The 144,179-nt window shown below is 37.8% G+C and overlaps 1 protein-coding gene across 1 annotated transcript; it reads left to right on the plus strand.

Moving 5' to 3' along the window:
- Positions 1 to 15,282: 15,282 nt before the first annotated feature.
- Positions 15,283 to 76,605, plus strand: SLC38A4 (solute carrier family 38 member 4). The gene is made up of 16 exons (XM_003825764.4): positions 15,283 to 15,377; positions 48,090 to 48,320; positions 52,668 to 52,758; positions 53,255 to 53,370; positions 56,167 to 56,240; positions 56,710 to 56,802; positions 61,320 to 61,401; positions 61,488 to 61,570; positions 61,681 to 61,739; positions 62,575 to 62,850; positions 62,983 to 63,062; positions 64,368 to 64,468; positions 66,202 to 66,326; positions 71,945 to 72,089; positions 72,966 to 73,063; positions 74,566 to 76,605. The coding sequence occupies exons 2-16, from the start codon at positions 48,202 to 48,204 to the stop codon at positions 74,665 to 74,667; spliced, it is 1,644 nt and encodes a 547-aa protein (XP_003825812.1). The 5' UTR covers positions 15,283 to 15,377; positions 48,090 to 48,201; the 3' UTR covers positions 74,668 to 76,605.
- The last annotated feature ends 67,574 nt before the right edge of the window (positions 76,606 to 144,179 follow it).

Consider the following 144,179-nt stretch of genomic DNA (forward strand, 5'->3'; position numbering starts at 1 on the left):
GTATGTTCCAACAATGTCTCAGTTGGAACCATGAGGCTACTTAGTTCTACATTCCTTTGTACATACTTCTTAGCACTGTTCCCTGCCATCCCCACAATTACTTTCATGTAGAATTCTTCTTTTTACATAACACGCCCCTCCACCAGACTACACTGTTAAGAATAGAGAGCGTCAAATTTGTCTCTGTATCTTAACATTATCCAGCATGTAAGTGTTCAAAAAATTGTGGCTTAATAAGCAGAAGATAGTAGCTTTATTCTCACATCTTAATCCAGTGGGCTTATCAGGACTTTTTCTCTGAATGGGTTTTAATAGAGAATTAAAGAAGAATGAGAACATAAGAACCCTGGGATGCCATCTGTCAATGGGGCAAGAGAAAGCTGAAGACATATTAGACAGATGTCAAATGGTCATATTTTTTCTAGGTCAGCTCTGGAAAGGGTGAGCCTGTCTCATATCAGGACATCTCCTAGGCTGCCCATAATATAGGTCTTTGCAGGGCTTGCTCTGGAGGCACGCAGAAGAGGTAACTCCCTGTGGGTTTTGGTTTTGGTAGTGCCTAAAGGCTTGCTTCCCCTAGATATTCAGTCTGCTGACATCTAAGTAAGAACAAGCTGCTGATCAAATGAGAGGACATTAAATTTTGATGGAGTATCTAGAGATTGAGACAACACACCCAGAGGAAGAGTAGAGAATTTGCTTTCATACTTGGTAGAATTTACGTTTTTGCCCTGCAAGAAATAGGAAATAGAGCAGTGGACAGGCATCAAGGGACAATAGGAAAAGGAAATACACTTAAAGGAGAAGGTTGGACAGTGTGCCAAAGTCACCCTCCATCCAACTTACTCTTCTGTTTATCGCCAACCTAAAGAAGGTTGTGCTTAGGTAAAGGGTAGGGACTCTCCCTGGTGGGATAATTTTAAATTGACAGCAAGGGTAACAGAATAATGGGTTGATGAGCAGAAAACTTTATTTGATGAGGATGTTTGGAATTTATATTTGGATATCAAATGCCATGATCATCTAGACAAACTCATATACTAGCTCATACCTTTAAAAAGGGATGGTTGAGTTTATCTGGTGAGATTTACCCTTGATGATACTAATTATACTGGTAGCATGAAAACTGGTTGCATTAAAAAATGCAAAATCAGAACCTAGAATTAAGGTGTGACTTTGTCCTTTACACATTAAATATTGCAGGATCTTGCAACACATCTTTCCTAACATACTACATGCTGCAATATGTCAACACAAACTGAAGAACAAATGTAGGACTGCGTGTAAATCTGTTTCATATTGACTTTCCCACTTTTCTGTTTGTTCATGTGTCTAAGGGTTAAAGGAACCTCTCCTGACATTAAGTACCAAATCCTCCTTAAAGTGGAGGTACTCTGGCCTTGTATCAGGGGCTCATTCCTTCTGACTCACTCAGAAGGTTTTTCCAGTTCACAGTCTGGTTTATTATAAGGGCCAGACTTTTTTTTTCTGAACTCTTTGTGGCAAGTTGAATTAACAAATTCCTTTATGCCCCATCTTGCTCATCAGTGGAGGATCCAATATCAAAAAGATTCCACCGAGCTGGATCATTTCTTCCAGATAGCAAAGGGAGCAACCACGGACAAGTAGTGTACTCTGATGTTTAGAGCCATGTGGCTGACCTAGGGCAGGGCAAAGACAAAAGCACTGCATTGGGGGGTGGATGAGATTTTCAGCTATTAAGAAAGGGCCAGGATAATAAAAGTAACCCTGGCTATCTCTAGAAAAGTAATGCATGTCTTTGAGAGGTATATGGATTCACAGGAAACCTAGTCACATAGACCAGCCTATGGTGGGGAGACAGAATTGGAATTTTAGTCCCACATTTATCCCGTTTTGGAGACTAGAGCTTATCTGGCTCTGGAGAAAATGAGTAGAGAACAGCTGAGGAGGTCAGGTGTCCCTTTTGCTACCTAAGGCAACTGCTCCACTGAGATGAATCCCCCTCCTCCCACCAGCTCATAACCTGCTTCAACTGCAGGCTTGGGCATCCTACAGCATATAAAGATGCTGAGTTGCAGTCGTCTTTAAGAAACAAACATTTTCTCATATTCATCTTTGAGTCATTTCCTCAGTGAAGTCTCTCCCCAGACCCAGTGTATCTTTTCATCCCTGCAGTTTTGTCATCCTATATTTATTCCTGTCACTTTTTGATTAGAATACTTGCTTCTATCAAATTATAAACTCCACAAAGATGGGGATTGTGCCTGGTTTTGCTCACCATTCTGTTCCTAGCATCTAGCCTTTAGGAGGTACCCAATAAATAACTGTTGTATCAGAGGATGAATAAATGTGGACAGCCCCTGGTTTTCCAAGGGAGGAGATGGGGTCACCAGACTTGAATAGGGGGCTACCTATGGGCAGGCCGAGCCCAGAGGGAGAGACATCTCAAGGGAGGTCAGTGTCTGAGAGGCACAAATTCCTTGAGAAGGTGTTTGTGCCAGGGCCTTCCTTTATGCAGCCAAATTAGCCAGAATTTCAAGTTTACTTTTCTATTCTGGAATACCCCTGACATGTGTTTCACTCTTCAGAACTTGTCATCATGTAGAGTCCTGCATTTGTGGGCTGATCAGGCAGGACGGCAATGAGAGACAAGGGCCAGGTCCAGACCTTCCACCTTTCTGAGAGTCTCATCAGAGAAGGGGCTGGAAGAGCACTGGTCCCCAAAGGGGAGTAGGAGGCAGAATGGCTCCTGGTCAGTGGCTGTTGCATGAAGAGGCACAGAAGATGACTCCAGTCAGATTCAAATCCTCCAATGTATCACATAGGTTAGGAAGGTTTCTCTCTTCCAGACCAAAGTAAGGTAAGGCCCCTCATCAAATTAGGTTGTAATTTTAGAACCCCTACATTGCAAAGTCTTTTTCATAGTAGTATTTCAATCAAAAATGTTTTGTTTGATACAATTATATTCTCATCTTTAATAAAATTATTTACTCAGCAAAACTTCTGAAAAGTAGAAAAGCTTGAATTGATTTATCCATCCATCCATTCACTGATTTATTCAGCAAAAATATTCTGACAAAGCATCTACAGGACTTGCAGGATCAAGAGGAACCATGCAAACAACTGATTACATGATGAGACAGAATAGAAACAACACTGCAGCATTGAACAACCAAACACTGGAGGGGAATGAAAATGAGCACCTAATTCTGACCCCTTTCATGACACCTGCATTTGAAGATGAAAAGTTGAATGTTTCTGTACAACTTTGCAAGTTTTGTTTCATTTTAGATTTAGCCTTGTGAAAATTAGAAAATAAATTAATATTCTCTATCTCTTCAGAAGGCAAATAAGAGGAAGCTGGAGTTTAATTCTGGCAACCAAGGAATAAGGGAAGCAAATACCCAGAATTGGAGCAATTGTAGGATATAAAGACCACCCAAGTATAAGGATCAATTAGTCACCTCTCTTGAACTAAGGTTTCAACATAAATCAAATCCAAATTCATACAAAATAAAAACATTTTACTATCATTAGAAGACTTATAGAGGTTCCTGCAGTTATGACAAAGCAAAAGATTACTTTATAGAAATTTATTTTTAAAATCGTAATTTTATGGCTAACCATGCCATTTGGGGTTGGCTCCACTGCAGACAGAAAAGCAATAATGAGTATTAGTAAAGAAAATGCTCAGAAGAAAAGGGAAGTGAGCTGTGGAAGGAGGGATGTTGAATTTAGAGCCAGAAAACCTAATTCATACTTTAGTTTTGTCATTTATTGGCCCCATGTCTTTGGAAAAGTCACTTAACCTCTCTGAACCCAATTTCCTCTCCCATTGAAAGGGGAAAATAAAAATACCTACATGACAGGATTGTTTTGGTATAAAGTAGCATAACACATGTGAAGATACTTTGAAACCTAAAGCCACTTTACTAATTATGATAATTATTCATTGAAAAATAACTCATGTTAAAACTCTACTGTCAAATAAAACATTAATTATATAAAAGCCTACTAAAATCACTGCAATCAGACTTCACAATGATAATCCATAAACAAATGAACTTCGTAGCACTATTATATGGTGTTTAAATAATAATTATGTTCTATATCCTTCCTAAGGCATATGTTTATATTAGTCTATTAATGGTTCTCTGGATCATTAAACCTGTGAGATATTCCTTCACAAATCATGATCATAGAGAAATGCTCTATCCCAACTTAAGAGCATTTACACATAAATCTACACATTTACAGCCAACATGTTCTCGACAAAGGCACCAAGAGCATACACTGGGGAAGGGACAGTCTTCAAGAAATGGTGCTGGGAAAAATGGACATATATATGCAGAAGAAGGAAACTAGACCCCAATCTCTCATCATACACAAAAATCAAATCAAAACGGATTAAAGACTTAAATCTAAGGCCTGAAACTATGAAACTACTCGAAGAAAACATTAGGGGAAATTCTCCAAGACATGGATCTGGACAAAGAGTTTTTGTGCAAGACCTAAAAAGCACAGGCAACAAAAGCCAAAACAGACAAATGGGATTATATCATGCTAAAAAGCTTCTGCATGGCAAACAACAACAACAAATCAACAAAGGGAAGAGAAAACTCACAGAATGGGAGAATATTTGCAAACTATCCTTCTGACAAGGAATTAATAACCTGAATATACAAGAAGCTCAAATAACTCAATAGCAAAAAGAAAAAAAAACCTAAAATTAAAAAAATGAGCAAAGGGTGTGAACAGAAAATTTTCAAAAGAAGACATACAAATGGCCAACAGGCATATGAAAAAATGCTCAATATCACTAATCATCAGAGAAATACAAATCAAAATGACAATAAGCACTATGCAGCCATAAAAAAGAATGAGATCATGTCCTTTGCAATGACATGGATGGAGCTGGAGGCCATTAGCCTTACCAAACCAATGCAGGAACAGAAAACCAAATACTGCATGTTCTCACTTATAAGTGGGAGCTAAATGGTGAAAACACATGGTCATATAGAAGGGAACAACACACAGGGGCCTATCAGAGGGTGAAGGGTGGAATGAGGGAGAGAATCGGGAAAAATAACTAATGGGTACTAGGCTTAATACCTGGGTGATGAAGTAATTTGTACAAGAAACCCCCATGACACACGTTTACCAATGTAACAAACCTGCACATCCTGCACATGTACCCCTGAACTTAAAATATAAGTTAGAAAAACATACATAATTATTTAATCTTTTTTTTAAAAAACGATGTCATCTCACCCTAGTTAAAATGGCTTTTATCAAAAAGATAGGAAGTAACAGATGCTGGCAAGGAAGTGGAGAAAGGGGAACCCTCATGCACTGTTGGTGGAAATATAAACTAATATAGCCATTATGGATAACTGTATGGAGGTTCTCAAAAAACTACCAATAGAACTACTATATAATCCAACAGCTCCACTTCTGGGTATATATCCAAAAGGAAGGAAATCAATATATTGAAGGTATATCTAAACTTCCATGTTTTTTGTGGTAATACTCAAAATTGCCAAAATATGGAATCAATCTAGGTGTCCATCGATGGAAGAATGGATAAAGAAAATGTGGTATATATATACACAAGGGAATATTATTCAGCTGAAAAAAGAATGAAATCCTGTCATTTGCAGTAACATGGATAAAACTGGAGGTCATTACACTAACTAAAATAAGCCATACACAGAGAGACAAATATTGCATTTTCTCAGTGACATATGGGAGCTAAAAAAGTGGATCTCATAAAAATAAAGAGAAGATTGGTGGGTACAAAAGTGCAGTTAGATAGAAGGAATAAGCCCTAGCATGTAATAGATTAGTAGGACGACTATAGCTAACAATAATAATTGATTGTATATTTCAAAATAGCTAGAAGAGAATAATTTTAATGTTTCTAGTATAAAGAAAAGATAAATATTTAAGGTAATAGCCCAATTACACAGATTTGATCTTTACAAATTATATGAATGTATTAAATTATCACATGTGCTTCAGATAATATGTACATCTATTTAAAAAATAAAACCTTTGAGGAATCATGATAATTGTAACTGTTTTTTAAACTTGTTGCAGCATAGAACTCTGTCTACAAGCATTAGCTTCAGTTCTGAAAAATATATTTCATAAATTTTTAAATATAGATTCTTCTTAAAACAAAAGCAACCACAACAAAACCAATGACCACTCCTAAAACCAGAGTGTTAAAATAATTTTAGAGCGTTCCAATCAATTCAGCTTTATCAAAATGATGAGTAAATTCTAACTGTTCTGTAAACTTCTGTTTTTCTCCATCACTAAGTGTGTTTGTAGTACTGTCTGAACTTGACTTAAGCCAGGAAAACAATGTATCAGGAAACATTCTGTATTTTTCAGATGAGAAACTGAGCCACTAAGAGCTAAAGAGATTTGTCCAAGTTTCCATAGCTAGTAGGTGGCGACTCTGGGATTCTAAATCGAGCTATGTACTCTACAGCCAGTGAATGATCTGAGGAGAAACCAAAATGTGTTTCACAATGTGGCCTTCAGGAATACTCATGTCATTAGTTAGAATTGCTTCCCATCCTTTCACACACTAGTTTAAAAGAAATCCTTGAGGATTGGTGAGCAGATTCAATGTGGCCATTAATGGTTCAAACTTTTTATTGTAACACAGAAAATAAAGAGTTGTCAGTTGTCTTATCCTACCCAGGCATTGCGTTAGATCTTCTCAGACTCTACTGATGTATAATAGCCATAATTTTATTGTTTTATAGATGAATACAAGATCATTTAACCTCAACCCACAACCTGATTAATATTACTAGCACATATAAATGCATAACTCATAGTTCTCTATTACATTAGACCATGAACCACTGCTTTTGATCTCTTCTGTACTAGCTAAGATATGATGTCAAGAACTGATTAAATAAGCAGTCCCTTTAAAAGTTGAGCAGTTGCGGTCAGGCGCGGTGGCTCACGCCTGTAATCCCAGCACTTTGGGATGCCAAGGCAGGCGGATCACGAGACCATCCTGGCTAACACGGTGAAACCCCGTCTCTACTAAAAATACAAAAAATTAGCCGGGCGTGGCGGCGGGCGCCTGTAGTCCCAGCTACTCGGGAGGCTGAGGCAGGAGAATGACGTGAACCCAGGAGGCGGAGCTTGCAGTGAGCGGAGATTGGGCCACTGCACTCCAGCCTGGGCGACGAGTGAGACTCCGTCTCAAAAAAAAAAAAAACAAAACAAAACAACAACAACAAAAAAAAACGTTGAGCAGTTGCACAGTAAACCAGTTTGTGTCGTGGAATTACTTATCTTGAGAAGACTCAAATGATCTTACCTTCATTTGAGTCTTCCTTCTCTGGAATGGCTTTTTGTTTTATAAACCTGAGTTTTGCTTTTACTAAATCGCAGGTTAGGAAAAGAGAAATGTGTATCTACCTTGATCTCACTAATTCTCTCCAAATCCTACCAATTTTGACATTTTAGTAGCTTTATAAAAGATGTTTATATTTATAAAATAAGAATCAATGGAGAAGTGTGATAATGTGTAGAGAATCTAGTTTCAACAAGCTTATAGGGAATTCAAAACTATTCTGATACAGTCTAATTCCACAAAATGTAAACTTCTTGCTATGATAGAGAGGTTTACCATATTTGCTTGGGGGCTCAGAAGAAAATCAGTTTTTACAAAACAAACATTTTTATATAATTTTTTTTAGGTTCTAAAATTGTAGCTCCAGTGAAAATGTGTTACATCATCCTTCTATTGAATCTGTATTGTCAGATTGTCCTAGTACAGTTTGATGTGTATGTGTGTGTGCATTAATCCTGTGTTCTTAGTGTTTCTGATTATTATGCATTATCCAGGTGAGTTTCTGCTGTTATCTTATTTTTTTAAAGCACTAAGCTGTTGCTGGTTTTAGTTATTGGGAGCTATAAAACGAGAAGGTTCTAGGTGGACAGTATGGACAGGCAGTGAAACTTGCCATTCTGAATAAAGTTAAATTGGATGTGTGAGAATACAAAAGGTAAATTGTGTTGCCTGGAGAGTTAGTTACACTGTGGGTTCAAGGTCTCCATAGGATAGTTTTCTTTCCCTAAAGAATGACAACTCACTACTAAATAAATGGGGGATTGTGAACATATTTGTTACGTAGGCCTTCTTCGAAACAAGAATTTTGTTTAATACTAGAGAATAGTTTTAATGTAAATAATTTTCCTTACAATGGTAGGTTGTAACTTTAACAAACAGAATTGACGTTCGAGTGCTATTTATTATTATAGCCTAATTCCTTCTTCATATGAGGATTGTGCTTAAACTGGAATTCTAGAAAAAAAAATTATCACCAAAGACCCACTCTTAAGTACTAGCAAGTTATCCCATTTCTTTCATGCATAAAGTGACGTTTACTGTGAATGACAGGTTTTTCATTTGTACTCCTTCCTCAAATGTTTCTTTTTCTTTATGTAAAGTTCACGTTTGTCACCTCCATACCAGGAGGAAATTTAGTGAGTCACCTACCCTGAACACTCTTTTACAGACTTTAAAACAAAGATCCACATGTACTTCAGCTTATAGGACAGATCCAATAAATGCAACCTTGACTCATGGAAGAAATCTAACCGTCGAAAAATAAACCCACACCAGGATCTTCTCGGTTATCCCGGACCCAGGAAAGAGGGAGCAGGGACGGGGCTTCCAGGCTTCACTCCTGAAGGACAGCTGGACATCTCAGCCCCACCTGGGAGGATGCTTTGGTCTACTTCTCAGGTTGCCGCCTGACGATTGGTGGCTGGCCTGGAAGGGAGGGTCCACAGGAAACGCGACACTGGGGATGTTGCCCCTATCACATGGTGGAAATTTCCACTCTTTAGAAAGGCGAAAAGAAAAGAAAGAAGGGTCTCTCCATCCATCCCTTTCTGATACTTTCCCTGAATCCCAGTCTGGAAAAGGTAGTAAAAGAGGCGGGTGAGTGAATTTTTTTTTGTATTTCCTGTTAGACTTGAGACTTGTCAATGTCCCAACTTGCAGCTGGATCCCAGCCTATCGGATGGGTGCTTGTGTGTATGCACGGGGGACATGCACACGTGTGTAGCCCGGTCTCTCAATCATCTGGGGCTTATGTCTGGGGCTCTTCATGACATGCTCATAGTTCCTAATTCTTATTATTTTCCAAACATTCACGCTTTGGGTGGGTTATTGCAGGCTAATGATTCGGTTGACTAGAAATAACGTAAACTAGGGCACATGGAGGGAAGAGACTGATTGGGCGGGCTCATGTGTGACTTCTTTTCAAGGAGAAGCGGTTGTGCCAAGGTAGCCTATTCCAGGGGGGCTGGGGTATGGGGCACCTCCGCCTCCCGCACTGGGATTCCCTGGGCTGTTGGATTTCGAGTTGGTTGTATTGGGACTGCGTTCCGTGGCCGCGCCGCCTGCCTGGCTGAGAGGCCCGACTTCCCCGGCGGGAGCTGGCTCCGCGACCGCCCGGGATCCTGCTGGCAAGGTGTTACCCGAGTCCCTGGACCCGCGCCCGCGTCCTCAGGTCGGGGACACTGGGTGGAAGGCTTAAAATAGACCTGTCGTCTCTGATAGCTGGGTCGCCCCAGAGACCAGCATGATTCCCCGGGCGGGGTACTCTGACCTGGGGAGTCCCCAAGGAGTCTCTTTCAAGGGAGAAGGCGAGAGCAGAGCTGGATGTGGGCCCCTGGTCTCTGGGCGGTGGGCGAGTCTGAAAACTGCGCCAGCGGTTCCGAGGGCGGCTTACCGCGCGGTCGGATTGCCCGGCCTGCTGCGCGCTGGAGTGAAGGGCAGGGCGGTGCAGAAATGCGAACGGGGACGGATAGTGGGGTCGCGGCAACCGAGCTAAGAGAAGCCTAGGGAGGAGGGGCAGAAGGCGGGAATTGATTACAGGTTAGAGCTGATGGAGGAAAAATTGAGAGAAGAGCGAATGAAGGAAGAAAGTGAGAGGGGGGAGAGGGAACCCGGACCCGGGAAGCCCCGAGAAGCGTAAGCCGGGAGCACCCTTGAGTCCAGGAGAGGTGGCGAGCGCGGCACACCAGCTGTGCGCCCAGGCAGCGCGCGGTGAGGGACTCTTCATCTAGCGGTGGTACAGGTGGACGCTGCGCTCTGGGCCAGGGCAGGTGCCGGTTGTGGGGGAAAACGGCGAATCTCCCAGCTCCTCTTTGTGATCCAGCAGGCAGAGATGGAAGATTGCCCTTACTTTGAGCACCAGGACTGACCCTGGAATGCTCACCGGGCTGCTGACTTGGAGGAAAATGGGTGAACTAAGCTAGGAAACTCAGGGATACGTGGTCGCGGGTGTGCCAGGGCATTTGCAGAGGACTGCAGGAGGCAGTGATGCGGGCACTTGTGAAACTTGTGAACTTGAGCACTTGTGAATCTCCCGGCTAGGGCCGGGACAGGTTGGCGCTTGTCTATTTCTCAGAGTAAAAGCTGCATCTCTACCTGTCTCAGGGAGATATTAAATGCCGAGGTCTTAAATGCACAGTGTGAAGGTAGTAGGAGTGGCTCTAGAGCAATAAGCCCATCCTGGCAGGCACTTCCCGCAGACTCTCCCTAGCCCAGAGCCCCATCCTCCAAGGCTAAAGGACCCACTGCTTGGTTATCCACTTAGTTGTGGGGACGGGGGCGGGTGGGCAGGCAGTTTCTCACCTTAAAGGAAGCGGAAAGAGGCCAGAGCTTCAACAGTGGATGGCCTGTTCCCGATTCTAGCTATCCTACAGCCATCCTTTTTTGCTTCTGGGTAGCTGTGACATAATCATTAGGGCTAAAATGTGTTATGTTGTAAAGAGAGCATCCTACACATAGATCTCAATTTCCAGGGCCTAGCAGGGGGTGGGAGAAATCAGCCTATGTTGTATTTTGTTGTTGTTCCCACTACAAGCAAGTCTCCTAAAAAGTCGCTGAAATTGGTGAACTCTTTCCTGTGCAACACAAGAAGAGTGTGTGTGTGTGTGTGTGTGAGAGAGAGAGAGAGAGAGAGAGAGAGAGAGAGAATTTCTTAAATTCTAACAAATAAATCTATAGAAAATCTAAGTTTTGGGTAGAAGTCTGCAAAAATAGAGACATTGAAAAGAATATCGGATCTTTCCATATTTCTGAATACCAGTGTCCAGAGAAAGGAAACTTTTTATCAGGCTTATTTTATCACAAAGCAACAAAAGGCTGGAAGATTGGTGGTGTAAAGAGATAAATAACTTTTTTTGGAGGCTGCTGGGACAGGAGGCAAGGTGGAGGCTGGTCTGAACTAGATTAATGGTAATTCCGGCTCACACATATGTAGGAACTTTTACATTATATGTTTCTAAGTACTTCCTTTATGTTAACATTTGACCTTCATAACAATCTTATGAGATAGATTCTATTATTATACCCATTTTATAGATCAGAAAATGGAGATACACAGTGTGAAGAACACAAAGTATTTTGGAAGTTCTACTTGGGCATTAATTGTTCATAAACGTAAATGAACAATTCTTTGTTCTTTATCAAGGGCAGAGCTGGACAGGTGACTTCTAAGGACCTGGGGCTGACTTCTTATTCTATTACAGACTAATCCTATTCCAAGCAAGCTAAAGACATGATCACGCAGCTGGACTCTCTGAATCTTTGCAGTCTTAGGACTGGACTTTTTTCTATATAAATGACATTTGAGAAAGGAATAGTGTACCTGTGTTCCATGTCAGTTTATCAGCACAAACGTGGTGAGGACAATCACAGTACACTTAACAGCTTGTGGACTTTGTGATGTACACATAACAGCTTGTGGACGTTGTTTTTTTCTTTTTGCCTTATCCTATTTTTAGAACCTTAACCCTCCTTTTTTTTTTTTTTACTTTTTACATATCCAAAGCAAATATTTCTATAAAAATCAAAGGCTGTTATATATTTTATATACATCAAAACAATAATGTATCAAAATGATTACACAGTTTTAAAAAATGTGCTTCCACCTATCAATTGAAATCATCTTGCAAGCCACTACTGCCCTGATGATGTTCTGCAGGAAGGATAAGAGGTAGAAGTAGGGGAGGGACAAGTGAAAGGAAAGGTGCTTTAAGAGCCAGTCTTTATACTAAGCCCTTTAATGTGAATCTCATTTAACCTTCACATGATACTCTATTCTATAGGTATTTGTTATCTCTGTTTTACAGACAGGAAATTGAAGAGGTTAAGGAAAGAGCCAAGAGTCACAAAGCTAGTAAGTAACAATGCTGATATTAGAATAAAATTCATCCTATGCAAAAGCTCCTGCTTGTTGCAATAAAGACAGCAGTAAAATAAAGACAACCAGAGGGAGGAGAACAAAAACTTAAGGAAACAAGGGTGTTAGAAATGTGTTACATAACACAGTATGGTGTGAGAGATAGGAGAAATGGAAAAACAGAATCACTTTCATGTCTCTCTTAGTTCTTCCTTCCACTGTGTATATAATGACCTAATTTCACTCATTCATTCCATAAATAATTATCAAGTGTTACTATCTTCAAAGAACTATATTAGGGAGTTTCTTTTATTCCTATCTTCCTAGCACCTAGCACAGTGCTGGGCAAATACCAGGTGCTCAAGAAATATTTGTGGAACAATGAATGAGTCTACTGGAGGAAAGAATAGATAAGGAAACATTTGCAATACAGCATGATTAAAAACCAGGGAAAAGGCTGGGCACCGTGGCTCATGCCTGTAATCCCAGCTCTTTGGGAGGCTGAGGAGAGTGGATCACCTGAGGTCAGGAATTCCAGACCAGCCTGACCAATATGGTGAAACACCATCTCTACTAAAAATTACAAAAATTAGCTGGATGTGGTGACGTGCGCCTGTAGTCCCAGATACTCGAGAGGCTAAGGCAGGAGAATTGCTTGAACCCAGGAGGCAGAGGTTGCAGTGAGCCAAGATCATGCCACTGCACTCCAGCCTGGGCGACGGAGCGAGACTCCATCTCAAACAAACAAACAACCAACAAAACAAACAAACAAAAAAATAAAAAAAAGGAAAAATCAGATTTGAATACTCTACCAGAGAACCTGGCTGAGGAAAGGGGTCAGGGAACATTTCAAGACCAGGTTTTGAAGTAGAAATAAAAGTTAGCCAGGCAAAGAATTGGAGGATGTGAGGAAAGGACTCTCAGTGGAGAGACCAGACTGAGAAAGGATAAGGAGGGAGTCAGTTCAGGAATTTAAGAGTTCAGTACTCTTAGTCAGTAGAGAATGCTTGGGAGGAGGCTGGGGAGGGAGGTGTGGTCAGGGAGATCCTTGCACATTCTCTCTGCAAGTGTCCCTTAGCTCTGCCCCTCCCCTGAATTTTGAAAGTTACCTGTGCTAACAGAACAAAGTAACTGAACATAGGAATTAGCAACACATTTTATTATTTTATTATGGTCCCATAATAGAAAGCATACAGCTTTTTTGATTGCTTTTAATGTTAGGATTTAAAACCAGTGCTCAAATGGAAAGATAAGACAACAAAGTCTTATCTTTCCATTTGAGGGAAAACCAAATTATTTTTCTGGTTCTCAAGGGCATATTCTATTTTAGCATAGATAAAATTTACACAAACATACAACAAAATCCAAACAAATGTTCTTCTATGCTTTTATGAGGGGAGAGGTGGAGGGGATTTCTCTTCTGATTTTAGTTTTTAATGGCTATATTTTTCATTTTAGTATATTATAGCAGAGTCAGGAAGTACAAATGTATTTTTAAAAGGTGATGTAGGGAATTGAATGACAGTAACAAATGCTATCCTTTTATCTTTTTAGTAGATGTTTATGCCAGTCAAGATCCTGGGTTTTCATAACAGACTTTGACAACTTTTGTTTTGTAAGGATCTATTATTCCAGGTTTTTATTCCAAGCTCAGAGGTCTGCATACCTCTTTACCATATCCATGCTTGTAAAATACTCTTGGTCATAATGTTATTAGGAAGGGAATTCAATTACTTCTACCACCCAAAGCATTATTTGAAATGTTAACAAATGTCCATATGAAATGTTTTTCGATAGCGTGATTTCCTCTATCATAACTAAAACAAAGGAAAAAGGAGAGGAGATGGAAAAAAGGACTAAATAATACTCATGCCAGACAGTGCAGCCCAGAGAATGTCATTCCCTGTATATGATTATTTCTTGTTGGCTATTTCTTCCTATTGTTCCCAATAAATCTAATGTGTATTCATCATTAAAGTGACTATCATCTCAGTTCCCTTGTTTCCCCTCAATTTTGTCTCTTTTGTTCACTACTGTCACCCTGATGCCTAACACAGTGCCTGGTATAAACAGACACTGGTACATGTTTGTTGAATGAATGAAGGAAGAAAGAAAACATGTTTCTTTCTGTTTTTTGACAGAAAATATTCTTCAAATAAACATTTTTTTCATGGACCTACTAAAGGCCTTTGCAAAATGATTTTGTGCATTGTTTATAGTCAATACAAATACTTTTAAATTGTTTACTTAATTTGCATGATTGCACATGATTAAGAGTATAAGCTTGGTAGGCAAGGTAATGTGGATATGAATCCTAATGCCATCATAAAGTTGGGCTTCCTGGGCTCAGATCTTGACTCTACCATCCAACTTCCTGGGTTCCAATTTTGGCTCTCCCACTTTTTGCCTGAGTTACCTTGAGCAAGTCAGTCCACTTTATTGCTTCACTCATCTCTGAAATGGGGAAAATAATAGTTCCTACCTCACAGGGATTTTAGGAGGATCAAATTAGTGAATATTTGTAAAACATTTAGAATCATATCTGGCACTTTTTAAAACAACAGCTATGGTATAGAATTATTGTGATGATGATACTGCATGGCACGTAAACACTCAATAAAATAGGATTGCTACTATAGATATTATCGCAATTCTTCATTTCTATAATCTGCTATGAAGATTTGGGGCCCTAACAGCCTTTCCATGTTTTGGTCCAGTGAAAGTCTTATTGATTCTACCTTCCCTTTCACTCGTAACTCTTTCTACCCACCCTGTGTTTGTCCTGTCATTTTGCCTTGCGTCATTTATTCATTTTACACTGCATACTCCTAAGGGCAGGGACTTTGCTCTTTGTTTTGGCATAATTTAATAACACTGGGTACACTCGCGGTACTATAAAGATGTTGAAGAAAAAGAAAAAAGACGCAATTTACCAACAGGCAACTTTGGCTTACGGCAGGATGGGTCGCTGTTCTGTCTGCAATGTTGGTACTCCTGCAGGCCGCCCAGCAGCATCTAGGGGCGTGGCTGGGGGCTCTCCAGTGACCGCACGTCCTGCGCGGCCACTGGGGTGTGCGCAGCGCCTGGAGCATGAGCCGGGTGGTGGCGTGCACGGAGGATCGCGGGAGGCTGCCGCCTCGGGACACCCCACTCACACAGGTTTGCTTGCTGCTTTTGCGTGGCAACTTGGTTAGAGGGTCCAGGAGAGTGGGTGAGACGAACGTGGAAGGGGAAAGAGAAAAAGACATACTGCAAAGCACTGAAAAACGAGGTGGGTGGGAGGGATTCATTAAGAAGAGAGGCTGTGGCAGTCCTTGCTTTTAAGAAGCGTTTCGTGCATGCTAGATAGTGCTATTCAGGCTATAGTCTTGTTTCTGGAATTTTTCCAAATGGGAAGAATGTGTTTCATGGATGCAGAGTATTCTTTAAAACCGTATGACCAAACTGACCTCTATTGTTAAAGTGATCTAACTAAAAGGGTTCGTGTTTCCCACTTTGCTTTGTGAATACCTGAAAAGCAATCCAAAGGTTGAGAACACTGGAAAACAGAGCTATTTTATTGCAGTCCTGAGAATGCAGTCATTACTGTTTTATTCCTTCTTATCTTTTGAAGCAATACTTTAGTAATTCTTTAGTAACAGTATGCTTTAAAGAAGGTATCTGACACATTTTTGGCATGTGCCACTATGCTATATTTCATTATTCTTTCTGTACAGAGGCATCTGTAAGGAATATATATATATATAAACTTTGTATATTAAAGTAATTATAGATTTGCATCCAGTTGCACAGAGAGGCCACCTAAACCTTTCACCTGGTTTCCTCCAGGGGTTACATCTGACACACTTTAGTACAATATTAAACCCAGGAAGCTGACATTTAAACTTCGTATATTAAAGTAATTATAGATTCGCATCCAGTTGCACAGAGAGGCCACCTAAACCTTTCACCTGGTTTCCTCCAGTGGTTACACCTGACACACTTTAGTACAATATTAAACCCAGGAAGCTGACATTTAAACTTTGTATATTAAAGTAATTATATATTTGCATCCAGTTGCACAGAGAGGCCACCTGAACCTTTCACCTGGTTTCCTCCAGTGGTTACATCTGACACACTTTAGTATAATATTAAACCCAGGAAGCTGACATTGGAATAATGTGTGTATAGGTTCTATGCCATTTTGCCACATGTGTAGATTTGTGCAATCTGACCCACTATAGGCCTGTCAAGATGCAGAACTTCCACCTGTATCTTGCATAGGATCTCCCTTGTTCCACCTCTTTATCATTATCTCCACCTGCTCCTCGCTACCCCGGCAACCACTTGTTTTCCATCTCTATATTTTCATCGTTCTGAAACTGTTATATAAATGGAATCATACTGCATGTGATCTTTTTGAGACTGAGTTTTTTTCTTTTTACACTCAACTTGATGCTCTTGAGATCCATGCAAGTTATTGAGTAGATGGATAGTTTGGTCGTTTTTCATGCTAAGTAGCATTCCAGTTGTTTGACTCTATCTAGTGCTGCACATTTTCCTTTGCTTTTTAAATCAGTGAAACTTGGAACTTCAGTGGGATTAAGGAGGTACTTGAGGGCACTTGAAGAGGTGAAAAGTATGAGGACGAAATGTGAATATTTTTATTTTCAAAATGACATTTGTTTGTGTTAGGGCAAAAGAATGTATACACTCCATCTTCATTTAAAACACTGGAGGATTGGAAAGGAGAAAAGGAACAGGACAGAAAAAAAGTATGTACTTAGACAATAAGGTATAAAATCTAGTACCTTTTAAAATTTTTACATTGGTACAGTAATCTGTTACTTTACCTTAGTTAAGACATTTCAGAGTTCTTGAAATGAATCAAAACAATGCCTCTGCAATCGGAAGTTCCCTGCCAATCTATGCTCAGACACATACTGCCAACTGAGGGACAGTGGCATGGCTGGAAATGACAGTGAGTAGCTATTGGGTTTGACAGGGGTCACCCAGAGCCCAAAACAGCATCTTTAGCCCAAGGGCAACTATCAAGGGCAGATGTTCAGGTTCAGAGACTGTCAGTGTTACACTACTTTCACCTCCACCTCATCTGCTGCTGGGAGGAGGTCTCCCAGAGGTCCCTTCAAATCAGGTTTTAAAATGAAATGTTATTCTTTATCTGCATGCTCACAAGCATGAGAAACCTTGAAACTGGAGGCTATAACTAGCCAAGGGAAATGCATCACTTCTGAATAGTACCTGGAAGACTTAGGCTAAATCCCTCCCTTCAGCCCGTACCCATTGAAGAATTCCTCCCACCTCCAAAGAGAGAAGAGAACAAAATATCCACTACTATCTGAAAGCATTTGTAAATATCCCATTGAGGTTTCAGAATTTCACATTCTGGAATTTCAGAGACATATTGTCAATTCACAGAACGAAACAGTCAGTCTGGAGCCGTGACTAGACTTGAGTTTAACTGAATGCATTGCCCTGAGTCTCCGTTTTAATGATTTCTGTTACCAGAAAAATATTCCTTGTCCTAAATCTTGGGAAAGGATGGAGTGTAGCTGGCAATGGTGGTTCCAAAGTCTCAACATGAAGAAACATCACAGCTAAAATAATTTATAACTCTTTTTATAGGTAGATCTGCTTTTCTGAGTCTTTTGAAATGGAATAGAATCATTTGTGCTGTCTTTATAATGTATTTTATTTTAAGTAAACATTAGATATCTCACATTGCTTTGCAGGCTGTTCTTCTGGGTCATATCTCCTGTGTGTGTGAGCAGGGCAGATAATTTAATCCTATAAACTTGAGGGAATGAACACTTCTCTGTAATTCACGAGACCAAACAAAAGACCCACTGAATTTTGCATACCGCTCTTATACTGTTTACTTATTTGACTAATGATGACAGTCATTAGGAAGGTGTGATAAGAAATGTAAATATATTGACTATGATGCTCAACATTGCAGGCATTGTTTTTTACAGGGTGATGGGAGGGTTGTTTTCTGATTTTTTAAAGCTTTTTCTTTGAAGGGAAGTAATGCAGTTTTTGAAAGAAAAGTAAAATAGAAATGCCTTATGTGCATTGTATAATTACTTTTAAACTATATGTTAAACTGTGTATGTTGCATAATTACTTTAAAACTATTTCATAATATTATCATGGTATCCATATTGAAGAATTAAACCAAATATAATGCTTTCCATTATTCTTTATACCAAAATTCCTTAAAGTTTAAACTTCTTAATCTGGTAGTCAAGATCAACCTCAGCCAAACTCTATACAAACATTCTATTTTAGCTGAAGTAGACTCTTGTTTGTTGTTTCCAAGGTCAAACTTCTGATCCCATGTCCCCTGCCTGGAATCCACTCTTCTGTCTCTGAAGTCACACCATTCTTCCTATACAAAACCTACTCTATTTGCCTCAGCTCTCCAGTTCAGTTCCACATGTCTTGGAGACAGGGATCCTATCTTACGAATCATGTTCAACATAAAGTAGGTGCCCAGTGGTGATGGACTGTCTTAGGAGCTGGGCTCAGAAGTTAGACAGTGGGTTGTGAGTTTTGGCTCAGCTATCATGCCAGGACCTTATTAGCTTTGGTCTTTGAGTAAGTTGTCTCTCAACCCTAATTGCTGTCATAAGAAGGGTTAGGGTCCCTTTATGCCTATCAACTAGGAAGAGAGAATCTCCAGTTGCCCACCCACTGAGATAGAAACAAGTAGAAGGAGTCTTCCCATCTTAGGTCTCATAAAAATATGTATATTTGGCACAGATTTTATTTTTGGTAAGAGATTCTAGCTTTATTCTATTCCTGTGACTGTATCTTAAATAATTACCCTTTGTTAAGTGATTGGAACCCTATGTGTACGTGTGTGTCAAAATAACACCCTCCCAAAGATGTCAAAAAAACTAATTAAGGGGTGTGGTGCATACATGCACATTTCATATGCATACATTTCATGATCTTACATGTAGAAGAATCCTAAAGACCCCACAATAAACTCTTGAATCTAGTAAGCAAATTCAGTAAAGTTGCAGGACACAAAATCAACATACAAAATCAGTTAGATTTCTATATGTTGACAATGAACTATTCTGAAAGGAAATTAACAAAACAATCACGTTTATAGTAACATCAAAAAGAATAAAATACTTAGGAATGAACGTAATTAAAGAGGTAAAAGTCCTATGTACTGAAAACTATAAAAGGTCAATGAAAGAAATTAAAGCAGAAAATAAATGGAAACACATCTTGGGTTAATGGAATGGAAGACTTAACATTGTTAAAATGCCCATACTATCCACAGTGAGCTACAAATTCGATGCTGTCCTCATCAAAATCCCAATGGCATTTTTTACAGAAATAGGAAAAATAATCGTAAAATTTATATGGAACCATGGAAGATTCAAAATAGCCAAAGTGATTTTATTAAAGAACAAAGCTGGAGCCATCATACTTCCTGATTTCAAAATATATTACAAAGCTATAGTAACTGAAAAAATATGGTACCAAAAAACAAACAAGACAACAAAAGCTGTATGGTATTGGCCTAAAGAGAGTGATAGATCAATAGAATGGCATAGAGAGCCCAGAAGTAAGCCCACACATATATGGCCAACTGATCTTCAACAAGGGTCCCAAGAACACACAATAGGGAAAAGACAGCCTCTTCAACAAATGATGTTGGGAAAACTGTATATCCACATGCAAAAGAATGAAATTGGACCTTTATCTTACATCATAAACAAACAACAAAAAACTAAAAATGGATTAAAAACTTGAATGTAAGACTTGAAACTGTAAAACTCCTAGGATAAAACATAGGGGAAAACTTTTTAACATTGGTCTTAGCAGCGATTTATTGGATATGACACCAAAAGCACAGGCAAAAAAGCAAAAATAGACACGCAGTACTACATCAAACTAAAAGGCTTCTGCACAGCGAAGGAAATAATCAATAGAATGAAAAGGCAACCTACGGAATGGGAGAAAGTATTTGCAAACCATGTATCTGATGAAATTAATATCCAAAATATATAAGGAACACCTACATAACAAATAACATGATTTAAAAAAGGATCGAAGGACTTGAATAGACATTTATTCAAAAAGACATATGAATGGCCAACAGGTATATGAAAAGATGCTCAACATCAGTAATCATCAGGACATGCAAATTAAAATCACAATGAAATATCACCACACACACATTAGGATGGCTATTATCAAAAACACAAAAGATAACAAATGTTAGCAAACATATGGAGAAAAGGGAACTCTTGTACACTGTTGGTGCGGATATAAATTAGTACAGGCAATATGGAAAACAGTATGGAGGTTCCTAAAAAATTAAAAATAGAACTACTATATGATCCTACAATCCCACTTTCTGGGTATGTATCCAAAAGAATTGAAATCAAAATCTCAAAGCGATACCTGCACTCCTACATTCATTGCTGCGCTATTCACAATAGCCAAGTTATGGAAACAACCCAAATGTCCATGGACAGATGAATAGATAAAGAAAACGTGGTATATACATAAAATGAAATATTACCCAGCCTTGATAAAGAAGGAAATCCTGCTATTTGTGACAACATGGATGAACCTGGAGAACAATATGCTAAGTGAAATAAGCCAGTCACAGAAGGACAAATCCTGCATGACTCCAATTATATGAAGTAGCTAGAGTAGTCAAACTCAGAAGCAGAGAATAGAATGGTGGTTACCAGGGGCTGGAAGAAGTGGGGAATGGAGAGTTGCTCTTAAATTGGCATAAAGTTTTAGTTATGCAAGATGAGTTAGTTCTAGAGATCTGCTGTATAGCATAATGCCTATCGTTAGGCACGAAAGTGTTGTTAATAGGGTAGATTTCATGTTAAGTGTTCTTATCTCAAACAAAACTAAACAAAAGGACACAAAGAAACTTTTGAAGGTGATGGATATATCTATTACATTGACCATGGTGACAGTTTCACAAGTGTATAGACATGTCCAAACTCATCGTTGTATACATTAAGTATGTATAATTTGTTTTATATCAGTCATACCTCAATAAAGCTGTTAAAATAACACAGTGAGGCCCACTTTAAAATCAAAATTTTGTTGCACATAATTTAACTTTTCAATGTTTCAGAGTGCCTCGGAGTCATCATTATAAATTTCATCTATAATGGCACAACTCAAGAGTGCTAGTTAATTAATACTTCTGGTTGACTGAAAGAATTGGTAGTATCTTCTTTCTTCTTTTAAACTTTCGAGGGAACTATCAAGAAAACTATGTGTAGTAGTTCCAAACTAGGAAATTTAAGCAAATCTTTTCAATTGGGAAATTTTTCAACATTCCCAAGTACAGAGAATAGTGTAATGAATCTCCAGCTTCACTTGGTTTCAACAATAATCAATACTTGTCTGTTGTAGTTTATCTATACTCACATCTTTTCTCCTCTGCTACCCCACCACAATCATTACTAAATTATTTCCAAGACGAACTAAGTCATCATATAATCTGATCCATGAATGATCACTATGTATCTCAAAAAGAAAAGAACTCTTTAAGAATAACTAAAATATCATCACATCTTAAATATAACCAACATTTATTTTCTTATTTTAATTTTTAATTGGTATTTAATAATTGGTATAGAATGATATATTGATACATATATATAATGTGTAATGATCAAATCTGGGTAATTAGCATATTCATCAAACCAACATTTTCTTAATATTATCAATTATTCATGCAGTGTTCATTTATTTCTCATATTCTCTCTCTCTCTCTCCCCCTCCCTCCCCTTAGTTAGTTTGAATCAGAATCCAAACAGGGTTCTCACTCTCATTGGTTGATAAGTCTTTTAAGTCTCTTTCAGTCCTCAGAGTTAATAACTTCTCATGTCTTTTTTCCACATCTTACGATTTGATGATGAAATCTAGTTGTCTTACAGAATTACCCATATTCTGAATTGTGTTGATTTACATGACTTTTAAAATGTCATTCTCAAACTCCAAAATTCTGATTTCTTCAATCTAACCCTCATAAAATTGATTCCCTTTTTTTTAATTGCAAATTGTCATTTCTTCTTCTGTTGCCCTGAGGATCCTCCAGGCTATATGTTGCCTAATTTTGATCAATTCCACTTTAATACCCATGATTTACCTAACATTTCTTCCTGAAAGAACTCAGCCTGTCTGAAGTGTCCTTTCAATCAGGTTTCAAAATGTACTGGTCTACTCACCCAGAGGCACTTGCTTAACTTTCGGTAAGATTGCAAGATATAACCAGTAAACACTAAGTGTTGTTTTGATTTTTTAAATTGTCCCACATGGCTACATTTTAAAAGTATTTTTCTATTACTGATATACATAGAAATATTTATTATGCAATTATGTATCTGGGATTTACCTTAAAATAATGGGAGAGGGGGCACAGTGGTTTAGATGCAATGATTGGCCACGGTTGATATTGGATAATGCCAGCTGAGGGTTCCTTATATTATTCCATCTACTTATGTTTAAATTTAAATTTTTTCATAATAAAGAAGTAAAAATGAGTTGTACTATATTACCAAAACTAAGTAATCAGACCTTTCACTTTGGGGTCTAGATTATAACACTTTTGCCAAGGATCATGAAAAATCATGTTTAAGGAAAAATTTACTTGCTTTTCTCATTCTGCAAATCTGATTTAGCTAAAATAATCAGCATATAAATAATATTTAAATAAAATAGGGAACTGGTTTGGAATGAATGAAAATATGACTCATATAGAGGTTGTTCATAGGTTTTGTCTAAGCTGCTTCTCTTAAGACTCTAGTGTGGCAGAACTCACTGACATGCCCCTGTAACCTACCAATAGTTTACAGAATACTCCCAGAAGATGAGTGACAGCAAGACACAAACCATTGGATTATCTCATAAGAAACAAATGCTAGCATGGATTATGAAGGTCACACTTACATGCTCTCCCTACTACAATGACAGATGAACATGCAGGTCTTATTTTCCCAAGACGAAACTCAAAAGCAAACTTTTACAAAAACCTGTCATCTTCTCACTTTTGTATTATTTCTCTTTATTCTATTCAACTCTTGAAAAACTAAGCAAATTTAACTTTATGTTTACTCAATTCACCTATACTAGAAAATATTTTTAAAGAACATATAACCTTTATTAATAATAATTTTCTATTACTTTATTAGTATATGTAAGTTATTTTACTAATAGGAATTAATTTTAACTGCAGTCAGCTATGCAAAAATCATAGTATGAATTTGCTTCAATGTATCTTTTAGGAAGTTGCATGAATTTAACATCATATATGCAAATCCCAGTCAGTCTGATTAAGAATAATTAAGAGAAAAAGAGTAAGACCCAGGGGCTCACTGATAGAAAGGGAATATAAATGGAAGCACAGTGAGAGGAGATCCTTTTGTCTAAAGGCTTAGAAGACATAAGAGGCTCCTGGGGCTTCGGGTAAGGCCTTAGAACTGGGTTTTGGTTTGAGGGGAGGGAGCAACAATAAGTGCAAGAAGGGTTGGCAATTTGTACCTTGTGATATCATTTTCGTGCACCAGGTTAAAAACCTCTGCTTTGAGAGGCAGAGGAACAAGCTTGAGAAATATCTACTCATCTAGACCTAGTAGGTCAATTAAAGTTATCAGAAGTTTCTCCCTGTCAAGCATCTAAGTGAGTCCTGTTCCTGAACCAACACTGGGAGTTAGCAAGCAGGAGACAATTCCTCTAATCCATAAAATCAAAAAGGCATTGGATGTCTTGATAGAAAAAGGCCAAACATTTCCCCTGGTATGTGTTTATCTACAACAAAGTTGTATGAGTTTGCTGTTGTTGGAACTCTTGTACAGAACCACTCTAGAAACTTTTTTAGTGAGCAAAAGGTGGGAACTCAAAATTTAATTGTATTTATTATTGCCACTTAAAACTATGTAAAAATATCATTGGTGATTTTTTTTTACTTTTATTTGTGTGAAAATGTTTTACAGATATACACAAGCCTGGCCCCAACTGCATAAACCATATCTTCCCCTTAAGCTATTAAGCTACTCAACCTGAAATTTTCCGGTCATGGACTTTTCAGGAATTTGATTCCCTCAACTGGGTAAGAGGTTATTCTATGCCAAGATCTCCCAATACCTCTGAGCTGTTACTTCCTACATAGTTACTTTCTGAATTTTTCATCAGAATTGAAATTAAAAGCCCATTTGGTGCCCCTTTGTAATTCTCTCAGTAAGACTAATATATATGCATGTATTTCTGAGTTTCTACCATTATAAATATTTTGTTTTGCAAAAAAATTTAGAAAACCGTTCAGTAGCCATGTGAATACATTTTTTATTACTCCTTTATTCTCCACTAGAATTAACTGAGCAAAAATAAATGAGTGCACACCTTCTAAATAGGGAAAATGGGGAAACAGTCAAGTGTGGTAGGCTTCAAATTCCCTATAAGGTTTAGGCCACCAAATATGCTGATTGAGGCCGAAAGAAGGCCTAATCAGCTGCCCATATTTTTATTTCTATAGAAGTTGAAGCAACGTTTTATGCATATACTTTAGAAACAGGTATAGAATGTTTTTTGTCTGTTTTTTAAAGTTTTTTGAGGTTCACTTTTCACAAATTATACTTCAGACATACAGAAAGTGTCAGGCAAAAGAAAACAAAGACATTATATTTACGTATTATGCTTTTTCTAAAGTGACAGTCATGACCCCAAATTCTTACATGTATGGTTTTGTGTTTTTTGCCAGAGTCAATATTATGCATCCAAATATTACCCTTTAAGATTCCTTTTGTAAAGTAATAATAATAAGTAACTTAGAAATTTTCTAAGGGTTTAGAAGTATTCTATGGTCTCATATTAAAATATTGCTGCTATACACATTTCCATTTTGCAGAATATCTCATTGGTGCCTATCACTAACATATTTTTGTATGTTTCTTTGAAAGAAAAAGTTTTCTTTATCTTAGAAACACATATACTCTTTGTGTTGCAGACATTGCTATGGCAAGTCCATATATTTTATTAAATGTCAGACTACAGTTAACAGATGTTGCAGCAGTGCTGGAGGAATTAAGACCATGTCAGCATTTCTCTTTAAATATATATTTTTTCAGGGCTTTCTATGTATGAAACGTTAACTCCTTAACAAGTTAACACAAGACAAGGAATGCTAATGCCCAAGTGGCTGGATATTTTAAGGGACATACTAAAGAAAGCCATCTCTCCTGGGGACCTGTTAATATTATTAATAACAAAAGTTGGGAACCATTCCTGAAATGTTTGCCTGGAGGCCTACGAATTAAATTTGTCATCTGATTTTTAGCCAAGAAATACAGAATTAAATTTTTGAATTGGAGTTTAGTTATTTAATATTTGATTGTTATTCTGAATTCAAAATAATCTACTGCTTATGAATAGATTCCCTTAAAATATTGTGTGCCTAGGCTATTTTATGGAGTCCACTGATTTAAAAATATACAGCCAACAACAACAGCAACTAATATTTATTTAGCTCTTACTCTATCCCAGGCCATGTTCTAAGGTTGTAAATTATCTCATTGAAGAAAAGTAAATAAACTAGACACATGCCTTCTTTACTAAGTTACTGCTCTGTGCAAAAATAAAAAAGGAAGAAAGGGAAGGATGGAAGAGAGGAAGGGAAGAGTTGAATAACGAGCAAAAAGTGGTCTTAATTTACCAGTCTACTCAAGAGATAAAAGGAAGGCCATCTCAATATGATTCATATTCTCAATCTCTCTCTGTGTGTGTGTGTGTGTGTGTGTGTGTGTGTGTATATATATATATATCCTTTAGCCATTTATAATCCTTGAAAAGTCATTTTGCCCAAAAATCTAGTTAATACAGTATACTATCTCATATACATCTTCTATTCAATTATTCTCAAATAATTTTAGCAACCATAACATGGAATAACTGTGATGACATGAGATAATGCAAAGCTTTGGAAGAAAATTGTTTTTTAAGCATTTTAGGTGAAAACTCATGCCACAAAGCCATGGTACATGATCTATTTCTGCACACTGAAATGAATAAAACTCCTCATTTCTAAATCTCAAAGAATGAGTGAAACTGGACCTAATAAAGTATTTGACACCACAGCCTTTTAGTCTTCAGCTCAAATTCTAAGCAATCTTAGCCAGGTTAACCTCAAATTAATGAGAAGTAGCATGTATGCATGCTTGCAAGACTGCCTTGAATTTAAGAGATGTAAAGATCGGAGATTCCCATGTATCTTGTCCAAGACAAGCATGTTGTCTTGTTTGATCAAGAAACTGCCTCAAAGAGAGCCACTCATCCATTCTTGCTGCCAGCTAATCCATGCACTGATTCATAATGATTAAAAACGTCTTATATTTGATTCTACTGAATGTGATTAGACCAAAACTGTGTGGCTGTTTTGGCAATTAGTACTAAAATGCTCAGCAACATCAAATGGTACAGTGTAAGTGAAATGTAGGTCACTTACTTTAGCATTTGGAAAGTGTGTCGTGGTACATCTTTGGGTCTTCATGTTTTATCAATCTCACAAAAAAGATTAACCCAAAGCAAAGCCAACCAACCCCCCAAATCTGCCAGTACACTTGCATGTTTAAACACTGGCGCTGATGACAGGTTCAGGGGTAAATAAGTACCATGGGGCTGTTCAGCTTCACAGGTTGGTTAATATTAAACAAACACATATTGCAAACTGCGCCTTGTTATGAGGTTGTTTTCTGAGATTCCAGGGGTCAGGGTCAAATCCTCACATTTTTCACCTTTTCCCCAATGCCAACCAATAGTATAACAAGTGAAATAATAGTCTAATACACAGTAACAATACACTTTCAAAGCAAAAAGTGTTGAAGCTAATTTAATTCTATAATCTATTTTGCTAATGTCATTTCACTTTTATAAAAGAGAACAATAGAAATACCTTGTATGTTTATAATGCTGTATATCCAATACATCATTTAACCCTCACAATAACCTTGTCTAAGTTTTCATTAGACCCAGTATTAAAGAGAAAACTGAGTTCCAGAATATTTGCATGACTTTACTTATTCAAAAAAGACTTATTAAATAGGTATCATATTAGGTATTGAAGTCGGAGACAATTCTTTAAATATGCATGTATAACAAATGCTCACAAATGTTCACTATGTGCCAGATGCTCTTCTCAATGCTCTACAAATATTAACTTACTTAATCCTCATAACAGCACTGTGAGGTAGGCACTATTATTATCTCCTTCTTGTAGATGTGGAAATTGAGGCACAGAAATGGCAAATAACTTGCCCAAAGTCAGACAGGATAAAAGACAGAAGTCGGATTTAAGTCTAGGCAGTGGAGCTCCAGAATCTACTATTTGACTCTGTGCTGTGCTGAATAAGACACAGTGTCTGTGTTTGAAGACTTCAGAGTCTAGAAGGGCAGGCATGTAAACAAATATGTTACAGTGCAACCCTTAAGCTCAACAGTGAGGCTTACAAGAGGCACAGACAGCACGAAGGAGGAAGGGGTTAACTTGACTTATCTAAGGTCTCTCAGCTCCTAGGCAGCAGAGTGGGGATTGGATCCGAATCCTTGAGTTTGAACTCCAGAGTCAATGCGTTCTCCATTTCACTGGGCAGATCCATATTTGAGAAAAAGAGTTCGGAATTACAGCGAGAAAACAATAATGAACTTAGAGGAACATAGCATCTGAACACAGGATGAAAGCTGAGCTCATTTGAATAGAAAATAAAGGACTGTGCTTTGTAATAAATATAAATACAGACATAGATATAGGTATGCAGATCTCTGTTTATATAACATATAATTAATAAATTAATGTACATATGTATATGTCAACAGAACTCTTGTGAATATCAGCTCAGCTGTAACGCTCCCAGGTTATCTTAAGGCTTATGGTCAGTCAGAATAAAACAGGGCCAATGTGAGGAAGCAGAAGGAAAGCCAAAAGACATAGAGACACTGATGTCAACCATTCTGGGTGCATAATAGATATTCAAAGATTACTCACTGATGGAATAATTGGTTAATTGACTAATTGATTAAAAACAGGAAAGGGAATTAAAAAAATACTAAAGACAGCTCATTCCAATTCACATTTGGTGAAAATTTTGCTGAGGAGAATTAGTGAAATTGAAACATTCAGAATTGAGATTTCATATCGACATGTCAGAATTTTATGCCCAACATTTCTTTTGGATGACCACTTTGATATTTCTCTGACCCCTTTTTAAGTGTAATTACTACTTATTGACATTGTTAAGGTTTTTAATCCAAACAATGGCAAAAAAGAGTTCCACAGGGAGAAAGAAATTTGGCTAGTTTGAACTCCAGTCATGTTTATAGTTTATTTTAGGTTTGTAAAATTCCTTGCTTTAATTTACTAAAATAAAAGAATGTGTACATTTTTTCTGCTGCCACCAATAGTTCTGTTGTCACCCTAGGAACTATATACTATTTTATAAATGAGAAAAAAGCTCATACAGTTTGCCAAATTGTTGATAGCACAGCTAGTAATTAAGGGAGTCAGAATTAGAACCCAGATCTTCTGAATCAAAGTCCAGCACTGTTAGCATAACAGAAGAGAACATGTTCAGACATTCAGATCAATAGGGTGTCAGAAGACTTCTCATGTAGATAAAAAGGGATGAACAGACAGTTTCAAGACAAAAACAGTGAAGCTCCTCTCAGGATTCCTCAGAAAAAGCTAATGCTAAAAGTCTTAAGCAAACATCAAAGGAAATGCCATCAGCCTTTAATTTAAAGAGAAAGAAAAGATGCAAGCAAAACTATTTAAGTCAATATGATTATCTTATTCACATGTAAAAATCAGATTACCCATCCAAATAAGCACATATCAGTCTTTCAACTGTTACTTGTAACACTATACTAGACCCTATTAAGAAATAATTAAGGAATACAAATGCTTGCAAATTAAGATATTAATTAATATTACTGGAAAATTGCTCATATATAATTAACTCAAGCATTGATCTTCACTTAGGTGGATTTTAAAATAATTAAGACAAGTTGAAATATGTTGAAATTTAGAGTCTAACTTAAAAAATCAACTTCAAATATCTAGGAAGGAAGAGTCAGGATTTCTATAGTTAAATATTCAACTCCTGTAAGACTTGCAATTAGCTTTTTTTTTTGACATAGTTTACATCATTTGAAGCAAAATACTTCATGAACCTAAGCTTTTCTGTTCTTAGCCTAATACAATAATCCTGATGGTCCAAACACAAAGCAGAGGACCAGGTCCACATAAACACTCTCTCTAGGGATGCAATGTAAGAAGGATTGCCTCATGCTACCCAGGTGGTTTTTACTGTTTGCAGTAACCTTTATTATCACAATTTCTAACAAAACACATTTTCTTCATGTATCTGAAATCTCAAGCTCTATGTGGAACTGCTGAGCTGGACTTTTTTAATGAACTCATATGAATTAAACATAACAAAGAAAAGACATGGTATCCACAGCCCTCTGTGATCCCTGCACTGACCTTTCCAGTGGTGTTTTCCATTCTTTCAGACACACCCAGCTGCCAGTAACTGCTTCTTGCCTCCTTGCCTTTGCTTGTGCCATCTGCTCTGCCTGCAGTCTGCTCCCCATCGCATTTCTCCTGCCAACTTCTACTTGTTCTTTCAGCTTTAGCCCAGCTGTTACTTCCTCCAGTAGCTTCTCTGCCCCTTTCAAGCTGAGTTGGGTGCCACACTTCTGCCCCTCAGATGTCATGGGCATTTTGTGCATCCTGTTACATCATCATGACCTACATAAGCAATGAATTCACTTGAAAGACTAGGTCTTGAGAGGACAGATTGGGTCTTTTATTTTTTAATTGTCTCTTTGCCTTAGCCCCTAGCATAAAATCTGGCACATGTAGGTGTTCAGTAATATTTGTTGAATGAATGAGATGATTCTTTATTCTGCCATAATAGAAACTGATTATCTCACAGCATTGTAAAAGATATTATATGCCCATTTTTCTCAACAATATTTTGAGATCTATTTAGAATATCTCTTGCAGATGGGGAAAAAACAATCATTTTTTTCCTATTCTTTCAGAACAAACTGGAGATGTATAATTTTATCTAGATTCTAAATAGCTCATAAATGCCCATTCAGAATCAAAGATTTTTTAAGGGAGTTGATTGTTTGCTGGTTAAGTACCCCAAACTAGAGATTTAGCTAGTGGCTGATGCCCAGGATTTGATTAACAATTGTTGAAAAACCTAAGATAGGAACTCTTTGTTTTGTTGCTTTTGTTTCTAATTATGTTTATTCTTTTTTGATAATAAAAGTAATCTGTATTTTTTAAAGGTTAGCCGGCAAATATAAATTAAATAAAATAGACACTATCTACATTTCCACATTCTGGAAATAACCACGATTAACATTTTGATATACATGATTTCTCTTTGCATATATTTTTATATGTTGTATATATAATTTTTATTTTATTTTATTTATTTATTTTTTTATATTATACTTTAAGTTCTGGGGTACATGTGGAGAATGTGCAGTTTTGTTACATAGGTATACACATGCCATGGTGGTTTGCTGCACCCATCAACCTGTCACCTACATTAGGTATTTCTTCTAATGTAATTATCCCTCCCCTAGCCCCCTACCCACCGACAGCCCCGGTGTGCGATGTTCCCCTCCCTATGCCCATGTCTTCTCATTGTTCAACTCCCACTTATGAGTGAGAACAACATAATCTTTGAAACGACATAGGGACCTTATTATTATTAGATTTTCTATCTCACCATTTATAACTTATTTTAATTATAATTGCCCTATGTCCTTATTTTCTTGAACACAGCATTTGTAATTACTGCTTAATACTGAAGTAAGGTAGCTCTCTCTAAAGCAACTAATGGGTCCTTGCATATAGCATGAATATTTACCATTTCACAATTGGCTCTGAGGATAAGAAGGAACATTTTAATATATAGCAGGACCCATCAACTGAATAATTATTAGAATGTCTCTTGCTGCAACCTCATACATAAATAAGTTTTAAAGAAAGATTTTGAATGCACAAATTGAATCAGTGCCTTTAATAAAGATTTTCATTCATTCAGTGTTTATATAGTACCTATTATGCACGAGGCATAGTCTAATATTAATCAAGGTAAACAAAAAAGGAGATTACTTATAATTACTGCAAATCGGCCATCTAAACATACTTGAATCCATCCCCAGACCTAAATATACCATCTGTCCAAAGTCTGCCCTCTGCTGCTGTCCCACCAAATGAAGTCAAAACATTTACTTTTCTGAATAGAAATTGCATTCTATTCTGAATTTATTTTTCCTATATTTAAAGAAAGACTGGTGCTACCAATTTTATACCCAGCCTTCCAAGAATTATAATTCCTAACTAAAGCAACCATAAAGTACAAAAAGCTCAGTTAATGTCCCATGCTGGGCACTGCAAACTCTTGTGGTGAAGAATGGGTGCATTAGGCAACAAGTGTCCCTGTGAAGGGCTCTGACTACACCATGGCCCCACCTGGGAGTTGCTTGGAGTCCACCAGTAGAAATAAGCTTTTCAGGCAGAAGCCTGCCCTCTTCTCTACTGAGGAGACCTGACTCGGAAATCCTCCCGAGTTCATTAAAAAGTGAATGAGGAAATGTCGATGACACTATTATTTCTCTCTCTCTGCTCAGATTCCTTTGAAAGACATTTTCTAGTGAACATGCATTTCTTATTTCTAACATTCTGGATAGGATAGTAAAAAGGCCAGCCTGAACATATCTTTAGTTAGTAGGGATCCTGATTCTTTGAAGCATATGTTAGCATTATCACCATTTAGGAGGGCCCCCTTGCTTTTAAAGTCTATCCACACAGCATATTGGGTCACAGCTTAAACTACCGAAAGTCCAAATTTAAGCAAGATGATAACAGGTTTACAAAGTCCAATCACTAATGAAATTACAAAATCAAAATGCATCAAAATTGTTCTGGTAGGGACAGGCAGGAGTATGAAAGAGAGTCATGGAAATTAATATGCTGTGATCTAAGAAGAATGTAATTTTTTAAACTATCAATTGCTATGAACTAGAGAGTCAACCCAGCCCAGCACTGCCATAATATGTATTCTGTATGAAGAACTTACGTTAACAAGGTGAGTCAGTTTTCAGGAAGTATTGTTATACTTATTATAATTATACATCTCTTAGCAGTGCTGTTTTCTGAAGCAGGCATTTTAAAGGCTAGAAATTATTCTTTAAAGCAAGCTTCTAAAAGTTCTAATTTAACATTTAGAATTTCAGTACATTATTTAAGTTGTAATCACCCATAAGTCCTATAGACCTTGTTACATTACATTTCTGCTTAGGTGGAAGCCTGAAATGAACTTGTGATACTTTTCATTGCATCATTTCAGTGTGGGATCAATAAATGAAGTGGACCAGAAGGATCTTTTTCAAAGCTGAAAGACAGAGGCAAAATATAGACATCATGGGCTGTTGTCTAACCAGATTTTTTTTAAATTTAATTTTCTTGTTTTGTCAGCTGAGGCTAAAAGCAATTTTCTATTTAGGTCTGTGGCAAAGTCAATAAATTTGTCAACCTGAACCCAACTTGTTTGCTAATTTTGCAACATAGTAGTTGACTATTCAAACATTTCCAGAATGCTCCATTATATAACTGTAAAGGTGGTTTAGGTTGGGTTGAAGAGAGGGGCGTGCGATCAGCTAAGCAATTTCCTCAAAACTTGTGGGTCATTGCATTTCACTTGGTGGGGTTTCTTAGAATGGAAAATCAGAGCCTCTCCCAGGGGCCTGGGCTGAAAGCTCTTTGGGGCTTCATATTTGGGAGGGTCTCAAATTTAGATTTTTTGAAGGTATCATCAAATGATCCTAATCATGTAGTCATTTGTATTGTATGTGTGTTAAGATGTTGTTTTGTTAAATAGAAATGTTTAAAATGCACTACATTTTAGTAATCCCATTTTGGATTAAAACAATGTAAAGATATATATGTATATTTGGTGTCTTAAAAAAAATAGAAGTGGCTCAAGCTTCCACGGAAATCTGAGAGGCTTTGCCAAAGCAAATTAGAAAATTATTGATCTTTACTTCTTTGTTTGCAATTAATTTTATATGTGGCTTTGGGGGGGGGTAACATTTAATTATCTCTTCTTTTCTTTCCAATTTTTTATTTTGTAAGTTGAGGTTAATAATTACAGAACCATGTAAAGAGATGCCTATAGTGTACCTAAGTTTTCATTACTTTACAAGTGATACAAATAATATGACAGCTCAGGTATAGAAGTGCTTGACTCCCCTTTATCATGGCAGAGAATTCTGCTATTTGAATAATTTAGGAAGATTTCTGTAACATTTTTCTATGGATTTTCTCTATTTTTCTTTTTTTGCAAGTATCTATATTAAAAGATAAATAAAATGAAGAATTTGAAGTGCCAAAACAATGGCATCAAAAAAGATCACAAATTCTCTTTAACACTGTAGTCTGAAAACCAAAAGGCAGACAGCAAATCCATATTAAAGAGAAGTAATCAAAATATTGTTTCTTTCTGCAGTCCTGCTAGTATTTTCCACTTTTTAGGAAAGACCTGGGAGGTCAGATAGACATTTACCTATGATGTGATTAAAAAAATCAATTAGATTTTGAGTTTATGAATCTACGGTAAAAGGTAACTTCTTGGAGAATAAGGCATCATAAATACAATGTTGTATAGAAAAGTTAAAAAGAAATGGAAGCAAGAAAAAAGGGAGATGACCTAAAGGGAAATTGAAGTGAGAGCAAAGAAAAGCAATGACTACAGAAACAAAGGCATTACAAAAGTATTAAAAAATACGTAATTTGTTTCTTAGTCATTACTGTTTCTAAATGTCTTCTTCCAATTTGGCTACAACCAAATTTTATTTTCAAATATTATTTTGTCCTATGACTAAAATTAGAAATTTAGGTGTAGTCATGATGAGAACAACAGTTTATCTCTCCCACTGTTGTTGCAAAATACCATGATGGTCTAAGATTTTTTTTTTTAATTGTTGACTAATTTTAACTTGATCCCGCTGGAACTTTCTCTTTAAGGTCATTGTTGGAGGTAGAAATTTTAAACCATATAATCAATGATTTTAAATATGTATAAGAAAATTTCTTATTCAATGTACAGGTATAATCTGAATCACTGTATTTTGAGCCAACATTCTTGTATTTTCAATAGATAACATTACATTGGGATGTACATTCTAAGACCTTCTCTACACTATTTGAAGGTGATAGTCATAGATTGATGAAACGGGTGTTGAAATGGATGAATTATCACCATACGTTCTCTTTCTCTATGTAAGGAAAATGAAGATTTTATTGCTAGTTCTTGTTTTTCATAAAATGATCACTTAAAATTCATAGCATTGTGAGCTAGTGAAAGTGATAAAAAGAAATAGGAATACAAGAGAAAGAGTCAAATTACCATTGGTTCCAATTTAAATTTTGTCCATCTACCTTTCCTTCTGCCATTATTCTCAGATAGGCAAACATCACCAAACCCAAACTATCAGTCCACCTTCCTACTGGCCTCCTTGTACCCACCTCCACCTCCACCACCACCTCCACACCATCATCTCTCCTACATTTTTACTATGCTGATTTTCTTACTTTCTTCAGAAGTTTTCAAAAGATCTTCATCACTAAAAATCTGAGTTCCCTAGACTTAACACCTTTTGCAGTCTGTACTATTCCATTCTGTTCTCCTATTCTGCTCCAGAAGGTCTCTACTGGAGCCAGAATGATTCTCACTGTTGCCAGAATATACTTCTGGCATTTTAATTTTTAGCTTTTAATTTTAATCCAACATGCTAATTTACTGTAACTATTTAGTATACTTGAAGATCAGAATTACAAGGGTATTTTTCATCTAGGATGTCTTTCCTTTTCCTCTCCACCTACTAGAATCTCACATGGACTTTTAATAGCCGGCTCAAGGTCTGTGGGCTCTCTGAAATCTTGAATGTCCTCAGTCCCTAGGGACTCCTTATTTCCTGGAGTCCTGGAGCATGCTGTGCAGTTCTGCTGACACTAATTAGGTTCTAGTCTGGGAAGCCAAGTCTCCCTTTATGTGGATGTATCTTACCCCCAGCCCCTACCCCTATAGACACACAGACCAAATCTCATATATCTATTCATGGTGGCACATATTTTAATTTCTTATGTGAAGGTCAAGTTAAAGTGTTTGTCATCTCATTCCCAGACTTGCTTCATTATTCACTACTTACGTATTTTTCATTTTATTCATTTTTAAGGTCTGCCCATATTCTGATGATTAGCTCTTTCTACTATGGTACATGAAACAAGCATGAGCCTAACTGAATGTTGCATGTGCCATGCATTAAAATTCAAAACAGCACAAGTCTATTAGCAAATGCGCATGAGATTACATTGTGGTATGATTTTAATAAATATTCAGAACATTAAATTATAATGATTAAGTCTGTGTTTTGCTTATGAAAGAAAAGTTATCGTGAGTTTTGTTGAGAGCAGACCATATATTTCTTCATTAATTTTGGCCACATCTGAAAATGTCAAATGATCTAGGGAAAAAAATAATCAAACGATGAACCAGATACTTAATTGTTTTAATTTATTAACTTTTGCCAAATTAGTTTTCATGTGTATATATCTGATTTTTAAGTCAGTGTTAGAAAAGTTTTGTAATAAGAATTTTGCTATGTAGAGTAGGTTTAAAAGAAACATGATTAAACTCTTCAATAGAAGTCTCTTATGTGTGCTTTTAATTTTTATCCAATGCTAATTTACTATAATTATTTACTATACTTGAAGATCAGAATTACAACAAAGCCAAAGCTTACAATTTTAGGAAGAGTAAAACTTTAACGATCTATACATTTATCTCCACCCTATTTTAAATGATATTATAATTTAATATCAAATTAACATATTGGAGTGCATTCATTCTTGTTTGATTGACCCACTATTAAATGAAATTTTACCAGAATAGATTTGATTTTCTAACAATTATTGCAATTTTTTGCATGGTTAATCTTTTATTTATCTGGTAACTTTGCAAACAGAAAGAAATCTTAAATTGGAAACATCACTATTAAATGATGGAAATACAAATTTTAAAAGGAATTTTTTTGAGATTTCCCTACCGTTAAAATTAGTACATTTGTTATTATCATTGTTCCCCTAGACCACAATACTTCTCATCTGATAAAAGACAAAACTATGGGGTAACTCTAAAAAATAGACAATGAGCTAAGAGACAAGTAAAAGTAAGTTTGCCATACTATACAGTTAATAGACCAAACGGGCACATTTGGAAAGGAAAAAAAATTGTTAACTACACATTTTGTTTAATGTTTAATGTCTTGCATCGACTTAAGAATATCTTACTCGAGGAGCAATGTTTAGTTTTCTTTTATAGAAATAGGAATTGACACATCTGTTGTAATCTAGCATTGCTTCTGATTGGTTATTAGATTGTTCATTCATGTCATAAATACTTAAAAGGCAAAGAACCCTCAATTCTTGATTCGTTTGTGATTTTTCTTTCCTCACTTTCAGAATAGTTTCTAGTTGATACATTTTAATAGCAGAATAAATAAATGATTTGCCAACATATAAAATATGGCAGAGTTAAAAACCCTACCTCTGACATGTTGAGAGCCAAGTAGATTTTTTTTTTAATGCCGAAAATACCTACTTAAAAATTCTTTTAAAATGCCAAACAGCCTTTTGCCTACTCAGCACACTGCCGTTGGTGTAGGAGTGGTGGCTGATATTGGCCTGTGATTTCCAACTTCATGGCATCTTGAGTAACTGTACCGTTTGGAAGTGTTTGTCATTCTGTAAAATTTTCTCTGAAAAGATCAACAACTCAAAAGAAAATAACTCTTTCACTATGTAATCAATATTTTCTGGAGATTTCGAATATGTTTCATTAAACAATCTGACCTCGTAACTATTGTTACTGTATTGTTTTGCTTTGGCTTCAATTCATAAGTCTTTTGAAAACGGAATATTTCTGGATTCATCAGTCAACCAACCTAGTAAAATCTTAATAGAGAATGACACCAACCAAGCTAAAACTTTCAGTGATTATTTTATTGTATGAAAGCCAAAATTCTAAAAGCAAATAGAAATTGGTGTAACTGATGTTTAATCCAAATGTACAACAGTAAACTGACTTAGCTTCTCTTTTTTTTTTTTTCAAGAGCTGACGCAAGTTGGACAGAAGGAGGTGTTGGGGTGAGGTGGTGGTGTTGATTGGCTTGTCTCGTTCACTCCCACTGGTCTTTAAATCAATGTCTAGATCTCTAAAGTTTCATATAAATCAAAGCTGTTAAACGGGTCTGCCATTCCAAACAAGTCAGGAAAGCCTGCACAGGACTGGATAAATAATTAAGGTACAGCTGTTTTTACATGAATATTTGCAGGGTTAAAATAATGGTTACTTTCTTATTTTTATTGTGTTGTTTGTTTATTCATTAAAAATTAAAATGTTTGAAAATACTACTTGGATAACTTTTTTCCCTCATTTTAGAAATGATCAATTCAGTATAATGTCAAACATTGAAATTATTTACCCAGGTCCTGATTGCAGTTTTCTTTTACAGATAATTTTAGGTTTAACATAAAATTAGGACAGTGAATAATAAGAAAGGGAAACATTGCAAATACAGCTGGTAAAATGTGTTTAGTTATTTATATCTCCAGGTTGATCATGGACTATAATGAAGAATTGACATAATCTGTCTTAGGAAAAAATATGAAAGTTCAGAAATACATTCTCAATATTACACTATTAAAGATTTTTGTTTATCTTGAAAACAAATAAAAAACCCACAAAATTTTTGACTAATCAAAGAAGGAACATCACTTCAGTGCAGCAGATGTGAATGGCTAAGAGTTTGGGCTGTACCATTATCAAATGAAAAAGAAAAAATGTTGTGTCTTACCTTTTCTTCTTAATTTGACCATTTTAGTTAAGGAGTATTTTTAGAACAAAGTTACTAAAAGAAACTAGGGAATTGAATGGAATATAAGCATAGCTTTAGATTTTGAAGGAGTAGAGTCAATTATCTAAAAGTAGAGGTGTTCTCCTCAAATTTATTAATCAGACAGAGGAGAATTCCCAGTGGATTTAAGTATCCCTGTACTTTGAGTATCTTACAGAGCATATGTGGATGGTTTTAGTTAAATGCCCAGGGTATAGTAAAACTAAGAGTGTTTTGTAACTCAGTGGAAGAATATTTGAATTGATGATATATATCACATTCATGAACACTGGGCTAAAAAGTTTTAGTTTTGACAAAGTAAAGAAATTTGGGTATGTTTTTAATAAAAGATTGCCATTTAGTTTATAGTTCAAGATCCTCCAGTTTCGATTTATACTTAGATAGCGTTCTGGGATTTTCTTGAAAGTATTTACATTTGTACTCCTAAGAAGTATATAAGCAACATTTAAGATCTGAAAAATGTAGCTTTAATGACTCAACTTTTGAGTTTTCTTTAAACATGTTATACAGTGTGCTTTAAGGTTATTGAAGCTATTTTTTAGTTATGTGAGTTAGTTTAAAGAAAGTGAAAATAATTATTCTAAGAATAAGAAAAAAGTACCTCTGGGAATGGTCCAGTATCTATTATAATGAATGGAACTTACTGCATCCAGAACTCATGACAGATTAAGTATCATGCATTAAAATGTGGAGCAGAAAGAGTTCACTATGTTAATATCATGTATGCTACATATCCCTGTGCATTCTGGAAACTACTCTTTGGGAAAATATGAACTAAAATTTATGTGGCAATTTATGTTTAAGATGACTATGTTTTCTTCTAAGAGCAGAGCTAGAAAGTCTGTAAACAAAATCACATATTCAAATCTTATGACCAGTCCTTTATACCTCATCAAATGGCTGCTTTAATTCTTATATTAGCAAGCATGTAATCTTTTCAGAAATGGGAAAAGACCTTAGTATTTGGTTATTTATCTTAACTTTTCTAGTTCTTCCTAGATATTATCTGTAAGCTATATCTGAGTAGAGGAAAAAAGGAAATGCCAAAATATTAGCACTAGCAATAGGAAATAGTCAAGTACAGTTCTGCTGTTATTGTTGGTTTCTTCTTTAAGAGCTACCTCAGACTGAATACTTTTATGGAAGCTAATTTCTGTGAGAACTCATGCTATAGACCAACAAGCGCTCTCACTGACAAAATATGACAAGAATGGCATTGTTGGGGAAATTAAGATAATTTAATATAAAGGTAATATTAGACTGATTGTAGTGTAAAAGCTACATTCATTTATCTGTGGTACAGGGTGGATGTAGATTTAAATAAGTTCCTTGGATACAAGATGATTTGGCTTTTAGAAGTTGCATGACCCTTGCTCAACCAAAGGGTAAATGATAGGTGAGGCTTTCTGCTACCTAAACCTAAATTTCAAAGTGAATTTGTCAATACTGGGTAGGCATGAAAGATGAGACAGATAGCAATGCTGGGAAATCTGCTCTGGCAATATTAGCTCCCTTTTTCACTTTCACTTATCAGGTAAAATAAATGTTTACAGTAACTAGGGAAGGTCAGAACTTTTGCTTCTCGACTCAAGGACTGTTTTGCTTTCCAGACTTGATGTCTTTCTTTGAAGTTGAACCATACAGGTAAAATTTAAGAAATTTACTGTTTTGACACCCTTACACCCTGAACTTCTTAGGTACCCATCCAAAGAACAAGACATTACAATGTTTAATAATTAGAATTTGGATATAAAGAATTAGCTACTCAGAACACTTAGATACCTTTTAATTAATATGATAGAAATGGAATTATTCTAATATAATAATATTCTAAATACTTGGTTTCAAGTTTTGACTTTGTATTTTCATGAAGAGTCAATTGAATTAACAACGCAGTTGAGCACTGCTGTGCTAGAAAATCCAGTCTGTTTCTGCGAGACCTCTTTGTATTACAGAGAAACTTAACTTTAATGAGGAGAAAGGCTAGACTATAGAAAATTCTGTTGAACTAAATTTGACTTTTCTTTTAGAAGCATTTTGAACATTCTCTGTGCAACAAAGCGATTTTTTCTCCTGACAATCAGAGGAGAGAATTTTCATTTCATTTTGAAGCATTATCCTATAAAACTATAATCAAAAAGCATACCTCTATCTATTACTAAAATACAGATCATATCAAATTGCATTTATCTTAGTGGAATGTAACGCTAGGCACTGTGCTAGATGCTAGGAATATGTAGAATCCACAACCCCAGCACCATTCCTATTCTCATGAAGCTTCTGCCTAAGACAGTTAATTATCAAATAGGCAACTAAAAGAGTAAGTAAAAAGTGTGATAAATACTACGCAGGAGAGGAGAGAGAGCATATAGTGGCAGATCTAGTGTAATGTGGGAATGTGGGGTCAGAGCAGGACACTCTGACCAATTGGCCTTTAAAGATTTTCAGGTTGTTTTAGTTAACATTGGGAGGGACCTGGGCTAAGAATGTGGGGAATGGCAGTCCAAGCAGAGGGAACAGCGCCTTAAGAGGTCCTGCAGTGGCAGTGGGGAAATGAAAGAAGCCTAATATATTCAGTGACTGAGGGGTGATGGGCTTCAGTATGAGACTAAAGAGCTATGTCTGGGTCAAAGTATATAGACCTTCCAGTGTATTAGGAAATTTGACTTTAGTCTAAAAGTGATAACAAAATCACAGTAGGGCCTTCAGTAGCGCAGTCGTTTGGAATAACATAGTGGTCATGGAGATAGAAGTGGATGAATTTTAAATAAAATGTTGAAAGAAGGACTGATAGGACTTGGTGATACGTTGGACATGAGTAGGAGGTGAAGGATAGAGAACGGGACAGCCAGGTCTACCCAGTGAGTGGTTGGGTGAATGAAGGTAGCATGTTCTGAGATGGCAAACAGCAGAAGAATCTATGCCTATGAAAATTTTATGTTTCAATTACAGTGTTTGCCAGCAATATTCTTTTCTATCCTACCCATGCAATAATTCTTTGATTAATTCAATGCACATTTATTCCAAGAAAAAGGTAAAAAATGTTAATTATATTATGCTTTAAGAGTTTGCTCAAAATCTGTTTGTTTTAGTAGGCTGAGTTCCTCAGGTGCAAGGAGTCTGTTTTATTCATCCTCTGTGTCTTCCATAGTTTCTGATTAAATTTTAGCAATTATGATATAGTCTAAAGGCTTCAAGGTATATACTTTGTGCTGTAGACAGATGATTCAGAATATTTAGTTTCTCATAATGTGCTAATTCTTTTTGAATTGTGCATTTAACCATTGTTCCCTTAAATAGATCAGTGATATAATCTTCAGAGTTAAGATATAAGCCATGAAAAAGTGTCCCAACTTTTGTGAGAGCTCCCTTGGCCAAGGCAAAAATAGAATACTTTTTTTTTTTGAGATGGAGTCTTCGTTGCCCAGGCTGGAATGCAGTGGTGCAATCTCAGCTCACTGCAACCTCTGACCCCGGGTTCAAACCATTCTCCTGCCTCAGGAGATTAACTGGGACTACAGGCATGCGCCACCATGCCCGGCTAATTTTTGTATTTTTAGGAGAGATGGAGCTTTGCCATGTTGGGCAGGCTGGTCTCAAACTCCTGACCTCAGGAGATAGACCCTCCTCAGCCTCCCAAAGCTCTGGGATTACAGGTGTGAGCCACCGTGCCCATCCCAATAAATATTTTATATATGCTAAAACAGCATAAAATTAGGTCTTAATTTGTTCATTTGTGAAGGGGCATCTACCTCACTCACAATGTTTGTGAGAGTTTTGAGAACTGTAAAGCCCTCTTTTGTAAGTGTCTAATTATGCATATGAAATATTATGTATGTTTGCAGCTACATAAAGACATCAATTCAATTCTGATTACTGGAAGAGAGAAAACAGATCTAAATTTATTGAAGGCCTACTATAGGCCAAACTTTGACACTCATTATCTCATTCAAATTCTCACAACACTGCTTTGTGGTAAATAATATTACCTTCATTTCATAGAAAATGGAAAAGTTAGAAGTTAGTTAATGCAGCCGGGATTTATACCCAGTTTCACTTACTGCCAAAGCCATAATTCCTGTTCCCTGATTAGGCTTTAGTTCTCTGTAGTAGAGACGGCAATACAAAGGTGGCATAGCATGAAGGCCACTCAACTTGGTGCCTCCATTACCTCATCTGTACAATGGGAATAAGAAAAAAAATTGTACTCACCTCAGAGGACCACTCTGAAGAATTGATAGATGTAAGGCCTTAAAACAGTGGCTGGCATGTGGTAAGTGCCATATGAGTGTTTGATATATCTTTTCTAAAAAAATTCTGGGATTAGCATGGCTTAATGCAAATGAAATGAATGAGGTTCCTATTAATATACAAAGTAGAATAGACTTTAACTGAAGCTTTTGGACTGCAGACATGTATACTTACAGCAGCAAAGATCTCAGCCCTGCTGCTCCTTCCTCAGAGAAGCCTTCCCTGATCCCCCAGACTATGTTGGATACTATGAAAGACACTGCTATGGCCCCCTAGAGGGGCTGGATAAATTAAGGATGGAGTGGAGGAGGGAGGGGAGCATGCCAGTCACTGTGACCCACATGTGCAAATGACCTGAGATGTAGAGAACACGGTGGATTTCTGGAATGGAAAGACCAGTGTAGCTAGAACACTAAGGTGAGGAGAGTGTGGACGGAGATGAGACCAGAGAGGTGGGTGGACCAGGCAGAATCTTACCAGGCATGTTGAGAATTTTGGACTTTATCCTCAGAGTAAAAGGAAGACATTAAAGGGTTTTAAGCAAATAAATGATATGATCTGTGTTGTTGCTGTTATGTTTCAAAGATCACTCTGGGTATTGGGTAAAGAATGAATGGTGGGGGTGGTTAGGGGAGGCAAAAGAGAATTGAAGATCAATTAGGAGATTTTTACAGTGGACATGATGGTAGCTTGGACAAGAGTGAAGGTGAAAGAAATGAAGAGAAAAAGACTAACTTGAGAAATACTTCAGTTTATTGTAAAAGTCAACCAGACTTTGTAAAGAACTGGATGTGGAGGGTAAGAAAGAAAAATTTATAATAGAAGGCTCTTATGCTTTTGACTTGAATAATTGGATAAATGGTGACAACATTCTTTGGAATGGAAACATTGGAAGAAGAGGGCCTATCACAAGTTAGACTTTGAACACATTGAATTTAAAGTGCCTTTGAGATATATAGATGACATTTAGGCCCCTGGACACATGGAACTTGAGTTCCCAGGAGAAGCCTAGGCTGATGTAACTTGAGGAGTCTTTGGTATATGTATTCGTCAGAGTTCTCCAGAGAAACAGAACCAACTGGAGATAAATAGACAGACAGGTATAGATGTATATAGATATAAGATGACATTTATAATGGGAATTGGCTTTCATGATTATGGAGCCAAGAGATCTCAAAGTACAGCATCTGCAAGCTGGAGAACCAGGAAAGCTGGTGGTATAATTTAATCTGAGGCCAGAGGCTGAGAAACAGGATGTTGCTGGTATAAGTATCAGAATTACGAGGTCTGGGAAGCAGGAGCTCCAATGTTCAAGGGCAGGAGAAGGCAGCAGAAGATGGATGTCCTAGCTCAAGCAGAGACAGTAAATTTGCCCTTCCTCTGCCTTTTTGTTCTATGTGGAACCTGGAGTGTTTGGAGGATGCTCACCTTCAGTGGTGAGAGTGGACCTTTTTTACTCAGTCTATTGATTCAAATGGTAATCTTTTCCAGAAACACCCTCACAGACACACCCCAAAATAAAGTTTTACTTGCTATCTTCCCATCCTTTAACGCAGCCACAATGACATATAAAATTAACCATCACGTTATATGAAGTCTTGGGAATGGACTGGAAGAATGGGGCTTAGGATCTAGCTTTAAGGAAGTCAAGCAATGAAATGTCACATATTTTTAAAAGGACAAACCACAAAAACTGTGAAAAGCAATAGTGGTGTCATCAGCAAATAGAAATTTTTGAGAATTCCTAGAAGGCAGAAAGAAGATAGGGTTGGAAAATCTAAGAGAAAAGGAACCAAGATAAGTGTGCTTTTCCCATAGGGAGCCCTGCAGTAGCTTCAAGTTAAGTCGATAAAGACAAAGAGGAGGCATAGATCATGGGCAACCAGTGATCAGGTATCCACCAAGGAACCTCAGTTTAGACATCATGGTCTGTTTGGGATACCATTTTTGACTATAAGATAAAGCTGTGATCCAATCTGTAAAGAAAGCTCAAGGGAGGATGCTAGGATAAGCATTAGGGCCTCTACTGCAGACAAAGAGGTATAACAAGCAGGAATGGAAGCTCTACCAAAAAGAAGATACATTAAAATGCTTCACCCCCGGAGTAACTGCTCCTAGAGTGGCAGCTGTGTCTGGGAGTGGGATGCTCCTCCCACAGACAAGCAGCAGAAGAGCCACTTACACAGAACCTACAAGGGAGAAGCCCATCAGTGAAATGGGCCCACACAATTTCAGAGAAGCTCTGAGTACCAGCTGTCCAAGCTAATCAATGCGCTCCGTCATTCACAAATATGAACAGATAACCTAGGAACACTTGAAACTAAGGAAAATGAGCAGCATGGAAAAGAAGGACCAAAGGGAACAAACAGAATAACTAACTTCAGAAGAAACGTATAATTTAGGGAACAAAAGGAACTTCTGAAAACCTCACATCAATATCCTTAGAAAAATCTGAGAAAATATAGTATCCATAAAACAAAAAAAGTGATATGAAAAAAGAGAAAGAGGATAAGAGCAAATTATTAGAAATTAAGAGCGTGATTGAGAAAAATAGCTGACAAGTTGAAAAATGAAATGGATATAGCTGAAGGTGAAATTTGTTATTTTGGATGTGACATTGAGGAAATATTCCTGAACATCGAGCAGTAAGATAAACAGATCGAACCTAAACAGAAAAGCTTAGCAATATGGATCAAGAGGTCCAATACCTGATTAATAAAAGTTTCAGGAGTAAACAAAGGGGAAGAAATAGTTTTTTTAAATAGTAGAACTTTTTTTATTTTTAGAAAATGTGTCTTCTATAGAAGAAAGACAAGCCTTTTGATTGAATGGGCCGTCTGCATGCTGAGTATGATGAATTTTAAAAGCGACTCACATCTAGTCACGTCGTGATGAAAGAATAAGGATAAAAATTCTGAAATCCTCAGAAAAACATCGATAAATTATCTATAAAGAAATAAGAGCCAGACTCATCAATAGAAGCTAGAAGAGAGAAGTTTCTTCAATATTCTGAAGGAAAATGCTTCTGAATCTAGAATTCAAACAATTAACAAAGTTTGAAGGCAAAATAAAGACATTTTCCAACATGAAGCAACTCAGAAATTCTATTTACAGACATAGGCTCATTGTGTGAAAAAAGTTATTCAAGGCATTATTTTAGCATAATGCAAAATAAACTGAAGAAAGAAGACAGAATGCCGTTCAAGAAACTAGCAGCTGAGCAAGACTCAGAGGTTGGAGGAGGAAGCCATTCAGAATGAGAAAGAGCATAGAAAATTTGCTTTCAAAGTTTTGGTTATATAGAATTATATTTCACTTATTATGTAGTCAAATACACCACTTTGTCTTTAGGGCATACTATTTATACAGTGATAATACTGTAATTGCTGCTTATTGGTTTTCCATGTTTAGAAACAACCTACAGGCAAGTTATGACACTTGTTTCACAGAACAAGATGAAAATATTATGATTCTCAAATTGTAAAAGTATTTTATTAACTAAAATAATTAGGAGTGTAGGAGAAGGAAGGAAAGAAAGAAAAAGTATGCTAATGTCCTTATTTTTTATGGGTAACCAGTCTAAAATCAGTAAACCAAGTCAAAAAAGCTTTAGTGAATTATTCAGATCTAGAATGGCTAACTTTAAGTAACAAGCTAAAAACAGAAACCGTCAATAGTGGTTGCTGCTGGGAAGTGAGACTGGTACTGTGTGAAGAATGAGGAAAACCTTTGTACTCATTTAGTGAGTTTCTTTTTTTTTTATTTTAACCATATGCATGTCTTACTTCTATTCTCTCTTAGCTTTTAACCTGCTTCTTTTCATCTTTCATGTATATACACTTAGGCTGCCTTATATTAATAATAGTTTCATTTTTGTTCCTCCTGCTTAAAACACTGTGTGCTATTTTTTTTAATTCTGAGAACTGCTTTCTTTATTTCTAGACAATTTTCTGCCATTATCTCTTTCTGTTTTGTCTCACCCTAGTCTCACAATTCTCTATATTGGAATGACTATCAGTGTATATTTGAACTTGTAATTCTTATTTTTCCCCATTCCTCTTAACTTCTTATTTGTATTTTTCTTTTTTTTAATCTCTTCGTGCTATAATTTGAGTGATTTCCACAGATCTGTCTTTCAATTTTATAAGTCTTCCTTCAGCTGAGTTTTTTTAAATTTCAATGATTCTATTTTTTTCTTTTTTTTAAGAATTCCTTTTTTTGACTCTTTTTGCAACAGCCTGTTCTCCTTTTATATTCCTTTATAATGTTTTTATTCTGTGAAAGTTATTCTCTTATTTTGAATGTTTTCTTTCAAAATGTCTTTCTTTTTATTAATTTAATGTAAAAGTCCCTTTTAAATTGCTTTGTTATTTGTAGTTCCTTAGATGTGAATTTTATCATTTCTTGTGCCTACTGGCACTCTTGCTAGTGAGTTTCCATGTGTGTTCTATATGTTTTGTAATTTGAGGATGTGAACTGTTCTCAAGTGTGAGTTGCCTTTCAAAAAAGTACTGCCATGGCACTGGGTTGTGGAGGTATTCCCATGTGGTAGTTTCTGTTTGTCAGAGGAATAGCACATTTTGTGACTTCTGGAGCAATTTTTATGTTAGTTTCTCTGCTCAAGATTTCCTAATCAAATGGGTATTGCACATGTCATGACCACACTTTTCAAGAATGATAGTGTTTCTCCTAATACGATGGTTCAACAATAATTGAATGAATCTAATGGTAAGAATTTCAGAAGAAATTATATCAACTACATATAGTAGATTCAAGGCATTTTTCAAAAACACAATGCCAGTCCACCCCTTTTCACTATACAATTGAGGAAAATGAGGTCCCCAAATGTTAAATGACTTCTGCTGAGATCCAATGAATTAAAGGCAGAGCAGTGGCTAAAATCTAGATCTCTTTGTTGTTAAAATACATTTTAATTTGACACAGATGATGAGTGATGCTGACCCAGAGGTAAATCTGAACTTTCTTTTGTTACTATTCTTAACTTTGGCTTCAGGATCCAAGTGCCTAGAAAGTTACTTCCTAAACTTGATCCTCACCTATGTCGCATATTATCAAGCATTTGGTGGTGTTAATTCTTTCATGTCCAATTAAATTAAAGCAGTAATTTTCTTTCTAGTTATTGCTAGTAGAGACACTGGTAGATTCTGCCTTGGTAGATCTTCCTTTGTCAACAATTTACTTTTGTCTTCCTTTCTTTTAAAACATGTATCCCACTCACAAATACCTAAATTTCCTTGAAGACTGCTGCCATGTCTTAAGATTTCTTTTTTTTTCCATAGTGACGAGTAAAACCTGCCATTTTCATTATACATAGGCACTCTATAAATATCTGCTAATTTAGCAATTATTAGTAATTTCCTTTCTTCTCTTCCATTTCTTCCTTTCTTGTATTGGGTAAAGGAACATTTCAGGATTTGCTTATGTAAAATTTTCAGGAGTTTCTTTCCTTCCTCCCTTTTACAGAGAGCATACAAAATGTAGATGATTCATATTCACTTATTTCATTTAAATAAAATTATAATGATGTATGTTGTGTTCTGTTTGCAGAACAGAGTGTTCTGAACATCAACACAAAGTGGAAGAACCTTAAGCTGAAGGTACAGTATATTATTTACACTGAAGGGGCTTGTGTGTGGACAAGAAAGCGCTGACAGCTCAAATGGATCCCATGGAACTGAGAAATGTCAACATCGAACCAGATGATGAGAGCAGCAGTGGAGAAAGTGCTCCAGATAGCTACATCGGGATAGGAAATTCAGAAAAGGCAGCAATGAGCAGGTATGGGGTTAAAAATTACTATGTTCCATTGAAAAATAAGACAGGATGTGGACATGGAAAACAGGGTCTTGATGGGAAGAACTGGATTTATTACAGGTAAATTTGAGATAACAATGATATTGATGCTAGCACATCAATTCCCTGGTCCTGAAATACAGTGATAATGTCAATCTCTTTTGTGACTGATTTAGAATTGAGGTTACAATGTCCTTGTCTCCATTAATAATGTGTAATAATTTTAATTATTTTAGCCTATTGCTCCTCTTATCTTTCTCAGATTCCTCTTTGAATGTTGCTACACCTCCTGGTTTCTGTAGGGATTCTTTTCTCTCTAAAAGTATCCTCTGGGCAAGCTCACTCACAACTACTATGGCCTCACCCTCCAAATATATGCCATATACCCAGCCTGTTAAGTTTCTCTACTGAATTTCAGATGATTATATCTGAATGTCTACTGCACGTCTCTACTGGACCACTACTGTGTCTAAATTGCCTCATTTATAAAGTTAAACCTGTAATGTCTAATACTGAACTCCTATCTTTCCCTCCAAAACCTGCTCCTCCTCTAGTAATCCCCATCCTAGTGAAAATCACTGCTATCATGTAGCAACTCACTCAAAAGCCCCTAGGTGTAAACTTTGACCCACATAGCCAACGGTCAGTCATATCCAGTTGGTTTGACCTTATTAATGCTTCAAATACACCTACTTTACTGTACCCATTCTACTGTGGTCTTACGTTAGGCCTACATTAAATGTGAGACAGGGAGAGAGCCCTGATTTCTCTCCCTGTCTTACATTTTGCTCTCCTCTGTCTAGCCCTCTACACTCCTGCAAAAGCAATCTCTTACAATTGCAAATTGAATCAATTTCCATCCTTAGATAAAGCCCTTCTGCACCTCTCCAATAGCCATAAGAGAAAGTAGATTACACACACTGCTGGGCACGTAAGGTCCTTTGTGATCTGTTCTTGACCTGCCCCTCCTGCCCTCCTGTCCTGTTTTTTGCCCTCTCCCTATTTGTTACTTGTTGCCTTCACTCATTCTGCTCCAACTGCCTGGAATCAGTCACCTGCTCCCCCTTTCTCCGTGTTGACACCTCTCATCCTTCAAGAATCAGCTCAACGTCAGGTCTCCTATGCAGCCTTTTCCAAATTACTCTACTCCCCCATGTAGAAGTGACTGCCCCTCCTTCGTGTACCCTCTCCCTGTGCAGATGTTAATTACGCCACTACTACAGGTTAATGGCCTCTGTGGTCCCACCACCTGCCACATTGTCTGGTGCATAGTGAGTGCACAATAGTTATTTGATAAGTCAATTGATTTCCCACAAAATGTTATATCAAATTGTACATGATTTAAGATGCTCAGAAGGGAATTTTTGACCAAATCTAGGCATGAAATAGAGAATATTGTGCTCGAACAAAGACTTCTCATTTTATTTACAACACCCAGGAAAATCCATCAGGAGAAAGTACCGTTCTTCCTTCAAGTAGCTCAGTGCAATGAACTTTAGGGATGTCAGACTAGAGAGGCCACTGAGATGTAAATTATAGCATTTTCTAAATTAAGTGACCGTTGAAGAAACACTAGGGTGGTAGAAGACAGGGCTTTGGAGTCTGCAGAGTAGTTGCCTGACTTCAGAGAAGCTGTTTGTCCTCTTTGAGCTTCAATGGAAAATGTAAAATGGCAAACCAACAGCTGCTTTTCAAGGATGAGATGGGTGCCCAGAATATAGATGACATTCAATACTTTTTTATTACTTCTCCTTCACTGCATTACCCTTAGTAAATTGATTCAAACCTGAGGATGTTTCTGAAAGGCATGCACACAAATATGAGCTCTGCCGAGGTTGACAGAGTTAAAGGGGACACCCTCCTAAGAACTGTCATAGTGTCATTCCACTTGATCCTCAAAAGCCAGAGTAGAAAGAGCATGAATGCTTTTCTTAAGCTTCATGCAATGTGTTCCGAACCACTCACAGTGACTTACCTTTTATCTCCTGGCTTAAACATAGGACATCATTTTGCAGTTTTTAAAATCAGTTTAAAGAGATGGGTTTTATCTATGTGTGGTTTGGATTGAACCCTTAAATGTAAATTTTTGAGAAATTCAACATAATGTATTTATTTGTGATCATTATACTTGTGTTTTCAATACATGCTGGGTTTGGTATCAAAACATTTAACATACTGGGGACATTTCTCATCTATTTTATACAATCTTGGCATGTTAAATGACTACAGCTCATCTCATGCCAAAATAAGAACATGCAAATGCCTCAAAGAAAGAAAATCTGTTTACTTTCAAATTCTCAATTTTAAAAACTACTATGGAATACAGATTTTAGTTTATTGATTAAAATAAAGATTCCAGAGTTTAAATTCTAGGTGGCACTTTTGTTTTTATAGTCCTCAGGCCCATTTTAGGCTTCATTTTATCCTGTCATCTCAGTCTCCAACTGTGAACATTATGTACCAGTCTTCACACAGCAGGTACATTAATTACAGACCATTAATGTAAACCACAAAAGAGTGGTGGGCAGTGGGTGGGGGGTGAATGGAAATGGAGAGAGGCAACAACTGAGGGCATTGTGCTTTCTGTGAGAAATATGGGGAGAAGGCTAGGAAATGTTCTTAACTTGTGTACTCAGAGCTATTTATGCCTTGAGTTCTAGAAAAGCACATACAACTTTGTGGTTTCGTGTGCTGTTTCTATTTACATCTCATACTGTTTTCTATTCTCAAAAAGTAACCCTGTCATCCTCTTTCCTCTCCAGATTATTTTCAGGATTAGCTTCTGTTATAAAAAATAGCTTGTACAGATCTCCTACAATAATTATTTTCTATTTTATTTCTAAGGTTTATTTATTTATTTATTGAGACAGACAGAGTTTCACTCTTGTGGCCCATGCTGGAGTGCAATGGTGCAATCTCGGCTCACTGCAACCTCTGCCTCCCAGGTTCAAGCGATTCTCCTGCTTCAGCCTCCTGAGTTGCTGGGATTACAGGCGCCTGCCACCACACTCGGCTAACTTTTTGTATTTCTAGTAGAGATGAAGTTTCACCATGTTGGCCAGGCTGGTCTTGAACTCCTGACCTCAAGTTATCCACCCACCTCGGCCTCCCAAAGTGCTGGGATTACAGGCGTGAGCCACTGTGCCTGGCCTCTAGGATTATATTAATAGAACAATCTTCAATTATTTTATCTTTCTTTATCTTTCTTTTCATGTAGGAAATGTCCTAAAATTTTCAACCCATCAATTTGAAAGCACTTTTAAAATCATACATAGTCGAGCATTTTATATAAAAACAACTAAAAAGTCTGTGACATTTTGCAGTATAAAAATGCAATGGCAGCAGCAGGCCTTATTAATTGAGCCTCTTGGAAATGTGGCTGGTCCTAGGTCTGTAGCCTCAAAGGCCCTGGCTTGTAACTGCAGGAGCTGACCAGCACAGCTCTATAACCAAGTTGTACATCTTCTAGCCTGTGTCCAAGAAAACCAGAATCACAACGCTCTGTGGATAGTGACATCTTAAAGTTTTCTTTCCGTCCCAACTCTTTTGCCAGTTCATTGAATTGCTTTAATAATTTCCTTAGTTTCATTCATTATCTGTTAATAATCCATGTACATTTTGAGAGTAATTAAAACACATACGCACACACAGAAACAACCAACACAACACACAGCTACCACTGAATTACTTTCCAGTAAGAGATATATGTATAAATGATTGTACCAAAAAAAAAAAAAAAAAAAAGAAAGAAAATACCAGCTACAGGGCCCTGCCTGGGACTGCTTGATGCCAGGGGGAGAATGGGGTCTCCCCCTGGGTATGGGTGGGTATGGGCCTGCTGCTTCACCTTTCTGAGCCACAGTTCCCTATAGGGATATTTTGAACATCAGATGAGATAAGGATCACAGTGCCTAGGCATTTAATAAATATTTGTTGAAATAATAAAATCATCTGATTATGGTATGGTAGTAGTTTAGAAAATTCTGTCATAACCCTGTACTCTTTCTTTGGAAGGGCTCTAAATGGGAACACAATTAGTTGTAGTCTCTTGCATAGCTAATGTGAGAAAGAGGAAATGTGGTATAAACAATTTTTTAACTAAAAATAATATTTCCTTCCTTTATAACATCCTTCTTCCATCCCAAAGTATAGTTGTAAATGGAACTCAATTGTTGGTCTGGAATGACCGTTAGTGTGAAGGAGGAAAAGAAAATTGGGGTGTCTTATTTCTCCTCCTCTGATTCAGTTACTTAGATCACCTGAAACATACATATGATTCAGAGCATATATTTAGATGTTTTCACTTTCTTATTTGTGTGTGTGTGTGTTCAGTCAATTTGCTAATGAAGATGCTGAAAGTCAGAAATTCCTGACAAATGGATTTTTGGGGAAAAAGAAGCTGGCAGATTATGCTGATGAACACGTAAGTGAATCTATGCTTTCAGGCAATAAACGGGACTGAGGGTGTCTGATCTACCTAGGTCTCTGTGGGAAAACAATGTGACTGAAATTTTCCAAGCCTTGATCAGCACATTCTGTGTTTATTCAGGCTCTTACTGGAATAAGGGCTTGTTTTTTCCTGTTCGCCATATGGCTGCATAAATCATTTATGAAACTTATGTGTTTTGGGGGGAAATCATTCTAACCCAAAGGTAATCTGCAATCATACATGTTTTCCCTTCTTTATGTGACTCCCCTTGTAATTTGTATTTTTACTGAGGCCTCTGCTGAAACCAAGCACTGCATTCCGTTGAAAATTACATGCTTTTATTGATGTTGAGTAATGGTTTTACTCCTGTAATGTTATCTTAGTCTTCAATTTTGGACTGTAATCTGCAGATAATGTGAGAATAAGGATAACCCCTAAAGGTATGCCCTTTGGCAAATGTTTGCTTATAATACATCCCTTCTTTTTCAAGCATCCCGGAACCACTTCCTTTGGAATGTCTTCATTTAACCTGAGTAATGCCATCATGGGCAGTGGGATCCTGGGCTTGTCCTATGCCATGGCCAACACAGGGATCATACTTTTTATGTAAGTGAATGTATATGTCTACATTTGGTGATGAAGTCCATGCATACCTGGTGGCTTTTTCAATTAACAATCTCAAGTTTGATCTTTGTGAACGTGAAGCATCTGAGAAAGTATTAATGAATTCCTCTGGCTTTTAGATAGAACTGCAACCTGAGGAAAAACTCAGAGGAGGCTAATCATGGCACTTGGTCACCCAACCATCCCTAACCCAACGGCAGAAAGTGTATGTGCTCAATCAACCAAAGTGCTGGAGCAGCCTCGCCAGAAGAATTTTGTTATTCAGTAAATACTTGAAATAATTTGGTGTTTAGCAACCAAAAAGGTCTTTCCCAGAAGCAAATCTGATTTTATCTCATTCTTAGGAAAGAAGCAATCAAGCCTAAGAGCCCTGCATGCCCTTGCCTACCTTATGTCCCATTCCCTGTGCCCCTGTGCGACAGATACACTGGGCACAATAGCCTTCTCTCCATCCCATGAAGATGCCACATTCCCTCTCACCATTGGACCTTTGCACATGGTCTTGGAACCCTCTTCTCTTCCTTCTTCATCTAGTTAACTCCTCATATGTCAGTTCAGTCTCACCTGAATACTGCGCGCCCTGATCTCCATGACTGGGGCAAATCACCTTATCATAACACTCACCACAGTTTTAATGTTTTAGTGCCATTTGTCTGATTCATTTGGTTAATATCTGTCCCCCTTGCTGGGCTATAAGCTCTAGAAAGTTGAGCCCATGTCTGTTTTTACTCACCAATGTCTCTACCTCCAAACCTAGAGCAGTGCCTGGTACAGGCAATATTTGTTGAGTGACCAAACCTTATTCCTAAACCTACGTACTTTCACCAAACTTGTTCAAATGCTGCCTAAGGGTAGCAGCATCTGGTAGTTGACCTGTAGGGTGGATACTGCACTGTCTATGACAGACAACAACAGACGTTTATGTGCATCATGTACAGCCTGGCATTTTCCAGGATATAGTTGGCAGCAGTGGAATTCTTCACAAGAATAAAGTCTGATGTTAGGCACCACTGTGGACACAGATCCTAATCCCAAATGCAACACTAGAGAGTTAAATAACTGTCTAAGAATGCAACATTTATATCACAAATATGTGCTGTTTATGTTCTGAATATCACATATGATTAGTAATCACACAGCTATTTGAGGGCTAAGCATCAGGACTATAAATATTTGTATTGTGTTAGTGCTTTGATTGAACTCTTTTATGTATAATATTCTTCAGCTGAACGGGTTTTTATATCAACTTTACTTTTATATAAGCCATGTTTTGAAATAAACTAGGATTTTAATAATCTGAATTTTAATAGCTATGTATGTAGTCATATATTTGTATGCTTTTGTATTGTGCTTACCTCTAAGACAAAAAAAGCTGCCTTTCCTTATTAATTATACATACCATTAAAATGAATTAGGAAGTTACAGATCACTGATGAATAGAAATAGGAAAAACTTCCCCCAATCCCACAGTCATAGATCATCTTCATGAGAGAAGAATGTTCCACTTTTTAAAATGAGGGCCTCATTTTAGGCTTATAAACACTTAGCAGATGAATTTGGTCAGATCAATTAAATCACTAAACATCATGGGGTGTGTTTTGTGTGTCTAAGTAGCCCAGACTGGATTAAGCTTTCTCTCTTAATTTATAGCAAGTGACACAGTATTTTAAAGGTTTTACTCTTAGTATTTTCTGCCAGAGAAAGTATATGTTTAGAATACAGGAAATGCTCATTATTTTTCCAGGGAACAAAATTATATAATCCAAATTACATTATTCCTTAAAAACAGTTAAGTTCATAAGGCATATGGAAAAATATAGGAATAAGTCATTGGTTAGACAGTTCTGGCAAACATACTCTATGGAAAATAAGAGTGCAACATAGCTACAGGGGTTATAAAATTTATAATTCATGGTCCAAATGTACATTTGTAGTATTGATTTCATTGGGAATTACCAAGGGATTAGATCAATTGTGGGGAAAGTGTATTTTTTAAAAATAAACAAAGATAAAGATTTTTTTTCTGAATTCCCGGTAAAAGGCAGCATTGCTCCTCCATTTATTACGTAGATGCTTCTATCAACATTCTTATTTTTGTGCTCCAAATCTTGGATTTGGAAAAATACCAATCCGTATAAACATAAAGAAACCATACATGCATGTGGGGGTCCTAACACCAGAAATGACTCTGAATGCAAAAAAAAAAAAAAAAAAAGGAATTTTCGTGCCCCATCCTTAGCTTTCTCTGCTTTCTCTATTATATATGCAACTGCCTGCCCCTCTATCTTACAAAGTACTTCGTAATCTAATGCACAGGATCAGCAGTAATGCAGCTCAGACTGCATGCTTTCGCCTTTGGATTCCTAGATTTCAGATTAAGGTTTAGTCAGGCTATTGAATAGCCCTTCAATTCTAAGTGTTGATGTGAATATCATGCAAATATGATGTACATATTCCCATGTGCTGAGTAAGTAGATGTAGCATTTGCTAAAGTTGCTATACATTTAGCATCTATGTTATGAAACAGATTCTACCACTGGGTAACATTAAAAAAAAGTTAGGGACTTCAGGTATGTAAAATATAGCAAATTCTATTTCTACGACTTTAAAGGGTATGTGTAGAGTTCTGAAAAGAATTTCTCAGCCTCCCCCAAATCCGCATACTTTTGGAAAGCTGATGATTGAAAAGATTAATGTGATCCTTTATTGTAACATCTAACATAATTACATTTTATTTATTGTAGAAACTTTATTACCTACTCTCTCTTCCCTTTGCAGAATCATGCTGCTTGCTGTGGCAATATTATCACTGTATTCAGTTCACCTTTTATTAAAAACAGCCAAGGAAGGAGGTATGCTACCACTTGAGTCCAACACATTCTATTTTAATTCTCATAAAAGAGTATTTCAGTCTGTTGCTTCATAACCTTAGGATGATTATAGTCAGTTTCACATTTCATTTTCTTCTGAGCCCAGTGACACGATATCTCAGTGTTTATAGTTGTTTGGGCAAGTGAGAGGCAGGAGTGAAAGTCAACTGGCTCAGGTTCAAGACAAATAGAAAAAAGAAATTTCTGATATATGATAGAAATAACTGTTTTGACTTGCTACATGCAGCTAAAATAAATAAAACCATTGATTCTTGTTTGGAGAACATTTTGATATATTGCTTATTGGTTTTTGAGGTTGCATCTTTTGGGCTTATAATTTCTATATGATGTTTATTTACATGTTTGAGACTCCAGCATGGAATTATATGACAAAAATATTTCAGTCATTAAAACAATCTCTTTAACAAGGCTATTTTATCTTTGATTGTAGGGTCTTTGATTTATGAAAAATTAGGAGAAAAGGCATTTGGATGGCCGGGAAAAATTGGAGCTTTTGTTTCCATTACAATGCAGAACATTGGAGGTAAGGGGATATACTTTTCCATGGATCACGTAAACTTTCTATAGCATGTTCAATAAATAAGAAAACTTATGGCAATGAACAGGCACTTTAGATACAGAAAAATTGCTACTTATACTTCTTAAATTTTAAAATGATAGTTTCTTAAATAGGTTTGTGTCCTGCTTTAATTAAAAACAGCAATATCTAAGATTGAAATAACATATAAAACCCTGCCAATTGAATTCTAGAATTAAAATATAAAATAAAAGCTTTCTTGATTTTTAATGTTATTACAGCATGAATTATTACTCTTAAAAATTGAAGAATTTGTGCTTATATCTGTCATTGACAAAACAGTTGACGTTTTCTATGTGTGACTGAGTTCGTTTTACAAAACTGAAAAGTGGGTGTCTGGGGGAACATAGCTAAATGCTGTGGTCCTTGAAACGCAGCCTGCACTGAGCCAGCCCACTAGACAGTGTCTCTGGAAGTTTACTAAGGCAAAAGTCTGGCTAGGCATCAAATGCACTATAAACCCCGGTTTGTTGATTCTATGGATTCTTATAATTCCCACTGAATTATCATTTCCAGTGTAGGACCTAGAAATATATATATATTTTTAAACAATGTTCTCTCGTTGGTGTGTTTGCCCACCAGCTTCATACTGTTTCTGTTGTGTCTTTGGCCCTCAGAAGGCATCCAAACCCATATTTCAGATGTCCTGCCGGCTGCTTCCTGGCACATGGCCCCAGCCGTCTCCCCACGTAGTGACACTTACTCCCTCACCTCCTACCCAGTCCCTAAACCTGCTATTCTATTTCTCTGATCTTTCTTTTCTCAGTGAATACCACCAGCAGTCATCCAGTTTCTGAGGGCAGAAATCTGGATGTCAGCGTAAACGTTTCCTTTTCCCCAACTCTGCATGTCCAATCAAATGGCAAAGTCTGTTCATTTGATCTCTTACTTATCTCTTGAACCTCTCCTCTCTGTCCGTCCTCATGACCACAGATGATCACCATTTATAGCTCAGACTATTGCAGTAGTCTTCTAACTGGTCTTCCTGGATTGAGTTTCCCCTGCTCTCAGATAAACTCTAATTTGTTCTCCAGATAAACTTTCTCAAATTTGAGTCTGTTTCTACTTTTGTCGTGCATAAAATTCTTCAGCATGCCCTTATTATTTTCAAGGCAAAACTTAAACTCATTGGACTGACACAAAATCTTCGTCTAGTTCTTCTGCTCAATCTTTCTAAACCTTTCCTAGCAATGCCCATATCTATCTATCTTCTATCTATCTATCTATCTATCTATCTATCTATCTATCTATCTATCTATCATCTATCTATCTATCTATCATCAATTTATCCATCATCTATACCCTACATGTCCTGTGTCAAACCATAACAAATTATATTTATTCCCCTAACAGTACTATTTTAATATTTTTAAAAATCATCCATGCCTTCTTTTCACAGGCTATTTTCTCCCCTTGACTGTCTCTCAAAGTCCTCCAACCCTAACACACACACACACACACACACACACACACATTTTCTCTCTCACTCTGCTCACCTGGTCTATTGCTCCTCTAGACTGGTAAATACTAGTTCCTCTGGGCTCTCATGGTCCTGTTTGTATCTGGTATGTTACTGTTTTCTAAAGGATATTTTAAAACACTTGAGTAGAGAATAAGCTTTTGGAGTCTGATGGACCTGAATTTGAGTCTGTTTCTGTCACTATCTGTGAACTTGGGAAGATCACTGTACTCCTTTGTCTAATTTTTTCATGTATAAAAATTACCTTACAAAGGCTATTGTGAGGATGAAATAAGGTAACATATGGCACATAATAAGTGTTCTGTATATGCTTCTCTCCTCCCTGGTTCTCTGCTTCCATATCCATGTCTCTGGAGTTGCCTGAATTATTTTTTAAATAGGCATTTAAAAAATTATAAAACAAATATATGATGATTGTGAAAAACTGAAACGCTACATAAATACATAAATTACCAAGAAAAGTTTATGTCAGTCATCCTCAGAAATAACTACTCATAGGTTTTCCCCTATGCCTAATTCAACAAATACATTGAATATTGTTAGTATTGGATCATCTTATGATACCGATTTTCAGCTTTCTTTTTAAATTTAACAATATGCCTTGAATATATTTGCATGTTATTCTTTTTAATGATTTTTGAGGTTTCCATTACACAAATGTGCCATAATTTGTTTACAGTATCCTTATTGATGAACAGTTGGATTGTTTCTAATTTTTCACTGTTATAAAAATGCTACAGTAAATACACTTGCACAGAGATCTTGCAAACAGGCAACCCATTTTAATAAATAAATTCACTGGAGTTATCAAGGATTTCTGGAATGCAGAAATTTCTTTAGTAATCTATCTAACTATACTCACCCTGATAATGGATAGTTGGTAAGCAGATAAATAAAATTCAGCCATGTCTTATGATTTGTGTTAAAAAAATTTTTATATGTTAAGACTACAATCTTGGGTAGAATTTGACAGTAATATCAGAATTGTCTCATTCATTTTACTGGTTTGGAGCCATATGCATATTAGCCCCCCAGATCCCAACAAATAGACCACTTTACATTTGTTTCAAACTCTCAGCCTTATCAAGGTTTAAAGTATCGAGCATTTCATAGGATTGCCTTATAGTTGGTCTAATTTAACAACAGAAATAACCAGGCATAAACATAATTAACCCTGGACTCAAGAAGTTGAGTGGCAGCACCTCAGCTGTGGTTCAAAGCATAGCCACTACTACGCTTCTAAACAATGGAATAAAGTATAAAGCGGTCTCTCAGTCAAGCCTCACACAGGTAAGAGGCGTGACTTTAAGGGAGTAAGATGAAATATCATAACGTCACCCCAGAAATAATGCTCTCACTTTGGTTACTTTATTTGATTAGTTGATATTTGGCATAAGAGAAATCACTTGTATTTCTCTATTTAACAACTCTACATTTAGAACACTTAATTTTCTCAATCCCCTAAAAAATTAACATTTACTACAGATGTTTTCACATTAACAGATTAATGTCTGGATCATTCTGAATTTTTGAAGACCAAACGTGTTAACATCACTGACATCACTGAAAACCAGCAATTAATAGCTGTAACATTGAATGGTACCTCACCAAGCCAGCTAATCAGAAATATCTCCTGTGTTCACACTCTGTAAGATTTAGCTTTAGCCAAGGTCTTTGCAAAGATTAACCAAATAATGTGTACAGAAGGTACATCCGCTATTGTAAAAATCATTTCACTTTGACAGTACAGAAGAAGCACCAGCCCTTCTGTTTTAGATGTAGTCCATCCTTTTCAAGCTGTGTGATTGTGGACATGTCAACTTAACATCTCGGAGTTTTTATATCTTCATCAGTGGAATGAGAATAACAACATATATCTTGTCATCTCACAGGGTTTTTCAGATGATCAAATGAAGTAATGTGCAGAACTAACCAATGTGGGGAATTATTATCATCACTGTTACTTTTGTATGAAGTGAAGAAAATATTTTTAAACTCAGTAGTTTAATTTACAATTTAAGTATGTGTTTTAAAGTGCCTGTTAGCAAAAATTCACTAGAAGGATGTAGGACACACTTAAAGTTTTCATGTAAAATTTGTGAGTTCTATTTTTAACTGAATCTTTTGGCCATGTGTCAACAAATTAACGTTATCCTTCACCAAATAGGTGGGCTTGAAAAAGGCGTGATGCATAAATATTTACAATTGTAGGCAAAATTGTAATGTTATGCATATGAATACATATTCATTTTTTCAGGGAGAAGGCTTGTAGATTTCATCAAGAAATCTTTCACAAGAGTAGATAATCATTCATGTATCACTTACCTAGATGCTCATGAAATTTTGCCACTTTATATAATTCCTTAGTTAGCCAAAAGGAGAGTAAGATGAAGAGGGGGAAAAAAAAAAACTTCTTTGACAAAGATGGAGAGAAGCTGTCATCTCTTGTATTCTTTTATCAATCCAGGAAGCCTTTGGTTCTGACAACAAGTGGTCTGAGACTTTGTGTACTCCTCAGATAGGTCCCGGAGGACTAGATTGGTGCCCACCTGCAGAAAACCAGAGGGGATATATTGACTCTGCAGATCTGCCCTTTGATTCTACCATCTCTCAGCTGGCCCATGCCTTTTGTTGCCAGACTACTGCCCAAGTTATAGACACTAACACAGGCACACTGAGTATGGGCTATGTTGATTTATAACTAATGAGGGCAGAACCTTAGAACTGCAGCTTCACTGTAAACTTTGGAGCAGGATTTAACACAGAATCAGCCCTGATACTGTTAACAAAGGTCCACCTGAAAGAGCTGGAAGGTCAAATGTCTATCTTGGAAGAGAACTTGGAAGCAGTGCCAAATACACAATGACTTTTTTTTCCATTTGGGGGATTAGATGTTCATCTTACATATCCCAAATGTCATAACTTGCTTGCATGTGACTTCAGTACTGTCCACACCATTAAGCTGTCACATTTTCCATTTTAGCAATGTCAAGCTACCTCTTTATCATTAAATATGAACTACCTGAAGTAATCAGAGCATTCATGGGACTTGAAGAAAATACTGGGTATGTCTTATGCTCCCTCTGTGACATCAAGTGACTCATTCTACTTGGTCTTTTCTGATTCTAATATCCTTGTCTCTCACTTCTAGAGAATGGTACCTCAATGGCAACTACCTCATCATATTTGTGTCTGTTGGAATTATTCTTCCACTTTCGCTCCTTAAAAATTTAGGTAAAGATATTTTCTAACTGGAAATATTTTTATTTTTATTTCACATTTAAATAGGTTAGCTAATTGTAGATGCCATATTCACCTTCCAAAATGCTTCTTCTAACTTCTAGGTTATCTTGGCTATACCAGTGGATTTTCTCTTACCTGCATGGTGTTTTTTGTTAGTGTGGTAAGTGATGTGATGACATGATCCTTGCAGGTTGGTTAGCATGAGTTTTTTTGTGCCTAAATTAGTGTCCTCATTTTGTTCAAGCACTTCACTAATATGAAATAGTTCTTGTATCACATGTGATTTTCTTGTAGACTAATTTAGAGCAAAAAAAGAGCAGCTACGATTTAAAGATAGTTGAGGTAGAATATCAAAGCTACTACTAATGGTTTGGTCTAGGCACACTGGTTATATATGGGGAAAAAAGGAAAACTTCAAGCGGGAACATGACAATAATCTGGCATTTAGAACAGTAGAGGAGAGTCCCAGAAGAGAAACAAGAAGGCTATAGCCATATTCACATGAATCAGCCATTCTCTCTTACACATTCCACCCATTAAGAGAGGACAAGCACAGTGGGATTAAAGAAGAAATCCTCCTCTCTAGGCCCCTGACAAAAGAGGGAATTTCTTGCACTATCATGAATGCCAAAATTTATAAAGCATTTCCCCAAAGAGGTAAAGGAGAAGGAAAAAAAGTTTTGAAGACCCATGTCACCTTAGTTTGAAGAAATAAGGAAATGATCATCTTTCTCATGGAAGGGCATGAAAGAGGGTGGGAAGGATTCTTGCAAAATATTGTCCTGTTAACTCTAAGAGGCAGGGCTGCCAATCACAGCTCCAACTCTTCCCTTAGAACAGAGGCTAGAGGAAGTTTACTTTGTCCATTAGTCTAAAAGGAATCCCTAACTGAGTTCCCTCACCCCCCACCCTATAAGCCACACATATGGATTCTTATTTCATTGTTTTTTCTCAAAAAGATGATTTTTTCTTCTTTTTTTAATGACTGAGTCTAGGTGATTTACAAGAAATTCCAAATACCCTGCCCTCTACCTGTTTTGGATCACAGTGTTGGAAATCTGTCATTCAACAACACACTTCCAATGCATGTGGTAATGTTACCCAACAACTCTGAGAGTTCTGATGTGAACTTCATGATGGATTACACCCACCGCAATCCTGCAGGGCTGGATGAGAACCAGGCCAAGGGCTCTCTTCATGACAGTGGAGTAGAATATGAAGCTCATAGTGATGACAAGTGTGAACCCAAATACTTTGTATTCAACTCCCGGGTAAGTGAGCGGTCCGGGCTTCTAATGAGTACAGTTATGTGTTTTCTAAGTTTTTATTCAATAAACTGAGATGGCCTGAGATCACCATCTATGTTGGAATGCTAAACACGTGGTGTTGTCTTTGTTTTTCAGACGGCCTATGCAATTCCTATCCTAGTATTTGCTTTTGTATGCCACCCTGAGGTCCTTCCCATCTACAGTGAACTTAAAGAGTAAGGCAGCCATCATTTTAGCATTCTAATTTGCTTTGAAATTCTGCTCATATGTTCAAAGATTCTTTAACAGGAAACACAGTTTATAGCTTCCTCTTCAGAGAAAATATGTACTCCATCCACTCCTCAGTAACATGCTTTAATCAGAAAGGTGGGAATCAGCCCACCACAGCACTACCTTATCTTCTTTCTCTCCTTTCTCTCCACCATAATGGTTCAGGGGAGGGGTTCATGGCAGGTGGACAAGGAGTCGATGGTTGTAATAATTTTGGCAGGTGTTGGGAATTTAAATTTGAATTTTGTTGGGAAGAAATGATGTCAGCTGGACTAGAAATGAAAACACCCATGATGACCAAAACTTATGGTTAGGGGCAGCCTCGATAAGCCACTGATGTCATTTATAGTCAGAACCTAACCCTTGTCTAGAACACATTCATTACAAGAGATGTGTCAATATCTGTCCTTTGTTGTCTTATTTGTACAATAGAGTCACTGGCTAGAAAATCTTGTTTCTTCCAGCTGATGGTCTATGGTTCATTTGTATTCTTTTCCCTTTGAAGTTGTTGATATTCGCTTGGGAACAAAGGATATGAACTCATTATAGCTGTTTTCCTCTTTCCTTTAAGGGAGGGTATTATATAATAATTCTCAACTTCTTTAATCTAGACATCAGTAACCTCAGTCTTAATTCTCACTAAATAGCAAAACTTTCCCCATAAATTCTGATTTACCTCATAAAAAATTTCAGAACACTTTCAAGTATTTTGATGTCTTTGATTTACTTTGAAAATTACATGTAGCAGTTACTCCAGAAGCCTGACAATTGATCTTTGGCAGCCAGGTTCCCTCTAGAATGGTTTCCAGAAGCTTTTCAGGTAACAGTGTCAGGATTCCAGGTAGTCTGGACTCCTGGCGGTAGTACTTTGCTGACTCTACTAGGTTCTTTTCCTCATCTAAAGTCATCTCATTATGAAATGCAAAAGCTTTCTGTGTTAGGAGCCTGTTTGATCTTTATGTTAATTATATTCTTATTCAGTGGGCAGGCTTACTGACCGACATGAAATAGACTGTTCCTCTTCTAGGGAAATGATTGTTTTTAAGACTGAAGGACTAGTGTTTAAGAAAAATGGAAATGAATCCTCATTAGCTCTCTAAGACAAATTTAAATCAGCTACAAGTTTATGTACTAAATATGTCTTCACGATGAGCAATATAGATATACTTTTTTATTATTATTTTCATTTTGAAAAGTGATTTTTTTTTGTAAGTTTAAAAAACAAAGCTTGGTGTTCTTTCTTTTTCCAGTCGGTCCCGGAGAAAAATGCAAACAGTGTCAAATATTTCCATCACGGGGATGCTTGTCATGTACCTGCTTGCCGCCCTCTTTGGTTACCTAACCTTCTATGGTAGGTCACTCTGAAAGTCATTCTCTATATGCAAATCCTTGTTAGGCTGGTCCTTGACCTGGGTAGGTATGATTTTTAAAAATTGCCTTCTATAAGCATGCTCTATAGATGACACATATTCAATTAATGTACTATTTTAGTTTTGTCACTTGACCTGAGGAAATGGGGCCTGATTCAGCCTGGCTAACAAGTTACAAGAATTTGTGAATTAACACCTATTTTATAAAAAATATCCCTCAAACAAAATTATTTTCCTCTAGGGATAGATGATATTTCTCTGGCTAGACTCCATAGTCCAACTCGGGCTACAAGTGATGAGAACGAATCCACTTGCATGTGATAAAGCTCCTTTGATGGAATTATTAACTGCCACACAAATAGCAGGGAAACTGCCAGGTCCTCAAGTTTGAATTTGCCTCCTCTTTACCAGTCAAGTCAAATCTGGGAGCTTGGGACTTTAGGTAAAATTTCTGACATATCCCATTCTATTTTGTTATACTAAATGATTTCCTAAGAAAGAGGACATGACAGAATTTCCTTCAATCTAAGAATGCACCACCAAAAAAAAAGTGACTATGGCCACATTAGATTATGCCTGCAACATTTCCTCTCTGGCATCTTAACAGTTCACAAAGGGAGTAGGATTGTACTCCTTCCATGAAGTGTGGCCACATAAACAGATTTCATGGAATCACATATTGACCTGGTAGCATATGTTTACATGAATCAGTGTATCAATATAAATATATTTTTGTATAAACCTCCTTTTAAAGTTTTTAACTTAATTTTTTTTCTTACTGACTTGGTAAATTGAATTGCATGTATGACAAATTGTGGAGGAAAAGATTCAGGAGTAGGCCACCATTTGCTTAGGTTTTTTTTCTATTTGACTAATATTTGACTATTAACCAAACATGTGCTTTAGATTGGGCATTAACTTTTTGCCGGTTGTGAAATAATGAATGACGAGGTCAATACTACTGAAGGTATTTTCACTCCTTTTTGTCTGATCTTGAGGTGAAAATCCAACTACGCTTGATTCCATACATATTTTCTTCTTATTTGTGTTTGGAGTCCTGAATGAAGGTGTTTTCAAGTAGGGCAGCATCTTCATCTTAGAGTAGTACCCACTGGGAGACCGTCTACAAATTATACTAATTTATCCCTGCATGTTACTTATACTTATTTTAATGAGTTTCATAAGACAAGCAAAAACTTGAAAGAGCCCAAAAATATCTGTTTTAGTGTGGTGATGGAGTCATAGTTGTTGAGCTTGAAAAAATGGTAGCAATCGTTCATCCTAGAGTTTACACACTGGGTTTGTAACCTGCATCAGGAGTGGCTGCGCAGGTAGGGACAGGGGAGGTGGTAGGCTGGGAGAGACAAGATGTGGGGCTTGGGTCTCTCATCCTCTTCAACAAGAGCACCTTGGTCTCTGTCTGATTTGTAATTGCTTCTGTATAGCGGAGATAGATTTATCACAATGTAAATGAGCTTGAGAGGCTCTTTATTTTGTATTATAGCTTCTGCAACGTTATCAGCTTCAGGATCTCTTTGTTCATTTGAATGAAGGTTGCATAGCTAATGAGCTCAGAGGCAAGACCAGAGGTTGCCTGGATTCCCAGGCCTAGGTCTTTTCCTCTGTTCTGTGTTCTCTCTATAAAATGTTGCCATAAGTGACCTGTACTGATTTGACAACACCAAGCGGGTTCATTCTCTTTTTCCTGTTGTAGGAGAAGTTGAAGATGAATTACTTCATGCCTACAGTAAAGTGTATACATTCGACATCCCTCTTCTCATGGTTCGCCTGGCAGTCCTTGTAGCAGTAACACTAACTGTGCCCATTGTCCTCTTCCCAGTAAGTACATAAGACTTTGATGAAAGAAACCTACTTGACCCCATAAATTAGCACATGTGTTCTACCTTCATTTTGATTTAATTATAGGGTGAGTTTGCAATTGCAATGCCTGAGGATATTATTATTTTCCTATAGCATTTTGAGTCACTTAAAATTGGCCATTTAATGTGTAGATAGAGCAAGTAGTTTCAGGTGGTATTTTTATAGTGTAGGAAAAAAATCATAAAACTTATTTTTAAACTCAAAGTTGAAAAGTGGAGCTGGAGCTTCTGTCTTGTGGATTAGTAAAACTGAGTAGGAGTTCATATAACTTTGGAACCTTGAAAGCCAAAACCATATTAACTTTCAAATCGTATTAAATTTTATCACAGTTTTGAAGGCATTTCATTTTTTTTCCAGTTTGTTGTGCTGCAATAATATACAAAAGTTGCCTTTTTTAACCTGATGCCTTGAAGGCTAATGAAAAGGGGATTCATGTTAAGTAAATTATATACCAGAAAAAAATTTTTCAAAAAACAGTTATGCTATCTATCACATATCTCTTTCACACATGGCCTCTGCCAGACTCACACCAGGTCACCCCTCCCTGGCATTTGTCATTGGTGTCAGTTTGTTCTGAGATCCCAGAGCAGAGCTGGTAGTGAAGATTTGGGCTGTGTGAGTTAAAACCACCACCTAAGGATAAACACAGGTCTTCACCCTCCTGCCAGCTCCTGTTTCATAAACACTGAATTTACTCATTCATTTGAGGGGGAAAAAAATAAGTGACACAGTAACCAGCACTGTCCTGGACATAATGTTCCATACAGGGCTGGCATATGAAGACTATTCTATAATGACACTGTGGTCACTTTAAATGCAGCTTGTGTGCTGAAATATATTTTGGCACATTCCTTTTTCATGAGTGCATGAAATCAGATCCGTATTACTATGGTGGCTAATATTTTACTCTTAAATCATGTCTTGCCTCTAATATATCTGAAAGTATTTCAGATGACATACACATAGCTTTAGCCTAAAATCAGCTCCGTCTTGGGTACAAGACAGAAGACAACTATAAACAGAAGGTATACGATAGGGTAAAATTGCCAGGCAAACAACTTCACTGAGAAAAGGACATCTGGAGCCCTTCTTTTTATGTATAAAAAAATCACTCACTAAATTTTGGCACAGTGTAAGCATTCACATCATTGTAGAATCAAAGCATAAGAAATCTGTGATGTTCTTCTGTATTGCTTTATTCATATTCATATAGTGTTTTCAAGCCATGGTTTTAAGGGATTGCCAGAATTGGCCATCGTCACACAGACAGCTGGTAACAGTTCAACTAGTGCAGCTCATAGCCCAACACTGAGGGCTGCAATTATTGTCATGGGAAGTAAAAGTCATTTACTGATGAACATTTCACCTCAGCATGGAAAATCCAAATCTCCCCTTAGAAATTCTTACCCTATGTGAGAAATAAAGCACTGATATAAATCTGACCATCAGGAACAGCAATAGTGTGTAAACATTAGATGCCATTAGAACCAAAATTGACCATAAGAACCAGAGTTCAGAAAAACGACTAACTGCTGTCCTTCATTATGTATTTCCACTCAACATTAGCATTTATGAAACATTTTGCACATTATCCTGTCCTCACCCTTGCAATGTTACGTTTATATAATCTGTGTAAGTGCTCCACTGCCCCACAGAGTCATAAGTCCCTGGGACTTGGGGATGTGCACAGTGACTGGCACAGAGGGTGAGCTCCGTCGTGCTTGGGAAGAAAAATGGTCTTCAAATGAATCTTGCCTTGTCTTGAAATGTATAAACTGCCTTTTCTAGCAAAAGCATAGACACTCTTTCCCTTGGTGACATGTGCTACGAATTCAGCTGGGTTGAGGATCTGGGCTAAATGAACCAAACCTCCCTATACATGAAGGATACACAGAGATGGTGACAGAGAGTGGTCACTTCCGTGAGTGGATCTCAATCAAGTCCTCTGAAGCTAAATTCAATTTTTTTTCTTTACTAAAATGATAAAAGTTGTTATTGGCGCTTTTGCTTGTTTATTTCGTATAACTTAGGGCTCAGATTTTCAATGTGTCAAATGCTGACTCACAGCGTGGTTCTCCTGACAGTTTATTTCATTTAAGGAACTCTTCACCAATAAGTTTATTTACTTGCCTTGATATCTCCACACATTAATAATAAAACTAATAAAACCTAATCTGAATTAAAATCTATCAGCTTTAGGCATTATTTTGTGTTCTCCTTCTTTCAACATGGTAACTGGGCTCTCTTTCTTGGGAGCTTGAGAAGATATGACTGGGGTTTGTTTTTCTCTACTTCATTTATTATCTTTCTTTTTTCCAATCAGGTTAGTTTTTTCCTTTTTAGTAAAAGGTGCATAGTAACTGCTTGTAGTATTTGTTGAACAAGTGAATAAATGAAATGAATTAAGGTAGTGTTTTCACTAGCAGCCCAACATTTCTTTCTCTCTTAGTAGTGGGTGGGATATCAGTTATGGAATGGCACCTCCTTCCAGAGGACTGATCATGTCATTTTCAGCTTATGCTTCCCTTTATGCAGTAAAGTTCCCATATTTCCCTAAAGAACAGGAAACCAAATAATCCTAATGGATATATCATGAACACACAGACGCAAATTTCACCTGCCATGCCTTTGAAAAAAGATCCCTAGCTACTTGTATTTCATCTTATAGTTAAAATCAGTCTTTTCACTTATGTTGCCTTCAGATCTCCTGTTTTGAAGTGTATATAGATATCAACATAGAAATGCAGCGTATATTGCTATCAACTGCAGTGGAGCAGTGATTCGTAGATATTTCCAACATCCTTGCCTTAAGCAAACCTGCAAAATCAAAGTGTGAGCTACGTCTAAACAATGGGAGAGGCTTTTTTTTTTTTTAAGAGTTAGAACTAAGACTCTCACTTCCTCCTGTGCCTCCACATTTTTGACCTTCACATTGGGCCCCTGCATCAGAATATAGCACCCCCTAACAGGCTCCTGTTCAGGACTCTTTCTCTGGAAATAACAGATGTTGTCTCTAGAGCTGCATAGAACCTTAATGGAATCATTGTGGGTCAGAGGCCCTGGATGGTGCTGGGGACCTCCCTGACCCACAACATCTGACCCACATTTCCAGGTTCCTAGCGACTTGTGTCAGTAAAGAAAAAGGCACATAGCTAAGTGGAAGAGCAGATGAGGCTTGGTGGGAATCAGCCAGTGGTCTGCCCTAGCAAAGGTAAACAGAACTGCTGGGGGCTTTTGGTCCTAGGCTCACTCCTCAGGGAGGCACTTTAACATGGAATGACCAGCAAGTTTCCTTCCTGATCTTTTCCACCACCACCACAAGCCTAGTACCTCCCTCCCTCTTTGCTCTGTTGCCCTCTTCAGGAATGCACTGGAAACCACCTTCAGTTCTGTTTGGAATTTTCCTATTCCTTATTCACAAAGAGGAAGAAGCTTTTGCATTTACTCCAACCGTTCTACCTATTATTCCCATAAACTTTCTGTGATCTCATATCATTAGGCCAAATGTTAATCTTCCTGGGAGCCAGGAGACTGCTTTCACATTCAGAGGCCCTGGACATATAAGACTGCCTCTAACTCACTCTAACTCAGCTTATTGACTTGAATGCACCTTTTTAACAAGCGACTAAAAAACAAACTGTGACTATTCTCTGAAAATGAACCTATATCTCATACTTATTTATTCTGTTTAACACTGTGAAACAAATTAAGTCCTCTGGCACTATGTATATACCATAAAAAGCTTATTTGTAAGCCTACTAATTGGACCAGTTTTGACAATATTGAATAAGAACTAATTGCAAATCATAATGTAGAATTATAGGCTGCTGAGGAAAACAATATCACACCATTTGCTTTCCTCAGTTTCCTTTTCAGAATGAGTTTCATAATGTTCACTAATCCAATTTTTAAAATCCTTTACAAAGTTATTCTTAAACTATTTCCAGAGACTATCTGATTTGTCATTCTAGAAATGAAATTGCCTTTTCAGCCTAAACAGATGGCCTTAATTTTTGGTGGAGTGGTATGAAAGGAATGTCACATGAGAAACTGCAAGCTATTTAGCTTGAATTTTTTGTCATTCATACATGTTTCAAAATATATTTTACATTTTCTCTCTTTTAAATGAGTTCCCATCTCTGCACCTTAAGTGACTTCAGAACTAAAATTTTAAAGTGAACATCAATCACAGCATTTCCAAAAATGTGAACTCCTAGCTTAACCGAAGTATTCACTTATTGGAAAGCTGATAGAGTAATTCCACTAAGTCCAAAAAGTGTCCTCTAAAAGATTCCAAAGATAAGAGTGTTTTCAACTTTGTCAAGCTGTACAAACACAAATGTCACTCCCTCCCTCTGCCCACAGGGATCTTTATCCAGTTACAGCAGCGTAACTTGAGCAGCTGCTGCAAACTGAGGCTCTCTTGACCCTTCGCCTACTTATTTCAGCTGCTAAAATAGGGCTGAAATCTGTCAAGGATCCTGAAGGGAAGGATAAGATTCCTACTATTCAATTTAATTTAAGCTTTTATTCAGTGCCTGCTGTGTGCACAACACTAAGCTAGAAAGTCTGAGGAATGTTTAGATTATTAGGTCCTGTTCCTTGCCTTTCATAGATTTACAATCTATTGATAGGGAGAGCTAAAGAGAGAAAGAGGAAGGAGCAAACACAAAAACGTCAAAATTTTAAAATACCATTTTAAAATTTTATTTTAAAATGTTAAATACCATGCAAAATTAAGGAAAACCTAGATTCATAAAAATTCCTTTCACAATCTTGTGTAAATCAATTCAGTGCTTGCCCTTAATGTCTCATCCAGTCTGATGAGACATGTTTTGTGATCAACAAGGGTTTTACTATGTTTCTTAATTATGTGTCTTGCCTGTTATCTCTTTCTGACCGAGATTATTTTTAACAATAAATTCTGAAAACTAAGAAAGTGAACGCATAAAATATTGTCTTATAAAATACGCCAAGGAAAAAATGACACTCCATTTCAAATATCAAAAGTTAGCATCAAGACTGCACAAGATGAATGTACAGTCATGTGTTGCTTACAAATGTGGACATATTCTGAGAAATGCATCTTTAGGCAATTTTGTCATTGTGCAAACACCATAGATTGTACTTGCAGCCTAATTGGTGGAGCCTACTATACACTAAGGCTATATGGCATAGCCTAGTACTCCTAGGCTACAAACCTGTACAGTATGTTACTGTACTGAATAGTGGAGGTACCTGTAACACAATGGTAAGTATTTGTGTCTCCAAACGTAGAAAAGCTACCGTAAAAATACAGTATTACAACCTTAGGGTATCACTGTCTTATATGTGGTCTGTTTTTGACTGAAATGACTATGCTTAATACCACTGAACTGTACACTTAAAAATGGTTAAGATGGTAAATTCTATGTTATGTATGTTTTATAATAATAAAAAAATTGAAAAAAGCATCAGCATCTTTTCTGGGAAAAAAGAAAAAGAAAGAAAATGCATTAGAGTGATGAGAATATTTGAAGTAATAGATAAAGTCAAAAACAAAGAAATGATCTTGCCTTTGAACTTTCTTGTTTAAGATTCGTACATCAGTGATCACACTGTTATTTCCCAAACGACCCTTCAGCTGGATACGACATTTCCTGATTGCAGCTGTGCTTATTGCACTTAATAATGTTCTGGTCATCCTTGTGCCAACTATAAAATACATCTTCGGATTCATAGGTGAGTTTCAGAAAGACTTCAATTTGGTCAACCCAAACTCACGCCTCATTAAATGATGGACAGGGAACCAGTGCTGGGTCATCCAGATCCCCGTTCTTTCTCAGGCTCATGGATTCCCTTTATCCCTGCGAGGCTCTGGTGATTGAGCTGCTCACTGTCTTTTCCTCCTAACTGACACTGGGAGCCACCTTATAGGTCATTTAGTCAAGCTGCTTTTTCTGATAGATGAGGAAACTGACCCCTATAAAAGTCAAGTCATATACCTTGGTGTGGACCCAGGATTTGGACTTAGGTATTAGCTCCACCATCAGGAAAAGAGGAAGATAGATTTTACCTGCCAGAAGCTCTCTGATACTATGAGTATCAGCTGAACATTGAAAGGTATCTTCAGAGGAATAGGAGGTTGATTATATAAAGTGTATTATTAGTATTTCCCCATAACTGCATGATCTATTAATTTTCATTCTACTCATTGAGGGTTTACTTAAACTTTAAACACAATCTAAAACTTTAAAAGAACCATGGGTAGGTCACTTGCAAAGTAAGAGGTGGATAGGGTGTGTCATGAGTTCAGCCACCTTAGTATGTATTTATATTACTAATCCCCTGTAAATTTGTGTTAAATTCAGCCTTTTGTTGCTTATTATATGTTGCATATACTTATGCAGCTTTGATGTTAGGTACATTTTAATTGTCTCTATAAACATATCTTCTATGAATAAATAACCAAGATGAGCTTATGTGACTTAAGTGTGTGTTTTTAGTGCTAAGTATAGGATAGCTTTATATTTGGTTTATTTAAAGTGTGTGCTGGCATCTCCTTTGCTAAGAACTGCTGGGTAAGACATTGACCTTGCCCTGTGTTTGTCTTCTCAGGGGCTTCTTCTGCCACTATGCTGATTTTTATTCTTCCAGCAGTTTTTTATCTTAAACTTGTCAAGAAAGAAACTTTTAGGTCACCCCAAAAGGTCGGGGTAAGTAAACCTTGCAATTTCCCCCATTATTAGTTGTTCTTCCAACTACTTAGAATAAACTAGAAAATACACATAGTTCAGAAAAATGAATCAATGTACAAGAACCAAAAATCAAAAATGGGCTAGAACTTTCTGGTAGCAGAGAAAGGGGACATATTTCTGAAACTCAAATGATTCTACTTCAAATATCATATATCCTGTGTTGAGTCTGTCATACATGTCAAATAGTAGTAGCCTTTCCCACAGACACATATGCTTCAGGCACATAGCAGTGTCCAATACCAAGCTGCTGTTGTACTATCCGTGGAAAATCATGCAAGAAGGAATTAGGCTCCCTAGCGGTGTTATGGAATAATTTAAATATTTTGGTCATGGTTGTTAGGTTTGCAAAGCCAAAGGAAAGATGTTGCTTTTGTTTTCCCTTCCGTAGTACCTGTTGTCCCTGGTGTGGACTAAGATCCAGAACAGAACCATTCATCGTTCTGTTAACCTCTTTAGATACAAAATACAGTCTTATTAAATTAGAGAGTACATATTTCTTTTCCATAAGACTACTATAGAAACAAATGCTAGAAATAATTGTTTTTCCAATAAGGAAATATTATCTTTCACTCCTTAATAAAGTCATGTTAAGGCTTGAAAAGAATATTTCTTACTGAATTACTCTGAATTTTTACCTTGAAGTCATTTACCTTTGGGATGTTCTGGGGACTTCAGGATAATTTGGTATCAAAAGGTCCACCCAGCAGCTTGCTCCCAAATTTTAACTCTATGTAGTCCATCTTGCTTGGATTTTTACAGCAGTGTGACCTTGGCAAATTACTTGTCCTGTTTGTGACCTATTTTCAGTTTGACCAATTGTGAAATGAGTACAATTATCTCCTAGACCCATTCTAGTGAAAAATGTTTAGTTGCTGCTTTCTTATATGTAGGATTAGGAGGTTTAAGTATGTGATAAAATGTAAGGCCTCTTCTGGTGTTAAAATGCTGAAGTATTTTATATGTAGGTATGTACATATATCCTTATATATTTGTGTGTATATTATATGTATGTACACACACACACATATATACACTTTTAGTTGCAACATCTATTAAGCTTTTGGTTTTGTTTGCTTTATAAAATTAGAATCATATCATATATGCTATTCTTTTTTAACCTGCTCTTTTTCACCTAAAAGATTGTAAGCATTCTCTAGATTATTGAATCTTTTTCTGTCCCTTGATTTTTAATAATCACAGGATATTCCATCATCTTGGTGTACTAAATCAATTAACTATTACTCCATTGTTGAACCTGTAGGTTGTATCTCTCCACTGTATTCCTCTTCTTTCTTCAACTAGGATTCTAAATTGACTGATAGGTTAGGCCTGGGCATCTGAGATATTAAGAATAATATGGCTCAATATATAGATCAGATTGCCATATTATGTAAACAACTAAAAACAAATTGTACTAAATATGGTTTCTGTGTTCCTAACAGAGTCTCTCTGAATTACAGGCTTTAATTTTCCTTGTGGTTGGAATAATCTTCATGATTGGAAGCATGGCACTCATTATAATTGACTGGATTTATGATCCTCCAAATTCCAAGCATCACTAACACAAGGAAAAATACTTTCTTTTTCTATGGGAAATGGTTACAAGTTATACTCCAAAAGATATCTGAATTATCTTGATTGGAATGTTATTCATAGGAAATAACAGGAAGATTCCAAAGACGTTTACCAGTAATATCACCAGGCACCTGCAGAAGAGGAAAATCACTGTTTTTGTCAAGGATGGTTGTGTATGTGTTTAAAATAAAACCTGTGGTGCACATTTCTACCCAGGTTTTACTAGAGCAGTGTGAGATGATGAAGGTGTATTTTTGCTGCTTTACGAGCAGAATAAGGGTAACTGCATGTAACAATCATCAGATAGTACTCTTTCCCCTGCCGTCTCCTCATCCTGCACCCCCTAAAAAAGTACCAAACATTTGCATTCTCAGAACATCAAACAAAAATGCCCTGGTGGCAAAGCTATCACCATTTAATGTCTTCTCTCAGTCTTGCACCAAAGTCTCTGGTCTGTTTACTAACAGAGGCAAAAGGCATGTCTTAGGAACTGTTTCTGTTTCTGTAAGGTACATGAATGGTCCAACACCAGTCTAGAGCATCTTATTGTCAACAGCAAAATAATATTTTGCCCACCCTGTTTGTGACATTGAGTTGTGACTTCTATATTCAATAGATTTTTGTAAATGTTAAAACATCTATATTTAAATGTTAAAACACTAAATATAGAGAGGGGCTTTATTTCAATCATAGAGCAACAACAAAAATAATGCTTATAGCTAAACTGCCTGTTCTAGAAAGCATCTGCTTTTTCATGTTATTCCTAAATCCTCTTGTCATACTTTTGTCATTGAACAATGCTCTCCCTCTCGTCTTCCATCCTCATTCAGAATTTTTAGAAGACCACAATTGTGGAGATACACTACCCAGTATTGTTTGATACATTTTTATTTGATAAACATTCAGTGCAGGAAACTGTGATTTGCTATATGTTTATGTATATAATCTTATTCTGTAGTCATCAGAATGTTAATGTATGGTACATTTGATTTTTCTTTTTTACATGTGTAGTTTTCTTTCTTCACAGTCAAAGCATTTATATTATTGGGGGTGGGGGCAGGGAATTAAGTTGGTGGGCTCGAAAATCTATTCATATGTATCTGTCTACAAATGTCTGGGGATAATTTAAATTTGAAACCTAAGTTATATATAGTTTGGCAATGCTCTTCTTCAATATTTACAATAATAGGATGATCTACAAGAAAATAAGTTTCTTTTTGCAAATTATTATCATACTAAAGTTGTTCTTTTAACTTAGCATATCTAAAATAGGATTTAGTTCAGTTTAGCTCACACAGGTGTTTGCTGACATTCATTGGCCATTTAATACAGTGTGGAGTGGTTCTCCGTAAAAGTATAAGTGCTAACACTACAAAGAATGCACACTATCATTCTTGCTCACTTCTATAACAAACTTACATAAAATGGATTTAAAAATTCCTACTCACAGCCTAAAACTTCTGGAGTTCACTACCTTTTTTTCAAATCATAGTAAGATCACTTGTGTATTTTATATTTTAGTAAAGCCAATTATGAAATACAGTATCATACACGTACTTTTGAGCTACTATTATTTGAAAAAAATCTGCCAAATAGCATCTTTAGGATATATTTACATTTTCACTCATCTAAAAAGTATACAAAAATAAAAAGTGGAAAAAGGTATCTTCTGAATGTTCAAGAGCATCCTATAGTGCCAAATAATAAAGCATCATTTTTTTCTTCATAACCAGGATTAAAATTCATATATACTGCAGGGCAGACATACATATGACAGCTTGTGCTGATTAATTTAACCCCATTTGTAAACAGATGAAAATTTTATTTTCTTATTTCATTTATAAGATGGCTCAATGTATTGGGAGGCTTCTTTTTTATTACAGAAAGTGTATATTGGTATATAATAAATGAACTTTTCAAATGACTATGATGCGATTTTTGATCTATTGTTAAAGAATATTGTGTTATTTGTCCATGAAACAAAATTTAAAATCCAAATACTGTCTTTCTTATATTGGTATATGTTCCATTTTCATTGTTACCTTTGACACATAACTAACATCTATAGCCATCATCCTGAAAATAATTGCCATCTTATTTTGGCAAAATAGATATTTAATCCTAAATTATTATAATGATTATAATTTTGGCATCACATCTATACCACCTAGAATGAATGTGGAAGAAATGAGTCTTTTATGGTTAGTTTGAAAGAATCCACTGAAGATAGAAAATGAGAGAATAGAAGAAACCTGAGAATAGTAAAATAAAGAGCAGAGAAAATATGGGGGCAGGGAAAACATGTGAGTGCTAAGGATTGATTATTAATGAACGATTAGGGGGATTGATGGATCACAGGCTAAGTATATGCTTAACTTTATAAGAAACTTCCACATAGTTTTCCACAGTGTTTCTACCATTTTCATTTCCACCCATACTACCTACAACTTCCACTGACTCCACAGCCCTGCCAACATTTGATGTTGTCTTTTGTATTTTAGCCTTTCTAGTGGGTCTGAAATGGTAACTCATTGTGATTTTCATTTCTGCTTCTGTGACAACTAATGTTGAAAACTTTTCAAGTGTTTAATGGTCACTCATATATCTTCTTTTGTGAAGTGTGTATTCAAATCTTTTGCCCATTTTTAAAATTTAGGTTTTGTGTTTTTATTGGGTATTTGTAGAAGCTCTTTAAATATGGATCCATGTCCAGATTGCCAATATATTTTCCCAGTCTATGGTATGGTTGCTTATTTTCCTAAAGGTGTCTTAATTACATCTTTCTGGGGCCAGGTCACCATAGCTCAAAGTTTTGCAATTTATGTCTTAATGAGATAAGATTAATCAGAGTGGTATAGTCAAAATTAAATGTTTTGATGTCCTGGGCCCATATAGGTAGGACCGGATCATCTAACTAAGATGCAAAAAAAAAAACCAAAAAAACAAAAATAGTACTTGGAAAAACTTATTTTAAATTAAACATCTTTATAAAGGCAAACTAGATCAGCATACATTAAAACTAGCCACAAGGCAAAAACTATATCAAGAAAAAAATGACAGAAATTTTAAAAAGAAGCCTCAGAAGTCTCTTGACATGGTATGGATCTGTGTCCCCACCAAATCTCATGTAGAATTGTAATCTCTAATGTTGGAAGTGGGGCCTGGTGGGAGGTGATTGGATCATGGGGGTGGTTTTGGTTTAACACCATCCCTTTTGGTACTGTCATAGTGAAAGTGAATGAGTGATCTCAAAATCTAGTTGTTTAAAAGTGTGTGGGATTTCCCACTTCTCTTTTCCTTCTGCTCTGGCCTTGTGAAGTGCCAGCTCCCTCTTCACCTTCCACTATGATTGTGAGTTTCCTGAGGCCTCCCCAGAAGCCAAGCAGATGCCAGCATCATAATTCCTGCACAGCCTGCAGAACCATTAACCAATTAAACCTCTTTTATTTATAAATTATCCAGTCTCTGGTATTTCTTTATAGCAATATGAGAATAAACTAATACAACTCCTATCCTCCAAACTTAAATCCTAAACCTTTAATTTGTTGCACACCTGCCCTTAAAGATTGACTAAAGGAAGTTCTTCAAACACAAAGTAAATGATAAAAGGACAAATGTTGGAGTATCAGGAAAGAAGAAGAAATGAAGGAAAGATAAGAAATATGGGACATATATAAGACTTTTCTGTTTTTAATGAGTTTTATAAATACATTTTTGATTGAAAAAAAACACTGATACTCAAGACAAAGATTTTTTTTTAATGGGGAAGGTAAGGGATCTAAATAGAAGTAATGTGTCTACACTTCATTCAAGGTGGTTAAATGATACCAATAGACTGCAATAAGTCACGTATGTCTAATGTAATATACAAAACAACCACTATAAAAACTATACACAGATATACATTCAACAACACTATAAATCAATTAAGATGAATTTATTTAAGTATTTAAATATTTAAGTAACCCACCAGAAACCAAGAAAAGCAAAGCAGGAACAAGAACCAAAGAAAACAAATAATAAAATGGTTGGCCTAAGCACTAATATATCAATAATTACCTTATAAGTTAGTGGTTTGAATATACCCATCAACAGAGATTGGAGAGTGAATAAAAACCATGACCCAACTATATGCCACTTATAAGAAATTTACTTCTAGTTCAATGACACAGTTGGTTGAAAATAAAAGGATGGAAATAGATATACATACAAAAATTAATAATATAAAGAAGGAGTATCTATATTAATATATGGTAAAACAGGCTTTAGAGAAAATAAAATTGCTACAGACAAGAGGTGTCCATTGTTCCTATCATGAACATAAGAATAAAGGATCAATTAATCAGGAAGAGATAAGCCTAAGTGTGCACACACCAAGCAATAGGCTTCAAAACACATGAAGCAAAAACTGATAGAGTAGAAAGGAGAAGTAGATACATCTGCATTTAGTTGAGGACATCAACACCCACGTTTCAGAAACTAATAGAACTACTAGATAGAAAATTAGCAAAGATATAGAAGATATAAACAACACAATCAACCGACAGGTTCTAATTGATATATATATAGAACAGTCTGCCAGCAACAGTGGAAAACACAGTTTTTTCATATTCCCATGATAGATCATATTCTGGGACATAAAACAAACCTTACAAATTTAAAAACCTGAAATAATATAGAGTGTATTTTCTGACCATAATGGAATCAATTAAAAATCAATAACAGGCAATAACAAAATCTCTAAATAAATGAAAATTAAACAACACACTTCAATATTACCCATGGGTCAAAAAAGAAGTATCAAATGACATTTTAAAATACATAGAGCTGAATGAAAATTTTAAAGTCACATATTAAAATATGGAGGATGCATTCAATGCAGTGCTAGGAGGAAAATTTATAGCACTAAATGCTTGTATTAGAAATGAGGAAAAGTTGACCGGGCACAGTGGCTCACGCCTGCAATCCCAGCACCTTGGGAGGCTGAGGCGGGTGGATCACAAGGTCGGGAGATCAAGACCATCCTGGCTAACACGGTGAAACTCCATCTCTACTAAAAATACAAAAAATTAGCCAAGCGTGGTGGTGGGCACCTGAAGTTCCATCTACTCAGGAGGCTGAGGCGGGAGAATGGCTTGAGCATGGGAGGTGGAGCTTGCAGTGAGCCGAGATCACGCCACTGCACTCCAGCCTGGGCAACAGAGCAAGACTCTGTCTCCAAAAAAAAAAAAAAAAAAAGAAATGAGGAGAAGTCTCAAGCCAATAATCTAAGTTCCTATAGCAAGAAACTATGCTGATGGGTTGATGAAAGGGTAAAGCTGCTGCTAAGATAATAGAATTCCTCATCTTGCTGTGCAGAAAAAGGAAAAAATGAAATTGGATTATTTTACCAAATGATTATTTGCCAATGAAAAGTACTCATCACATGGATCATTTTCTATTCTAAAATGTGATAAAACAAAGTATTGTTTAGTGGAGCTTCGTCATTATTTTGGCTAGTTGTTTAGAATCAAGGGTTGACTAAATTATATTATTTTACTACTGACTCCAGCTCTACTGATGGGAGAGTAGAAAAGTCATGGACTGGCTGAGCGCGGTGGCTCATGCCTGTAATCCCAGCACTTTGGGAGGCCAAGGCACACAGATCATGAGGTCAGGAGATGGCTAACACAGTGAAACTCCGTCTCTACTAAAAATACAAAAAATTAGCCAGGCATGCTGGCACACACCTGTAGTCCCAGCTACTCGGGAGGCTGAGGCAGGAGAATCACTTGAATCCGGAGGTGGAGGTTGCAGTGAGCCGAGATCGCACCACTGCACTCCAGCCTGGGTGACAGAGCAAGATTCTGTCTCAAAAAAAAAAAAAAAAAAAGAAAGAAAGAAAAAAAGAAAAAGAAAAGAAAAGAAAAAGAAAAACCAGGAATTGAGGCTCTGGAAGTCTGAGTGCTAGTCACCACCTCCTACCAGGTGATCCTGGGAAAGCCCTTCCCTCCATCCAATCTCTACCATCAGAAAACACCAAGGAACTGAACTGGATGATCCCAAGAGACTCTCTGGGTCAAAAAAGGAGGCTGCAGCTAGTGGGAAATTTATCAAGAGTTGTAAAACAGCTGGGTTCCTATGATATTTTAAAATATCACCTGGGCCAGGTGCAGGATTACAGGCTCTAGCCTGTAATCCAAGAACTTTGGGAGGCCGAGACAGGCAGATCATCTGAGGTCCGGAGTTTGAGACCAGCCTGGCCAACATGGCGAAACCCTGTCTCTACTAAAAATACAAAAATTAGCCAGGGGTGGTGGTGCACCTTTAATTCCAGCTACTCAGGAGGCTGAGGCATGAGAATCACTTGAATCTGGGAGGTGAGGTTGTAGTGAACTAACATTGTGCCACTGCACTCTACCCTGGGTGATACAGCAAGACTCTGTCTCAAGAAAAAAAAAAAAAAACTCCCTGAAAGACAGATTGCCCCACAGATTGGGCAGAATCTTGTGTTAAAGCAGGGGGTCCGGATATGACCTACTGGTTTATACAACTCTTCACATCCCAGCCCCATGTTTCTCTTACCAGTGATACATAGACTACTATGGACTGAATATTTGTGTTTCCCCCAAATTCATATGTGGAAGCACTAACCAACGATGTGATTGTATTAGTCCTTTTTCACACTACTAATAAAGACATACCAGGGACTGGGCAATTTACAAAAGGAAGAGGTTTAGTGGACTCACAGTTTCACATGGCTTGGGAGGTCTCACAGTCATGGTGGAAGGTGAAGGTCACCTCTCACATGGTGACAGACAAGAGAAGAATGAAAACCAAGTGAAATTGGTTTCCCCTTAAAAAACCATCAGATCTCATGAGACTTATTCACTGTCATGAGAACAGTGTGGAGGAAACCACCCCCATGATTCAATTATCTCCACTGGGTCCCTTCCACAACATGAGGGAATTATGGGCGATAAAATTCAAAATGAGATTTGGATAGGGACACAGCCAAACCATACCATTCTGCCCCAACCCCTCCCAAATCTCATAACCTCACATTTAAAAACCAATCATGCCTTCCCAACAGTCCCACAAAGTCCTAACTCATTTCAGCATTAACTCAAAAGTGTGCAATCCCAAGAAAGGGCAGGTCTCTTCCACCTATAAGCCTGTAAAATCAAAAGCAAGTTAGGTATTTCCTAGATACAATGGGGTTACAGGTATTGGGTAAACACAGCCATTCCAACTGGGAGAAATTGGCCAAAACAATGGGGCTACACCCATGCATGTCCAAAATCCAGGGGGGCAGTCAAATATTAAGGTTCCAAAATGATCTCCTTTGACTCCATGTCTCATATCTGGGTCATGCTGATGCAAGAGGTGGGTTCCCATGGTCTTGGACAGCTCCATCCCTGTGGCTTTGCAGGGTACAGCCTCCCTCCCAGTTGCTTTCATGGGCTGGTGTTAAGTGTCTGTGGCTTTTCCAGGTGAACTGTGAAAGTTGTTGGTGCATCTACCATTCTGGGTTCTGGAGGATGGTGGCCCTCTTCTTACAGCTCCACTCGGCAGTGCCCCAGTGGGGACTCTGTGTGGGGGCACCCACCCAACATTCCCCTTCTGGACTGCCCTAGCAGAGGTTCTCCATGAGTGCCCTGCCCCTGCAGCAAACTTCTGCCTGGACATCCAGGCATATCCATACATCCTCTGAAATCTAGGCGGAGGTTCCCAAACCTCAGTTCTTGACTCTTGTACACCTGTAGACTAAACACCACATGGAAGCTGCCAAAGCTTGGAGCTTATACCCTCTGAAACCACGGCCTGAGCTGTACCTGGCCTCTTTTAGTCATGCCTGGAGCAGCTGGGACACAGGGCACCAAGACCCTAGACTGCACACAGAAGAGGGACACTGGACCTGGCCCATGAAACCATTTTTACCTTCTAGGCCTCTGGGCCTGTGATGGGAGGGGCTGCTGCAAAGTCTCTGACATGTCCTGGAGACGTTTCCCCATTGTCTTAGGGATTAACATTAGGCTCCTCATTACTTATGCAAATTTCTGCAGCTGGCTTGAATTTCTCCTCAGAAAATGGGATTTTCTTTTCTATTGCATTGCCAGGCTCCAAATTTTCCAAATTTTTATGCTCTGTTTCCCTTTTAAAACTGAATGCCTTTAACAGCACCCAAGTCACCTCTTGAATGCTTTGCTGCTTAGAAATTTTTTCTGCCAGAAACCCTAAATCATCTCTCTCAAGTTCAAAGTTCCACAAATCTCTAGGGCAGGAGCAAAATGCCACCAGTCTCTTTGCTAAAACATAACAAGAGTCACCTTTGCTCAAGTTCCCAAATTCCTCACCTCCATCTGAGACCACCTCTGCCTGGATTTCATTGTTCATATCGTTATCAGTATTTTGGTCAAAGCCATTCAACAAATCTCTAGGAAGTTCCAAACTTTTCCACATTTTCTTGTCTTCTTCTGAGCCCTCCAAAGAGTTTCAACTTCTGTTACCCAGTTCCAAAGTTGCTTGCATATTTTTGGGTATCTTTACAGCAGTGCCCCACTCTACTGGTACCAATTTATTGTATTAATTTATTTTCACACTGCTAATAAAGACATACCCAAGATTGAGCAATTTACAAAAGAAAGAGGTTTAATTGATTCACAGTTCCACATGGCTGGGGAGGCCTCACAATCGTGGCGGAAGGTAAAAGTCATGTCTCACACGGTGGCCCACAAGAGAAGAATGAAAACCAAATAAAAAGGGTTTTTCATCATAAAACCATAAGATCTCATGAGACTTATTCACTACCATGAGAAAAGTATGGAAGAAACCACCCCACCGTGATTTGATTATCTCCCACTGGCTCCCTCCCACAACATGAGGGAATTATGGGAGCTACAATTCAAGATGAGATTTGGGTGGGGACACAGCCAAACCATACCAGTGATGGTATTTGAAAGCAGGGCTTTTGGAAGATAATTAGGTTTGGAGGAGGTCATGAGAGTAGGGCTCCTGTAATGAGAATAGTGTACTTATAAGAAGAGAAAGAGACCATAGCTCTCTCTCTGCCATGTGAAGACAGTGAGAAGGTAGTCAACTGCACGCCAGGAAGAGGCTCTCACCGAACACCAAATCCACTGCTCCCTTGATCTCAGAGTTCCTACCCTCTAGAACTGTGAGAAATAAATATCTGCTGTTCAATCCACCCAGTGTATAGTATTTTGTTATGGCAGCTGGAGTTGAATAAGACACCAGCATGCATGCACACACACACACACTCTCATTGTACTACATGCACATGTGCATAAACACACACACCATACACAGATAACATACTATACACACGTACACACAATTTCATGCATATATACACACCACACTACATACAAAGCCCATGTACACACACCCCTCCCCATCTACCTTCACACACACATATCACTCAGCACCATGCCCTTGATCCACATTGATTGGTCATTCTCCAGGTGTGCAAGGTCCTTTCTCGCCTTTCAGGCCTTGACACATGCTGTTGTCTACACATGGAATATTTCTCTGTGACTGTCTTCATCTGACTCATTCTTTCTCATCCTTCAGTTCTCATCTTAGATGGCCCTTCCTCCAGAAAGCCTTCCTGACATCTCCATTCTCCTACCTTAAATGGCTTAGATCCGATAGGGCCCTGTTGTTGGCTTGTACAATAGTTCCTGCTGATCTATGGTTCCACTTTCCATAGTTTCAGTTACCCACGGTCAACCACAGTCTGAAAATATTACATGCAATAATATATTTTGAGAGAGAGAAAGTCCACATTTATGTAACTTTATTACAGTATATTATTATAATTGTTCTATTTTATTAAAAGATGCTAACCACTTACTATGCCTAATTTATAAATTAAATTTTACCATAGGTATGTATAGAAAAAAACATAGTGTTCATGGGGTTTAGTACTAGCCATGGTTTCAGGCATCCATTGGGGGTCCTGGAATACAGACCCTGTGGATAAGAAAAAAGTACTGTTCATTTTTTTGTAGCTCCATTCAGTGATGTCATGTTGCTGCTTGAAATTGGTGGGAATCTTTACACCATGGAAATTGACAAACACTATAAATCAGGAGCTTTTTTCTTTTTTTTTCCTTTTTAAAATTTTTTTGGTAGAGCCAGTAATTAGACTAAGCATACCACTAATTAGACTCCGCATAGTCTTCCCATAGAACCTCATAATTTCTTTTTATTTATACCTAACATGTATTACCCATATTTTCTCCTTGTCTGTATAGCCCACCAGACCATAAGCTCTGTGAGGACAGATACTGCCTATCTTGTTTTCTACTGGTACACCCAGTACTTTGCATAGCTCTCAGCTACATGGATCTCAACAAATATATTTGGATAGATTACTAAATGAATTCTTATTGTCTCTCTCCTTCTATTTGATATCTGACATAGTCAATCTCCTAATTGTGGATCATAAAGCCATGGGAATGTGGTTACAGGACAGTTCTGTTCCAGGTAACAATGAACAAGTCATCAGAAGCTGAGACCCAAGCTCTGGAGCAACATCTGTGAATTAAGAGCTCAGTCCTTCCAGGGTGACATTACCCTTTTATCTCCAGCCAGCTTTTAAGAAGGTGGAGGAGGTGAAGCACTTAGAAAATGATGAGATGAGACTTAACAGCAAGAGTGCAAGAAGCTCTTCCCTCACTTGCTGACGCCTGAACTTGCCTTAAAGAGCGATAGAGCATTTATTTCAATGATCAGAGAGAGATATCAAATGTAAATGTCTGTTAGGAGTGACATGTCTTGTTTTAAATCCACAATTCAAGTAAAGCATTCCTACAAAATCTTTCTTTAAAGCAAACTTTGATGGGAGATACAGAGGGAAGCAAAGGAGCCAAGAGCTGGAGGATGCCAATTGCCTAAAATGGGGGAAGGAAAATATAGTAGACAATTTCCTTTTTTTTTTATTATTATACTTTAAGTTTTAGGGTACATGTGCACATTGTGCAGGTTTGTTACATATGTATACATGTGCCATGCTGGTGCGCTGCACCCACTAACTCGTCATCTAGCATTAGGTATATCTCCCAATGCTATCCCTCCCCCCTCTCCCCACCCCACAACAGTCCCCAGAGTGTGATGTTCCCCTTCCTGTGTCCGTGTGATCTCATTGTTCAATTCCCACCTACGAGTGAGAATATGCGGTGTTTGGTTTTTTGTTCTTGCGACAGTTTACTGAGAATGATGATTTCCAATTTCATCCATGTCCCTACAAAGGACATGAACTCATCATTTTTTATGGCTGCATAGTATTCCATGGTGTATATGTGCCACATTTTCTTAATCCAGTCTATCATTGTTGGACATTTGGGTTGGTTCCAAGTCTTTGCTATTGTGAATAATGCCGCAATAAACATACGTGTGCATGTGTCTTTATAGCAGCATGATTTATAGTCCTTTGGGTATATACCCAGTAATGGGATGGCTGGGTCAAATGCTATTTCTAGTTCTAGATCCCTGAGGAATCGCCACACTGACTTCCACAATGGTTGAACTAGTTTACAGTCCCACCAATTTCCAAAAATGGTTGCCATCAATTCCACCACCCCACAGCAGGTGCATGCCACACCTTCTGCTCCTCCCATGAAGAGGGGAAGTCACCTTGGAGCTGGACTGACCTTAACTTGCTTTGACCAATAGAATGTATTCAAAGTGGCCCTGGGTCAGTTCTGGGCATTTAAGAGGCTGCTTCCCTTTCACACTTTCTGGGAAAGCCACTACTAAGAGTTTGCTGTGCATCCTTCCAGACCTCTTTTTATATGTTCATATCATAGATTAAAAATACAATTGTTTTATGTCGTGTTTACTTTAAAATTTTTCATTTGTATATATTTAGGAGGTCCAAGTGCAGATTTCCGACATGCATATATTGCATCATGATGAACTCTGGACTTTTAGTGTACCCATCATCTGAAGAGGGAACATTGTACCCAATAGGTAATTTTTCAGTCCTCACTCTCCTCCCACGTTTTGTAGTCTTCAATGTCTGTTATCCCACTCTGTATGTCCACGTGTACCTATTGTTTATTTTCCACTTATAAGTGAGACCATATGGTATTTGACTTTGTTTCTGGGTTATTTCACTGAGGATAATGACCTCCAGTTCCATTTACATTGCTGCAAAAGACTGGTTTCTGTTTTATGATATTTTATAACATAAATTTTATACTGTATCTATTTTATAACTTTCTTTTTCTTATTCAGTAGTAATTTTTGGAGATTTAAGTCCATTGATAGTATACAGGTGTAATTTATTGCTTTAACTACTGTAATTCTAGTGTATAAATTTATCACATTTTATTTAACTATTCCTCAAGTAATGATCATTCATTATTCATAATTTTTTTATTATTACAAAAATACTACATGGAGCTATGCAGATCATGACACATCTCCACATATGCATATGCAAGTGTTTCTCCAGCAGGATCATATAGCATGCACATCTTTAACTTAATAGAAACTGCCAAATTATTCTAAAAAAATAAATGCATCAATTTATTCTTTTACCAGCAGTATATAAGAGTTGTTATTTTCACACAATTTTATAACTCCTCAATATTATTATTATTTAATATTTGCCTTTATGATGGCTAGATACAGTATCTCATTGTTTTAGTTTGCATAAAGCTGATTACATATTTAGCAATATATTTACAGCCACTGTTTAATCATTGAAAGTGCTTGTTTATATTCTTTGACCATTTTTTCTGTTAGAATGTTTCTTTTCCTCTTTTTTTACATAAATCTGCATTACCAATTTGGTATAGACACTGTGCTAATATAAATTTTAAATTACCTAAAATAAGTCTTCTGATTTCAAGCAGAGAGAGCAGTTTAGTCACAGGGAGTAACTGAGATATATATATCAATAAAGCAAATATTCATAATAATGAGAAGATGGGAGAATAGAAAACCACTTACGCAAGACTATTCTGACATAAAATTTTATTTGAAAAAATAGTTTGTCCTAAGGTGTTTAAAAATGATAGCTTTATTTAGGGAAAATTCTCTTGCCCAAATAAAGTTATAGTTTAAGAAAAATTGATTTGAGTGTCCTGTTTTTGTTTCCAGGTTCTTCCATCAAAAGATGACATTAGTATTCCATAATTTTCATACTTTCTTAGTTCATTTAAAATTTTGATATTTTATAATCTCCTTAATACTAAGTATGGTGGTACTACTCTGCAATGGGAAACGCACTTAGCACAGAATTAAGTATTATCCTGCAACACAGAGTTTTTTTAAATTTAGCTTTCAGCAAATTAGGTGACTAGAGATACTTAAAAAATAAAAAAAAAAGCATGTCAAGGTCAGGCATGGTGGCTTACGCCTGTAATCCCATCACTTTGGAAGGCCTATGTGGGCAGATCACTTGAGCTCAGGGGTTTGAGATCAGCTTGGGTTAACATAGCAAGACCTCATCTCTACTAAAAATAAAGAAAAATTAGCCAGGCCTTGTGGTGTATGCCAATAGTCCCAGCTACTCAGGAGGTTGAATGAGGCTGGAGTATTGCTTGAGCCCTGGAATTGGAGGCTGCAGTGAGCTATGATAGTGCACTGCACTCCAGCCTGGGTGACAGAGAAAGACCTTGACTCAAAAAAAAAAAAAAAAATCATTTTCCAAACATTCCTTGACTCCTTGGAAAATTTTGTAGGAACATGATCTACCAATCAAACATATTGGTGAATGCCTAAATGTGCCCTCCTCACCATTACAGACACCGCTGACCTACTGCACCGGCAACAGCATTTGCTTACCCATTTGGATCACTGTTGCACCCACTTGCCCCTTCAGAAGCCCCAAAGTTTCAAGCTCTCGGCCATTCTTCCTGCTATGAAAACCTGCTATTAGAATAAGGTCTTATATCACACATTTATATCTACGACTGAATATAAGCCAAATGTTATCTTCTTCCTGGAGTATTTACATAGAAAGCTTCTCTCAAACTGAGATTTAAAGCTCTGATTATTAATTGTGGGAAAAAACCACATAGTATAAAGATTACCATCTTAACCACTTTTTATGTGTACAGTAGTGTTAACTATAAGCACCTTATTGTGCAACAGATCTCCAGAACTTTTTCATCTTGCAAAGCTGAAACTCTATACCCATTGAACAATTCCCCTTTCTTTCTTCTATCTCCAGCCCCTGGCAACCACCATTCTACTTTTTGCTTCTATGAATTTGATTCCTTTTCATACCTTATATAAATAGAATCATGCAGTGTTTGTCTTTTTGTGACTGGCCTATTTCACTTTCCATAATGTCCTCAAGGTTTATCATTTTTGTGACTAGCCTATTGCACTTTGCATAATGTCCTCAAGGTTTATCCATGTTGTAGCATATGACAGGATGTCCTTTTATAAGGCTGAATAACATTCCATTATATGTATGTATATACCACATTTTCTTTATCCATTAACTCATCTGTGCACATTTAGGTTACTTCTACCTCTTGGCTATTGTGAATAATATTACAATGGACATGGGTGTGCAAATATGTCTTTGAGATCTTATTTTCAATACTTTTGGATGTATATGCAGAAGTGGGATTGCTGAGTCATATGGTAATTCTATTTTTAATTTTTTAAGGAAACTTCACACTGTTTTTCATAGTGCCTGCACAATTTTACATTCTGACCAACTAGAATGTTTCTTACCTATTCATACTTTTATATATTCTGGATAATAATTTCCTGTCATATATGACAAATACTTTCTTAAAGCCTGTCCCTGGATTTTTAGCATCTTTTAAAATGTCTTTTTTTCATACAGTAGCTTTTTATTTTGGTGTGGTCTAATTCATCATTTTTCTACTTTAATTTTTCTTCCAAGCCCAAGGAAATAAATATGTTGTTTTAAACTTTAAAAAAATATTTAGGACTTTATCTGTAATTTATTTTTGAATATGGTATCAAGATTGAGCATACTTTTTTTCCTCATAGGTAATCAGTTGTTTTTTCTCTGACTTGAAAATGCCAATTCTGCCATACAAAACTCTTACATGTAGCAAATTCTTCTTCTACCATATTACCTTGGCTTTTACCTCCCAAATCTGAGTGGAAATAACCACAAGATTTTCCCCTATTATTCAGCAAGCATGTAATTGAATGTTTTGAGTGAACAAAGTTAATCATGGTCACAATTGAGTTGGAGAAGGAATTGTGGAATAAATGGAGAGCACAGAGCTTTACTTTGAAGAGATTGCCATCTACTCAGGGAATACAAAGCACACACAGATCATTACTTAATAGCACTAAAGAGTAACAAGATAAGCAATGTAAGGTGTAGATAAGCATAGAAGTGCTATGGGGCCCACTCTCAACCAGAGGTTACTTCCTGGGAAACTGAACCAATCCCTTCTCTCCCTCCGTCCCTCCCTCCCTCCCTCCCTCCCTTCCTTCCTTCCTTCCTTCTTTCCTTCCTTCCTTCCCTCCTTCCCGGGAAAGTGAACCAATCCCTTCCTTCCCTTCTTTCCTTCCTTCCTTCCTTCCTTCCTTCCTTCCTTCCTTCCTTCCTTCCTTCCTTCCTTCTTTTCATTTGGTTTTTGAACTGTAACTGTTTTTATCGTGAGTAATGGGAATTGAATATACCATTTTCCCTCTGGCTTGTCAGCACTACATCGTATATATATATGCACATAATATATATATACACACACAAACATACATACATGTACACTATATATATTATATATACATACATATATAAATAATATATACATATATGTTTACTTATATATACACAATTTTTATATATATTTGTATATTTTATATATTTTTTTATAAATATGTATAAATATATTTGTTTTTATATATTTATTGTTTTTATTTTAATAAGTAGCAAATAGTAACTTAAGATCATTTGGATTCTTATTTCTTAAACCACTAGAGAGGCTAAACATTTTAAAGCTATATTTGTTTGCTGTTTGTGTTTTCTTTCTGTAAATTATATTATGACTGCTGTGTCTTTATTTATTGAGACTCAGATTTCAATCCTTCACCAGATGAAGTTTTGCACAGTTCCAAAACTGATTGCATTATCTCCTCAATTCTCAATTTATTCCAGTGAGATAATTATCATTTAATTTTACTATATCAGCTCCATGTTGTTCTCCACCCAAATCACTCCCTACCACATGGATTTTGCCAGAATTGTTTTTGACAGTTTCAGGCCATTTTGACACTTGTCATTCATACTTACCTATATATATTCTTTTTAAATTTTGTTTCAATTTTTATTTTAGATTCAGAGCATACATGTACAGGTTTGTTACATGGGTATTTTGTGTGAGATGGTTTGTGGTACAAATGATCCCATCACCAAGGTAGTCAGCATATACCTGATAGGTAGTTTTTTAGCCTTTGCCCCTTGTTCTTTCTCCCCCTTCTAGTTGTCCCCAGTGTCTATTGTTCCCATCTTTATGTTTATGAATGACCAATATTTAGCTCCCACTTGTAAGTGAGAACACAATGTATTTGGTTTTCTACTCCCGGGTTAATTTGGTTAGGATAATAGCCTTCAGCTGCATCCATATTGCTGGAAAGAACATGATTTTGTTCCTTTTTATGGCTCTGTAGTATTCCACAGTGCATATGTAACACATTTTTAAAGGCCATTTGACTTTTATTTTTAGTTTTTAGAAGAATGGAAACAAAATGGTCAATTATTGTGGATTACCTTAAGAGTATTCTCATAGGTAGATGAAAGAATTGACCTACCAGATAGGGTTAATTATATTCACCCATTAAATGTTGGACAAACTCTACCAAATACAATTTTAGTTGCAGTATAATTTGTGCCAAACTGTTCTTTTTTTAAACTTTTATTTTAGGTTCAGGGGTACATGTGCAGGTTTGTTATATAGATAAACTCATGAGACGGGCAGGAGAGGTTGTTATACAGATTATTTCATCACCAGTTACTAAGTTTAGTACTCAATAGTCATCTTTTCTGCTCCTCTCCCTCCTCCCACCCTTCACCCTCAAGGAGACCCTAGTATCTGTTGTTTCCTTCTTTGTATTCATGAATTCTTATCATTTAGCTCCCACTTTTAAGTAAGAACATGTGGTATTTAGTTTTCTGTTCCTTCGTTAGTTTGTTAAGGATAATAGGCCCCAGATCCATCCATGGTCCCAGAAAAGACATGATCTCATTCTTTTTTATGACTGCGTAGTATTCCATGTTGTATATGTACCACATTTTCATTATCCAATCTGTCATTGATTAGTATTTAGGTTGATTTCATGTCTTTGCTATTGTGAATAGTGCTATAGTGAATATTTGCATCTATGTGTTTTTATGGTATTTATATTCCTTTGGGTATATATCCAGTAATGGAATTGCTGGGTCAAATGGTGGTTCTGCTTTTAGCTCTTTGAGGAATTGCACACTGCTTTCCACAATGGTTGAACTAATTTACACTCCCAACAACAGTGTATAACTGTTCCCTTTTCTCCACAACCTCACCAGTATCTGCTATTTTTTGACTTTTTAATAGTAGCCATTCTGACTGGTGTGAGATGGTTTTGATGTGCATTTCTCTAATGATCAATGATAATGAGCTTTTTTTCATATACTTGGCCACATGTATGTCTTCTTTTGAGAAGTGTCTGTTCATTTCCTTTGCCCACTTTTGAATGTGGTTGTTTTTCTCTTGTACATTTGTTTAAGTTCCTTACAGATGCTGTATATTAGACTTTTGTCAGATGCATAGTTTGTAAATATCTTCTCCCATCTATAGGTTGTCTATTTACTCTGTTGACAGTTTCTTTTGCTGTACTGATGTTATTAAGTTTAATTAGAGCCCACTTGTCCATTTTTGCTCTTGTTGCTGTATCTGTTGGCATTTCTGTCATGAAATCATTGCCCATTCCTATGTCCAGGATGGTGTTGCCTAGGTTATCTTCAAGGGTTTTTATAGTTTTGGGCTTTATGTTTAAGTCTTTAATCCATTCTGAGTTATTTTTTCTATGTGATGTAAGGGAAAGTTCTGGTTTCAATCTTCTGCACGTGGCTAGCCAGTGATCCCAGGACCATTTATTGAATAGGGAATCTTTTCCCCATTGCTTGTTTTTGTCAGCATTGTTGAAGAGCAGATGGTTATAGGCATGCAGCCTTATTTATGGGTTCTCTATTCTATTCCATTGGTCTATGTGCCTGTTTTTGTACCAGTACCATGCATTTTGGTTACTATAGCCCTATAGCATAGTTTGAAGTTGGATAACATGATGCCTCCAGCTTTGTTCTTTTTGCTTAGGACTGCCTTGGGTATTCAGACTCGTTTTTGGTTCTACATGAATTTTAAAATAGCTTTTTTTCTGGTTAGGTGAAGAATGTCATTGGTAGTTTGAGAGGAATAACAAAATAGAAAATTGCTTTGGGCACTATAGCCATTTTCATGATGTTGATTCTTCCTATCCACAAGCATGGAATGTTTTTCCATTTGTTTGTGTCATCTCTGACTTTTTGAGCAGTGTTTTGTAATTTTCATTGTACAGATCCTCCTTGGTTAGCTATATTCCTAGGTATTTTACTCTTGTTGTGGCAATTGTGAATGGGATTGCCTTCCTGATTTGGCTCTCACCTTGGCTATTGTTGGTGTATAGAAATGCTGGTTATTTTTGTACATTGATTTTGTATTCTGAAACTTTGCTGAAGTTGTTTGTCAGCTGAAGGAGCTTTTGGACTGAGACTATGGGGTTTTCTAATATAGAATCATGTCATCTGCAAACAGGAATAGTTTGACTTCCTCTCTTCCTATTTGGATGCCTTTTATTTTTCTCTTGCCTGATTGCTCTGGCAAGGACTTCCAACACTATGTTGAATAGGAGTAGTGAGAGACGGCAACCTCGTCTTGTGCTGGTTTTCAAGGGGAATGCTTTCATCTTTTTGTTCATTCAGTATGATGTTGGCTGTGGATTTGTTTTGAGGTATGTTCCTTCAATACCTAGTTTACTGAGAGTTTTTAACATGAAGGAATGTTGAATTTTATCAGAAGCCTTTTCTGCATCTATTGAGAAAATCATGTTTTTTTGTCTTTAGTTCTGTTTATGTGATGAATCACTTTTACTGATTTGCATATGTTGAACCAACATTGCATCCTGGGGATGAAGCCTAGGTGATTGTGGTATTTTGATTCAGGTATTTTGTTGAAGATTTTTGCATCAAAGTTAATCTGGGATATTGGCCTAAAATTTTCTTTTTTTCATTGCCTCTGCCAGGTTTTTTTTTATTACTATACTTTAAGTTTTAGGGTACATGTGCACAATGTGCAGGTTAGTTACATATGTATACATGTGCCATGTTGGTGTGCTGCACCCATTAACTCGTCATTTAACATTAGGTATATCTCCTAATGCTATCCCTCCCCCCTCCGTTTTTGTATCAGGATAATCCTGGCCTCATAGAATGAGTTGTGGGGGAGTGCCTCCTCCTCAATTTTTTTGGAATAGTTTCAATAGGAATGGGACAAGCTCTTTTTTGTACATCTGGTGGAATTTGGCTGTGAATCCATCCGGTCCTGGGCACTTATTTTGGTTGGTAGGCTATTTATTACTGATTCAATTTCAGAGCTCATTATTGGTCTCTTCAGGAAATGAATTTCTTCCTGATTCAGTCTTGGGAGGCTGTATGTGTCCAGGAATTTATCCATCTCTTCTAGGTTTTCTAGTTTGTGTGCATAGGCACATTTTCTTTATCCAATCCACTGCTGATGAGCACCTAGGCTGACTCCATGTTCTTACTCTTGTGAATAGTACTGCAAGGAACATATGAATGCATGTGTCTTTTTGGTAGAATTATTTATTTTTCTTCGGGTATATACCCAGTAAGGGGATTACTGGGTCAAATGGTAGTTCTGCTTTAAATTCTTTGAGAAATCTCCAAACTACTTTTCACAGTGGGTGAACTAATTTACATTCACACCAACAACGTATAAGCATTCCCTTTTCTCTGCAGCCTCACCAGCATCTGTTATTTTTTGAATTTTTAATAATAGCCATTCTGACTGATGGCCATTAAGATGACAGGTCATTGTGGGTTTTATTTACATTTCTCTGATGATTAGCGATTTTTTTTTTGAGAAGGAGTCTTGCTCTTTTGCCCAGGCTGGAGTACAATGGCGGGATATCGGCTCACTGCAACCTCTGCCTCCTGGGTTCAAGTGATTCTCCTGCCTCAGCCTCCTGAGTAGCTGGGATTACAGGCACCTGCCACCATGCCAGCTAATTTTTGTATTTTTAGTAGAGATGTGGTTTTGCTGAGTTGGCTAGGCTGGTCTCGAACTTCTGGCCTCGTGCAATCTGCCTGCCTCGGCCTCCCCAAAGTGCTGGGATTACAGGCGTGATCTGCCGGGCCTGGCCTATTTTTATATATTTTTAATATGTTTATTGGGCACATGCATGTCTTGTTAGAAGTGTCTAATCATTTCTTTTGCTCATTTCTTTTAATAGTGTTATTTGGTTTTTGCTATTTGAATTGTTAAAGTTCCTTACAGATTCTGGATATTAGACCTCTGTCAGATACATGGTTTGTGAATATTTTTTCCCATTCTGTAAGTTGGCTTACTCTGTTGACAGTTTATTTTGGTGTGCAGAAGCTGTTTAGTTTAATTAGGTCTTACTTGTCAATTTTTGGTTTTGTTGCAATTGCTTTTGGGTACTTAGCCATAAATTCTTTTATAAGGTTGATGTCCACAATGGTATTTCCTATGTTTTCTTTTAGGGTTCTAACAGGTGAGGTCTTATGTTTAAATATTTAATCCTTCTTGAGTTAATTTGTATATATGGTGAGAGGTAGGTGTCCAGTTTTATTCTTCTGCATATGCCTAGCCACCTGTCTCTGCACCATTTATTAAACAAGGAGTCCCTTATCCACTGCTTATTTTTGTCAGCTTGTCAAAGATCAGATAGTTATAGGCATGTAGCTTACTTCTGGGTCCTCTATTCTGTCTATTAGTCTGTGTTTCTGTTTTTGCACCAGTACCATGCTATTGTGGTTATTGCAGCCTTGTAGTATAGTTTGAAGCCAGGTAACGTGATGACTTCAGCTTTGTTCTTTTTGCTTAGGATTGCTTTGGTTAATCAGGCTATTCTTTATGACTTCATATGACTTCAATTTTTTCTAATCTGTGAAAAATCATGTTGGTAGTTTGATAGGAATCACGTTGAATCTGTAGATTGCTCTAGGCAGTATAGTCATTTTAACAATATTGATTCTTCTGATCCATGAGCATGAAATGTTTTTCTATGTGTATGCGTCATTCATTATTTCTTTCAGCAGTGTTTCATATGTAGTTCTCATAGAGCTCTTTCACCTCCTTGGTTAGATGTATTACTAGGTATTGTATTTTTGTGTGTGTATTTCTAGGTGTTTTATTTTATTGTCAATTGGATTGTGTTTCTTGATTTGGCTCTCAGCTTGAATTTTATTGGTATATAGAAATGCTATTGATTTTTGTACATTTATTTTTGTATCCTAAAACTTTGCTGAAGTCATTTATCAGTTCTAGGAGCCTTTTGGCTGAGTCTTCAGGGATTTCCAGGTATAGAATTATATCATCAGTGAAGAGAGATAATTTGACTTCTTCTTTTCCTATTTGGATGTCTTTTATTTCTTTCTCTTGCCTAATTGCTCTGGCTAGGACTTTCAATATTACGTTGAGTAGGAGTGGTGAGAGTGGCCATCCTTATTCTCAGGGGTATGCTTCCAGTTTCTGCCTGTTCAGTATGATGTTGGGTTTGGGTTTGTCATAGGTAGCTCTTATCATTTTGAAGTATGTATCTTTGATGCCTAGTTTGTTGAGGTTTTTATCATAAGGGGATGTTGGATTTTACCAAAAGATTTTTGCACATAAATTGAGATAATTATATGGTTTCTGTTTTTAATTCTGTTTGTGTGGTGAATCACATTTATTGATATATGTATGCTGAACCAACCTTGCATCTCAGGAATGAAGCCTTCTTGATTATGGTCAATTACCTTATTGATGTGCTGCCAGATTCAGTTTGCTAGCATTTTGTTGAGGACTTTTGCATTTATGTTCATAAGGGATATCAGCCTGTGGTTCTCTTTTTTGTTGTGTCTTTGTTGGGTTTTGGCAGCAGGGTGATTCTGGCTTCATAGAATGAGTCAGGAAGGAGTCCTTCCTTGTTGACTTTTTGGAATATTTTCAGCAGAATTAATTCAGCTCTTCTTTGTACATCTGGTAGAATTTGGCTGTGAATCCATCTGGTCTGGGGTTCTTTTGGTTTGGTATGTTTTTATGACTGATTCGATTTAAGAACTTGCCATTGGTCTGTTCAGAGTTTCAACTTCTTCCTGATTCAATCTTGGGAGGTTGTGTGTTTCCAGGAATTTATCCATTACCTCTACATTTTCTAGTTTGTGTGTGTAGAGGTGTTCATAAAAAGCTCTGAGGATCTTATGTATTCTGTTTCACCTTTTTCGTTTCTGATTGTGGTTATTTGGATCTAACCTCTTTTTTCTTTGTTAATCTGGCTAGTGGTCTATCAATCTTATGTATCCTTTCAAAACACCAACTGTTGATTTTATTGAGTCTCTAGATTTGCAGGGTCTCAATGTCATTCAATTCTATTCTGATTGTAGTTATTTCTTTTTTTCTTCTAACTTTGGGGTTTGTTTGTTCTTATTTCTTTCCCTCCTCTAGGTGTGATGACAGATTCTTAATTTGAGATCTTTCTAACTTTTTGATGTAGGCATTTAGCAATATAAACTTTCCTCTTAACACTATTTTTGCTGCATCCCATAGACTTTGGTATGCTGTGTCTCTGTTTTCATTTACTTCAAAATTTTTTTAAATTTCTGCCTTAATTTCATTGTTTATCCAAAAGTCATTTAGGAGCAAGTTGTTTAATTTCCATATAATCAAGTGGTTTTGAGAGATCTGCTTGAAATTAGTTTCTATTTTTATTCCACTGTGGTCTAGGAATATGGTTGGTATGATTTTGATTGTTTTAAATTTATTGAGACTCACTTTATGGCCAAGCATGTGGTCAATCCTAGAGAATGTTCTGTATGCAGATGAGAAAAATGTGTATTCTGTGGTTGATGAAGTATTCTGTAGAGGTCTATTAGGTCCAATTGTTCAAGTGTCAAATTTAAATCCAGAATTTCTTTGTTAGTTTTCTGCCTCAATGATCTAACACTGTCAATGAGGTGTTGAAGTCTCTACTATTATTGTGTGGTTATTGTATTATTGGGTGGTCTAAGTCTTTTTGTAGGTCTAGAGGAACATGTTTTATGAATCTGGGTCCTCCATTGTTGAGTACATATATATTTAGTATAGTTAAGTCTTCTTGTTGAATGAGGCTTCAACCTTTATCATTATGTAATGTCCTTCTTTGTCCTTTTACTATTGTGGGGTTAAAATCTGTTTTACTTGATACAAAAATAGTGACTCTTGCTCTTTTTTATTTTCCATTTGCATGATAGATCCTTCTCCAACCCTTTACTTTGAGCCTATGGTGTCATTACACTTGAAATTGGTCTCTCTTTTTTAAAATTATTATCATACTTTAAGTTCTAGGATACATGTGCACAACGTGCAGGTTTGTTACATAGGTATACATGTGCCATGTTTGTTTGCTGCACCCATTAACTCATCATTTACATTAGGTATTTCTCCTAATGCTATCCCTCCCCCAAACCCCCACCCCACGACAGGCCCCAGTGTGTGATGTTCCCTGTCCAGGTGTTCTCATTGTTCAATTCCCACCTATGAGTGAGAACATGCGGTGTTTGGTTTTTTGTCCTTGTGATAGTTTGCTCAGAATGATGGTTTCCAGCTTCATCCATGTCCCTTCAAAGGACATGAACTCATCATTTTTTATGGCTGCATAGTATTCCATGGTGTATATGTGCCACATTTTCTTAATCCAGTCAATCATTGATGGATTTTTGGGTTGGTTCCAAGTCTTTGCTATTGTGAATAGTGCTGCAATAAACATACGTGTGCATGTGTCTTTATAGTAGCATGATTTATAATCCTTTGAGTACATACCCAATAATGGGATGGCTGGGTCAAATGGTATTTCTAGTTCTAGATTCCTTGAGGCATCACCACACTATCTTCCACAATGGTTGAACTAGTTTACATTCTCACCAACGGTGTAAAAGCATTGCTATTTCTCCACATCCTCTCCAGCACCTGTTGTTTCCTGAATTTTTAATGATTGCCATTCTAACTGGTATGAGATGGCATCACATTGTGGTTTTGATTTGCATTTCTCTGACGACCAGTGATGATGAGCATTTTTTCATGTGTCTGTTGGCTGCATAAATGTATTCTTTTCAAAATGTCTGTTCATATTCTTTGCCCACTTTTTGATGGGGTTGTTTGATTTTTGTCTTGCAAATTTGTTTAAGTTCTTTGTAGATTCTGGACATTAACCCTTTGTCAGATGGGTAGATTGCAAAAATTTTCTCCCATTCTGTAGGTTGCCTGTTCACTCCGATGGTAGTTTCTTTCACTGTGCAGGAGCTCTTTAGTTTAATTAGATCCCATTTGTCTATTTTGGCTTTTGTTGCCATTGCTTTTGGTGTTTTAGACATGAAGTCCTTGCCCATGCCTATGTCCTGAATGGTATTGCCTAGGTTTTCTTCTAGGGTTTTTATGGTTTTAGGTCTAACATGTAAGTCTTTAATCTATCTTGAATTAATTTTTGTATAAGGTGTAAGGAAGGGATCCAGTTTCAGCTTTCTACATATGGCTAGCCAGTTTTCCCAGCACCATTTATTAAATAGGGAATCCTTTCCCCATTTCTTGTTTTTGTCAGGTTTGTCAACGATCAGATAGTTGTAGATGTGTGGTGTTATTTCTGAGGCCTCTGTTCTGTTCCATTGGTCTATGTCTCTGTTTTGGTACCAGTACCATGTTGTTTTGGTTACTGTAGCCTTGTAGTATAGTTTGAAATCAGGTAGCGTGATGCCTCCAGCTTTGTTCTTCTGGCTTAGGATTGTCTTGGCAAGGCAGGCTCTTTTTTGGTTCCATATGAACTTTAAAGTAGTTTTTTCCAAATCTGTGAAGAAAGTCATTGGTAGCTTGATGGGGATGGCATTGAATCTATAAATTACCTTGGGCAGTATGGCCATTTTAACGATATTGATTCTTCCAACCCATGAGCATGGAATGTTCTTACATTTGTTTGTGTCCTCTTTTATTTTGTTGAGCAATGGTTTGTAGTTCTCCTTGAAGAGGTCCTTCACATCCCTTGTAAGTTGAATTCCTAGGTATTTTATTCTCTTTGTAGCAATTGTGAATGGGAGTTCACTCATGATTTGGCTCTCTGTTTGTCTGTTATTGGTGTATAAGAATGCTTGTGATTTTTGCACATTGATTTTGTATCTTGAGACTTTGCTGAAGTTGCTTATCAGCTTAAGGAGATTTTGGGCTGAGATGATGGGATTTTCTAATATAGAATCATGTCATCTGCAAACAGGGACAATTTGACTTCCTCTTTTCCTAATTGAATGCCCTTTATTTCTTGCCTGATTGTCCTGGCCAGAACTTCCAACACTATGTTGAATAGGAGTGGTGAGAGAGGGCATCCCTGTCTTGTGCCAGTTTTCAAAGGGAATGCTTCCAGTTTTTCTCCATTCAGTATGATATTGGCTGTGGGTTTGTCATAAATAGCTCTTATTATTTTGAGATACGTTCCATCAATACCTAGTTTATAGAGAGTTTTTAGCCCGAAGGGATGTTGAATTTTGTCAAAGGTCTGTTCTGCATCTATTTTGATAATCATGTGGTTTTTATCTTTGGTTCTGTTTATGTGAGGTATTATGTTTATTGATTTGTGTATGTTGAACCAGCCTTGCATCCCTGGGATGAAGACAACTTGATCTTGGTGGATAAGCTTTTTGATGTGCTGCTGGATTTGGTTTGCCAGTATTTTATTGAGGATTTTCACATCAATGTTCATCAGGGTTATTGGTCTAAAATTCTCTTTTTTTGTTGTGTCTCTACCAGGCTTTGTTATCAGGATGATACCGGCCTCATAAAATGAGTTAGGGAGGATTCCCTCTTTTTCTATTGATTGGAATAGTTTCAGAAGGAATGGTACCAGCTCCTCTTTGTACATCTGGTAGAATTCGGCTGTGAATCCATCTGGTCCTGGACTTTTTTTTTGTTGGTAGGCTATTAATTCTTGCCTCAATTTCAGAGCCTGTTATGGGTCTATTCAGCAATTCAACTTCTTCCTGGTTTAGACTTGGGAGGGTGTATATGTCCAGGAATTTATCCATTTCTTCTAGATTTTCTAGTTTATTTGCAATGAGTTGTTTATATTATTTTCTGATGGTAGTTTGTATTTCTGTACGATCAGTGGTCATATCCCTTTTATGATTTTTTATTGCATCTATTTGATTCTTCTCTCTTTTCTTCTTTATTAGTCTTGCTAGCAGTCTATCAATTTTGTTGATCTTTTCAAAAAAACAGCTCCTGAATTCATTGATTTTTTGAAGGGTTTTTTTGTATCTGTATCTCCTTCAGTTCTGCTCTGATCTTAGGTATTTCTTGCCTTCTGGTAGCTTTTGAATGTGTTTGCTCTTTCTTCTATAGTTCTTTTAATTGTGATGTTAGGGTGTCAATTTTAGATCTTTCCTGCTTTCTCTTGGGGGCATTTAGTGCTATAAATTTCCCTCTACACACTGCTTTGAATGTGTCCCAGAGATTCTGGTATGTTGTGTCTTCGTTCTCATTGGTTTCAAAGAACATTTTTATTTCTGCCTTCATGTCATTATCTACCCAGTAATCATTCAGAAGCAGGTTGTTCAGTTTCCATGTAGTTGTGTGGTTTAGAGTGAGTGTCTTAATCCTGAGTTCTAATTTGATTGCACTGTGGTCTGAGAGACAGTTTGTTATGATTTCTGTTCTGTTACATTTGCTGAGGAGTGCTTTACTTCCAACTATGTGGTCAATTGTGGAATAAGTGCAATGAGGTGCTCAGAAGAATGTATATTCTGTTGATTTGGGGTGGAGAGTACTGTAGATGTCTATTAGGTCCGCTTGGTGCAGAGCTGAGTTCAAGTCCTGGATATCCTTGTTAACCTGTCTTGTTGATCTGTCTAATATTGATAGCGGGGTGTTAAAGTCTCCCATTATTATTGTGTGGGAGTCTAAGTCTCTTTTTAGGTCTCTAAGGACTTGCTTTGTGAATCTGAGTGCTCATGTATTGGGTGCATATATGTTTAGGATAGTTAGCTCTTCTTGTTGAATTGATCCCTTTACCATTATGTAATGGCCTCTTTGTCTCTTTTGACCTTTGTTGGTTTAAGGTCTGTCTTATCAGAGACTAGGATTGCAAACCCTGCTTTTTTTTTTGTTTTCTATTTGCTTGGTAGATCTTCCTCCATCCCTTTATTTTGAGCCTATGTGTGTCTCTGCACATGAGATGGGTCTCCTGAATACAGCACATTGATGGGTCTTGACTCTTTATCCAATTTCCAGTCTGTGTCTTTTAATTAGGGCATTTAGCCCATTTATATTTAAGGTTAATATTGTTATGTGTGAATTTGATCCTGTCATTATGATGTTAGCTGGTTATTTTGCCCATTTGTTGATTCAGTTTCTTCCTAGCATCAATGGTCTGTACAATTTGGCATGTTTTTGCAGTGGCTGGTACCGGTTGTTTCTTTCCATATTTAGTGCTTTCTTCAGGAGCTCTTGTAAGGCAGGCTTGGTGGTGACAAAATCTCTTAGCATTTGCTTGTCTGCAAAGAATTTTATTTCTTCTTCACTTATGAAGGTTAATTTGGCTGGAGATGAAATTCTGGGTTGAAAATTCTTTGCTTTAAGAATGTTGAATATTGGCTCCCACTCTCTTCTGGCTTGTAGGGTTTCTGCCAATAGATCCACTGTTAGTCTGATGGGCTTCTGTTTGTGGTTAACCCAATCTTTCTCTCTGGCTGCCCTTAGCATTTTTTCCTTCATTTCAACTTTGGTGAATCTGATAATTATGTGTCTTGGGGTTGCTCTTCTCGAGGAGTATCTTTGTGATGTTCTCTGTATTTCCTGATTTTGAATGTTGGCCTGCCTTGCTAAGTTGGGGACGTTCTCCTAGATAATATCCTGAAGAGCATTTTCCAGCTTGGTTCCATTCTCCCCATCACTTTCAGGTACACCAATCAGACGTAGATTTGGTCTTTTCACATAGTCCCATATTTCTTGGAGGCTTTGTTCGTTTCTTTTTACTCTTTTTTCTCTAAACTTCTCTTCATTTCATTAATTTGAACTGCAATCACTGATACCCTTTCTTCCATTTGATCAAATCAGCTACTGAAGTTTGTACATGTTTCACATAGTTCTCGTGCCATGGTTTCCAGCTCCATCAGGTCATTTAAGTTCTTCTCTACAGTGTTTATTCTAGTTAGCCATTCATCTAATCTTTTTTCAAGGTTTTCAGCTTCTTTATGATGGGTTTGAACATCCTCCTTTACCTCGGAGAAGTTTGTTATTACTGACTTTCTGAAGCCTACTTCTGTCAACTCATCAAAGTCATTCTCCATCCTGCTTTGTTCCGTTGCTGGCAAGGAGCTGCGATCCTTTGGAGGAGAAGGGGTGCTCTGGTTTTTAGAATTTTCAGCTTTTCTGCTCTGGTTTCTCCCCATCTTCGTGGTTTTATCTACCTTTGGTCTTTGATGATGGTGACCTACGGATGAGGTTTTTGTGTGGATATCCTTTTTGTTGATGTTGACGCAATTCCTTTCTGTTCATTAGTTTTCCTTCTAACAGTCAGGTCCCTCAGCTCCAGGTCTGTTGGAGTTTGCTGGAGGTCCTCTCCAGACCCTGTTTGCTTTGGTATCACCAGCATAGGCTGCAGAACAGCAAATATTGCAGGACAGCAAATATTGCTGCCTGATCCTTCCTCTGGAAGCTTCATCTCAGAGGGGCACCTGGCTGTATGAAGTGTCAGTTGGCCTCTACTGGGAGGTGTCTCCCAGTTAGGCTACATGGGGGTCAGGGACCCACTTGAGGGGGCAGTCTGTCCATTCTCAGAGCTCAAACACCATGCTGGGAGAACCACTACTCTCTTCAGAGCTGTCAGACAGGGACGTTTAAGTCTGCAGAAGTTTCTTCTGCCTTTTGTTCAGCTATGCCCTGCCCCCAGAGGTGGAGTCTACAGAGGCAGGTGGGCCTCTTTGAGCTGCGATGCGCTCCACCCACTTCGAGCTTCCTGGTGCTTTGTTTACCTAGGCAAGCCTCAGCAATGGCAGATACCCCTCCCCCAGCCAGGCTTGCTGCCTCGCAGTTCAATCTCAGACTAGCAGTGAGTAAGGCACTTTGGGTGTGGGACCCACTGAGCCAGGTGTGGAATATAATCTCCTGGTGTGCTGTATGCTAAGACCATTGGAAAAGCATGGTGTTTAGGTGGCAGTGTCCTGATTTTCCCAGTACAGTCTGTCACAGCTTCCCTTAGCTAGGAAAGGGAACTCCCCCGACCCCTTGTGCTTCCCAGGTGAGGCAATGTCCCGCCCCACTTCGGCTCACCCTCCATGGGCTGCACCCACTTTCTGACCAGTCCCAGTGAGATGAACCAGGTCCCTCAGTGGGAAATGCAGAAATCACCTGTCTTCTGCATTGATCACGCTGGGAGCTGCAGACTGAGCTGTTCCTATTTGGCCATCTTGGAACAGAACCTGAAATCGGTCTCTTGACAGCAGATGGATGGGTCTTTTAAAAATTCAGTTTGCCATTCTATCTCTTTTAAGTGGGGCATTCAGACCATTTACATTCATAGTTAATATTGATATATGAGGTTTGAATCCTATCATGAAGTTGTTAGTTGGTTGCTTTGTAGTTTCTACTGTGTGGTTGCTTTATAGAGTTTGTGAGCTATGTGCTTAGGTGAGTCTTGTGGTGGCATTCTTAGAACTCACCACATCTCTACTAAAAATACAAAAATTAGCCAGGGATGGTGGCAGGCACCTATAGTCCAGCTACTCAGGAGGCTGAGGCAGGAGAATCGCTTGAACTCAGGAGGTGGAGATTGCAGTTAGCTGGGATCATCCCACTGCACTCCACCCTGGGTGACAGAGCAAGACTCCGTCTCAGAAAAAAAAAAAAAAATCACTCGTAAGGCTGGTTTATTGGTTTAAAAATAATTAATTTCCTCAGCATTTACTTGTCTAGAAAAGATTTTATTTCTTTTTGCTTACAAAGCTTAGTTTGATGGAACATAAAATTCATGGTTGGAATTACTTTAAGAATGCCAAAAATAGGCCCCCAATCTCTCCCAGCTTATAAGGTTTCTGCTGAGAAGTCCAGTGTTAGCCTAATAGAGTTTCCCTTTAAAAGTCATCTGACCATTTTTTTCTAGCTGTCTTTAAGATTTTTTTTTTTACCATTGACCTCAGACAGTCTGGTGACCATATGCCTTTTTTATGCTCATTTTGTAAAGTATCTAGCAAGTGTTCTCTGGATTTCTTGTATCTGGATGTTTATCTCTCTGTCAAAAATAGGGATATTTTCTAGAATTATTCCTTCAAATATGTTTCCATGTTGTTTACTTTTTCTCCTTTTCTCTCAGGAATGTCAATAATTCATACATTTGGCTACTTTACATAATTTTATATTACTTGAAGATTTTGCTCATTTTTTAATTTCTGTCTGTGTTAGTTTAAAAGATCAATCTTAAACTTTGAAATTATTTATTCTGCTTGGTCCAGTTTATTGATAAAGCTTTCAGTTGTATTTTGAAATTCCTTAAGTAAGTTTTTCAATTCCAGAAGCTCTGACTAATTTCTTTTTAAGATGTTTATCCCTTTTTCATTTTCTGGATTGCTTTAGAAGTTTCTTTGTGTTGATTTTCAACCTTGCCTTGGATCTTGTTGTGCTTCCTTGCAATCCATGCTTTGAATTCTTTATCTGACATTTCTGAGTTTCTATTTTGGTTATGGAGTATCATTGGCTAGTTAGTGTGATCCTTTGGTGGTATCACAACATTCAGATTTTTTGTGATGCTGGAATTCTTACACTGATTTCTTGTCATCTGGAGATGCTGGCACTTCTAATTTTTGTAATTATTTTCATATGGACAAGATGTTTTTTCTTTCTTTTTTCCCATATAATATTTTTTTCTGTCTTTTTCCCCACTTCCCTAGGGGGTGTAACTGGAGAGAATTCTGGATACGGTCTTTTGGCTTTGTTTCTATAGCCCTATAAACCTCTATTAGCAGGTTTTATATTGGGCTATGCAGTTTGACCTAGAAGTCATAGATTATTCTTATAGGTAAGAGTTGGCTGCAGCCAATAGGGTTGGGTACATACTTGATCTTTGTTTATTGGAAGAAGTTCTCTGTTACCTCAGGCAATGGGCTGATCCTGGAGTGCACAGTGGTCTGAGCACCCTGCTCAGCCCAGGAGTGGGGGCAAGATGGGTGGGGCTGAACCAGACAGAACCATCTACAGGTCCCCTGATGGAAGTCACAAGCACTAGTACTGAAGGAGAATCCAGCGGGTGGCCACCAAGCACCCAGAGATGTGCCTAGGCATAAAGCTAGGAAAACTCCTTGGCCCCAATTGCTCTGCATGGGAAGTGAAGGTAGCCTAAACTCAAAATCCAGGAGAATGGGTACATCAGATGTGTGGAGATCTTCCTGGGCATGAAGTGTAGGGGGTTCCCGCTACACCAAATTCTCTGCGCAGGATGAGAGGGGTGCCTCAGGCTGTTAACTGGATAAAGAGATGCCCTGAATGCCTGAAGATCTGCCTTGGTGTGGGGTGAGGATGGTTGTGCCTCAACACACTCTTTTTATCAGCTAGACACTGCCATGGAGGTTGTTTGTCCATATTCTTCTCCCTAAGATCTAGGATGTCCTCCATGATTCCAGCGGATTACTATTTTTTTTTCTTGAATGAAAGCTCACAGAGTTGATCTTTATGCACTATTTTTCTGTTTCCAGGGGGCTGAAAAATGCTAAAAGCCTCTAATCCACCATCTTTGAAAAAAATGAAAAGTGAATCTTGAGTGATGTGGAGAAAGATGCAGCTTGGCTGAGAAGTGTAAGTCTGGGAGGTGGGTGAGGAAAGACAGGAATAGAGGGAATTTGTACATATATCTGCATAGAGGTAATAATCAGTAAAAAAATGTTAAAAATGAACATATTTGATCGACTAGAAAAGAAACAGTGTCGTGCAGAGGTTAAACATAAGGACTATAAACTGAAGTTGCAGGAGTTGGAATACTGATTCTGCCACTTACTGCCTTTGTAACTTTGGAAAACTTTCCTAAATTATCAAATTATCTATGCCTCAAATTCCTCAACTGTAAGTTCTAGCTAACAATACTTTTTGTAGATTACTGAGTCAATGCATGTGAAGTACTCAGCATGGTGCCTAGCACATACTAAACATATTGGAAAAAATGCTTACTGTGATGGTTAATAATGAGTGTCAACTTGATTGGATTGAAGGATGCAAAGTATTGATCCTGGGTGTGTCTTCGAGGGTGTTGCCAAAGGAGATTAACATTTGAGTCAGTGGACTGGGAAAGGTACACCCACCCTTAACTTGGCTGGGTACCATCAAATCAGCTACCACCATGGCCAAAATATAAAGCAGGCAGAAAAATGTGAAAAGGCTAGACTGGCTTAGCCTCCCAGCCTACATCTTTCTCCCATGCTGGATGCTTCCTGTACTTGAACATTGGACTCCAGGTTCTTCAGCTTTGGGACTCAGACTGGCTTCCTTGCTCCTCAGCTTGCAGATGACCTATTGTGGGACCTTGTGATCAACTGAGTTAATACTACTTAGTAAACTCTTATATATATAGGAGTTTATGTATACTATTAATTCTGTCCCTCTAGAGAACCCTGAATAATACAGATTTTGGTACCAAGAGTGGTTCTAGAGAAACAGAATATTGCCTCCAGCTTTGTTCTTTTGGCTTAGGATTGACTTGGCGATGCGGGCTCTTTTTTGGTTCCATATGAACTTTAAAGTAGTTTTTTCCAAATCTGTGAAGAAAGTCATTGGTAGCTTGATGGGGATGGCATTGAATCTGTAAATTACCTTGGGCAGTATGGCCATTTTCACGATATTGATTCTTCCTACCCATGAGCATGGAATGTTCTTCCATTTGTTTGTATCCTCTTTTATTTCCTTGAGCAGTGGTTTGTAGTTCTCCTTGAAGAGGTCCTTCACATCCCTTGTAAGTTGGATTCCTAGGTATTTTATTCTCTTTGAAGCAATTGTGAATGGGAGTTCACTCATGATTTGGCTCTCTGTTTGTCTGTTGTTGGTGTACAAGAATGCTTGTGATTTTTGCACATTGATTTTGTATCCTGAGACTTTGCTGAAGTTGCTTATCAGCTTAAGGAGATTTTGGGGGGCAATCATCAAAAAGTCAGGAAACAACAGGTGCTGGAGAGGATGTGGAGAAATAGGAACACTTTTACACTGTTGGTGGGACTGTAAACTAGTTCAACCATTGTGGAAGTCAGTGTGGCGATTCCTCAGGGATCTAGAACTGGAAATACCATTTGACCCAGCCATCCCATTACTGGGTATATACCCAAAGGACTATGAATCATGCTGCTATAAAGACACATGCACACGTATGTTTATTGCGGCATTATTCACAATAGCAAAGACTTGGAACCAACCCAAATGTCCAACAATGATAGACTGGATTAAGAAAATGTGGCACATATACACCATGGAATACTATGCAGCCACAAAAAATGATGAGTTCATGTCCTTTGTAGGGACATGGATGAAATTGGAAATCATCATTCTCAGTAAACTATCACAAGAACAAAAAACTAAACACCGCATATTCTCACTCATAGGTGGGAATTGAACAATGAGATCACATGGACACAGGAAGGGGAACATCACATTCTGGGGACTGTTGTGGGGTGGGGGGAGGGGGGAGGGATAGCATTAGGAGATATACCTAATGCTAGATGATGAGTTAGTGGGTGCAGCGCACCAGCATGGCTCATGTATACATATGTAACTAACCTGCACAATGTGCACATGTACCCTAAAACTTAAAGTATAACAACAACAAAAAAAAAGAAACAGAATATTAAGGATGGAGTTTTTTCATTGGTTTTGGGGTTCCTGGAGTTGGCTGCTTAATATGATTAGACCCAAAAATGCTAAGGACTCTACTTCTAATAGTATGGAGAACACTGATAGTCCTTGGTATGAACTGTTTAGAGAGTTATGCAAAATAAATGCATTTGACATGCCTGAATCACCACTCGTGAGAGGCAAGGAGTTTAGTTACTCTATACATAATGCCTTTGAATATATGTGGAGAACCAAGGAACACAATGAAGAAGAAAAGTTGGTTGGTTGCTCCTAAGTTCACTCGACAAAGTGATGAAAGAAAATGATGAATTCAGAGATTCTAACTGCTAGCTTCAGAAGCAGATACTTGAGATATGAGTCTTAAATCTCCTAAGATTGCCCTGAGTGAGAGTCTTATCTGCTGTAGAGAAACAGCTGAAACTGTGGGAAAACAGACACAAGCTCTTATCATGTGAGTGGCTGACCTGCAATGAAAGATGCATGTACAGCCTCACCAGGTGTCTAATTTAAAGTGAGGGCATTGATTGGAAAACAATGGGACCCTGAAACTTGGAATGGGGACATGTGGGAGGACCCTGATGAAGCTGGGGACACTGAGTTTGTGAACTCTGATTAACCTTTTTTGCCAGAAGAAACAGCTTCCCCATCCCCAGTAGCAGCAACAACCCCTCCCTAACCCATGTTGCCATCAGCCTTTCCACCTTTGTATGAGGAGATAAACCCTGGGCTGCCTGAGGCAACAGTGATGGCCTTCCACGTGGCAGTTGCCAGGGAAGATAATGTTGATTCTCCTCAGAAACCACCCCCCAACACCCCTGTTTGCTTCTAGGCCTATAACTAGACTAAAGTCCTGGAGGGCCCCTAGAGGTGAAGCTCAGAGTCTGACCCATGAGGAGGTGTGCTACACGCAAAAAGAATTGTTTGAGTTTTCTAACTTATATAAGCAGGAAACTGGAGAACAGGCATGGGAATGGATATTAAGGGTGTGGGATAATGGTGGGAGAAAAATAGAGTTGGATCAGGCTGAATGTACTGATTTGGGGTCACTAAGTAGGGACTCTGCATTTAACATTGCAGCATGGGGGGTTTAAAAAGGTTCTAATAGTTTATTTTCTTGGTTAGCTGTCATATGGATTAAAAGATGGCCCACTGTGAGTGAGCTGGAAATGCCTTATCTCCCTTGATTTAATGTAGAGGAAGGGATCCAAAGGCTCAGGGAGATTGGGATGGTGGAGTGGATCAGTCACTTTAGACCTACTCATCCCAGCTGGGAGGGTCTAGAAGATACACTCTTAACCAATGCTTTGCAAAATAGATTTGTGAGAGCAGCACCTGCATTTTTGAGGAGACCTGTAATTGCTCTTTTCCGTATGTCAGATCTAACAGTGGGAACTAGTCACTGAACTATAAAATTTAAATACAATGGGAATAATTGAATCCAGAGGTGGCAGGGGCCAATTGGTGGCAGTCAACCTTCAAAGGTAAGGTGGGTGTAGCTACTGTAATGGACAGCACAGGCAAAGCAGCAATCAGAATAGTCTGACTCGTGTCAGACTACGGCATTGGTTAATTAATCATGGTGTTCCTAGAAGTGAAATTGATAGGAATCCTCCTGCATTTCTTTTTGGAGATGGAGTCTCAGTGTGTCACCCAGCCTGGAGTGCAGTGGTGTGATCTGGGCTCACTGCAGCCTCTGCCTCCAAGGTTCAAGCAATTTGCCTGCCCCAGCCTCCTGAGTAGCTGGGACTACAGGTGCACAAACCACAACCACTTTTCTTTTTGTATTTTTTTCTTTTTTTTTTTAATTATACTTTAAGTTTTAGGGTACATGTGCACAATGTGCAGGTTAGTTACCTATGTATACATGTGCCATGTTGGTGTGCTGCACCCATCAACTTGTCATTTAACATTAGGTGTATCTCCTAATGCTATCCCTCCCCCCTCCCCCCACCCCACAACAGGCCCCGGTGTGTGATGTTCCCCTTCCCGTGTCCATGTGTTCTCATTGTTCAATGTTTTTGTATTTTTAGTAGAGATGGGGTTTCACCATGTTGGCTAGGCTGGCTTCAAACTCCTGACCTAAGGTGATCTGCCGAATTGAGCCTCCCAAAGTGCTGAGATTACAGATGTGAGCCGCAGTTCCTGGCCTTGCATTCCTACTTAATTTATATAAGCAGAAAACTTCCAGGTCAAATGGACAAAAAACTAATTTGAATTATAAAAACAGAGAATCACAACCCCTCAATCAATTTCCAGACTTGAGCCAGTTTACAGACCCAGAACCCCTTGAATGAAGGGGAGGCCGGGTCCCCTTGAGGAAGGACCCCACTGCACAACCAACAATTTATGCCCTTAATCTTTCTCCTATCCTTCCCCAGAAGACCTCCAGCATTTTACCAGGGTACATGTGCACTGGGGAAAAGAAAATGATCAGACATTTCAGGGACTACTGGACACTGGCTCTGAGCTGACTTTGATTCCAGGGGACCCAAAATGTCATTGTGTTCCTCCAGTTAAGTAGGGGCTTATAGGGGGTCAAGCAATTAATAAACTTTTAGCTCAGGTTTGACTTACAGTGGGTCCAGTGGGTCCCCAGAATCATCCTGTGGTAATTTCCCCAGTGCCAGAATGCATAATTGGCATAGACATACTTAGCAGCTGGCAGAACGCCCACATTGACTCCACACTGGTAGGGTGAGGGTGATGATGGTGGAAAAGGCCAAATGGAAGCCATTAGAGCTGCCTCAACCTAGTAAATCAAAAACAATATTGCATCCCTAAAGGGAATGTGGAGATGAGTTCCACCATCAAGGACTTGAAAGATGCAGGGGTGGTGATTCCCACCACATCCCCATTCAATTCTCCCATTTGGCCTGTGCAGAAGACAGATGGGTCTTGGAGAATGCCTGTGGATTATCATAAGCTTAACTATGTGGTGACTCCAATTACAGCTGCTGTACCAGATGTGGTTTCATTGCTTGAGCAAATTAACATATCTCCTGGTACCTGGTATGCAGACATTGACTTGGCAAATGCCTTTTTCTCCATTCCTGTCCATAAGGCTCACCAGAAGCAATTTGCCTTCAGCTGGCAAGACCAGCAATATACCTTTACTGTCCTGCCTCAGGGTTATATCGACTCTCCCGCTTTATGTCATAATCTTATTCCAAGAGACCTTGATCACTTATTGCTTCCACAAGATATCACACTGGTCCATTACATTGGTAACATTATGCTGATTAGATCCAATGAGCAAGAAGTAGCAAACACACTGGACTGACTGGTGAGACATTTCCATGACAGAGGGAAAAAAAAATAAATCCGACTAAAATTGAAGGACCTTCTACCTCAGTAAAATTTCAAGGGGTCCAGTGATGTGGGGCTTTTTGAGGTATTCCTTCTAAAGTGAAGGATAAGTTGCTGCATTTGGCCCCTTCTACAACCATTGTGCATCTTTAGCACAATGCCTAGTAGCCCTATTTGGATTCTGAAGGCAATATATTCCTCATTTGTGTGAACTGAAAGGCTGCCAGTTTCGAGTGGGGTCCACAAAAAGAGAATGCTCTGCAACAGATCTAGGCTGCTGTGCAAGCTGCTCTGTCACTTGGACCATATGACCCAGTAGATCCAATGGTGCCTGAGGTGTTATTGGCAAATAGGGATGCTATTTGGAGCCTTTGGCAGACCCCCATAGGTGAATCACAGTGGAGGCCTCTATTTTGGAGCAAGGCCCTGCCATCTTCTGCAGATAACTACTCCCCTTTTGAGCAACAGCTCTTGGCCTGTTAATGGGCTAAGGTGGAAATTGGACATTTGGCCATGGGTCATCAAGTACCATATGAGCTGAACTGCCTATCATGAGCTGGGTGCTTTCTGACCTATCTAACCATAAAGTGGGTCATGCACAGCAGCATTCCATCATCAAACACAAGTGGTATATACGTGATCAGGTTCCAGCAGGTCCTGGAGGCAAAAGTTACATGAGAAAGTGGCTCAAATGTCCATGGTCTCCACTCCTGCCACCTGCCCTTCTGTCCCCGAGCCTGCACCGATAGCCTCAAAGGGAGTTTCCTATGGTCAGTTGGCAGAGGAAAAGAAGACTAGGGCCTGGTCACAGACGGTCTGCACAATATGCAGGCACCACCCAAAAGTGGACAGCTGCAGCAATGCAGCCCCTTTCTAGGACATCCCTGAAGGACAGCAGTGAAGGGAAATCTTCCCAGTAGGCAGAACTTCAATCAGTACACCTGGTTGTGCACTTTGCCTGGAAGGAGAAATGGCCAAATGTGTGATTATACACTGATTCGTGGGCTGTAGCCAATGGTTTGGCTGGATGGTCAGGGACTTGGAAGAAGCATGATTGGAAAATAGGTGATAAAGAAATCTAGGGAAGAGGTATGTGGATGGACCTCTCTGAGTGGTCAAAAACTGTCATGATATCTTTATTCCATGTGAGTGCTCACCAACAGGTGACCTCAGCAGAGAAGGATTTTAATAATCAAGTGGATAGGATGACCTGTTCTGTGGACACCACTTAGCCTCTTTCCCCAACCACCCCTGTCATCGCTCAATGGACCCATGAACAAAGTGGCCATGGTGGCAGGAGTGGAGGTTAGGCATGGCCTCAGCAACATGGACTTCCACTCATCAAGGCTGACCTGGCTACGGCCACTGTTGAGTGCCAATTTACCAGGAGCAGAGACCAACACTGAGCCCTCAATATGGTACCATTCCTAGGGGTGATCAGCCAGCTACCTGGTGGCAGGTGAATTATATTGGACCTCTTCCATCAAAGAAAGGGCAGAGGTTTCTCCTCACTGGAATAGACAGTTAATCTGGACATGGGCTTGCCTATCCTGCATGCAATGCTTCTGCCAAGTCTACCATCCGTGGACTCATGGAATGCCTTATCCAACATCATGGTATTCCACACAGCATTGCCTCTGACCAAGGCACTGACTTTATGGCTAAAGAAGTGTGGCAGTGGGCTCATGCTCATGGTATTCACTGGTCTTACCATGTTCGCTATCATGCTGAAGCAGCTGCATTGAGAGAATGGTGGAATGGCCTTCTGAAATCACAATTACAATGTCAACTAGGTGACAATACTTTGCAGGGCTGTGCAAAGTTCTCCAGAAGGTCGTGTATGCTCTGAATCAGCATCCAGTATATGGTACCATTTCTCCCATAGCCAAGATTCATGGGTCCAGGAATCAAGGGGTGGAAGTGGAAGTGGCACCACTTACCATCACTCCTAGTGATCCACTAGCAAAATTTTTGCTTCCTGTTCTAACAACATTCCATTCTGCTGGCCTAGAGGTCTTAGTTCCAGAGGGAGTAACGCTGTCACTAGGAGATACAACAACAATTTCATTAAACTGGAAGTTAAGATTGCCACCTGAACACTTTGGGCTCCTCCTACCTTTAAGTCAACAGGCTAAGAAGTGCTGGTTGAGGTGACTGACCTGAACTATCAAGATGAAATCAGTCTACTACTCCACAACGAGGGTAAGGAAGAGTATACATGGAATATCAGAGATCCATGAGGGCATCTCTTAGTATTACGATGCCCTGTGATTAAGGTCAATGGGAAGCTACAGCAGCTTATTCCAGGCAAGGCTACAAATAACCCAGACCCTTCAGGAATGAAGGTTTGGATCACTCCACCAGGAAAAAAAAAAACAAAACGAAAACAAAAATGACCTGCTGAGGTGTTTGCTGAAGGCCAAGAGAATACAAAATGGGTAGTAGAAGAAGGTAGTCATCAATAACAGCTATGATCATGTGACCATCTGCAGAAACAAGGACTGTAATTGTCATAAGTATTTCCACCTTCTTTTGTTAAAAATTTTTTTGCATGTATACACTTGTACTAAGAAAATATCTTCACTTTATTTCCTGTTTCCTTTATCATGTGACATAAGTTTTATTGACTTCATATCAGCATTTAAGTATTGTTAATGTTATGTAATAGTATTTGGGTTGGGGATTGGTACATTTCTGGTGGTACGAAGGATAGTTGTATTATGTTAGGTGTAATTATGACCTTATTATTGTCTCTATTTGAAGATTATGATCTCAGGAGACGTATATGAGTTCAAGTTGATAAGGGGTGGATTTGTGACAGTTAATACTAAGTGTCAACTTGATTGAATTGAAGGATGCAAAATACTGATCCTGGATATGTCTGTAAGTGTGTGGCCAAAGGAGATTAACATTTGAGTCAGTGGGCTAGGAAAGGCAGACCCACCCTCAATCTGGGTGGGCACCATGTAATCAGCTGCTAGCATGGCCAGAATATAAAGCAGGCAGAAAAATATTTAAAGGCTAGACTGGCTTAGCCTCCCAGCCTACATCTTTCTCTTATGCTGGGTGCTTCGTGCCCTCAAACATTGGACTCCACGTTCTTCAGCTTTGGGAGTCTCACTGGCTTCCTTGCTCCTCAGCTTGCAGATATCCTATTGTGAGACCTTGCCATCATGTGAGTTAATACTATTTAATAAACTTTCATATATATGTATGTGTATATCCTATTAGTTCTGTCCCTCTAGTGAACCCTGAATAATACACTGACCTTTATCTGGCAACTGGAGGCAACCAGTCAAAAGTACTTTTTGTGGTTTCAAATTGCATTTCACTAATGATTAGTAATGTTAATAATTTTTTCACATACCTTTTGATTTTTTTATGTCTTCTTTTAAGAAATGGAGAAATATCTATTTAGGCCCTTTCCACATTTTAAAATCAGTTTATTTGTTTTTTTGCTATTGTACTGGTTGAGTTCCTTATGTATTTTGGATACTGATCTCTTATTAGATGTATGGTTTGCAACTTTTTTTTCAATTGATAGGTTGCCTATTCATTCTGCTAATTGTTTCCTCTGTTATGCATGAGCTGTCTAGATTGGTGAAATCCCATTGTGTATTTTTGTCTACTTTTTCTTTAGTTGCTTGTTCTTTTGGAGTTATATTCAAAAAATTATTGCCTAGGCCAATGTCAAAAGCTTTTCACATATGTTTTCTTCTAGTAGTATTATAATTTCAGATGTATGGTTAAGTCTTTAAGCCATTTTGAGTTGATTTTTATATTTTGTGTGTGATAAGAACCACAATGAACTATCACTTCACATCTTTTAGGATGGCTTTTATCATAAAAAATGAAAGACAAGTATTGATAAGAATGTGGAGAAAAGAGAGCCTTGTACACTCTTGTTGGAAATGTAAATTAGTATAGCCATTGCGTAAAACTCTATGGAGGCTCCTCACAAAACTAAAAAGAAAACAACCATAAGACTGAGGAATCCCATTACTGGGGAAAGAAAGGAGATCAATATGGCAAAAAGATATCTGCACTCCCATGTTTATTACAGCATTATTCTGAATAACCAAGATGTGAAATCAACTTAAATGTCTATCAGTGGATGAATGGATAAAGAAAATGTGGCTTATATGCTAAATGAAATACTATTCAGCCTTAGAAAAGAAGGAAATTCTGTCATCTGTGGCAAGATGGATGAATCTGGAGGACATTATGCTAAATAAAATAAACCTGACACAGAAAGACAACTACTACATCATCTCACTTTTTTGTGGAATCTAAAATAGTAGCATTCATAGAAGCAGGAAGTAGAATGGTGGTTAACAAAGACTATGGGTTGAATGGGGAGAGGGAAGATGTTGATCAAAGAGTACGAAGTTTCAGTCAGACAGAAGGAAAATGTTTCTGAGATCTATCACACAGTGTGGTAACTGTAGTTAATAAAATTGTACTGTATATTTCAATGTTCTTAAGAGAGTAAATTACAAATGTTCTCATCACAAAAATGATAAGTACATGAGGTGATAGATACGTAAATTAGTTTGATTTAATTATTCTAATTGTATGCATGTATCATAACATCACATTTTACCTCATAAATATGTGCAATCTGTCAATTAAGAATAAAAATATTTTAGACAGGAGGAATATGTTTTGTGCCTCATAAATGTATGCAATTATAATTTGTCAAATTACAATAAAAATTAAAAAATAAAATTCTATATGCAATTAAAATATTAAATTTTGTTGGAAAAGAGGAACTTTTTGAATAATCAGTTATTTTCAGAACTGTGCTAAGTATTTGGGAGACAGAAGGAAAGCAGAAGACACAGATCCTGTCCTCACGGGAAGGGGAAAGAAAACTAAGAGTTTTTAAGTGACTCCTATGCGGCAAGCAATTTCATTTTCATGTACTCCTCATAACACTGAGAGGTACTTATTATTACTTTCATTTTTATGTAAAAGAAAACTGAATTTCAAAAACAGCCAAAATTATACAACTAATCAGCAGTGAAATTGGGATCCTGACGTAAGAGTTATTTTAACCTGAACACTATGACTTTCCTACTTAACATGCTGAAGTCTAGGCAGAAGCTCAGACTAATTTGGCAGGAGGTGTCGTGGGGAGAGGCAGCATGGGAGAGAGGAGGAATTACAAGTCCTAACATAAATGAATCAAAATTAGAAAAATTAGAGATACAATTAGAATATGACAAATGGAAGCACATTACAAGAGGCGTAATCTGAACCTTGGGCAAACTTTACTTGGGATTAGCATAGTTGTTGAGTTGGTGTGTCTTAAAGAAAACTTACTGCTTTCTCTAAACATCATAGAAGAAGAAAAAGAACAGATCTTAGAAGCACTGGAAAACCAGAAATTTGTGCCATTAGGAGACCAGAATATTAAGGAATTTCTCTAAGGTATAAAACAGATGGTCTTGGGTATTGGCAAAACCTAATAGAGTGGGGAAATCCACTTTCTTTCTTTCTTTTTTTTTTTTTTTGAGAGATGGAGTCTCACTCTGTCACCCACCTGGAGTGCAGTGGTGTGATCTTGGCTCACTGCAACCTCCGCCTCCCAGGTTCAAGTGATTCTCCTCCCTCAGCCTCCCGAGTAGCTGGGACTACAGGCATGTGCCACCACACTTGGCTAATTTTTGTAGGAAATCCACTTTCTAAGCAGTTATGTATAGCATTTATTCCCGGTCTAAGGGGTCTAAGGCCTGAAAATACCTCTGCAAATAATAGAGTTTAGTTCTAGGAATGCCCAGCATGAGCCCTGGGGCTGAAGAGAGAAGTAAGGTAAAGCTCCAAGTCACTTCTGGCTTCACTCTAAACAGGGAGCCCCTAACTAAGAAAATGAGCTTCTCTGGCCTTCAGAGGAAACCCACCGGTGACACAGACCCACTCACTAACAAGAGAACCTGGCTGTGACATTTGAGAAAAAAAAAGAGAGCAAGCCAATAGATGACATAAATAGGGAAATTAACCACAAGGAAAGCACAGTTAATGAAAAAATTAAATAAATCCTAACAATTAATTACAGAAATGTTTTCTGAGAATTCAAGAAAATTGCACCCATTAAATGAGAAAGAAATAGTATGAAATTTAAGCCTGAGAACACTAAATAATTCTTGGAAGTTAAAATCTGGTTGCTATGATGAAATCTCAGTACAAGGACTGAATTGAAGAATGGAGAGGGCTAAAAGCATACTTAGCCACCAGGAAGCTTACTCTTAAGGACTATTCCAAGAACATGGTCAAAAAAAAAAAAGGAAAAATGAAAGCTGTGAGAGAAAAGTTAAGAAAAATGAAGCTATATCCAGAGATCCAGTATTTACCTAGTAAAATGAGTGTGGATGGAAAAATAAAATCAAAGAAATAATGGAAGAACTTTTCATTTGCTAAAGAAAAAGTATGTGTTCAGATCAAAAGGGCCTGCCATGTGCTTCACGCAAATATGAAGAAACACATTTTAGTGATTTTTATGAATTCCAAGGTTAAAAATAAGATGATACAGGCTTTCAAAGAGGGGGAGGGGTAGGAGGAAAGTTACAAAGGACTTAGAATAAATCTGGCACCAGACTGCTGCTCAGCAAGAGGAGATGCTAGAAAACCCTGAAGAAACAGCCAAGATATTCTGAAGGAAATGGATTTGGAAACTCTACAAGCTGAATTATCATTCAAGTCTGAAGGCAAAACGAAGAGCATTTCCAACGTGCAAGCAATTTAGAAGTTTTGCCACCCACATATCCTTCTGAAAATATTACTCAAATAAAAGTGTAATCCAAGAAACAGCAGGACATGGGATACAAAAAATAGAGAACAAGTAATTAGTAAAGTATATAATTAAGACAAATAACTCCTCATGGTGCAGCTGTGACATGTATTCTAATGGTTGAGCAAAGATTCCTAAAATAGAAAATATAATTTTAAAACAATTTGGAACAATGTTTTCAAGGAGGAAGAGGAGCAGCAGCAGCAACAGGATCTAGAAGACAAAGCAGAGGAAGCTCGGAGATAGGAAAGGAGTAAAATGGTGCCAATGGTCTGATCTTGTATAGTTTAGGGGAAAGCTGCAGGGAGGGTACAGTGCTCAGGATGCTACAGATTAGTGAGAAGAGACTCTTCCTCCCCTACTCCCTCCACCATTGTCACTAAGATTCAATTAAGTCCCCAATTCAATTAGCAGAAATCACAAAAATTTCTCAGAACTCAGAACTACTGGAACTCTATTGGGTAAGAGCAGGTGTTCCACATCCTAGTGTGACATTTTCCTGACTCTTATTTGTTTATAAATAAGTTGGCCATAAGATGTCTTATCCAAATCTGGACATGTTTGAGAGTGAATGGGGCTATTAACTGCATGCATGCAGAGGAAATATGCACAAATCAGGACTGTCTCAGAAAATGGGGCTAAATGGTCATCCTGTTAGGCAGCCATCTGCCAGTCATGCTGACTGCACGGGATGGAGCCCTGCCAGGTCTGAGAAAACAGCTGAATCCTTGCATAGCCACAAATCATTTATACGTTTTCATCACCATCCCTGCAAGACTTACTTTACAATGTATGCACTTCTGTGTAACGTATGGTTTGCAACCATCAGGATTTGTTGGTTTTTAAATCAAGTTTCTGCTAATGGTCATTCTTACCTATTTTCCATCCTGTTTACTCCTGAAGTGGTTAAATATAACATGGAAGGTGCCAAGTTTGAGGTCTATTTCCACCTTTGTTTAAAATGATCACTTCCTCACATTCAAAAGCTGAGAGGCAGAGGTTGTAAAACCCTCCTTTGAAGGGACCAAAGAGATAAAATGGCCATCTCAGAGCCCTGCACACATTGTCCACATGGGCCAGTCGCAGCTGAAGAAAACATTAGGAAGCATGAGCAGACAAAAAGACCATAAAACAGCCTTATTAAGCCCAAGTGTGCTTGAAGTTCAGTAAAAGAAAGCAGCTAATAGTTGTGAAGACCACAGGTGAGTCACACTCAGGGTTTTCCACCCATTACCCCTGCCCCTGCCCACTGCCAGTCTTAAATGAAAGCACAATCAACAAGGCATTCCAGTCTTGGGCTTTCCAGAATGTTCCTCGAACACCGCCTCTGGCATATCGTCTCAGACTAGCAAGTGCCTGTTCTCTGCCAGTGTGCCTCTGCGCTCTTGCTGTCTTCAAGGTCTTTTTAAAAACCCACACTTAGGTGATGATTAAAATTGTCCCAAATACAAATACATACATGATGAATATGTGTGCACTTTTCTTTCAATTATTCCTTGGTTTTTTTCTGGAAAACCACTATCCGATCTTGTTAAGCAGAAGTACAGGTAAGTGTGAAACCAGGTGTTACAAAAAATAAGAAATTTAGCTTCTAAAACAATGGAGTTACATTTATTTATAATGCTGAGGTTTAGTTATATAATATTAGACTTAATGTTCAGCATCAAATTATTCCCCCGAAAGATATTAGCTGCAGCATTAATGAGGTTTAGTATCTCAGTCTTGGTAACTCTGAAACCAGCCTCTCATATTTTTCACTGAAAAGCAAGATTTAGTATAAAACAGGTTTATCTTGGATACCATCCAAAGTGGTTTAATTCCTGAAGTTCTAAAAGAAAATTACTATAAAGCAAGATGGGCCCCAGAGTATGCCTAAATTACGTCCATTTTTAAAAAAGTAAATAAATAAAAGCAAATATCCGAACATGGCTTACTATGTGCCTGGCTGTATTTTAAGTGCTTTACAAATATTAGATCATTATAGTGAATTCAAAGGGCTTTACTCTAGAAAATTAATACTATCAAATGTGGGTGTTTTGTTTTTGTTTTGTTTTGTTTTGAGATGGACTCTTGCTCTGTTGCTCAGGCTGGTGTGCAGTGGTGCGATCTCGGCTCACTGCAACCTCCGCCTCCTGGGTTCAAACGATTCTCCTGCCTCAGCCTCCCAAGTAGCTGGGATTACAGGTATCTGCCACCATGCCTGGCTAATTTGTATTTTTAGTAAAGATGGGGTTTCACCATGTTGGCCAGGCTGGTCTTGAGCTCCTGACCTCATGTGATCCACCTGTCTCAGCATCCCAAGGTGTTGGGATTACAGGCGTGAGCCACTGCACCTGGGCTCAAATCTTTTAAAAATCCTATTCTTAAGACATGAAAAAGGGACAAAGAGAAGGAGAATAAAGACGGGAGAGAGACCAGAGAGCTGAGAGACATAAATAGAGAGAAGAGATTTTTTTTTTTCCGATGAGGGATATAATTGATGAAGAGAGTTAATAACCAGGAGGGGACAGTATGAAAAGCTACTCATCAAAACCTAACCCCCTTCCAGCATTGGTATTTTGGGAGTCTTTTATAAGCAAGGCACTGGTAGCAAAATTAGAAAAAAAAAAAAAAAAAAAAAAGGAAAGGTGTGTTGCTATTCCGGCCTGAAGAAACTCCAGGCTCCCCTTAACTTGGTGTCTGCTTTTTTTTTTTTTTTCCCACCAATGAGCAATGCCAGGCAATAACAACAAAAATAATTACAATGAACATGAATTGAGAGTAAGCTATCTTACTGGCACTGTACTAGGCATATTACATGCATTTTAACCTTTGTGTTACATTCTGCAGAATAGCTTGCTGATATCTATTCCCTTATAGATGATGTCAATGCCACTGCGCCACAGATATACTTTGTGTAGTCAGGAAATAGAGGGTGAAGAGTGAAAGACTATATTTTGCTAATTCTTTTATAGTACAGCTAGTTCCGTAGCTTGGACCAAACTGATATACCTGCATGAGATTTGGGAGATTCAAGGATATCAAGTGAGGTCAAAGCTATGCTTCTGTTACTTCTGTAAAACAGTGCCTTGGAGGTATTGATGTATCAGCTGTAGGAGAAGCCAGTCACTCAGGACCACACCTAGCTTTATGGCTGTTGAGAGGCAAGGAGCAGGGTGTCCATATTCTTAGTCCACGTCCTGGCAAAGATTTGGGGGGATAAGCAAACATGATGGCAGCTCTTTGTTCCCCCAATTTCCTGATTGTTAAAGAGACAAAAGCTCACTTAGTGGGCAATTTCTGCAGTATCATTGTGGGAGTCATTCCTGGAAGCTAAGCCTATAGTCTGCTTCCTCCGCCTTCAAAATTTTATAAGCACCTATCCCCTGTGCTAAATCTCTTTCTGCTGAAACTGTCTTGAAGAGATTCTGTTATGTGCTACTCTGACCATAGTACCTTGACTGACTAGGACTGGTTATCTGATCTGGTTGGGTTGGAAGATAGTGAAGACTCAGTTGCCATTGAAGAATGAAATACTTATCATTCACAATATGCAGCAGCAAATTAATTCCTGAAACTATCACCTATAGCCATACAGAAATAGTGCCTGTTGAGGAAATGATTTTGGAAGCTAGAGGTTACTTCTACAGCACAGTATGAGAAGCACAAGAAATATGAGACCTTTACCAAGGGTTGGATGCTCCTAACTGCACTTCAGAGCTTAAAGAGAATTCAAGCCTCAGCATTGCCGATTTTTGGATCAAAACATGGTCAGAGAACTAGGCAATGTCTTAGGTTACCCTAAAAGAATTTCTTATCTCATCTCAAGAATAAGGTATCTAAAAGACATGGACTCAACCTAGGTACTCATCAACAGTGGGTCGCATAAAGAAAATGTGGTACATATACACCATGGAATACTATACAGCTATAAAAAAGAACAAAAGCATGTCCTTGACAGCAACATGGATGCACTGGAGGCCATTATCCTAGGTTAATTAACAGAGGAACAGAAAATCAAATACCACATGGGTGGCAAGTGGGAGCTAAAAATTGGGTATTCATGGATATAAAGATAGCAACAATAGATACTGGGAACTACTAGTTGGGTGGGGAGGAGGTGTGAAAGGGTTGAAAACTATTGGGTACTATGCTGACTACCTGGGTGATGGGATCAATCATATCCCAAATCTCAGCATCATGTGATATACCTATGTAACAAATCTGCACATGTGCCCCTGGATCTAAAATACTAATAAAGTTGAAATTATAAAAAACAAAAAATAAAATAATAATGATGCTGCTAAAACTGAAACACAGAGTTTCATCATGTGAGTTGGAGAATTCAGTCTTACAACATCTCTTATGTGAAAGCAGAGCATTGACTAAGAAAGAGAGAAACCATGAGAATTAGAATGGTGACATTTGAGAGGGATGGGTTTTCCCAAACACTGCTGAACACCCTTTAACTGCAGAATAATCACGTCATCATTCCCTTCCTGAAATTTTCCTTTCCTTTCTTGAAAAAAGACCTATTTTCCTCATGTTCCACCTGCACCACCTCTCATTGCCTTTAGACTTTTAACTACAGCAATACATGATTTGTCTCCAGAATGCCCCAGGAAACCAATCACAAAGTCAAATCCAAGAGAACACTTACATGCTAAAAAAAAAAATTATAAAATTTTGCTAATTTATCTATTGCTATATAACATACCACCCCAAAACTTATTGGCTTGAATAAAATAAATAAAAATTTTATCTAGCTCATGAGTTCATGTTATCAATTTGGGCTGAGAAGAGCTGGGTCATCTTTCTGGTCTGGGCCAGGATCAGCTATTCGTGGCTGGATATGCTTACATTCTGGGTCCTTAGCTGGCATGGCTGGGATGGCAATGGATTCAAACACTCTCTTTTTCCAAAAGGCTAGCATGGGTATGTTCGCATGGTAATGGAATGTTTCCCAGTGAGAGCAGAAGCTGCCACACTTCTTGAAGCCTAGATACTTCTATAGTATCACTTTCTCCATATCCTATTCATTAAAGCTACTCAGAAGCCTGCTCATTTTCAAAAAGTGGGATAATACGCTCCACCTCCTAATAGAGATGGTGCAAAGAAATTGTAGCCATTCCTTTAACCTACCATATATATGGATAAATAAAAATAACAAAACTAAATTGGTGAAAATATGAGAAAATTAATTCCGATTGTACTAGAGTAGACTGAAGCAAGAGGAATATAATTTATCTTGGCTGAATTTAATGATATGAGTGCACTCAGAGATTTTGGATTTAATATGCTAGCTAGAGCAGTCAGGAGTGATTCTAATTTTTCCTAGGTTGATCGCCGTAAAATATGAGTTACAGTTTAATTGAGATGCAAAAATTAATTTGTATAGCATAGAATGAATCTATAGACTAATGAGGAAGGTGCTGATAACCAGAATAATAGCCACATACCAGGGACCAGGAATAGTCACTGCAATTAGAGATGGCACATGATTAAGCTCATGATACTTCACAGTCACACAGGGGAGTTAAATGGACACAATATTGCTTCATGTTTCTTATTTGTTATGGAAGAAGAGCTCCAGGAAACTCCACTTGGTTCTTATACGATAAGCTAAGAAGCATATTTATAGCATGTACTTGTGACATTACTGCAAGGACCTTCCTCAAGGGACTATCGGTCAGTGAACTTGCATAAAAGGCTGTGACTCTCTACTAAAGTGATTCAAATCAGGCATCTGTTTTTAAGATTTACAATTATTTTTGTTATACAATGCTGTATTTCCAACTGAGGATAGTTTTGAAAGGGAAAGGGGGCACTGGAAATCATGAAAATTTATACGTTTTTCTGATAAATTGGCTTATTACATTGGTAGACATATCTAATAGTTCTATTCAAAAGCTATTTTTTAAGAGATGGTATGTCACTATACTGCCCATGCTGGCCTCAAACTCCTGGGCTCAAGCAATTATCCCACCTCAATGACACAAATAGCTGGGACTATAGGCACAAACCACCATGATTCACTTATTCAAAAACTATTTTTTAAAAGAAAACTGTTTCTAAAAAATAAGTAACACACATTTGTACTTTAAAACAACATTTAAAGACATTTATTTATTTTGATTATTCAAACATTTAAAAATAATATAAAAGTTGTTGAAGACCAACCATCTCACAAAGAAAACAAGCAAAGCAGGACTAAATTTTGAAAATTTCTTTTTGAAACTGCAGAAGTATCCAGAAGGCCAAAACTTGCAGATCAAAATCCCAGAGAGAAATCAATATCATTGAGATGAGTCCAATAGTCTACCCTACTTTTTCCTTTGAGGCATTTGTTTTGCATAAGCAGCATTAGCTAAGCAGAAAGCAATGGTTAACAATCTTAGAAGATAAAGGCTTTCAGAAATCTCACCTCCTGGAAAGACAAAAATTACAGTTAAGGTGGTAGAACAATTTATATTCCTTTGGATATATACCCAGTAATGGGATTGCTGGGTTGAATGGTAGTTCTGTTTTAGGTTCTTTGAGAAATCTCCAAACCACTTTCCATACTGGCTGAACTAATTTACATTCACACCAACAGTGTATAAGCATTCCCCTTTCTCTGCAACCTCTCCAGTATCTGTTGTTTTTTGACTTTTCAGTAATAGCCATTCTGACTGGTGTGAGATGGTATCCCATTGTGATTTGATTTGCATTTCTCTGATGATTAGTGATGTTGAGCATTTTTTCATGTGATTGTTGGCTGTGTGTATGTCTTCTTTTGAAAAGTGTCTGTTTATGTCCTTTGCCCACTTTTTAATGGGGTTGTTTGTTGCTTGTTAATTTGTTTAAGTTCTTTATAGACTGAATATTAGACCTTTGTTGGATGCATAGTTAGCAAACATTTCCTCCCATTCTGTAGGTTGTCTATTTACTCTGTTGATAGTTTCTTTTGCTGTGCAGAATCTCTTTAGTTTAATTAGGTCCCCATTTGTCAATTTTTTTTGTTGTTGCTGATATGGTTTGGCTGTGTCCCCACCCAAATCTCATCTTGAACTCCTATGTGTTGTGGGAGGGACCTGGTGGGAGGTAATTGAATCATGGGGGCAGGTCTTTCCCATGCTGTTCTTATGATAGTGAATAAATCTCAGAAGATATGATGGTTTTATAAGGAGGAGTTTCCCGGCACAAGCTCTCTTCTTTTGTCTGCTGCCATGTGAGATGTGCCTTTCACCTTCTACCATGATTGTGAGGCCTCCCCAGCCACGAGGAACTGTAAGTTTATTAAACCTCTCTCTTTTGTAAATTTTGCCCAGTCTTGGTTATGTCTTTATCAGCAGTGTGAAAATGGACTAATACAGTTGCAACTGCTTTTGGCATCTTCATTATGAAATCTTGGCCAGGACCTATTTCCTAGGTTATCTTTTAGGATTTTTATTGTTTTAGCTTTTGCATTTAAGTCTTTAATCCATCCTGAGTTGATTTTTGTATATGGTGTAAGGAAGTGGTCCAGTTTTATTCTTCTGCATATGGACTGCTAGTTATCCTAGCCCCACTTATTGTATAGGGAGTCCTTTCCCCATTGCTTATTTTTTTCAACTTTGTCAAAGATCAGATAATTGCAGGTGTGCAGCTTTATTTCTGGACTCTCTATTCTGTTCTGTTGGTTTATGTGTCTGTTTTTGTACCAGTACAATGCTATTTTGGTTACTGTAGACTTGCAGTATAGTTTGAAGTGAGTTAATATCATGCCTCTAGCTTTGTTCTTTCAAGAACTTTTTTTTAGATATAAAACTTGTTTGGCTTTTACTTGATACCAACACTTTGAAAATGTTATCTTTGTCTTCCAGATTCCATTATTTCTATTGTTAAGTCAGCTTTTTGGATTATTTTCATTTCTTTAAAGGTAATGTGTCTTTCTTTGAACTGCTTTTAAAACTTTCTGATTCTTAACAATTAGATTATTGTACATGTAGGTGTGGTTTTCTTTCTATTTATCCTAGACTCATAGGGCTTTAAAATATGTGTTTTGATATCTTTGGTCAGTTTGGGAAAATTCAAAAATATTGCTTCTGCCCCTGATATGGTTTGGATGTTTGTCCCCTCTAAATCTTATGTTGAAATGTGATTCCCAATATTTGAAGTGGGGCCTGGTGGGAAGTGATTGCATTATGGTGGTGGATCCCTCATGAATGGCTTAACGCCATCCCCTTGGTGATGAATGAGTTCTTGCTCAGCTAGTTCATGCGAGATCTCGTTGTTTTAAAAGAGTGTGCCACTTATCCCTTGCTCTCTTGCTCTCGTCATGTGACATGCAGGCTCTCTCTTCACCTTCCACCATGACTGTGAGCTTTCAGAGGCCCTCACCAGGAACAGATGCCAGCACCATGCAGTCTCACCTGCAGAATTGTGAGCCAAAATAAACCACTTTTCTTTATAAATTACCCAGTCTCAGGTATTCCTTGATAGCAACACAAGAACAGACGAATATAGAAAATTGGTACCAAGGAATGGAGCATTGCTATAAAGATACCTGATGATGTGGAAGTGGCTTTGGAACTAGGTAATGGGCAGAGTTTGGAGGAGTTTGGAAGGCTCAGAAGAATATAGGAAGATGAGGGAATGTTTGGAACTTCTTATAGACTGGTTAAATGGTTGTGACCAAAATGCTGACAGAGATATGAACAGTGAAGTCCAGGCTGATGTGGTCTCAGATGGAATTGAGGAAGTTATTGGGAAGTGGAACAAAGGTTACCCATGTCATGCCTCAGCAAAGAACTTGGTTGAATTGTGTCTACGTCCTAGGGATCTGTGGAAATTTGAACTTAAGAGTGATGATTTAAGGTATTTGGTGGAAGAAATATCTAAGCAGCAAAGTATTCAAGAAGTAAGGTGGCTGCTTCTTACAACCTATAATCAGGTACAGGAGTAAAGAAATGACCTAAAGTTGTAACATTTAAAAGAGAAGCAGAGCATAAAAGTTCAGAAAATTTGCAGTCAGGCTCTGTGGTAGAAAAAGAATCCAAGCATGTGTGGAACAAACACTTTCTGGAGAGATTAGTATGATCAAAAGGGAGCCAAATGCTAATATCCAAAACAATGAGGAAAAAGCCCTCAAAGCCATTTCAGAAGTCTTCAGGACAGCCCTCCCCATCATGGGTACAGAAGCCCAGGAGGAAAGAGTGGTTTCAGGGGCCAAGGCACTGTTGCCCTGCTTATCCTCAGGACACTGCTCCTCACATCCCAGCCACTCCAACTCTAGCCTTGGCTCAAAGGGCTTCAGATACAGCTCAGACCACCACTTGTGAGGATGCAAGCCATAAACCATCAAGAAACAGCAATGTGTATGTTTGTTGCAGCACTATGCACAATAATAAAGACATGGATTCAACCTAAGTGTCCATCAGTGGTAGAATGGACAAAGAAAATGTGATACATAAACACCATGGAATACTATGAAGCCACAAATAAGAATGAAATCATGTTTTTTGTGAGAACATGAATGGAGATGGAGGCCATTATCCTAAGTGAACTATCACAGAAACAGAAAACCAAATACCACATGTTCTCATTTATAAGTGGGAGCTAAACAGTGAGTACACATGGACACAAAGAAGGCAACATCAGACACTGGGGCCTACTTGAGGGTGGAGGGTGGGAGGAGGGTGAAGATTAAAAAAATGCATATTGGGTACTATGCTTATTACCTGGGTGACAAATAATCTGTACTCCAAACACCTGTGACATGCAGTTTCTTATATATATATATATAGAGAGAGAGAGAGTGTGTGTGAGAGAGAGAGAGAGAGAAATAGACAAGAGAGCTGATTTAACAATAGAAATATTATATATATACAAAACAAAATTGCACATGTATCCCTGAACCTGAAATAAAAGTTAAAAAAATAAGAGAGGAAAAGGAGAAAATTAGAATGAATACTGTGGTGTTGAATTGATATTGGAGATAGTGTGAAATCATGGATTTCAGTAAATGTATGTAGATATGGAAATGTTTTAAAAGTCAGAAAGTAACATGTTGATGAGACTCCAAAGAAAAGGGAATGCTTATACACTGGTGGTGGAAATGCAAATTATTTCAGCTCCTGTGGAAAGCAATTTGGAGATATCTTGAAGAACTAAAAATAGAATTACTGTTGAACTCAGCAATCTCATTACTGGTTATACACTCAAAGGAGAATAAATCATTCTAACAAAAAGGCACCTGCTCTCATATGTTTATCACAGCACTATTCACAATAGCAAAGACATGGTACCCAGGTGCAAGTGAATGGTGGGTTGGATAAAGAAAATGTGGCACATATACACCATAGAATACTACACAACAATAAAAAAGAGCAAAATCATGTCCTTTGAAGCAACATGGATGCAGCTGGAGGCCATTATCTTAACTGAATTAATGCAGAAACAGGAAACCAAATACTGCATGTTCTCACTTATAAGTGAGAGCTAAACATTTGGTATACATGATCACAAAGCCGGGAACAATAAATACTGGGACTCCAAAAAGTGAGATGGCAGGAGTGGGGGCAAGGGTTGAAAAACTACCTACCAGGTACTATGTTCACTAATTGGGCAGCAAGATCTTTAGAAGCCCAAATGTCAGCATCACACAACATATCCATGTAACAAACCTGCACATGCATCCCTTGAATCAAAATAAAATAAATGAAATAGGGCCAGGCATGGTGGCTCACGCCTGTAATCCCAGCACTTTGGGAGGCCGAAGCAGGCGGATCACGAGGTCAGGAGATCGAGACCATCCTGGTTAACACGGTGAAACCCCATCTCTACTAAAAATACAAAAAATTTGCTGGGCGTGGTGGTGGGCACCTGTAGTCCCAGCTACTCTGGAGGCTGAGGCAGGAGAATGGCGTGAACCTGGGAGGCAGAGCTTGCAGTGAGCCAAGATCGCACCACTGCACTCCAGCCTGGGTGACGAAGAGAGACTCCATCTCAAAACAAAACCAAACCAAACCAAACAAAAATAAATAAAAAACAAATAAATAAAATAAAAAATATATTTTTAAGTCAACAACAACAAAAAAAGGTTTTTGGGATAGCATCTCACCATGTTCCCTGGCTGCTCTCATACTCCTAGGCTCAAGTGATCCTCCTGCTTCAGCCCCCCACATTGCTGGGATTACAGGTGTGCACCACTGTGCCCAGGTAGAAAAAATATTTTTTAAAAAAAGAAAATGAAATAAAGATAGTTTTTAGACAAAAAAAGGAGAGAACTCATGCCAGTAAACCTTTACAGAAATAAAAAACTCACAAAGATATTTTTTCAAGCAGAAAAAAAATGATCCAAGATGGAAACATGGAGGTGAAGAGAAGAATGAAGGGCATTAGTGGGAGGAAATTTAAGTTAAAATTATTTCTTCAAAGCATTTATAAAAATGCCTTGCGGGAATTGCTATATGTATAGAATTAAATACTAGACAAAGATAATATAAAGGATAGGAAGGATACTGCAATAAACATACAAATGCAGATATTTGTTTAAAAATAAACTTACTTATTTTTCTTTGGGTAGATACCCAGTAGTGAGATTGCTGAATCAAATAGTAGTTCTATTTTAAATTCTTTGAAAAATATCCACGCTGTTTTCCACAGAGGTTGCACTAATTTACATTCCCGCCAACAGTCTGTAAGCATTCCTTTTCTCTGCATCTTTGCCAACATCTGCTTTTTTTTATTTGTATTTTTCATAATAGCCATTCTAACTGGTGTAAGATGATATCTCATTGTGGTTTTAATTTGCATTTCTCTGATGATTAGTGATGTTGAGCATTTTTTCATTTTTTTTGTGACTTCTTTCAAAAAAATGTCTGCTCATGTTTTTTTGCCCACTTTTTAACAGGGTTATTTGGTATTTGTTGTTGTTGAGTTGTCTGACTTCCTTATAAATTCTGAATATTAGTCCCCTATTGGTTGCATAGTTTGCAAATATTTTCTTTCATTCTCCATGTTGTCTGTTCAGTCTATTGATTATTTCTTTTGCTGTGCAGAACCCTTTAGTTTAATTAAGTCCCATTTGTCTATCTTTGGTTTTGACGCTTGTGCTTTTGAGGTCTTAGTCATGAATTCTTTGTCTATACCAATGTCCAGAAAAGTTCTCCCTAGGTTTTCTTCTACTATTTTCCTAGTTCCAAGTCTTACATTTAAGTGTTTAATTCATCTTGCATTGTCTTTTGTATATAGTGAGAGAAAGGGGTTCAGTTTTATTCTTCTGTATATGGCAATCTAATTTTCCCAGCACAGTTTGTTGAAAAGGGTATCCTTTCCCCAGTGTATGTTTTTGTTGACCTTGTCAAAGGTCAATTGGCTGTAGATATGTGGCTTTATTTCAGATTCTCTATTCCGTTCCCTTGATCTATGTATCTATTTTTGTACTAGTACCATTCTGTTTTGGTTACTATAGTGTTGTAGTGTAATTTGAAGTTGGGTAATATGATGCCTCCAGCTTGTTCTTTTTGCTTAGGATTGCTTTGGCTATTCAGGCTCTTTATTGGTTCCATATTAATTTTATGATTTTTTTCTAATTCTGTGAAAAATAGTAAAGATATAAAATCAACCTAAGTGTTCATCAACAGATGATTAGATTAATAAAATATGCAATAGTATTGCATATACAAATGCAGTACTATTCAGCCATAAAAAGAATCAATTCATGTCTTTTGCAGCAATATGGATGGAATTGGAGGCTACTATCTTAAGTGAGACAACTCATAAACAGAAAGTCAAATACCATGTGTTCTCATTTATAAGTCAAATACCAGATGTTCTCTTATAAGTAGTCGTCATAGGTTCAGTCATTGGGGATTGTCCCCTGCCCTTCCTTCACTATAAGGTAGCATCTATGTTTGGGGTTCATGTGCCAACATGGCATCAAGGGAGGCGTGTAGTCCTTAGCCATCTGTCTACACTGGTATTCACTGCCATGAATCGTCATTGTTCCACCTGGCTATTGGCATTGCTCCTCCATGCTGACATCTTTTAAGAGGTCACACTCTCAGTGATTTTTAGACATACTGTCTATACCTCAGCCTCAGGTCTGCCAGTGTGCTCTTAGCAAGGTTTGGTGCCTCTTATTTATTTATTTATTTATTTATTTATTTATTTATATTTTGAGATGGAGTCTTGCTCTGTTGCCCAGGCTGGAGTGCAGTGGCGTGATCTCGGCTCACTGGAACCTCCGCTTCCCAGGTTCAAGTGATTCTCCTTGTCTCAGCCTCCCAAGTACCTGGGACTACAGGCACTCACCGCCACGCCTGGCTAACGTTTATATTTCTAGTAGAGATGGGGTTTCACCATGTTGGCCAGACTAGCCTCAAACTCCTGACCTCAAGTGATCCACCCGCCTTGGCCTCCCAAAGTGCTGGGATTGCAGGTGTGAGCCACAGCGCCCAGCCGGCTTGCTGCCTTTCTTAGGGATATAGAAAATTCTACTCTGCTACCAACCCCATTTCTGTTGTTAAACAGAAAACCTGATGGGCTGCCTCACACCTCTCCAGTCCTGCTCCCCATGCAGCTGTCTCTTATTCTATTCTTGTTCTATTTCTCTAGAGAGAAAACAGGGTGCCTATCTCTTCTTCTCACATTTTGGAGAATTGTTTCTTTAACCACCCACCCTCCCCAAGTTTGGAGCTAACAAGTAGGCAAGGAAGCAGGGCACAGCACACCTGTGCAGAGATTCTCACCATCACTGAACTCTCTGCCTCTACTCTAAATCATCTCCTAATTCCGACCGAGACCCCTCCTCCCTCTTCGGCTGGGAGCAGAGGTGCTAGTGAACTGGCTCAGCAGTTTCAACAGGACAGGCTTTCTCACACTTACAAATCAAGAAGTTAATGCATATATCCTCCCGTTCTGCCATGGTGATTTCCTCTTGGAGCAATAAAAATGTCTAGTCCAGCCCAAAGAGGGTAAGGGCACAGCATAAACAAATACACAAACAACAAAAGCCATAAGAATTAGTATTATTCAGCCACACTTTAACAAAGCTTCTTACAGGACAGCAAAGAACTCAATACTTAGAGTAAATTTTGCATGCGCAGATGCAAAGCTTAAAATCTTTCTGCCCGTATAGTATGGACCCTCTTAAATGTAGACACTGGCTTTGGAACAAAAAGAACAGAGCACACACAGAAAATGACAACAGAATAAGAATGATGAATGAATAGGCTGCCAGACAAAAGTAGAGTTTTAAAAAATTGATTGTTTAGTATGGAATAGTGTTTCTCACTAGGGTTATTAGACTTGTGAGGGTCTTTAAATGCATTTTCAAAGGTCCACCTGTTCTGTATAGAAATTCTGTGAGTGTGTATTTTCTTTTCAATGATAATCCTCAAAGACAATATAAACACATTTGTAGCCATCTATGTAACCACTTTATCCTCAAATATTATCATGCAATTTTAGTTTCTACTTCTGAATTTGTGTTTGCAGTAGTCCTGAGGAATTACTTTAAGTGACTATATTTAAGTTTAATGCATTGGAAACATGCTTGCCTGATGTCAGGGTCAGCAGCCAGATGTTAGGTGTCTTAATATTAGAACATAAACAACTTCCCTTGTTCCCTGTTATGCTAGAGTTGAATTATTTTTCCTAGTTATGAATATGCAACTTCTCTTTTGAATGATCGTTTTCAATTAAAAGGCTTTCCCATAGAATGCAATTTCAATTTCTTATATTAGTAGATAAATGAAATTGATTTGACAACATAAAACAACCTCCTGCCACCAAGTAATATAAGGGAGCATGTATTCTAATGATTACAGGCTAATATAAAAAGAACAGTTGAGTATTTAATGCATAAATCAGGCATTTCTGCTAAATGAAGACCAAATGATGTCACTGTCAGCCTTATGAAAATAAATTTCTCACACTTGAATAAAGAAAAGGGGTGGGAAACTTGAGTCATCTCATGGCACAAGAGAACTTAGGTATGGCAACAACAGAAGACCCAAACAATACCACATTCACATTTCACATTGCAACCTAGCCCATGAAAATCAATTATTCATTACATCAGAGAATACTGTTAACTTTGAAAGTTACTAGGTTTCACAGCTTTATCTTTAGCAGGTAAATTGATTCTGTTCTTATATTTGTATAGAAACTATGGGCCATATGGAGTAGTTTTTCTTTTATTTTAACACATGTAAGAAACATTAAAATAAAAACAATTTGAGTTCTCCTCAATGAACTCTACATGCACACGTGTGCACACACACACACATGCACGCACACACACACACACACAAATCCAGGCCCAGTGTTTTACCTGTGATCTCTTCTAAACATTAAAGAAGACATAACACTTTTATACAAACTTTTCCAGGGAAGAGAAAAAGTAAAATAGGCATTTCCAATTTATTTTCTAAAGCCAGTATAACCTTGACTGAAAAGAACATTACCAAAAAAGAAAATTGCAAATCTATCTCTCTCATGAACAAAGATGCAAAATCCTGAACAAAATACTGTTTTGTCAAATTGAATAAAAAGGGATTTTTCATTACTTGGGTTTGTGAATCATATAGAGTAACTAGACACTTATATTAGAACAACACTATGTTGCATTTTTTAATTGTGAATGTTAGTACATTTAATGAGGAAAATGTACTTTAAAAGTTAACAGTAGCTTTTTCCCGGGGAAAGTATTATTTTTTGTTTGACAAAACACCTTGATAGATCATGGTTCTGCAAGGCGGAGATGTGAAACAAAGAGAAAGCTAACTGCTGCAAATAATAAAGAAAAAGATGGAGTTCCTTTGGCAGCCAAAAGAAGACATGAGGCTATTAGGCTAAAAAAGGAAGAAAGATAAAGAAGTTGAGGCTGAAAGAGAGAGCAAGAGGTTCAGCAACTTGGTCATGTGAGGCAAGAAAATCACTAGTATACATTCCTGACAATGGATATGTCCAATGGACTTGCGAAAACAAAGGTGTCTAATATTCCATGTTAAGTTGTTGTGCTATGGTATAAGCTGCCACTCTATCACCCTCTAAACTTTGGGCAAAATTTTTCTGACGGCGTTGTGATGGAAGCACTTTACAGATATCTAGGAGAGGAGGCTGTGCTCTACGTTTGAACCAAAACAAGGTAGAAAAACAGAACAGCCACAGGAGACGAGAAGTGAATTGAAGAGTTTCATGAGCAAAGAAAATTTGAACAAGAACTGCTGCAATCTACAGGAATGTACACAAATCTCGGAGAGGGCACTGTAGATGGAACCTTTAAGCATTTTGATTTTAATATCAAGAACAAGATGATTCTTTTGAGGTGAGGACAATATTTGGGTTAAATATACATAATAATAATACAAATGTTTACTGAGTTCTTAATAGGTATCAGGCAGTTTTACCAAGCCCTTTGCATGTATTAATCTATTTAATTTTTACAACTGTGTAACTTGAACAAGTTACCTAAACCTGGTTGTGCCTCATCTGTAAAATGGAAATAATTATTGTGCCTCATAACAGTTGTCACACAATTCGTATGCAATATAGTTGGGATTTGAACTGAGAGAGTTGACTTACCAGAGCCAGTGTTCTTTCCTGTAAAGTCACACTGCCTCTTAAAAATGCTATGTCTTGAATCTGTAAATTACCTTGGGCAGTATGGCCATTTTCACGATATTGATTCTTCCTACCCATGAGCATGGAATGTTCTTCCATTTGTTTGTATCCTCTTTTATTTCCTTGAGCAGTGGTTTGTAGTTCTCCTTGAAGAGGTCCTTCACGGCCCTTGTAAGTTGGATTCCTAGGTATTTTATTCTCTTTGAAGCAATTGTGAATGGGAGTTCACTCATGATTTGGCACTCTGTTTGTCTGTTGTTGGTGTATAAGAATGCTTGTGATTTTTGTACATTGATTTTGTATCCTGAGACTTTGCTGAAGTTGCTTATCAGCTTAAGGAGATTTTGGGCTGAGACAATGGGGTTTTCTAGATATACAATCATGTCGTCTGCAAACAGGGACAATTTGACTTCCTCTTTTCCTAATTGAATACCCTTTATTTCCTTCTCCTGCCTAATTGCCCTGGCCAGAACTTCCAACACTATGTTGAATAGGAGTGGTGAGAGAGGGCATCCCTGTCTTGTGCCAGTTTTCAAAGGGAATGCTTCCAGTTTTTGCCCATTTAGTATGATATTGGCTGTGGGTTTGTCATAGATAGCTCTTATGATTTTGAAATACGTCCCATCAATACCTAATTTATTGAGAGTTTTTAGCATGAAGGGTTGTTGAATTTTGTCAAAGGCTTTTTCTGCATCTATTGAGATAATCATGTGGTTTTTGTCTTTGGCTCCCCATAAAGCTACCAATGACTTTCTTCACAGAATTGGAAAAAACTACTTCAAAGTTCATATGGAACCAAAAAAGAGCCCGCTTCGCCAAGTCAATCCTAAGCCAAAAGAACAAAGCTGGAGGCATCACACTACCTGACTTCAAACTATACTACAAGGCTACAGCAACCAAAACAGCATGGTACTGGTACCAAAACAGAGATATAGATCAATGGAACAGAACAGAGCCCTCAGAAATAACGCCGCATATCTACAACTATCTGATCTTTGACAAACCTGAGAAAAACAAGCAATGGGGAAAGGATTCCCTATTTAATAAATGGTGCTGGGAAAACTGGCTAGCCATATATAGAAAGCTGAAACTGGATCCCTTCCTTACGCCTTATACAAAAATCAATTCAAGATGGATTAAAGATTTAAACCTTAGACCTAAAACCATAAAAACCCTAGAAGAAAACCTAGGCATTACCATTCAGGACATAGGCATGGGCAAGGACTTCATGTCCAAAACACCAAAAGCAATGGCAACAAAAGACAAAATTGACAAATGGGATCTAATTAAACTAAAGAGCTTCTGCACAGCAAAAGAAACGACCATCAGAGTGAACAGGCAACCTACAAAATGGGAGAAAATTTTCGTAACCTACTCATCTGACAAAGGGCTAATATCCAGAATCTACAATGAACTCAAACAAATTTACAAGAAAAAAACAAACAACCCCATCAAAAAGTGGGCGAAGGACACGAACAGACACTTCTCAAAAGAAGACATTTATGCAGCCAAAAAACACATGAACAAATGCTCATCATCACTGGCCATCAGAGAAATGCAAATGAAAACCACAATGAGATACCATCTCACACCAGTTAGAATGGCAATCATTAAAAAGTCAGGAAACAACAGGTGCTGGAGAGGATGTGGAGAAATAGGAACACTTTTACACTGGGTGGGACTGTAAACTAGTTCAACCATTGTGGAAGTCAGTGTGGCGATTCCTCAGGGATCTAGAACTAGAAATACCATTTGACCCAGCCATCCCATTACTGGGTATATACCCAAATGACTATAAATCATGCTGCTATAAAGACACATGCACACGTATGTTTATTGCAGCATTATTCACAATAGCAAAGACTTGGAACCAACCCAAATGTCCAACAATGATAGACTGGATTAAGAAAATGTGGCACATATACACCATGGAATACTATGCAGCCATAAAAAATGATGAGTTCATGTCCTTTGTAGGGACACAGATGAAATTGGAAATCATCATTCTCAGTAAACTATCGCAAGAACAAAAAACCAAACACCACATATTCTCACTCATAGGTGGGAATTGAACAATGAGATCACATGGACACCGGAAGGGGAATATCACACTCTGGGGACTGTGGTGGGGTGGGGGGAGGGGGGAGGGATAGCATTGGGAGATATACCTAATGCTAGATGACGAGTTAGTGGGTGCAGCGCACCAGCATGGCACATGTATACATATGTAACTAACCTGCACAATGTGCACATGTACCCTAAAACTTAAAGTATAATAATTAAAAAAAAATGCTATGTCTTCACTTTTCTTTTGGGGACTCAGTCATACATTAAAACAGACAAACAAAACAAAACAAAACAAAAAACATTCTTGTTGGCTTCAAAAATCCTGAGTTATGTCCCAACTAATATTGCATTGGATCAGAACTTTATCTTTTGCATGGACTGCCCCTGGCTAGTCTCCTTGCTTCCAGTCCTAGCTCCCTCAAATCCTTCTCACGTTGATTACTCTAAATGTATTAGTTTATACACTGATTAGTTGAAAACACAAATAGTGTGGGTCAGTATCTGGCCTGAGTAGTTATTATCTGACTATCTCAGTAAAGACTTTGGCAATCAAGAGTATGTTAGACCAAGTAAACATCAAGGTCATCTGACAGATCTCCGTTAATGAAGCTTATTCTGTATTTATTGCTGTCACACTCTGCTCTCTCTCTTCTTACAGCTGGCCAATGGAACACTGCTAGAAAGTCATACTTCTCCACCAGTGTGTGTTTTCCGGTTCTGCCCTTCTCTCTTTTCATTTCCTTTGGTCAGTAACTTCTCTGTATTCAGTTACCATTGTAGACCTCCACCATCCTCAAGAACCTAACATACTCGCTCTCCTCCCATTAGTAGCCAGTGACATTGCTCCCTACTTTACCAGGAAACTGCAGCAAGCAACTCTAAGCTGTTCCACCTCCTGCTACCCCGGAGTCGATTGGTGGTGATACTGTTCACCCAAGAGTCAGATAGGGAATGGCCCTTGATTCCTCACCAATCCTCATCCAGTTGACTACCAACCCTTTCCCAGCACCTCCGAAATGATAATTCCTTCTAACACTGATTTGGGGTGTCCTTATCATCTTTTATAAAACTACTGCCATAACTCATCTCCTGGTCTCCCTGCATCCAGTATTTCCCCTTTCAAATTTATGATCCAGCCTTTTGATCAATTCAAATCCAATTTCTCCCACGCCATGCTGCCTTGACTGCCCTATAACCATTTTCATATAGAGGATAAAATGTAAGCTAAGTTATTTCTTCTCTTTCTCCAGTACTTTATTGGCAACTGTATCATCAACTTTATGGATTTTAAAGCCTCTCCTGTTTTTCAGCCATTTGGAATCAGAGCAAGATAAAGAGGGCTGGTACTTAAAACTATTTTTGCTTAATGGCTGGATTATCTTTATAACTCTCAGCCCCCTGCTTCAGAATGAGAGAGAAGAAGGCAGCAGAAATAGAAAAGGAAATATTTGTTTTGTCCTGTTTTGTTCATTTTCAGGAACTTAGGATCCAGCAATGGTGGAACAGACATGGTACCTTGCACTCCTCAGCTAATAACTTACACAACTGGCATACAACAAACTGAGGCTAATTAATAGACACATTTAAGTAAAAACACGGCATTTGATAAAAGAAAGTTACCAGGCAAATTATTTTCTTTTGTAGGAGCCATGTAATATTCAAGTTAAGTTGCTTTTGTGGTGTTTTAATGTATTCTGTCACGTTTGGGTTAGAATGTCTCTACTCCTGAGCTCGTTTGCACACGCCTGTGCAGTCACAAGTTGTGCTAGATGTGCGCGATTGGAGTTAACACCACATATTTTGGAGACTTGTCATGTCTGAAAGCAGGAGCTTCCTATTCTGGTGGATTGAGGCACGTAGCTGCTTGTTTCGGTTCACTTTTTCCTTCCCAAAAGGCTTAGCAACTCAAGGAAACTTGACAGCTCATTATTTAGGAACTTGGAAGAAGTGTTGAAGCTGGCAAGACTGAGCCTGTCTCCTCCACAATGCCTGCCTCCCTAATCCTCCATCCAGTTTCATTCAGTTACACAGATACTTATTAATTAGCCTAGGTACAAAGGACTAGGCTGGACACCCCAGGGAAGAAAGAAGCATGATACAATTCCTGCTACAGAAGTCGTATTATAGGAGTATTCCACAAATACCTATAAGGTACAAAGAAGTGTCGTGAGAGCTGCACAAAGTGCTACGTGGGAGGACCAAGGTAAAGGGAGGACACCCTTAATGCTTAAGGCACCACTGTGGACAGCTGCAGTCAGCCCAGTACTGCTCCTTACAGCTGAGCAGGGTGCTCATCTGAGAGCTTTTTCTTATTTGGAAAATGAGAAAATTATCCTATGTCAAAGAGTTAGACCGACAATTAAATAAAATATTTTATGTGAGTTTCCTCAGCACAAAACCCAAAAGGTAACAGGAGCTTAGCAAATGTTAGTTTCTTTTGTTTTGATAGTATCTTTGAGATGGACTCTCCCCAAAACTGATGAGAGATTTACAGGTGGGAATGGGGTGTGGAGATGGGCATGAGAGGACACACGGTGGGGAAAACAGATTTTGTTCAGAAAAGAGTGAATACTCCAGTTTTACTACAGAGGAGTAGGGAGACGGACTTGGAAGGATAAGTTGGGGGTCACCCTGAGGGGACAGAGATGTCTGGAAGGGCAGTATGTGCCCCCGTGAAGCCTGGACTTTGGAGCCAGACTGTTTGGGTCCAAATCCTGCCTCTGCCACACTTTTTCACCGTGAAACACAGAGCAGGCTACTAACTCCCTGTGCCTTAGTTTCTTTATTTATCAAATGGGGTTAATAAGAATATCTCTGCCAGATTCCTCTCCTGTGGATTAAAAGGGTTAAAATCTGTAAACAATTAGAACTGTGCCTGGTACATAGTAAATATTAATACCCAATAGATACTCCCCAGCTCTTATGAGCAGGCTGAAATATTCATCATGAAGTCTCATGGCCAGAAGGCATGCTATGAGTGCATACCATTCAGAGGAAATTGGGTCTGCCTTTACTATGGAAAATGGTTCTTTCTAATCTGAGAAATGGCCTGCCTCTTTACCTGATGGCCATAATATGGAGGTTTCTTAGCAAAAGATAAAGAACAGGTGTGAACTCCTCCCTTAGACTTCCTGCTCTTTAAATCATACCTGCAAGCCCCTTCAACTCCATAAGAGTCTCCTCAACTCCATAAAGGTCTCCAGTTTGCCCCAGTGACCATCTGGAACTCCCAGCCAATAGCTAACATTACCCCTTCCTGCTTGCAGATGATTGGAGGAGCATTTATATAATGCTGGGTGGAAAGATGACTGAGTGACCAAAGACAAGCTTGAGTAACAATGGTTCAAGTTTGTGAACTAAAAACCTTGCTTTCACAAAGAAACTACCAGAGACCCTGGGCTCAGGGATTAGAGATCTGTGTAAACAAACCCTAGCCCCTGATCCCTGCTTGGTTGCACTCCAGAGGCTGGCTGTCTGGAGGATCCTCCCAAATAAGGAGCTTTTCTGGAGGCCTGGAAACTTCCTGAGCAACCTCCCCTGAGATATTATCTTCAGCTGATAGGCATATTTGTGCAGTAACATTATGCCCTTTGGGTTAAGAGCAGGTATTGCCACTTGAGAAATAAACAGGTAATTGGAATTAATACTTTTGCTTTCAGAAAATCCATTATGAGAGAAATTCAATCCACATGGCTTAGAGAAGCAATAATACATTCAATGTGAACACCAGTCCTAATCTCCAAGCAAAAGGAAGAAATTAAGAGGGAAACAATGTGTACATTTGTGTAAATTCTGTGTGTATGTATATGTGCAGTACTATAACTCTTTGGTAGAATGGATGACTATGAATTTCACAACTTCAGAGTAGGCAGATGGTACAAGATTTATTGGGGAAATATGTAACCCAAGGATCAGAAAGAAGAGGTTTGGAGACCTGTGCGTTTTCAGAACCCCTGAGGATCAGGAGTTGGAACCCAGGGCAGTGTAGCCAGACACACAGTGAATTTGCATTGCGGGGAAAGGACCCTGAACTCCTGCTATCAAACCTTATGGTATAAACTTGAAAGTGGATTATTTGGGAGAGCAAGCATCTTCAGACTCAGGTGTTAAGCAGGCTGAACTTAAGTGCTTGCTGATTAGGGGAGTGGCAAGAAGTGCCATCTGACCTGGTCTGGCGGACTTTGAGGGCCCATGGGAATTCACAGCCCCTTCAGCTGTGGGAAAGAAGCCACCAATCCAGAGGTCACCATTTATTTGGCAAATTGGGCTCAGGTACAGCCCCTCCCACTGGGAATGAGGGATGTTCAGTCCCAGTCAGTTTATTAATCCACAGATCACTCTGGAGTCATTCCACAAACCTCATCCTTGGAGCCCACACACTAGAGAACCATGAGTTTTGATCTTGGAGGGAGAGTGTCTGAGCTGTGTTCTCATTCTGACAGCCAGGGCAAGGGTGGATTGAGAAGGAGGAGCCGGGAACTGTCACAGCAGCATTTGGGGATTCACATAAGCTGTGACACTTTCCTTCTGGGTGTTTGAGATGGTGAAAAGTCCAAAAATCACATCCTCTAAAAACAGTTAAAAATACTTTAGAGTGTTTAGTTTAGAGGGATGGGCTCAAGTTTAGTGGTCACACAGAAGCAAAAGTGGACTTCTGTGTAATGCCAGAGAGCAGAACTAATAAGAACAAACAACTTTTACCTCAGTAGCAAAGGACATGAAAATACAGTTGGAGCTGCCCAGAAATGAAGTGATCTCTTTCATAAGAGTGAGTTCTATATTACTGGAGGTATTGAAGCAGAGACTCAAGACCATCTGTCAACTATTGTGTAAGTGGGATTTCTGCTTTGGGATGTGGTTGAAGTAAGCAAAGGAGGCTTATCTTTGACCAACACTCAACCAAGGTTGGTTTTTGCTCTTTTAATAGCCCAAACTCTTTCATGGCTTTAATGTTGCTTCCTAAGACCCCAGAAAGTTAAGGAGTTTTGGTTTTGTTTTTATGTTTTACAAAGGACCTTAAGGATCATGTAGCTTAACCTCACTTTGTTTTATAGATAAGAGACTGGTATACAACTGTTAGGTGTCTTCTAAGGTGGTTGGTGTGTGGATGGTAGAGGAGCACTAATGCCCATGACCTGGGCTGTGATGGTTCCTAACTAGTCTGCTTCCATCTATTTTCTCCCCACTACTGTTTACCCTACACATATACCAAATTTATATTCCTAAAACATGGCTCTGATTATGTCATTGCTGTATTTAAACTATCTCAAAAACTCCCTGTACTCTCAACTTGTACTTGGAATTCTTTCTTACAGTATTTTAGATTTGACCTTGATTTTATCTCCAATTACAGCCTTTCAACACCAGTTCTTTATATACACTGAGACGTGCTTTAAGTTAAAATGCTTTAAATGTAATTGGTTTGGGAAATAATAATTTACGTTTTAGATTATTTCTTGCCACATTCTTCTTTCGTAGGGATTACCGATCATCTGGTTGTTGACCAGTATGTGACAAACCTCCAGGTTTTTTTTTTTTTTTTTTTAATGTACTGTTCTTCTAGAAAATTAGCACAAGATACTATGGAACAAACATGTTTTGACCAATGCTGAGCTAAGGGAGCTTCACATGAAAGCCTACAAATATGAGGAGGAAAAACCTAGCCATGGCACATTTCCAACAATTTCTTAATAATTCCTCTTTTCTTAACCACAGAAATAAATCAGAGCCTTTAAAAGTTACCTTACAGATACCAGCTTCTCAGAAATTATTTTGCAGTTATGTGAGAGTATGTGCCTTCACAATGTCAGCACCAACATCTTTAGTATTTTAAGAGGAAAAGTCAAGTCCACTGAAGGAATTTAACAGATTTTTCCAGAAACACTTAAGACATCTATAATTAGGTTTTAAAAGGAGTGACAGAATGTCTTGAATCACAAATTAATCTGAATTCAGGACAATAATAACTTTAACTCTTACCCACTTTTATAAGCCATTATTCCCATTAATGGCTGACAATCTATATTTCCCAATTTCCATGCCAAATGAGCTGAGCTTCCATTCTTTTGAGGATGAAAAACAGAATGACTTCTGAAGGATCTGCTATTTGCCAGTATATCAGTTAACTTTTGCTGCCTAACAGCTTGCTACCAAAACTTAGTGGCTAAAAACAACATCTATTGAACTGTTAGAAGGTGATAGACCATTATCAATATGTGAAACAAACAAAAAACACAAGGCTCGACTTATCGCTGACATGGTAGGGAAGGACAGTGCTGATCAAGCCATCTCTCCTAGCTGAGCAGACTGCTGACCTCATAGAATGTTTGGGGGATACATGGAGTTCAGAGATTGGTGGATTTTCAGGGTCATTATCTGAAACTCATTGTCATCAAGTGAGTTGACATCACTTGTTGAACCACAGTTACTTGGGTGAGACTTTAGTTGATTGGTTGGCATACTCAGAGATGTGCTTCTTCTGGTGAATACATTCCTGACTGATGGATTTACAGAAATGAGGGGTTAATATTGACTGGTTGGGCTTGCAAAAGCATGTTCACTGAGACACATTACAGTTGATCTATTTAATGTGTTTAAAATTGGTATGGTGGCTACCTGTCACTATGGCTATACAAAAACCAGAAATTTTATTTTTCTAAGA

The sequence above is a fragment of the Pan paniscus genome, chromosome 10 (genome assembly GCF_029289425.2).
Source record: "Pan paniscus chromosome 10, NHGRI_mPanPan1-v2.0_pri, whole genome shotgun sequence".
NCBI classification, from domain to species: domain Eukaryota; kingdom Metazoa; phylum Chordata; class Mammalia; order Primates; family Hominidae; genus Pan; species Pan paniscus.

Bases quoted from the DNA above. Each gene is read 5' to 3' on its own strand.
- SLC38A4 (XM_003825764.4), top strand. From the start codon at position 48,202: ATGGATCCCATGGAACTGAGAAATGTCAACATCGAACCAGATGATGAG. The intron at 52,759-53,254 runs GTAAGTGAATCT...TTCTTTTTCAAG, and splicing joins CAGATTATGCTGATGAACAC to CATCCCGGAACCACTTCCTT. The intron at 62,851-62,982 runs GTAAGTGAGCGG...TTTGTTTTTCAG, and splicing joins ACTTTGTATTCAACTCCCGG to ACGGCCTATGCAATTCCTAT.